General features: G+C 43.0%; 8 protein-coding genes and 2 long non-coding RNA genes across 16 annotated transcripts in view; 4 read left to right on the top strand and 6 right to left on the bottom strand.

The window, feature by feature from the left end:
* Nucleotides 1–49836: 49836 nt before the first annotated feature.
* Nucleotides 49837–51133, bottom strand: LOC105184298 (uncharacterized). The gene is made up of 4 exons (XM_025303561.1): nt 51018–51133; nt 50681–50912; nt 50339–50440; nt 49837–49857 (listed from the first exon to the last, which is right to left on the bottom strand). Exons 1-4 carry the CDS (start codon nt 51131–51133, stop codon nt 49837–49839), a joined length of 471 nt encoding a protein of 156 aa, XP_025159346.1.
* A 10087-nt stretch (nt 51134–61220) lies between these two features.
* Nucleotides 61221–63463, top strand: LOC112589595 (uncharacterized). Its single transcript, XM_025303552.1, has 2 exons — nt 61221–61790; nt 63410–63463. Exons 1-2 carry the CDS (start codon nt 61221–61223, stop codon nt 63461–63463), a joined length of 624 nt encoding a protein of 207 aa, XP_025159337.1.
* A 3961-nt stretch (nt 63464–67424) lies between these two features.
* LOC112589608 (uncharacterized) lies at nt 67425–68987 on the bottom strand. Its single transcript, XR_003113663.1, has 4 exons — nt 68168–68987; nt 67941–68086; nt 67711–67850; nt 67425–67624 (listed from the first exon to the last, which is right to left on the bottom strand). It is a non-coding gene; the product is annotated as an uncharacterized LOC112589608 (long non-coding RNA).
* Nucleotides 68988–72082: 3095 nt separating this feature from the next.
* LOC105190871 (neuralized-like protein 2) lies at nt 72083–74452 on the top strand. Of its 2 annotated transcripts, none has more exons than XM_011153864.3 (3): nt 72083–73061; nt 73223–73546; nt 73648–74452. In XM_011153864.3, exons 1-3 carry the CDS (start codon nt 72719–72721, stop codon nt 73767–73769), a joined length of 789 nt encoding a protein of 262 aa, XP_011152166.1. In that variant the 5' UTR covers nt 72083–72718; the 3' UTR covers nt 73770–74452. The 2 variants fall into 2 exon arrangements, with proteins under 2 accessions (XP_011152166.1, XP_011152167.1); XM_011153865.3 differs by having other exon boundaries at nt 72085–73061; nt 73651–74452.
* A 1297-nt stretch (nt 74453–75749) lies between these two features.
* Nucleotides 75750–78919, bottom strand: LOC105190872 (neuronal acetylcholine receptor subunit alpha-3). Its single transcript, XM_011153866.3, has 9 exons — nt 78452–78919; nt 78114–78215; nt 77803–77990; nt 77633–77677; nt 77449–77558; nt 77013–77226; nt 76742–76919; nt 76520–76672; nt 75750–76193 (listed from the first exon to the last, which is right to left on the bottom strand). The coding sequence occupies exons 2-9, from the start codon at nt 78166–78168 to the stop codon at nt 75847–75849; spliced, it is 1290 nt and encodes a 429-aa protein (XP_011152168.1). The 5' UTR covers nt 78169–78215; nt 78452–78919; the 3' UTR covers nt 75750–75846.
* gogo (thrombospondin-1 like protein golden goal) lies at nt 78905–89699 on the bottom strand. Of its 3 annotated transcripts, XM_025304018.1 has the most exons (16): nt 88698–89676; nt 85760–85901; nt 85211–85457; nt 84661–84865; nt 84305–84526; nt 84037–84186; nt 83385–83733; nt 82606–82736; nt 82261–82506; nt 81845–82100; nt 81513–81734; nt 81236–81416; nt 80994–81167; nt 80565–80703; nt 80107–80305; nt 78905–80016 (listed from the first exon to the last, which is right to left on the bottom strand). In XM_025304018.1, the coding sequence occupies exons 2-16, from the start codon at nt 85818–85820 to the stop codon at nt 78962–78964; spliced, it is 3837 nt and encodes a 1278-aa protein (XP_025159803.1). In that variant the 5' UTR covers nt 85821–85901; nt 88698–89676; the 3' UTR covers nt 78905–78961. The 3 variants fall into 3 exon arrangements, with proteins under 3 accessions (XP_025159803.1, XP_019700522.1, XP_025159797.1); XM_019844963.2 differs by having other exon boundaries at nt 78905–80305; nt 88698–89699; XM_025304012.1 differs by having other exon boundaries at nt 78905–80305; nt 88824–89699.
* A 1511-nt stretch (nt 89700–91210) lies between these two features.
* Nucleotides 91211–96611, bottom strand: LOC105190873 (SCY1-like protein 2). Of its 2 annotated transcripts, XM_011153868.3 has the most exons (8): nt 96547–96611; nt 95953–96414; nt 95612–95850; nt 95039–95377; nt 94585–94887; nt 94067–94451; nt 93591–93960; nt 91211–93491 (listed from the first exon to the last, which is right to left on the bottom strand). In XM_011153868.3, the coding sequence occupies exons 2-8, from the start codon at nt 96374–96376 to the stop codon at nt 92936–92938; spliced, it is 2616 nt and encodes an 871-aa protein (XP_011152170.1). In that variant the 5' UTR covers nt 96377–96414; nt 96547–96611; the 3' UTR covers nt 91211–92935. The 2 variants fall into 2 exon arrangements, with proteins under 2 accessions (XP_011152170.1, XP_011152169.1); XM_011153867.3 differs by having other exon boundaries at nt 95953–96602.
* Nucleotides 96612–96660: 49 nt separating this feature from the next.
* Nucleotides 96661–105407, top strand: LOC105190875 (Ubiquitin specific protease 8). 3 transcript variants are annotated; one of them, XM_011153869.3, is made up of 13 exons: nt 96661–96738; nt 96933–97121; nt 97211–97564; nt 97655–98016; nt 98154–99072; nt 99159–99328; nt 99429–99567; nt 99685–99837; nt 102349–102585; nt 102753–102857; nt 102928–103134; nt 103391–103743; nt 103936–105407. In XM_011153869.3, exons 3-13 carry the CDS (start codon nt 97298–97300, stop codon nt 104048–104050), a joined length of 3027 nt encoding a protein of 1008 aa, XP_011152171.1. In that variant the 5' UTR covers nt 96661–96738; nt 96933–97121; nt 97211–97297; the 3' UTR covers nt 104051–105407. The 3 variants fall into 3 exon arrangements, with proteins under 3 accessions (XP_011152171.1, XP_011152172.1, XP_025159780.1); XM_011153870.3 differs by lacking the exon at nt 99685–99837; XM_025303995.1 differs by lacking the exon at nt 96661–96738 and having other exon boundaries at nt 96767–97121.
* A 3260-nt stretch (nt 105408–108667) lies between these two features.
* Nucleotides 108668–109245, top strand: LOC105190876 (uncharacterized). Its single transcript, XR_850398.3, has 3 exons — nt 108668–108771; nt 108885–109001; nt 109107–109245. It is a non-coding gene; the product is annotated as an uncharacterized LOC105190876 (long non-coding RNA).
* Nucleotides 109246–110954: 1709 nt separating this feature from the next.
* Nucleotides 110955–144179, bottom strand: part of HGTX (HGTX homeodomain transcription factor) — a 37312-nt gene continuing 4087 nt past the window's right edge. Inside the window, exons 2-5 of the mRNA XM_025303547.1 lie at nt 138039–138149; nt 128828–129039; nt 113086–113224; nt 110955–110968 (exon numbers count right to left, since the gene is read on the bottom strand). Of these exons, the coding sequence (XP_025159332.1) occupies nt 110955–110968; nt 113086–113224; nt 128828–129039; nt 138039–138149 (476 nt within the window). The remainder of the gene's footprint in view (nt 110969–113085; nt 113225–128827; nt 129040–138038; nt 138150–144179) is intronic.

Below are 144179 nucleotides of genomic sequence, written 5' to 3'. Positions count from 1 at the left end.
ATTTTTACAAAAAGCTGTGAAATCATAACAAAAAGTCTTTACAAAAGAAAGAAAACGCCAAGTAATATGAAAAGAAGTACCATACCAAAAAATATCAAACAGGGTATCAATGATTTTAAATCTTGGGATATATGCATCTACAGCTTGGGATCATCGCAGTCATCTACTCATTTCCTACACATATTCCAACAAAAAGTACCAAAATAAATAGTATATGTGGATTTAAAAAAACGGTAATGTTTATTAATTTTGTTAAAAAAAGTGCGATCAATATAATTAACCAAATATATAATTAACAAGTACATAATTTTGTTTATTACCAAAGTCTCGCAAACGTTTCTGAACGATATGTGCTACATAGTATATTTTTACGAAGTATACTGTAATTTATTATATATTTATAATATATTTATTAAACGGTGAAATATGTAGATAAGATACTGAGGAAAAACTTAACATCGAGATCAATAACTCGACGTACCCTTTTTTTTTTCTTTTAGTAACGCAGGAGAAATCCGTCATGGATACCCTCGACCCTTTGGAGGGTCGAGGGTTATGTCAGACTCTTACCGACTAAAACCACTGCGGGATGTCTACCAACCGGACCGTGGTGGGGGGGAGTCAGGGGAACTACTTCCGTATTTCCTCCCCAACACCCCGGCCCCAGAGCTCTCCGGGAGCTCCTCAGCCTCGTGTACCGCACCCTGTCCCGCTGAGGAAGTCCAGGGTGCGGTCCCGACTGGTTGCCCAGCCGGGTTGGCCTTCTGGTTTCTACTTGGAAGAAGGGGACACCCACCCTTCCTTCGCGTCCCCCCTTTGCTCCCCTCCATAGGAGGGGGGCAGGGGAGTGGGGTCTGTCTTTAAACCGGACCTTCACTCCCCCTTTACCTACTCCTACTGACGCGCGGGGGAAGGGGCGGATAACCTACGCACCCGTCGCTCCCCTTCCCCCGCGCGTCCGGAGTCGGGCCCGAGGCGGCCGGGGAGGCGGTCTCCGGTTAACCGGTGGTCCGCTTTCCTCTCCGGCTGGCGCTCCCTCGGGCCCACTGCCCATACTAGGGGAGCGCCGCCCACCCCGTCGCTGCCTGCAACGGTCTCCTGGGCGACGCTCCCATTCGGCGGCCTCCTTCCGCGACAACACGTCACGGCAGAAGGAGGCCGCCGTTCCCCAAGCCTCCTCGCTCCCGGATCTAACCATGCGCGGGAGCGAGAGCTCTCGCACCCCGCACCCCACCGCCCGGGACAGGACACCGCGCTCCCTGTCCCATGCCGAGCATGCGGACAGGGTGTGGTGCGCGGTGTCATCCGGCTCCGGGCAATGGTGACACCCGGTGGTGGGCTACTTTTTGATCCGGTGCAGGTAATGTCCGAAGCAGCCGTGTCCGATCATCACCTGTACCAGATGGAACGTCAGTCCGCGTCCCCTCCTGCCCGCGAACTCCGCCAGGCAGGGGCGGACGGCCTCCGTCGTGAGCCGCCCAAACTCTCTCGGGGCCAACATTGCGTCGGCCCACCGCTCGAGAGTTCGGGCGACTGCCTGGAACTTCAGGGCCGCCAATTCCCCGGCCGATACATGCTCCCCTCCTCGCGGAGCTCCCTTACGCGCCAACAGAGATCGTGTCTCTCCATGGCAAGGAGCTCCACAGGAAGGGAGCCGGCCAGGGTCGTTGCCGCCATGTACGAGACGGAGCGGAACCCCCGAATCGCCCTCACGACCACCGCCCTCAGCGCCTGGCGCATTTGGTTTTTGCCCTGGGCCATTAGCTGGGGCGCCCATATTGGCGCCTCATAGAGGGCGATCGAGAGCACCACTCCCGCGTACAGGCGGCGAGCGTGCCAGCCCGGACCCCCCTGGGTTCTCATCAGTCCGGCTAACGCCAGACCGGCCTTCCGAACCCGGGGAGCCAAGCCTCTGAAATGGGCTCTGAAGTCCCAACGGCCGTCCAAGGTCAGGTCCAGATATTTTATCGTGGGTCCGACCTGGACGCGGACTCCGTCCACCCGGACCCAGGTCCGAGGTGGCGCCCCACGGCTGCCATCATGAAAATATACGGCCTATGTTTTCCCGGGCGCCACCTTCAGACCCAGGCTCCGGATGGTACCCACCACCGTCGCCACGGCCACCTCCGCCTGGAGGCGGGCCTCCCCCAGTTCTTCCCCCCGGCCAGCACCAGAGTGTCATCTGCATAGCAGATGACATGGCAGCCGGAGGGGAGAGGCGTTCGCAAGACGATCGAACGCGATGTCCCATAGTAGCGGGCCCAGGACGAACCCCTGCGGGACACCGCGTTCCATCGTCCGCTGGCCTTGGACCCCGCCTCTCAAGGAGTAGGCGAGGTCCCTGTCCTCAAAGTAGGCCGCTAATATGCGCCGGAGATAGACGGGCACTCGATGATGCTCCAATGCCCGCCCAATATCTCCGGCCAGGGCAGGGTGTTGAAGGCATTCGTTATGTTTAACGATACCGCCAACAACACCCCGCCCCCTTCCTCCACGACGGCACGGGTCAGGTCCCGGACGTGCTGGACCGCGTCCAGCGTCGATCGTCCGGGCCTGAACCCGTATTGCCTGTCGTGGAGGTCTGGTCCCTCTGAGGACAGATGCCGGACGAGGCGGTCCGCAATAATGCGTTCCAGCACTTTGCCCGCCTCGCCCAGCAGGCAAATCGGCCTATAGGCCGGCGGCCCACCGGGCGTCTTGCTCGCCTTCGGGAGGAGGACCAGTCTGGCCCTCCTCCACTCTGGGGGGAATACCCCCTCCCTAAGGCACCCGTTCATCACTTCCCTCGTGGCCTCGGACATGCTCCTATTGCCGAGAGCGAGAGCCCAGGCGCTGCCAGGAATGCCGTCCGGGCCCGGGGCTTTGCCCCTGGCCCCTAGCTTCTTCCTGGCCCTGGCGAGCTCCTCCGGACCGACCTCCAGGTCCTCGCCCCAGTCTCCGCCTTCAGGGGCAGGGATCCGGGGGAGGGGCCCCTTTCACCTTCGGGAAAAGGGTGTCTAGGAGCCCCTCGAGGTCCTGGGGGTCCATGGACTCCGTTGGTGGGGGCGCCCACGGACGTATCTTGCCGATCATCCGCTTGTACGGGCGCCCCCACGGGTCCTCGTCCAGGGAGCTCACCAACTGTTCCCAGGCTCCCGCCTTAGCCTCAGCGATCGCGGCCTTGAGAGCGTCCCGCACGTTGCGGTAGCTCTCCTTTTCCTCGTTGGCCTCTCCGCCTTGCCGCCGGGCCCGGGTAAGCACCCTTTTAGCATGGAAGGCGGCCTCTCGCAGATCTGCGATGGTCGCCGACCACCAGTAAGCGGCTCGGCAACGACGGGGGTGGGATCGGGACATTGCGACGTCGCAAGCCGACGTCACAATGCCCACCATCTGCCTAGCCCCCTTGCGGGGGTTGGCGTCTTACTCGCCTGGCACCTCATGGAGGTGCCAGGTGGCCACGAGAATAGCCGCCTGGAACATGTCCGTATTCAGTTGACTAAGGGTCCATCTAGGAGGGGGGGAATTTTATTTCCCCCCTGGATGGCGGTCCAACACCTGCGGAGGGTCGGTGGGACCGAGGGATCAGACTATGTATCTGTGATCAGGCAAGTTCTCTCCCTCGGTCACCACCTCCCAGTCCCGGAACATCTGGGCGGCCGGAGGGGAAGCCCATGTCAAATCTATGACTGACTCCCCCTCCACTGCTCCCGTCAACTGCCATCTATTAATAGACTACTGTACAAGTTTGGGCAAGCTGCGCCATTTAGTTAGTGTTTGACAGCCATTGAAAGCAGACAACCTCGTGAATTTTAACGAAAGTGGAAAAAAGTGAATTTCGTGTGCTGATTAAGCATTATTTTTTGCGTAAAAAAACCATCACCGAAACATAGTATTTATCAAGGCAAAGCTTGATAAATACTATGGGGACTCTGCACCATCAATTTCAATGGTTAAGAAGTGGTTTACTGAGTTCCGTTGTGGTCGTACCAGTACAAGTGACGCCGAACGTTCAGGTCGCCCAAAAGAGGTCGTCACGCCAGAAATCGTCGATAAAATCCATGGAATGATACCGTACCGTAGACGTAATGATACGTTACCGTAGACGAAACATGGATCCATCACACCACACCAGAGACCAAGGAACAATCAAGACAGTGGGTTTCTTCGGGTGAACGTGCATCAAAGAAGGCCAAGGTGGGTCTGTCGGCCAACAAGGTCATGGCCACAGCTTTTTGGGATGCACGCGGTATCATTCACATCGATTACCTTGAAAAGGGTAAAACGATCACCGGCGAATATTATTCAGAGCTTTTGGACAGATTCGATATTGATTTGAAGCAAAAACGACCGCATTTGGCGAAGAAAAAAGTGCTGTTCCATCAGGACAATGCACGGGTGCACACGTGTGTAGTCACCATGGCAAAAATCCATAAATTGGGCTACGAACTGCTACCCCATGCAGCATATTCACCAGATTTAGCCCCCTGCGACTATTTCCTGTTTCCAAACCTGAAGAAATGGCTGGGCAGTAAGAGATTTGGGTCGAATGAAGAGGTCATCACTGAAACAAACGCCTATTTTGAGGGCCTTGAGAAAACCTATTATTTGGAAGGAATAAAAAAATTGGAAAAATGGTGGACTAAATGTATCGAGCTAAAAGGAGACTACGTTGAGAAATAAAACGCTTATTTGCCGAAAAAAATATCTTTTATTAAAAAAGTCACTAACTTATCAAACTACCCTCGTATTATAATATATGGTTGTTTCTTCATTATATGTTTCCTTTATTATAGTACTATTGGAAGAAATGCCGACGATGACGGCGACGGCAAGTGCAATGCCGACGTCGACGGCGATAGTGACAGCGGTATTGATGACGACGGCGACGGCAAGTGCAATGCCGACGACGACGGCGATAGTGACAGCGGTGCCGATGACGACGGCGACGGCAAGTGCAATGCCGACGACGACGGCGATAGCGACAGCGGTGCCGACGGCGACGGCAATAGGGACAGCGGTGCCGACGACGACGGCGATAGCGACAGCGGTGCCGGTGACGACGGCGACGGCAAGTGCAATGCCGACGAGGACGGCGATAGCGACAGCGGTTCCGACGGCGACGGCAATAGGGACAGCGTTGCCGATGACGACGGCGACAGCAATAGGGACAGCGGTGCCGACGACGACGGCGACAGTGACAACGGTGCCGATGATGATCGTGACGGCGGTGTCAACAACGGCGACGTCGGATATCGTTACACTAAGTGTGAGTGTTACATTATATATAAATATTAATTATATGGTTATAGAATCTGATTCATTATAGCAAATGAAATTTAATATAATTATTATTTTCCGTTTTATTTTTCAGAGAGCAGATTTAATACAAATTATACAAGAGGTCGAAAGAGGAAAAGGAAGACTAAGATTCAGAGATAGAGGACGAGCAAGAACCATGCAAACAGGTGGGAGTCGGGGGAGGAGTAATAGAAGGGGTAGAGGAAACGGTAGAGGTAAGATTAATGTGTACAACTTTTATAATTATTAAAATTTTATATTTTTTAAAATAACGTGATGTCGCGGCACTCCCGCTAGACATTAAAATAAAAAAATATTTACGTATATAAGTGTGCCATATTTAATATATTTCCCTTATTGTCATTCCTATGCAGAGTTCTTATCCGAAATATTCCTCAATATTACATAGAAAACAGCTTGCCACAATTTGAACATATTGTCCGATTTTCAGCTTGCATTGCTTACCGCTATATCTTTTACCAGAGAGGAACCTGAGAACGGCCAACACGGCGTTTTCGGCGACACCGATTTTTCGCACTGGGAATGGGCGCTATCTGCATCCATTTTGAGAGGGGAACTACGATGCTACATCCACTTTTAGGTCTCGACGGTAAAACATGCATCTGGTGGCTGTCCGTGCTACATCCACTTTCAGGCGGTTTATGTCCGTGCTACAACCATAATAGCGTACTTGACAAGCACGGTCTCGCGCATTGTTATGTATTTGTAACATGAATTAACATGTTAACATGCACAAAAAAATAAGAATTGAGATTGTATATGATTAATATCATGAAGATTATATACGATTTATATCGATATATAAATATATGACAATAAGATAATATTTTGTGTGTACCCAAAATTATTCTTCCAAAATATTTCAGTGTTACGTTAGTATTTATTTATACTCCGGCAGGCGTTTTTTAGCGCAGTTGTGTCCGTGTGCATGTGTTGCATTGAAAGTTTGCGTGACGTACGTGTGCATATACGCACTCACACGTGTCATACGCAACAGATAGAATCTGTAGGGTATATGCTAAAACATTTTAAATTGCCGTACGTTTCTGTGTAAGAATGTAGTCGGCACACACACACACACACAGAGAAACTGCTCCCGTCTATCCGTCTGAGGTCCCGCCCTCCGCTCGGCTTGTTTTGACGAGCCAAGCGAAAGGGAGAAAGAGAGAGGGAATGTGTTCGCTCCATCTCGCTCTGATTCGCAACGTTGCCGAGATTGTGCTTCCCGACACACGGCCGAGACTGACGTTTCACTCTCGGCGTGAATCCACGAACGAGATGATCAATAGCAATCGATTTCGACCAAACTCGTTGTGTCGATAGATTTGCATTACAAATTAACATTGCACTTAAAGATACGGCGTAGCATTGAAGCGTATGCAAGAAAGTCGCGATTGAAAATCGCGAGTGCTTCATGAACCAAATGAAGGAGCGAGTTTCTCAAAGAGCGTGTAGCTTGGTGGAAGTGCGCTAGACTCGCGGGGTTGAGGTCGGTGGTTCGCATCTCCTTGGCGGTCGGCGTTGTCCTTTTTCGCCAATCTCTTTTTTTTCGTTTTTTAGGAAAATGCACGTGTTGCATACCACATACGTGTATCACAATAAATTATTAGGTGCGCAACTAAGTTCTCGCTGTTTTTTTGATGAAAATGCAACTTTATTGTGAAAAAATGGTTACAAATGAATCATTCAAAATATTGCCCATCGCTAGCGACAACTTTTTCCAATCTTTCTGGCAGAGCTCGAATACCGTCACGGTAGAAGTGTTCGTCTTTTGAGGCTATCCACGAATCAAGCCATTTTGAGATGTCTTCATATAAGCGGAACTGCTGATTAGCCAGACCATGTGCCATCGAACGGAACAAGTAATAATCGGATGGCGCAATATCTGGGGAATATGGCGGGTGGGGTAGGACTTCCCATTTGAGCGTTTCTAAGTAGGTTTTAACGGGTTTGGCAACGTGAGGCCGAGCGTTGTCATGCTGTAGAATCACTTTTTCGTGCCTCTGCCCGTATTGTGGCCGCTTTTCGCGCAGTGCTCGGCTCAATCGCATCAATTGAGTTCGATACCGTCCCCCGGTGATGGTTTCGTTCGGTTTCAACAGCTCATAATAAATAACACCGCCCTGGTTGGGACCAGGTTTTGCTGTGTATTTGGTGGGCCAAATACACAGCAAAACCTTCGCAGCGTGAATATTCGGCCGAGCCGACGACGTAGAAGCATGACCACCGGGCAGTCCCCATGATTTTGTTCTCTTTGGGTTGCTGTAATGAATCCATTTTTCATCACCCGTAACGATGCGATGAAGAAAACCCTTCCTTTTTTGCCGCTGGAACAGTTGTTCACAGGCGAAAAAACGACGCTCAACGTCTCTTGACTTCAAATCATAAGGAACCCAAGTTCCTTGTTTTTGAATCATTCCCAACGCATGCAATCGCTTGGAAATGGCTTGGCGGGTAACTCCTAATGCTGAAACAAGCTCTTTTTGCATTTGGCACGGATCCTCATCGAGCAATGCCTCCAATTCAGCGTCTTCGAAGGTTTTTCGCCTTCCTTCACGCGAACGGTCGTCAACATCGAAATCACCGTCTTTGAAGCGACGGAACCAATCACGGCACGTTGTTTCACTTAGAGCAGCATCTTCGTAAACTTTTTGGAGTTCTCGATGCGCTTCAGCCGCCGTTTTCTTCGAATGAAAGAAGAAAAGCAACACTTCCCGCAAATGACGATTATTTGGCACAAAATCAGACATTCTCACACAACCAAAAGTATATGACGCAAAAACAAAATGTGACTAATGTATCAAAGCGGTTTGTTTACCATATGTCTAAGCTTGGTTCATGACGTTTTGGTTATGTCACAATCGACCAGCACTTACTATTGGAGCCATCTCTTGAAAAACAGCGGGAACTTAGTTGCGCACCTAATATTTTTCATTTTTTAAGAAAATGCACGTGTTGCATACAACACACGGGCATCGCAAGCATTGCATGTTTCGTCGATGACACTTCCTCTGAGACCCTGCCCTCCGCTCGACTTGTTTCGACGAGCCAAGCAAAAGAGAGACAGAAAATGTGTTCGCTCCATCTCGCTCTGTCTCGATACGCAGCCGAGGCTGATGTTTGTCTTTCGGCGTGGATTCGACGAGGGGACGACCAATAGCAATCGATTTCGATTCGGTGCGTCGATTGACTTGCATGAATTAACATTGCATGTAGATCGGCGTTACCTTTTTTTCCATTCCTGTGGTCCGCGGCGAAGAGCGCCGCGAGCTCGTTCTTTAATGTCGCGGTCCGCGGGGCAGGATCACCAAGATTCCACCTGGGGCTCGTGCGCAGGTGATCGGACGCCTGCGTGCTGCGGTGGCGGAGTGGTATGATACCACCTTGTCGCGGAAACCAGACCAGGGGAAGGTGTTCGAGGTGTCTCGTCATCGAGTGAGCAATCACTTCATGCGGGACGGCAGCTTCACCCGCTTCGCTGATTGGCGTTTCATCCACCGTGCTCGTCTCGACGTGTTGCCGTTGAACGGTGCACGTCGGTAGGGAGAGGGTGACAGACGTTGCCGGCGATGCGAGGCGGAGTCCGAGACCCTTCCTCACGTGGTCTGTCATTGCGGACCCCACTCCGCCGCGATCCAGTGGCGTCACGACTCGATCCTGCTCCGACTCAGCAGGGCTTGCCGTCTGCCAGAGAACGTGACCGTGAGCCAGCGGGTCGAGGGCATCGACGGGGAACTCGGCGAGCTACGACCTGATCTCGTGGTCAGGCACGAGCCGTCGAAGAGCGTCGTCATATGCGATGACACGGTGCCATTCGAGAATCGGCCAATAGCGCTCGAGGAAGCTAGGGAGCGTAAACTCGCCAAGTACGCTCCCTTGGCGGAGGCACTCGGTCGACTCGGGTACCGTGTCGTCGTGACGGCCTTCGTTGTCGGTGCGCTCGGCTCCTGGGATCCGCGCAATGAGCTGGTGCTGAGACCGCTGCGTATCGGCAGTACGTATGCGTCCATGATGCGCAGGCTCATCGTGTCGGATACCATACGCTGGTCCAGGGACATCTACGTGGAGCGTCTCTGGCGTCCGCCAGTATAGGGCACCTCCACGCCGAGCCGATGGCGGTGTACCCGATGTCTCGCCGCCGCGCGCGATTCACCGCCGTGTAGCCGGCCCGCGAGCCGACGAGGCGGCGGGGGCATAAATGTCCGTGTGAATGAATGTCGCGTAGGGCCACCGGCTGGAGAGGTGTCCCTGCAACAAAAAATAAGTGTCAATATACATTTATTTATTTATTTATTTATCTATTTATTTATTTATTTATTTATTTATTTATTTATTTATTCTATATGTATCTATTTATTTGTCCGTCCTCGGGTGTATTGACTGCTGCGGGGCGGCGGTGGATGTGGTCCACCGTCGCGCCCGCGGCTGATGTATATCTTTAGACGACGGACCACATTTTTTATTTTTTATTTTTTTATTTTATTTTAATTATTTATTTCTGTGTTGTGCCGTCTGGAATATGGACTGCCGCGGGGGGGGGCGGATGCTCTCCGTCCCCGTCCCCGCGGTTGAAATGTTTTATGATGACAGACACGAATTGTGCTCAAAATATATATAATTAGAGAAAATGAGCTTATTTATTGTTTTATTATTTTTTTTATTATTATTTTATACTGTGTAAATGGAAGGCGTGCACTTTACACACATCCTTACCATGGCTACGGCGTTCTCAGATCCTTCTTCCAGTTTGGTGAGCCGTTGGTGTGTGTGTCGCGTGGAAAATCGAGTGTGAATGTCGCGTAGTATACAGATTTGTTGCATGGCCGGCGCAGCAGAGGGTGCATATATGCCCTCTGCGTTACTAGGACACCATGAGGGTGATCCTGCAAAAGAATATATTAGGTACAATATGTAAATATTGCGCATGGTTGATGAAGCGCATTGCCCAAGTCGATTAACTTGCGCTTAACGCGCGGCACGTGTGGAATACAGAGGGGTGCTCTGAATTCGCGTGTGTATATTCAGGCAAGCGTGACGGAACCGGGCAGAAATGGAATCGACCAGCCACCCTCTCCCTCCTCCCCCCTCTCTCGTGGATCTTTCTCTCTCTCCCTCTCTCTCTCTCTCTCTCTCTCTCTCTCTCTCTCTCTCCCTCTCTCTCTCTCTCCCTCTCTCTCTCTCTCCCTCTCTCTCTCTCTCTCTCTCTCTCTCTCTCTCTCTCTCTTATTTATTTCCAAATGTTATTGTAACAAAACATGACAATTGAAGAGTTTATTTCCAGATTATCTTAGAGATATAGAAAAAGAGAGAGGGCTGTAAATTATGTGCTTACGAACTTACAATACTTATTGGCGAAAGACGATGTTGTTCGTATGAAAGAAGTATGCCACGTATCGTATATGTTTGTGTATGTATATATGTACATATATATATGTTGCGTCGTGCAGGAAAACCATATTTAGACATTAAGTATGCCGCGCGTGTGAGTTATATACGAGGGTGGTCCGATAAGTACTTAACCTACAAAAGAAAAACGAAAATTTTGGAAAAGTGGCGATTTATTTCTCAACATAGTCTCCTTTTAGCTCGATACACACTTGACCCAGCGATGCTCCAACTTCTTTAACCCGTCTGAAAAATACGTTTTCTCGAGGTCTGCAAAGTAGGCTTCCGTGGCGGCGATGACCTCCTCATTCGACTCAAATTTCTGCCCGGCGAGTGACTTTTTCAAGTTTGGAAAAAAAAGAAGTCGCACAGGGCCAAATCTGGAGAATACGGTGGATGGGGCAGCAGTTCGTAGCCCAATTCGACCAATTTGACCGTGGCGAGGGCGGAGGTATGAGCCGGTGCGTTGTCATAGTGGAAGAGCACTTTTTTCTTCGCCAAATGGGGCCGTTTTTTCTGCAGTTCGGCGTCGAATCGGCCCAATAATTCGGCATAGTACAGCCCTGTGACCGTTTTGCCCTTCTCCAGGTAGTCGATGTAGATCACACCTTGTGAATCCCAGAAAACGGTGGCCATCACCTTTCCGGCCGATAGGACAGTCTTCGCCTTCTTCGAAGCACGTTCGCCGGGTGAAGTCCACTGTTTCGACTGTTCCTTGGTCTCTGGTGTGTACCAGTGGATCCATGTTTCGTCGACGGTCACGAAACGACGCAGAAACTCCTTCGGATTGCGCTTAAACAGCGTCAAACACTGCTCTGAAGTGGTCTCACTGTTGCGCTTGTTGTCCGGAGTGAGCAAACGCGGCACCCATCGCGCCGACAGCTTTCTCATGCCCAAAATTTCATGCAGGATATGACCCACGCGGTCTTTTGAGATGCCTACTGTCTCAGCTATCTCGCGCACCTTCAATCGGCGGTCTGCCAATACGAGATCGTGGATTTTTGTCATGTTATCCTCCGTGGTAGCCGTTTTCGGGGCACCTGGGCGTGGCTCATCAAAAACCGACGTGCGACCACGTTGAAACTCGTTAAACCAATTTTTGACGGTCGCCATCGAAGGAGAAGAATCACCGTACACAGCATGCAAGCGCTCTTTGATTTCGCTGCGCGATTTCCCTTCCAAAAACAAGAATCGAATCACCGACCGATATTGCTCTTTTTCCATTTTTCTAAAATCCGCGGACACGCCCGCTTCCACACGCGGTCAAAACAAAACTACGAGTCCGATTCAGCTGAAATTTCGACAGTAGCCGTCTACGAGAATGTACTACATGATAGTAAATTTCTCTTGCGATAGTGGCGCCATCGGGCGGTGAGGCTAAGTACTTATCGGACCGCCCTCGTATGTAAATAGGAGAAAAAGCGGTGTGTCGTAATACAATGCAGCCGAAAATGGAAGCAATTGACCAATGTTCGAAGCGCGAGACTTCTGAACTATCATTACCATGTTATGTATACTATAGAGAGAAACTTAAGGCGAAGCTTTCAAATGAACATACTCTCTCCTGTAAGCAGGTGCTCACGATAATGAATTTTCGATACTTAGTATCGTAAAATTCGTCTTATCTCCCGTTGTAGCGGTTGCAAATCTCCTCCGTCATGATAGGTGAAAGTATTTCTGAGCCGCTTGTGAAGGATTAGCATATTTAGTCGACAGCAGCGGTGTTTATAATCGTGAGCGCGACATACATTCACGATACTGTCGTTGCTGTTATAATAGCGCGATTTGCGTATGTAAATTACTTTTTTAATTGTTTTTTCTCAACGTCTTGTTCTCGGAAAGACTCGAGCGAGATTGCCAATACGTAGTATGCGCGATTACCTCGCAATTCTCTCCTTCGTGAGTTATGCGCGGACGCACTAGTGATCACGCGACCTGACTGTTCGGTCGCGGCTTTCACAGTCATAAAATGGCAGGAGTTTTCGTAATGATCAGTATTTATACATTGAAAACTGAGATCTGTTGACTAATATTTAAAAAAAAAGATTTTAACGAGTTTATTATCTTTCTCATTTTTTTTCTTTTTGTCGAATTAGCTGTTTCAATTATTATTAAATTAATTGAGTTTAAGTTCAGTTTTTTTTTATATACGTACGTATCGTACATATCGTACATATCGTACGTAACTTCGTATAATTAATTTATATAATTGTTTAGTGTTTTTATTCGCATTGTATTGTTCCTAAATAATATATAGAAATATTTTATGCGTTGAACTAATACACACGACTAGTCGGGCGTATAACATAGTAACGAGGTCCTTATCGGCTTATTCAGCGGTTTGTTACGTGTTTTTTGTTCTTCCTGGTAGCTAGGTAACGCACTGCCGCTTGAATTTGCCTAATTAACATTAACCAAGTCTAGATGCAGCGAAACCGAAATCGAAGCGGGTCCTCGTGCTATGCTTACTGCGAATTTATTACAATCATATATTTTAGCATAGATATTGTTTATTATATGTAGAAATTCACTATACGTTCACTTAATATAACTCCCGACTGCTATCTCGAATGTCGCACTGATACCACAACACCGTACCTTGAATATTAATAATAATAGTTATAGAGATCACACAGCGTGTACATATGAATATCTGAGAAAGCTTTCGTTTCGTTAAGCAAACAAGAATAAATAGCGCTGTGTCGAGATAACGATCTCTGTTAAATAGCGCACGGGCTGAGCATCGTGCGCTAACTATGCGCGCATTATAATCTTATATGTATTCAGTGTAGTGGACGAATGTGTAAGATATGTAAACGGTTAAAATATTGCGAGTGACAACACGATAACTACGAAACGAAAGGTATGATGTTTATCGAGATGTACAGTGTATCGCACTTGAATCGAATTATTTTTTAAGGCAATTTTTTCCAGATTTATTCTTAACCAATATAAAGTCGAGTTGCAAGACTGATTCTTATTCATTGCTACTTTTGCTTAATTTTGTATGTTCCAAATTATATATATTTGCAATTAAATATCGAGGTATACACATGTAGAATTCTTCATTGGAGTTTCTTCAAGATTAGACGAAAAATATGATATTTAGTCCTTTTCCTCTTCTGAAGAAAACGCGATTTGTTAGGGAGCTTCTTTTTTCTGTCGATAATAATTATACGGTTATCTTAAAACTTTAATATTCTTGTGGAAATAAGATTGTCTCCCCGTATTGCATTGAGAATGTGCCGTTGAAAAATAATGCGGTGTACATGGAAGTAGGACATAACACACAAACGAACATTTACAAACACACATACACATGTGTCGATATATTAATAATAATAATAATAATTGAAAGCGAAAGCGCAAGGACGGAGGATTTGTGAAGTTCGATCTTATCATTGCGAAGATTAATCTCGTCGGGGCGATCTGTGATCGTGTCTCACGATACGTTCGCGCCATGGAGGACCGCATCTCGTCGACGAGTTTAATCGAGGATTTTTCAATGAAACTAACGCGCGCTAAATCCGTAGAAGTGGCATCGTCGCGAGTACGGTGTGTCTCTTATAAGACAAACTGCTAACGATAATCTACGCGAGTTATTTCTTGCGTTATCCTTTTTCGCGTAGGCATACCTCTCTCTATTTGCCTAACTATATATACAGTGGTATATCATGTCAAATAAGCGGCAATGTGTTGCGAGTAATAAACCGACCGGCGAGACAGCATCATTCCCCACAGACGGCCGAGCGAGAGTCAGACGCTTTCGTTTTTCGTTTCGCGTGTCACGTGGAAATTATGCTAAGTTGCTTAATTATCGACCCTGATAAGTTCGCGATGGGAATCGCAACCGACGTGACTTCCGGCGCTGTAACCAGCGAGGAGAGGATCATCTCGCGCGATGTTGAATCTACATGGTTTTTCAATGAGAAATTAGCAGTTTCGATTCCCGAATCATAACACAACTTCATAAACGAGAGAAATAACAACGGAGCAATACGACGGAAGGATACGCTCGTGGCAGGGAAGTGCGTAACACTGAGTTTCGCAGTTATAATCGTCTCTAACGTCGACCAACCAATTAGGAAGCTTCGTGACCTCAGTTTATTCGCGCGCTACTTCGTAATCGTATCTAGAGCCGATAATGCGCGATCTAATAATGAACGACTGATTCGCAAATTCTCGCAAACTACGCTACGTTCCATCTTCATTGCGCTCTACTCTTTGGCCGCGTTCCGACGTTCATTATCAGTACTAAGTATTAAGTAGAAAAATCTATATTATACATAATGTATACTATAGCTTTTTAGTGCTAGCAATGAATATCGGAATACTGCCTTTATTTTATTCGATTACACGCGATTTCCGACATAATCGGAAAAATAAGTGCGGTTGTCGACTAATCACATAGAGCTCAGATACCAGTAAATTCTATAATTAGACCTCGATTTTTTTCTTTTCAGACAGAAATTGCAGAAAGAGAAAGAGAGAGAGAGAGAGAGAGAGAGAGAGAGAGAGAGAGAGAAAGATCCACGTATCATATATATCTCCTAACTTATCTAAGAAGCTCTCAATATATTCTCCTAATATTCGGTCAGCGATCGCGCAGAATTACGCGGGACATACAGACCAATGGACTTGTTTCCTTTGCTATAAAAGCGCGGGAATGATTCCTAACACGCATACATATAAATCTATAGTATTGATTTGACAAAATCGGACGTTTCTCTTTTATTTCTCGATTCAGATTGGTTAATTGGCGACAGTACTTGTCCGAATCAATCGTTTCGCCAGCGGGGAGAAGCTCGAAATAGATTATGCCCTTGCAATCCCACCAAACAGAGAGCATCACCTTCATCGGGTGCAAACTGGCCTTTGGCATTGCGTCACCATGCTCACCTGATTGTTTCCATGTCCGTTTGCGCTGAACATTGTTGTAGAGGACCCATTTCTAATCGCCCGTCACTAGTCGATCCAAAAACGACTCGTTATTGAGCCGCCCGAGTAAAGAAACGGCTGCAGAAATTCGCTTGATTTTGTTCTTCTCGGTCAGCAAATGGGGCACCCATATATCGAGCTTCAAATCGAATCCCATCTTTTTTAAACGCCGAAAAGCGGTTGATCGGTCAACGTTTAGTGTTGTAGCAACTTCTTCTGTTGAAATTCGCGGATTATTGAGCACTAAAGTACGCAAAACATCGTCATCAATGTCAGAAGGTCGACCAGAGCGTGGCTCGTCTTCAAGGTTAAATTCTCCGCGCCGAAATTTAGCAAACCATTTTTCCACAGTTCGTTTAGCTGGTGCTTCATCCTGATAAACATCCTGAATGTTTTTTACGGCTGCGGCAACGTTTATTCCCTTCCGAAACTCGTAAAGCATAACCGTAATGCATGCCGTAAATGCACCTTATCGATACTCATTTTTAAAGTGATATTTCTCGAAGCAGTTTGTATGAAAACAAATGATTTTTTTTTTAATAACAGCTGATGACGTCACCTTCCCAACGTTATATAATATGTAGATGGAAGTCTACATAACAAAGTTAATGACAACACTTTACGACGCTTATAACTCCATCTATTGAAACTCCGCACGAACTTTTGCACTCACCCAATATCTTCCTCGTATCGAAGTCTCGGCTTTCCTCCGCTCGCTCAAGTAATTGCGACGCACGATTATCGAAACGAAATGACCAATCGCACCGATGACGACACCAAATGAAAGAATACAAAGAAAGAAGGAGACTTCGCGGTTGAAGTGTGTATCTCAATCGCGAGATTTCAACCGATGACAGTTTCTAATGATACCTAATACTGTAAGGCTCTATAAATTCGCCGGGGCGATCTTCCGATACTTCTCGCGGTACGTCCTTCGGAGAAAGCGTTTCGTGAACGAGGCCGTCGACTCTCTTCTGCCTGTAAGTCGCATTATAAACGAAGACAATCGCCAAGCCGCATCACCTCGTTCAAGACGGTATATGCATTGCCGAGTTAGAAAGAAGAGAGAGCGGCGTGAACGGGAGCCGATCGGCCTAGAGTTCGTCGACGAGATCGAGCGGAGGTGCTCGGTTTGCGGACCATTGAAACAAAAAAAAAATGAAATACTGTACAACGATTACGCTACAATAATATCTAATGTACCTAGGTGAGAACGGGACTAAGCGTGATGGGTCTCATGTACGCAAGCTGTGCGCTTTTTTACAACACGTACACACGCATATTACGACCGTGATAAGACACGACACATCATTGCACCGAGGTCGACCGATCGGTCTTTCGTCCGTTTGTTTCTGCAAAGTTAAGCCGCATGATTTTCGTTCCGGCTCGACCGAGACGCGACAGTACACAGCGAGATCCTTCGCATATATCCCGGATAATCATAGCTGTGGAAATTCTTCGATAGCCGCGTAGATTGTATCAGTCGGTGTTGGAATACTATCGAGGAGACTCTCTTCGTGTAGGTAACGAATGACACGGAGATGTATTCGCGCGTCTCAAGACTGTGTTCGAAGATTTCCTCAAGTCGTCTCTCTTGGACACTCGTGTTGTGTCGCATCAATCTTTAATGGTCGTTAAAATGTTCACACAAGATCCTCGTTTTGGTGAATATATTAATATACATAATGCATATTCAAAACGTTTCTATAACGCTATTGTTTCGCCAATTTCTGATTAATATAGAAAAAAACTTCGCTAAGAGAGAGGAAGAGGATGGGGAGAGAAAGAGAGAGAGAGAGAGAGAGAGGGAGAGGGAGAGAGAGAGGGAGGGAGAGGGAGGGATAGGGAGAGAGAGAGAGAGAGAGAGAGAGAGAGAGAGAGATCATTTATGAAACGGAAAATGTCCATCTGTTCCGACGCCGACTGTGTACATATCAATATCTTCGATGTATTTTAGCTGTAACGTTTAGCGCGAACTTATTAGGAGACGATCCTTCGTTCCGAGCGTGTTACTTTCGAATATAGATCTCGAAGAGGGCTTCAACGTGTCTAGTGCCATCGTGTGTTGCCGATACACACGGCGATACGAGCGGCTGGCAAGTTCTCCGTTTCGCGTGAGAGAAAGCCCCATTAATAGAGGAAAAAACACGCAAACTCCTTCGAAGAGATACCTCGACCTGTAGCGAAAATGTCGATCGTCCCGCACGTATCGTCGTTTCGTCGTTTCCTCGCGTTCGAACGTAGCATTAAGAGTGATTAGGTGTATTGTGAGTTTATCGTTGTGAAGAGTTCACATTGGCTTTGTCGATGTTTTCACGAGACGAACGACAGAGCTTGCAATTCTATGGCTCGAAAAAAGCGCTGATAACGAATATCGATAACGAATCTGTCGGTAGATTCCGCAGGCGTATGGATGTGTGTATGTATGTGTTTTGTGCACGCGCGCGCGTGGTGTGTGTTAGCGCGCAAGTGTTATTTTTATATGTCTAATCATAAGATTTCTATATGGTGAAGGACTAAAAGAAAAAAAAAAGAGAAGAGAAATGATTGTATTTCCACATGATGGAGGAGGAGCGAAGGAAGGAAGGAACGAACGCGAATTTCGCTGGTGGGAAAATAGGGTTTGTGGAAAATTGAACAGTGTGAAAATGGCACACTCGGTGATCAGAGGTCGACGACCGGTTTCCTTCGTTCTTATCGACGTCCACGAGGTTCTCGTTGATTTCCATGTCTTCGTTATGACATGTTGTAAGTGTGTTAACGTTAATCGTGTCGATTACTTGTAACATTATTGTATTGTGCTCGTTGTTGTTGTCGTCGTCACCATTATCATTGTCGTTGTCATCGCTGTAGTTGTCAAGATGTTATCCTCATCCTCCTGCGCAACACATGTCTGTGATTATTTTCTTTCCTTTTTCTTTTTTATTTTTAAGTACGGCGACTCGGGCGACGAACTTATCAGTATTTCGACATATCGCGAAAGAAAATCAGAAGAAACGTGCGCGCACTTTCTCCCTTTTTTACATCTCTGTTTTTCTTCCTTTCCTCTCTTCCCCCTCAAAAGTTTATACCCGCGAGATTCCGCGTGCATGCATTAATCTCGCGACACAGAAATCAGAATGTTTCATTCACTGTCACTCTTGATCCTACGAGCAGTAAAACTGCTACTGAGGGAAGAACGTTACTCTATTATCGCAGGTTGAAAATCTTATCGTGATACCAACGAGTTTGATTTTTCGACAATACGCGTGAGATGTTTTCGCGACTCATCGCGTTTATTAGACTCATCGTTCGTGAGTAACGGAGATCGCGCCTTTACGCGTCTGACACATCGAAAATCGGACTCTACTAAGTTCTACGGTTTCGGTTCTGCTCACTTTGTCCAAATAGAATAGCTTTTCTCCCCCTCTCTTTCCATTATTGCGTTACTTTCCTTTGGTATTTGTGATCTTTCGCAATCGGACAAAAGCACTTTTACTTACGCGGCTACGATATATTTATGCGTATGTGTAACCGAGTGTCACATTGCAAAAATCCCTATTAACGCGATATCGAATATCCTTACGCTCGCGTGTACAGGACGAATTATCCTGTATACGTTTGTGTATATCAACATGTACACAATGTATCGTGTAAATCGTTACGGAATTCACTCCATGAAAATTATTTTGTTGTTACGGATGCGATTTTATCGATACACCTATTTGCGATGGTAGAAAAATATAGAAACTTATGCGAGTGTCAAAAATTAAAAGAAGAGAAAAGCGAGAAAATTATATCGGCCTAATTATAACTATAAATTTTATTGCAGAAGAGAAATTCGGTTTTTATATGAGAGAATCGGATTTTTTGACTCCACAAAAATGACAATTCTGAAATCGCTCTCCTGCGATTTTCTTTTGAAACATTTCCTCCTGAAATCGAGATCTTTGTAACGTTTTATGTTTTACATTCTGTACGTATATATCGATATTACTATAAAACGTAAAGTTTAATACAATTGGCTGATTTACTAAGTACGAACTCTCGAGGTTTTCATGAACTTCAATGCTTCTAGGCTGTGATTTGTAACAGATCTATCGCGCGTTATTATCGAAACAAATGACAATCCTCCAAGAGCAAAGTTAAAAACGAGAGAAAAAGAGATAAGATTTAAAAGAAGAGGCATGGAAAATGCATTCAAAATAGAGAACACTTCGACTCTCATGTCGGACATGCTTTCTCTTCGTCCGGTTCTAGAATATTTGAGATACTTTAAAACGCGATATCAATATACGATCGTCCGTTTTTCACGTAATATATCTATGCTATCAACGTGAGATATGGATAGCGACGTCTACCGAAAAGAAACAGAAGCGAACAGAAAAAAGAAAAAAAGAGAAAAGCAAAATACGAAAGTCTATTTCTCTGTCTTTCTCTCTCCTCTCGGGATGGACGCGTAGAACGCGAGGAAGGCGAGAATAGGAAAACTAATTAATGATTTTTTTACGCGTTACATTTCAATGTATACTACTACTGAGATATTACAGATTGTACGATGCTAGCCGTATGATACGACAGCGTAATATACTATAATAATACGTGGATGATATATCATTAAATGGGCTGTGGTAGAAAACCTTTATATACTTCACATGTGTATATACACATCATAAAAAACATATATACCGGCATACACAAACATATATATGTCGCGGCACGCGGGATCCTCTCGTTTAATCTCGTCGCAAAAGGAGAAGCGCCATCATTCAAAAGCGCGTCTGTCTTTCGAGCGTGTGAAAGTTACTATCCTACATTTTCTCATACAACGACCTTGCACAAAATGTACCTAATTACATATACATACACACACATATATACACATACACACAACTATTGACAGTAGGAGGAGAGATCCACCGTAATGATTGTCAATAATATATTGTACCTATCGCATATATATATATATATATATGTATGTGTGTATATATATATTTCGTCTTGACGCGGGCAAATTATATTGAGCTAAGGCTGTAAATTCGATCGAAATTTCGATCGGCGGGGAGAAAGATCCATTTTCTCTGATCGCGATATGCGTGACGCGATGCTGCCGCTTCGAAGATTTCAGAAAAGCTTTTTCTCAGTTGAGGATCGATGCTTCCCTCGCTCTCAGTACTTTTTATCCGATACCGTAGTGTGTTGCGGACTATTCACGATGAGATTCTATAACCGCGCGTACACGTGCATAAAGAACTCGGTCAAACACACGTCGAATGTGTTACAATAAATGTTATATACATTATATTAAGATTGTTCCAATATATACATACAAACAAGTATACGCGAATGTTTGTATACATATATAGATACATACATAACATATATATATTAGGTCAACGCAAAAGATCTGTCGTTCGTCAAATATGATAATGAACAAAGTGGTGCAATCTTCAAATAACATTTGTCAAACAGAATACTTATTAGCTCTCTAACGCATTTTCTCTATTTGAAAGGAAACTGCTCGAGTTTATTTTAAAGAAAAAGTATCTTAATGATTTAACGATAATAATTAGTAACTTAATACGGAACTCGATAGACGAACAATCTTTGCGTCAGTCTGATACAAGCACGATGTTTTTTGTGCGTCTTCTGCATTATTTACGAAATTAATTAACACTTCATGCTCGCGCACTTATCTGCGCGGCTGTCGCGTGCGAATTTTGCGCTCGTAACGATTTTCCGTGAACGCGACGTGTCGGAGCGGCAGGCATGCACCTATGCACAACAAGCGTTCATATCAATCGCATAGTCTTAGTTCGCTAATTGAAACGGGAAAGGGATGTCTTACAGATTCTTGCTCAAATAACACTGTATATCCTTTCGTTTCCGCGCGTCGTGAGCGGCACGCGTTTCCATGCGCCCTGTACCGCTCTCGGCCCAAGAATATAATAGGCCCAGAAACATGAAGAGAGAAGAAAAAAGAAACGTGGACCATTCTACATGGGCTCAATCGCGATAGACACACGTACATGCAAGAGTGATCACAAAAGAAATTCCTATGTCTATATTTCGATCTGCCTAGCCGCGTGTAGCGGCGATGATCCGCATCAGCACGTAGAGCAACGTGCCTTCGTTTCCTTCCTCTCCGTTCCTCGCTTCCTCTCCTTGTCCTTTCGCCGCGAGGTGTAATTAATTTTTTAATAGCGTGGAATCGCGTCTTTTCCGAGCCGGCGCACCGGACGCGGTCGTTTCTCGTTGCCAGTTTTACTCAACGTTCACAGCGACGTCGGCGAAAACAATTCGATCGATTACCTATGGCGGCAGAGCGCCGAACTCCCCCCATCCTTCCCACCTCCTCGCTACGTCGCCTTCGAATGAAGTTATTAGGATCGTCGAACGATCTTAATTAATTCGCGAACGACCGCGGACGCGCCAAAATTACGGCAACACGTTGACGTGGCGATGTAACAAGTAAATCGACGTGTATCACATTATAACTAATTCCTCCACCCCTGTGGAGACCTGAAATATTGACAGTTGACTGTTTGTACAGGTTTTAATTTTCACGTCTGTTTTCTCCTCGGCAGTATAATCTGGCATTCCGAGACCTTCCAGAAATTTCTGCTTGTTGCGCAACTACGTAGCCGTCAAGAAAACATGAAAAATATTCAGCATGAGGAACAAAAAAACTGTAATTACACACGTATTCAGGTATTAATCGAAAGTAACAAGCTCCTGTCGAGCGATTAATTTTACAGCCGATGGGGGAGGATGATCGCGACACAACCGCCGAACGGTGTAAATTCGCCGAGCGGTCCTCAGCCCCGAAACTACCGCGTTTCCCGCCGGGATTTCCATGCGAGATCATCGACAAGGTGCTCGAAGAGCTTCCGAGGCAACGTAACGGATCAACGGCGCGCACTCAACGTTGGAGAGCACTGGAGTGGGTCGTTTCTGCTTTCATGCGACGCGCGAATAAGGAGCAGAATGGGTAGAATGAATGAATGAATTAAAAGTATGCCGCGTAAGCGTGCTCGATGTACGATCCTGCGTAGACAATACAGCGCGGCGCGAGCGCGCGGTGATGCCAATACTTGACGCTGAACGCACAGCGGGAAAAGTTCGTGGCACTCGTGTGCGTGCGCACACACACACACACACACACACACACACACACACACACACACATGGAGCCACACACTAAATGTGTCACTAGTTTCCCAATATGTATCGCGTCCGATGATGGATTAATACAATAACTGATACGACGAAAATCGATACCGGTCCTTCAAAATGAAGAACAATCTCCTTGATTACGTCTCAATAATAATTGGAGAGACGCACGTGAGCCGTCGCCGCGAGCTGACATGTGACGAAACTGAGACCGCGAGCTTTTACTAAAATTGTAATCACGCTGTAAATATGAGCTTAATGAATGTCAAATTATTTAAATATAAACGTGTGTACTTATTTCCCGAACGCGAGTGAGCGCGAGCGAGCGCAACAATATCATTAGTTTGGAATATTAGTTAGAAAAACTAATGCCGTATGTAAAGTGAATCTTGAGAGATCCCTACAAAGAAAGAAGTCCTACAATAGACATAGTCCTAGACTGCGCGTTCTCCCCAATTTCAAAGGTGAAAATAAACCTCAGGTAGAGAATAATGCAATCTGTTTTCTCTGCGCATTCTCACACACTTTCGATGGAAAGAGAATAGCGGAGGCATTAGTTAACTTGTCAGATAATGCAACCTATCCCTTCCTCTTCTACCTCTATTCTTCAAATATGCAGTCCAGGTATACTATGTCCCATGAGTTCTGCAATAACAAAAACTCTATGCTATACAGAGAATTTCAGTGATGAATGGAAGCTAACATTCACTTTTCCGAAGAATTTCCGAAGTTTCCGAAGAAAATAACTCTAAAAGTAGCCAATCAGGAGGCTTATAAGTTTCTTTTGTCGTCAGCCTTTAGCGATGATGGGAAGAGAAGTCAGAACCTAGGGCCTAGTCTGAATCGGACCAGCCGGATAGAAACAACATGTCGAGTGGAAAAAGTGGAAAAAAAGAAATCTGAACAAATTATTAATATATCAAATAAATCGCTGACGTCTAATAAATAAATAGACGATTTTTGATAATTTTCTGCTTATTTTTCGGGCTTTTTTATTTTCGTATTTGCGAATAGAAGTTAAAGTTTTATTGTGAAAAAAGTGAAGGTGAAGTGAATACGCGGAGAGTGGAAGACCCGTGGACGAGTGGAAAGCACATGTGAAGGTATTGTACAGAATGTCCGGTAATTAGCTGCCAACCCGAAGTGTGAAGGTAGATTGGATTAAGACAAACATAAAGTCCCATACCGTTTTGCGAAATTCGTAATAATTATCAAGTTATTAATTAGAGAAATCTGACGAATGAGCGCGCGCTGAGATGGATGAGTCGAAAAACGTCGCAATCCAGTCAACGTGGCCCAGTCGTAAGTTAACCCAGCAACTGTTGGCGGTGTGCAATAAGACGTAGATGCAGCGAGATAAAACAATGAATAATAGCGCGTTGTCCTTCCTCTCGCCGCGCACCGGCAACAGTTTCTGGATCGACTGGACTCGACGTACTGCGGCCTATCCAGCTGCACCTTTTCTCCAATCATCTATGTCGGCGCGCTCCCACTCCTCAGATTTATGTCATTAATAATTCGATAATTATTTCGAATCTCGCAAAATGGTATGGGACTTTTATGTTTGTCTTAACCCAATCTACCTTTACACTTCGGCTTGGCAGCTAATTATTGGATACCCTATATATAATCAGTTAAAAATTAAATTAAAAAATTGATATATATATATATTGTTACGTCTCAGCTCCTATTTTTCCTCCCTTTTTCTTATTTTTTTTTATCCTTATCGAGCGGTACATCTTGCAATCTAAACTTCCGGTTCTCCCCTCCCTCGTTCGATATGGACTAGGATTATATTATGTTGACATTCGTAACGGCGACCTGTAATTGTGACTAGCATTTTATTTTAAGTTAATCGTTAGCTTTAATGCCTTTTACTATTCCTTTATATATGGAAAACCTTATGTTAAATTTCCGACACCGGTGTGTGTTAATTTGATATATCGATTTTGGATGACAAATTTTATGTGCCAGACTCAACGTATGAATTGTGTTACTCTTTCCTGTTTTCTTTCTTTTCGGCACTTCTGTTCTATGTTAATTTGACACGTCGTTTTCTACAGCGCGCGTATGCTTTATCATTGCTTACGTAGTCTTAAGAATAACAGCCCGGTTGCGCGAGGGCTTGGCTATTATTTCTTACTATTATTCCAAATTATTTTTATCATAGCGGACAGACTATGCAGCTTCCCCATCTCTTGCTTCTTAACAATAAAAATAAGCTCTAAGTGTGGGAAAGTTGTGTTATAACCGTTAATAACTTTTCTAATCGTTATCTTTATAACTCTGCAGTATAAGCATTGTGATTCTACGAATCTCATAACTGTTTTGCGTCAGCAGCACGGCCCAGCTTCGCTCTCAGGAATCTCGGATGGAAGACAAGGCATATCGCGTCGTAATTTTCCACCTTGTTTCTTTCATCCGACATCTCGCTAAACTTTACATATTATCCGGTTATTAGATCAAAGCGTTAGAAATGTAGTGTAAAGAAGTAAAAACCTATTATTATAAAATTGTACTACCCCCGTTTTGCCACTCTCCGTTAAAATTATTAAACTTGTTACGCCGAATTCGCCAGGAACGCTTCCTTGGCCTATCATTGTAAAGCGTCGTACCTAAATTCGCGATTGCCGCATTATTGTCCACCCGCGGTTGACTATAAAATTGTAAACGTTTTCATTCTAAGATAACTGAACTGTTTAGACGACACTTTGGCGAGGTTCTTATCGTTGTTGCATCCAGAGATCGAATAACTCGCGTCTTGCTCCGACACAAAGAAGAAGAACTCCTCGGCCCGTCGGCGAACCGCCCGTTTCTTCACTCTCGTTGAGGCCGTCACACGTTTCGGACGCGTGCTCACAAGTCTCTATTGTACTTAGTACAATAGTTATACAATAGTTAACACAAGTTAACTATTGTACTTAGAGAATCTTCAAGGTCCATCATCTCGTGACGGTCTCTCATATTCTCGTATATCTCCTTTTTTTTCTTTCTGGTTCTTTCTCATTACAATTGTTGCAACCAAGTATATTCGTGACTTCAACCAATTTCACGATCTTCTTAATTAATTCGTACAAGAAAAGACAAACGCGACTTTCGGAAGCCGGGAGTGCGATATCGCGAGCGTACGACGTTCCGTCATCTCAGCTGGGAGGAACGCGGGCACGTACGAGGGCTCCTTCTCCCGTTCTGTCGGACGCCTAAACAGTGACGTTCCAGCCATCCGATCATAGTAAGCCTTTCGATATCCAAGTTAATAAACAATATTTGTCTTCCTCTATGTCGTTCGATGTGCTTCGCAAACCATGTATTGTTCTCCGTACAGGGGCGCTTTCCTCATAGTCATATCCACGTTATCAAATAAATTCTATTGAATCCAATAAAATTCCACGGGACGTAACAATATACTTATCGACTTTCGGAAATTTCAAAATTATTAAATTAACAAAACATAGGGCACTATTACAGAAATATATTCTTGATAGTAAATAAAGTAAAAAAGCCTAATACTATTTTTTCTTTCGACGAATAGTTAACGAGATATCGTAAGTTAAATGTTGAACAAGTTACCAAGTTTTCCTTAAGTATCTGAGAAAATATTAAGCAAATAAAAAAATGTTTCAGACAAAAGTTGTTCAAATTAACTAGTAGAAAAAAGCAGTGTAATAAAAAATTTGATATTTTAAAAAATTTTTTAACAATTTATTAAAATTTTAAAAAATTAAGTTGACCTTCAGCAGATCTTGAAAATGACCTGCAAATAAAAAACTGATAATGCTATTCTCTTTCCCCTTCAAAATCATGGTACACGAGTTTTAGCTTTTTTTAATATTTTTCATAGTTTTTGAGATCTTTTACCTGTTACGTTTAAAATTTAGTATCCTGTAGATATATATATATATATATATATGATTATATATATATAATATATATATAATTATAGAGTTATATATATATTATTAAATGTTTAAATTTATTTTTTAACTGATTAACTAATTTTTAATTGATTGACTAGTTATTGCCCAATCTGCTCAATCAATTATATTGTTTATTATATTAAATTTCTTATAATTATAACTTCATATATTTATTCATCATTATTATAACATTATTTTTAGTGTATACAAATATGGAAAGTAGAAAATATCAAGTACATTGAGCAGAAATTGACCATATTCGTTTATTATATTTGTATGTTAACTACGCGCGCGAAAATGTCAATTATATTATTTATTATATATATCATTATTTTCGACAGGACATAGATATGGAACATAGAAGTATAGGAGTGAGTAGAGATCTTCGGCTTCAAGAAGAAGAGCTTGACTATAATCGATTTTTTCATCCGCACATTTGTCACGTGTGCAAATCAACGGATTATGCCAAGTTGAAAATTTGTAAATGTGACATGACTTTTTACTGTTCCGAAGAGCACAGAGCACAAGACTTTGAGAACCATTTCGACATATGCAAAGTAATAACTAGGACTGTAGACCAAGATTCACTTACTCGTTGTTCACCCGTAAATGAATGGCTCGAAAACCAGAGATATCTTATGTCATTAGTTCAACTTTGACTGTCGCGTGAACTGAGCCCGCACGAAGTGGATATGTTTTTACATGCTGCAAGGTGTATAAATTGTTGCAAGCAGGATATTTCGAGATACTGCAGATTCTGTATGACTGTTAGCGTGTGTTCAGATCATGAGGATTGTGACGAGTATCAGCGTCACCTTTCTGACGAGTGTAAAGCAATAGCAAATAGTCTCGTCTTGGATACGTTGTTTCTTGGAGAAGAAACATTCAAAACAATACAGATCAAGTTCTCTATGTTCCCAAATAAATACAAGAATTATGATGACATGTACACGTTTTGTAACATGTATTACCGAAAACGAAAGAGAGATAATTCCCATTATCTTGAGAAATATGTTTTTAGCGATTACGTATCAGATCCGTTAACGTTTCACAATGCCTTGAAATCTGCAAATCTATTCCATGTAGCGAATATAACGGGTACCTACGTTATTCATGTTATTGGCGCAAACTTGGTAAATAGACGCAATTTTCCAGCTTGGGAGCTTCTTTTACATCTCTTGAATAAAAATACGAAATTAATAATAACAATGATAAGCCCAAAATTGAAAGATGAAACTTTTGAACACAAAAGCACTTGTAATCGTTGCAAAGCAAAGAATAAGAAGTTTATGCTTGAGTCAGTTCCTATGTATAATCATTTTTACATGTTTAACACTAATTATAGACCACCAAATGTCATCATAGGATTCAATACAGGATTAACAGATGTGTTATGTAGGAGATCAATAAGAATGACACGAGCTCAGAAGTGTCCTTTAATTTTAACTTCCAAATCGATAAGTAAAATGCAAGATAATATAAATGAGATGAAAAGAATCCTACGTGCATCTATAACCTATTCTTGAAATCTATAACAACTTCAAATCTCTTAGATCATACAGGGATTATGAGACCGGTACCATATTTGTACGAAACTCATATTTAATTACGTATAAAAATTTAAACACCCCAAACACACTGACCCAAGTGTTGTAATTTTAGGTATATGAACGAGACGCGAATTTTTGTTTTTCTGAACGAGATGCAGATTCGGGGAACAACTGCTAAACGCCGATTCCTCTAGAAACACGTGCGAAGCGTGGTAGCGCACGACGAGCGCGCGAGGGGTACGACCAATCGTTTGCGGGAGGAGAAAAGCTTCTCCCCCCGCGAAAACAAAGGAAGAGACGAGCGGACAGCGGTCCGACAGTCTAGCCTAGCCCTTGGCCCCAATAACATGTAATCAAAATATATCGTCCTAATTACTTTACGTTTCAATATTTTGTTTCCGAAAGAGCCATTTTTATTAACGAGACCACCCCATTCCCACATTTTAATTCTCACGTCTTAATTTTCACGTCTGTTTTCTCCTCGGCAGGATAATCCGGCATTCCGAGACCTTCCAGAAATTTCTACTTGTTGCGCAACTACGTAGCCGTCAAGAAAACATGAGAAATATTCAGCATGAGGAACAAAAGCTGTAATTACACACGTATTCAGGTATTAATCGAAAGTAACAAGCTCCTGTCGAGCGATTAATTTTACCAGCCGATGGGGGAGGATGATCGCGACACAACCGCCGAACGGTGTAAATTCGCTGAGCGGTCCTCAGCCCCGAAACTACCGCGTTTCCCGCCGGGATTTCCATGCGAGATCATCGACAAGGTGCTCGAGGAGCTTCCGAGGCAACGTAACGGATCAACGGCGCGCACTCAACGTTGGAGAGCACTGGAGTGGGTCGTTTCTGCTTTCATGCGACGCGCGAATAAGGAGCAGAATGGGTAGAATGAATGAATGAATTAAAAGTATGCCGCGTAAGCGTGCTCGATGTACGATCCTGCGTAGACAATACAGCGCGGCGCGAGCGCGCGGTGATGCCAATACTTGACGCTGAACGCACAGCGGGAAAAGTTCGTGGCACTCGTGTGCGTGCGCACACACACACACACACATGGAGCCACACACTCAATGTGTCACTAGTTTCCCAATATGTATCGCGTCCGATGACGGATTAATACAATAATTGATACGACGAAAATCGATACTTAATATTAAATAAATCGCTGACGTCTAATAAATAAATAGACGATTTTTGATAATTTTCTGCTTATTTTTCGTGCTTTTTTATTTTCGTATTTGCGAATAGAAGTTAAAGTTTTATTGTGAGAAAAGTGAAGGGATACGCGGAGAGTGGAAGACACTAGTTTTCCAATATGTATCGCGTCCGATGACGGATTAACACAATAATTGATACGACGAAAATCGATGCCGGTCCTTCAAAATGAAGAACAATCTTCTTGATTACATCTCAATAATAATTGGAGAGACGCACGTGAGCCGTCGCCGCGAGCTGACATGTGACGAAACTGAGACCGCGAGCTTTTACTAAAATTGTAATCACGCTGTAAATATGAGCTTAATGAATGTCAAATTATTTAAATATAAACGTGTGTACTTATTTCCCGAACGCGAGTGCGCACGAGCGAGCGCAACAATATCATTAGTTTGGAATATTAGTTAGAAAAACTAATGCCGTATGTAAAGTGAATCTTGAGAGATCCCTACAAAGAAAGAAGTCCTACAATAGACATAGTCCTAGACTGCGCGTTCTCCCCAATTTCAAGGGTGAAAATAAACCTCAGGTAGAAAATAATGCAATTTGTTTTCTCTGCGCATTCTCACACACTTTCGATGGAAAGAGAATAGCGGAGGCATTAGTTAACTTGTCAGATAATGCAACCTATCCCTTCCTCTTCTACCTCTATTCTTCAAATATGCAGTCCAGGTATACTATGTCCCATGAGTTCTGCAATAACAAAAACCCTATGCTATACAGAAAATTTCAGTGATGAATGGAAGCTAACATTCACTTTTCCGAAGAATTTCCGAAGTTTCCGAAGAAAATAACTCTAAAAGTAGCCAATCAGGAGGCTTATAAGTTTCTTTTATCGTCAGCCTTTAGCGATGATGGGAAGAGAAGTCAGAACCTAGGGCCTAGTCTGAATCGGACCAGCCGGATAGAAACAACATGTCGAGTGGAAAAAGTGGAAAAAAAGAAATCTGAACAAATTATTAATATATCAAATAAATCGCTGACGTCTAATAAATAAATAGACGATTTTTTATAATTTTCTGCTTATTTTTCGTGCTTTTTTATTTTCGTATTTGCGAATAGAAGTTAAAGTTTTATTGCGAAAAAAGTGAAGGTGAAGTGAATACGCGGAGAGTGGAAGACCCGTGGACGAGTGGAAAGCACATGTGAAGATATTGTACAGAATGTCCGGTAATTAGCTGCCAACCCGAAGTGTGAAGGTAGATTGGATTAAGACAAACATAAAGTCCCATACCGTTTTGCGAAATTCGTAATAATTATCGAGTTACTAATTAGAGAAATCTGACGAATGAGCGCGCGCTGAGATGGATGATTCGAAAAGCGTCGCAACCCAGTCAACGTGGCTCAGTCGTAAGTTAACCCAGCAACTGTTGGCGGTATGCAATAAGACGTAGATGCAGCGAGATAAAACAATGAATAACAGCGCGTTGTCCTTCTTCTCGCCGCGCACCGGCAACAGTTTCTGGATCGACTGGACCGTACTGCGGCCTAACCAGCTGCACCTTTTCTCCAATCATCTATGTCGGCGCGCTCCCACTCCTCAAATTTATGTCATTAATAACTCGATAATTATTTCGAATCTCGCAAAATAGTATGGGACTTTTATGTTTGTCTTAACCCAATCTACCTTTACACTTCGGCTTGACAGCTAATTATTGGATACTTTATATACAATCAGTTAAAAATTAAATTTAAAAGTTGATATATATATATATATATATATATACCTATAGACTTTCGGAAATTTCAAAATTATTAAATTAACAAAACTTAGGGCACTATTACAGAAATATATTCTTGATAGTAAATAAAGTAAAAAAGCCTAATACTATTTTTTCTTTCGACGAATAGTTAACGAGATATCGTAAGTTAAATGTTGAACAAGTTACCAAGTTTTCCTTAAATATCTGAGAAAATATTAAGCAAATAAAAAAATGTTTCAGGCAAAAGTTGTTCAAATTAACTAGTAGAAAAAAGCAGTGTAATAAAAAATTTGATATTTTAAAAAATTTTTTAACAATTTATTAAAATTTTAAAAAATTAAGTTGACCTTCAGCAGATCTTGAAAATGACCTGCAAATAAAAAACTGATAATGCTATTCTCTTTCCCCTTCAAAATCATGGTACACGAGTTTTAGCTTTTTTTAATATTTTTCATAGTTTTTGAGATCTTTTACCTGTTACGTTTAAAATTTAGTATCCTGTAGATATATATATATATATATATATGATTATATATATATAATATATATATAATTATAGAGTTATATATATATTATTAAATGTTTAAATTTATTTTTTAACTGATTAACTAATTTTTAATTGATTGACTAGTTATTGCCCAATCTGCTCAATCAATTATATTGTTTATTATATTAAATTTCTTATAATTATAACTTCATATATTTATTCATCATTATTATAACATTATTTTTAGTGTATACAAATATGGAAAGTAGAAAATATCAAGTACATTGAGCAGAAATTGACCATATTCGTTTATTATATTTGTATGTTAACTACGCGCGCGAAAATGTCAATTATATTATTTATTATATATATCATTATTTTCGACAGGACATAGATATGGAACATAGAAGTATAGGAGTGAGTAGAGATCTTCGGCTTCAAGAAGAAGAGCTTGACTATAATCGATTTTTTCATCCGCACATTTGTCACGTGTGCAAATCAACGGATTATGCCAAGTTGAAAATTTGTAAATGTGACATGACTTTTTACTGTTCCGAAGAGCACAGAGCACAAGACTTTGAGAACCATTTCGACATATGCAAAGTAATAACTAGGACTGTAGACCAAGATTCACTTACTCGTTGTTCACCCGTAAATGAATGGCTCGAAAACCAGAGATATCTTATGTCATTAGTTCAACTTTGACTGTCGCGTGAACTGAGCCCGCACGAAGTGGATATGTTTTTACATGCTGCAAGGTGTATAAATTGTTGCAAGCAGGATATTTCGAGATACTGCAATTCTGTATGACTGTTAGCGTGTGTTCAGATCATGAGGATTGTGACGAGTATCAGCGTCACCTTTCTGACGAGTGTAAAGCAATAGCAAATAGTCTCGTCTTGGATACGTTGTTTCTTGGAGAAGAAACATTCAAAACAATACAGATCAAGTTCTCTATGTTCCCAAATAAATACAAGAATTATGATGACATGTACACGTTTTGTAACATGTATTACCGAAAACGAAAGAGAGATAATTCCCATTATCTTGAGAAATATGTTTTTAGCGATTACGTATCAGATCCGTTAACGTTTCACAATGCCTTGAAATCTGCAAATCTATTCCATGTAGCGAATATAACGGGTACCTACGTTATTCATGTTATTGGCGCAAACTTGGTAAATAGACGCAATTTTCCAGCTTGGGAGCTTCTTTTACATCTCTTGAATAAAAATACGAAATTAATAATAACAATGATAAGCCCAAAATTGAAAGATGAAACTTTTGAACACAAAAGCACTTGTAATCGTTGCAAAGCAAAGAATAAGAAGTTTATGCTTGAGTCAGTTCCTATGTATAATCATTTTTACATGTTTAACACTAATTATAGACCACCAAATGTCATCATAAGATTCAACACAGGATTAACAGATGTGTTATGTAGGAGATCAATAAGAATGGTACGAGCTCAGAAATGTCCTTTAATTTTAACTTCCAAATCGATAAGTAAAATGCAAGATAATATAAATGAGATGAAAAGAATCCTACGTGCATCTATAACCTACTCTTGAAATCTATAACAACTTCAAATCTCTTAGATCATACAGGGATTATGAGACCGGTACCATATTTGTACGAAACTCATATTTAATTACGTATAAAAATTTAAACACCCCAAACACACTGACCCAAGTGTTGTAATTTTAGGTATATGAACGAGACGCGAATTTTTGTTTTTCTGAACGAGATGCAGATTCGGGGAACAACTGCTAAACGCCGATTCCTAGAAACACGTGCGAAGCGTGGTAGCGCACGACGAGCGCGCGAGGGGTACGACCAATCGTTTGCGGGAGGAGAAAAGCTTGTTCCCCCTGCGAAAACAAAGGAAGAGACGAGCGGACAGCGGTCCGACAGTCTAGCCTAGCCCTTGGCCCCAATAACATGTAATCAAAATATATCGTCCTAATTACTTTACGTTTCAATATTTTGTTTCCGAAAGAGCCATTTTTATTAACGAGACCACCCACCCCATTCCCACAGTTCGTCAGAAGTGGGATTCGAGGCTCGAGATTCGGGATTCGAGACTCGAGATTCGGGATTCGAGACTCGAGATTACGTGACTTAGTGTCCGATTTATGCAGAGTGAAAAATAGTTACAGTTACATGTGACGTGGGTTTCGAGATGGAAAGTAAAGAATTTACGCTTATACAACTAAAGAAAACGCTTAGACAACTGGGCCTTTCGCAGAGAGGAAACAAGATAGAGCTTATGAAAAGATTATACGAGCAGGATCCTAGTGGACAGTGGAAAGATGTCGCAAGAGCTGCTTGCGAGGAAGAGACCGAACAACCACAGCTACGATCACGATCTGAATCACATTCGACCAGTGAGATCGCCAACGAAGACGAGAGAAGTGGAGAACGGTCTCGACACGTGCAGCGGACGCCACTGCCGGATGCGGAGTCAGAGCGAGAAGATTTTAGAGAAACAAGAATGATCCTAGATATGGACGTAGAAGCAGTGAGACGTGAACGCGATCTCTTACGACGAGAAATTGAATTATTACGCTTAGAGAGGAACCATGCGATTCGAACGGAACGGTCAGCCGAAAGACACTGTTGAGAGGTGGCAGAAGCAGTTCGATCTTGTGCGAACCACCTATCAGCTTGACGACAACTGGGCACGCATTCTTGTCGGAATGAAAACTAAGGACAGAGCCTCGCAATGGTTTCATTCGAGGCCAGAACATCTCATGATGCCGATAGACAAACTTATGCGTAGGATGAGCAATACTTTTGATTTCCGACCAGCCAAAGTGGATCGACGGAGACGGTTTGAAGGAAGGATTTGGCGGAGTGACGAATCATTCTGCAATTATTATTTCGACAAGGTCACGTTAGCCGGACGAGTGCCAGTGGACGAGGAGGAGATAGTGGAACATCTGATTGAAGGAATTCCGGATGTGCAGTTGCGCAATCAGGCGCTCATGCATTGTTTCGAACGAAAGGAGGACTTTATGAAAGCGTTTGGCAAGGTGACGCTCCCTCCTGAGCAGAGAAGCCGCACTGATCAAAGAGTTCGAGTTCTTCAGAGTAAGCCGCCGCCTAAGACAACGATCGCCAAGGAAGTAGAACATCGACGAAACGAGACGACGACGAAGTGCTACAATTGTAACAGATCAGGACATCTTGCGAGGAACTGCGATAAGCCGAGGAGAGAACGAGGTTCATGCTTCGAATGCGGAGCGACCAACCATCGTGTTCGAGAGTGCATGCAGAAAAGGCAGACAACAACGGCGTTGACGAGCACGCCGACCGGGACGAGCGAGCACACGCAGATATCCAACGTGGTGAAACAACAGTGCAGCGGTAACGAATATTTGAATAACGAATATTTGAAACACGTTGAGTGTCAGTTGTTAGGTAAAGACAAGCAAAATTTTAGATTCGAGGCGAATTCTCAGATAGATACTGCGAGCCCGATTAGTCTTATTAAAGCACATCTCGTACCATCCAGTCAAATATTAGAATCGAGGAACGAGCGTTACAAGGGGATAAACGGTTCGGCTTTACAAGTTCAAGGCATGACCGCGGCAAAGATCGCTTTCGAAAATGTAAGCGCGAGTAACATAAATTTACAGATAGTTCCAGATAATACTATGAGATGCGATGTACTGTTAGGCAGAGACGCGATTAAGACGTTAGGCCTTTATTTAACGAAACGACCGTTAGAAGAAACGTTAGAACATGCGATAAGCGAAATATTAAGTACGATACGTATTAAACGTACGAACTTGATAATAGCGACGTGGGCGAATTTAAGATAAATCCGGACCTACTTTATGCGACGCGGAACAAGTTTTTGGAGAGCTTTCAGTCAGATTACGTGCAAGCGAAGAGACTGACGGAACCGAAAGTCAGAGCTGAATTAGAACTGCACGTTAAGGATAAGCAGCCTTTTCATTTCGCACCTAGTAGGCTTTCAGTGGAAGAAAAAGAAAATTTACGGAAAATCTTGAATGACTTAAGTGACCGAGGAATAATCTGTCCAGGAAGTTCAGAATACGCATCGAGAACAGTCTTAGTACGAAAAAAAGACGGGAAAATACGTATGTGCATAGATTACCGCGCGTTAAATAAAATAACGGCAAGAGACAACTTTCCGTTACCGATTATAGAAGAGCAAATTGACACACGAGAAACGCTATTTTACATCACTCGATTTGAGAGACGGATTTCATCATGTTTTTATAGCAAAGAATAGTATAAAGTACACGGCTTTTGTTACACCGTTTGGACAATTTGAATATCGGAAAATGCTCTTTGGCCTAAAGAACGCACCCGCCCGTTTTCAGCGGTATATTAACGAAATTTTTAGCTACCTGATAAAGGAAGGAAATGTTGTCTACATGGACGACTTTCTCGTTGCGACAGAAACGATCGAACAACATTTTAAAGTATTGCGTCAAGTTTATAGAATACTTGTAGAAAACTTATTACAGTTACGTTTAGATAAGTGCAAATTGCTCTACCAAAAAATTGAGTTTTTAAGTTATGCAATTACGGCGGAAGGTGTACGTCTGAACGATTCAGGTATCGTTGCGGTGAAAGACTTTCCGACTCCCAGATGTGCTCGTGACGTTCAAAGTTTCTTGGGGCTATGCTCCTACTTTAGAAAATTTATTAGAAACTTCTCATTGATTGCTGGACCATTATATGACTTAGTACGAAAAAACACGGTATTTGAATTTGGATCAAAGCAGACGGATGCATTTGAGACGTTAAAGGATAAGTTAACTTCGAGTCCGATCTTATCCATCTATAGTCCGAGCGATGAAACTGAGCTCCACTGCGACGCAAGCATGCAAGGTTTCGGTGCAGTGCTCTTGCAGCGGAAGGCTGACGGGAAATTTCACCCGATTTTTTATTTTTCGAAAAGGACATCAGAGGCTGAGGCGAAGTATCATAGTTATGAGCTTGAGACACTCGCGATAATTTACGTTATAAAGAGGTTTCGCATTTATTTGCAAGGAATCCGATTTAAGATAGTTACCGATTGCAACGCGCTGATTTTAACATTGCAATATTTACATGTTTTTTAAGAAGACTCATAAGCATAGATAAAGAGATAGATCATAGACACGTGTGCGAAAATGATGCCTAAAATCGCCTCCGGGATGTGAATGCATTCTTATCAATCTCTCTTTCACTCTTTCTCTTCTATCTGTTGAGCCTACGATTGAGGCTATAACGGATCAATGAAGCCGCGAATTTCCATATTTTTCGCTAATACGCGTGTGATCGCGAAATCGATTAGCCGAGAAGCCGGGCGATAAGAGCGTTATCGATGCGTAGAGCGTTGTCCGCGTTTAAAGAACTATGACCAAATTGCACGCAAACGAAAGCATTGCGGCACTTCCAACGGCCGTGCCCTTCTCCCTCTCTCTATTGGTCCACGCGATCTATCTACCCTCTTACTCGCAATTTACCGTGTATTTACATGCAACTGTACCGTATATACGTAATTTGTTCAGCTGCGCCGAGATACACGCGGCACCGTGGTAAACACTCCCGAACATGAATCGGATCGCTACAGGCGGAAATGCTGTCGCCCACCTAAAACGGCTATCTACACCTAATTAAATCGCCGTCGCGGCGGCAATAAATAACTTACCGGACGGTAAAACGCGCACCGCCCTCCCCCGTGTTTAATTATTTTATGGGTCTAACGGAGCGCGCGGACCCGCCTGCTCGCCGCCGGTCTCGTTTCATAAACGGATATCACGAGCGCCGAGCGAATCGCCATTCATGTCTCCGGTCGCTTTGTTAGCTTCTAGGATCGCACTGTGTCGCACGGAGAGCGGCTTTCCACCAGCTACTAATTATACACACCTTGGCGTTGTGGCCGCCAGACCACGCGAAGGCGCAAGTATACCTGTAGTAATGCATCATAAAATACGACTTGTACTTTCGTGGATTCCATTACGCAGATAACGGACGTTCTTGATGCCGTTGCGCGAGATTATCGCAGCGTTGGGTATCCAGATAAGTGGCGTAATATCATTTTCAATACGGCCGGCATTTAGTTACCGCCATTAATTCCGTTGATATCAGGTTGCTTTCGAAACACACTAGTTGTAGTCTTTCCCCGAGAAGGAGACAAGGAAACACGAGTTTCTCGTTTCTGCGCTGCTGCGGCTTTCGCCGTTCGTGTTAATTTTGTACGCTTAATTTACTACGCTATGTAGGAAACGAATCTTTCAAAGAGCATCCTCGCGATCTTTAATTCACACGTGCGTCGTCTCGATGATATTCCCTCTTGTTGTTTCCTTCGAACTTTCGTGAACTTTATCCAGGCCTCATCGTAAAATCCGCGAAAGATAAATGTATTACACATACACAGTTCAAACCGATTGTATGCGAAAACTACTTGACACGCATAACGGCTCGTTCCTGCTCGAATAACAGTTATTGCCGTGCACCGATAACGTAATGCTAATTTGTAATACATCCGCCGTACAATTTTCGGCCAGAGTTTACAAGCCGTGACGTCCGAAACCTTGACCTCTATTCTCCCCTTTCTTTTCCTCCATTTTTCTGTTGTCATCGTCTTTTTGCTATCTCGCGGTCATCGACGTTTAATAGTAGAAGTAAGTGATGTAACCTGCAACAAAGAGAGGTTCGTGCTTGAGATCTGAACATTTTCTCGGCATCCGTTTGTCGAAAAGTGCCATGACGACGACGAACGATTTTACGTAAATTTTACTTCCTTCCTCGCGCGCTACAAATTTCTCACGCGATGAGGATAGGGTTCGCAAGTCATTCTTAAGTTTACAGCGGGTTTACACCAGGACAGGGGGGACATTAGGACTATTTTAGACTCGTTCATCGTCCATTTCACTCTCGGGATTGCGGCCGAACCGAGCGAGGAAGATTAATTCCCGCATTTCCAGCCGCCTGTATTTCCGCTGAATCGAATGCTTACGCCGACAGATTCCGGCAGATTCTTCATCATCGGCTCGCGATAAGATCGCTTTCAAACTTTCTCGATTTCCCTTGCACGACCAAATTTTCATCCCTCTCTCTTCTTTCTCTCCATTCGTATCTCTCCTTCGCCCTCCCCCCTCCTTCGCGATGAAAATTTCCTCACGTAACTAGCACTCGCCGTCGGGAATCTCGGGTTCATCAGCGCGAGCAAGATCCGACCAACGGTCCGTGTGATTTTCATCTGCGATTGCCGGCGTCGCCGAAAGTCTCGTTTGATGCGCTAATATCAGAACACCTGAGCGTCGCGGTAATGAGTAGCGAGGGTGATACAACTTCAAAGCTGCTAATTACAAGATCCTCGTCACCTTGTCTCACCCGCCACGATGTGGCACTGACCTCATCCCCCCTTCTCGTCTCCACCCTTTGATTAGTAAGTGCTCGCTTTCTGCTCCCCTATGCTGCACTCTCGCTCTCACGAGACATGCGTGTCCTTTAGCACGCGAGATCGTGCGTGACGTCGATAATAAAGTCGACCACGAGATGAACAGGGGGGAGGGGGGAGGGGCTCCGAATGGAAGCCATTAGGGCTATTTAGACCCAAAAGGATTTCGCCTGCTCTAATTATAGCCAATTTAAACGCGAGAACCGCCCGACGATGAGCAACAGCGGGCAGCTAAAATAATCGTCGGCGAGCGAACGCTCGGCTTGAAAACGCTCGGAGCGATCGAAGCGTGAATTTTGCAACCGTGCAACCTGTATTTTTTACCATTATGTAGCGCGGTTTGTTATGTTAAAATTATATATTATACTTGTTACGTTATATATTATTACGTTAGTCGCGTGCGCATGATTTGTAACTTTCACTTGCCTGTTGGGTTTAGGTTAGGCAGTTTATTCGTTGCCGAAAGATTGGTTGAGGTAGTTATGAGAGAAAGGTGTAATCGTCGTGCGGAAAGAAGGCTGCACATGTCGACAATTAACGATACAAAGTGCAGCGACATTGGGCCAGTAAATTGCACGTGCGACAATGTGTCCCGACAATCCTCCTCGCCGGTATCGATACGGTCCGCGTTCGGTTAATCAAATGTACCGGAACGCAACTTTTTTATATCGCGCTAGTTACTGTAAACTTTTTACGCGGTTGCGCGAGACACCTTGGCTCCAAGTCCAAGTGGCAAATTAATGTCCTGTGAAAAGGTATTTAACGGAGATATCGTTAAGTTACGAGTTTGCTCCGGCGGGGAATATACCGCGAAGACGAGTTCTGGGGAAAATTCGTTTTTCGCACCCTCCTTTCAACCCCGAGATAAATTTCCGTCAAGGACGTCCGGAGGGGTCACTGGTTTTTGCGTGTCGCGTAATTAAATGTGGATCGTCGGGTTTAATGACTATTAAGGGGAACGAACGGCCGTTTGTCCCAGAATGTTGCCAGCTTTCGTTTTAGCCGCGCTAAATTTACGACGCCTTGTTATCGGCTGTAAGATACGATCGTTTTTAATTGAACGGCAGCGTAGGTAAAAGCGACACTGTGTTCGCAGCACTTATCGCGAGTGCATCTTTCGAGATTTAGAAGGAAAAGCAGGCTGCTCGTCAAGCGGAAATTGCTCTCGCGGTTTGCGTCAATATCTTGTTCTCTACAATTTTATTCGTAATCTCCTTGAGACACGAACTTCCAGCGCCGTAAGTGCTCTCATTTCCTGCCAGATAATTAAATTATATTTTGCACTCCTTGTCCGCCAAAATGAGTGGATCAATTTACAAAATTATCCTGATAAAACAGCGATCATCTTAGCTACAATCTCGGGCCCTGCTTTTGCGTTCTCGCCCGTAACTCGTCCGATGTTCATCGTCTCGCGCTTAACGCTCTACGATGTTATCACGCGCCGGTTGCCGCTGATACTTACGTTCTCTCTTTCTCTCACGTCGCGTTGTGCGCATTAACGAGTGCAAAATGTTGTAAAACGTGAGATGCACGGGCTTTCCCTCGATATCCACCGCGTGTTCCTACGAGGAGAATTTATTCGCCTGCCATTCACTTCTTTCGCGTCGTACGCGAGTTTTAATATCGCTTCCCGTCAACTGTATACAGAATGCTCGTAAATCGTGATACCAGTCGATAGTGTGAGCAGATGATTCTTCGTGAAGAAATGGCTGCAAGTGTATCGTTGAATTTTTCAACAGATTGCGCAAACCGAGATAATTTGGAAGATGAAAGCGCTGCGCTTGTTGTTTATCTGTCAGCATTATTTCTGAAAGATTAAGCAAAAACCTGTCGAAAATATTTCCTTTTACTGAATTTTTCTTTACTGATTTTTTACTGAGTAATCTTGATTGCTGATCTCCAAAATTCTTTGCCAATTTTTCTCTTCATGGAAAATCACTCCTTCACCGCAGATTCCGTAATTTTCTGACCGCTTTGTGCAACAATAGTGCACAGTGAATAATTTGTGAAATGGTAAATCTCTTAGCAAATATAATTTATGAATCTTTGCCGATCTTCGTTAAACTGGATGATTATTTGCCGAGGGAACATGTTTATGAGAACAAAGCTTTATTGCGTCGAGCTGATTATATCAGCGTGCTCACGTACTCGCGCGCGGCTACGGTTCTATTTGCGTTTCTTATGCTGAATTTCACAGACGCGCAACAAGTTGCCTAATCGCAAAAGTCGCACTACTGTCGATCGATAATTATGAGCACATAATGGTGGCCACCTGACATTCTCGAGAGGCATCGATCTGCCTAAAGACTGCTAACAAACCCCTGACCAAAATCGTGATCGCCGCTCTCGCTCTTTTCTCGATGTCGCAACATCTGTCGTATTTTCACGCTCTTACTATTACAATATCGAATTTAGTTTCTCCAACCGAGCGTTCCCGCTGCCCGAGCGGGTGTACGTTCGTCGCGGCAAAATTTTTCAACGATATTGCATGTACATCTTATATAATTTCGCCAATTGACAAGGTATCCTGTCTGCTTTAGACTTGCCATACATCAGCTGTGTATCTGTCGACTTTCGCTTACGTCAAAAAAGAGAGAGAAAACTTTCGGGATTAATTAACACGTTGACTGCCAACTACGAGATATCTCGTAGGTTGTTTACTTGCCCAGGGCGCCTAACTACGAGTTATCTCGTCCCTTCATTACTTGCCATATTTGTACAGCTACGAGGAAACTCGTAGCATAACAGTGTAAATATGAATAGATGGCCTCAGGAAAGAGAAAAAAGTTTTTTGAAAAAAAACATTTTTTAAGCTTTTTGTAGTATTTATACTATGTACTATTATTAAAGTTTTAAATATATGAAACATGATTAACTATAACATGATTAAATCAAATTGGCTCTTTAGACCGGAATCGTGAAAAATTCCGTGGCAGTCAACGTGTTAATGATAGATATTTAGAAAAGTTGCTAGAATCAATGCGAGTTACTTTGTTTGAATTTTGCATACATGTGCCGTGCAAAATTTATTGCTCAAAATAAACGGAGGATCGTACTTCTCCAAGTGTCTGATATCTAAATTATTGAATATTTGTTTTGGTCTATCTAATCATTAATTAAATGAACATATTTATGTAAGTTCGACATTTTATCTGCATATCCTGTTCGCTTCTCAAGTTGTAGAATTATCCAAGAACTGTATTCATTCAATGCGATCCTTCAATTGTTTCGAGCAATGTACAATCAGCAACAGAATCGAAATGTCAGAATTGCGCCATCGCACGTTGTATTCGCGACTTTTACTTTGCTCGCACCCCGCGTTAAGAGATTTCACGATCGGCATTTAACTCGCGATTTTCAGCTTACATATTTACGTCGTGATTGCTTCGCACGCGGATTTCAATTTGTGATATTTATTATCGATTTTCTTAAATGCGATTCGCACCGTGAATACGTTAAAATTACATTACAACATGTCACGAACTCGCGAGATGGGAAACTCGTTTTTCCGCAAGTAAAATGAAATATCACTCTCGTGTTTTCGGTTTCATCGACGTCTGCTACAGTTTGCAGATTTTTATACGTGGCATGCAATTTTCGCAAAGTTCTTGATGAGCCGGAAGATATCTTATCGTTATAAATATTCGTTAAATAAATTTGTAGATTCCGATTTCGTTTTTAATCATAGTTGCAAATATCGCTCGAGAATTAAACTAAACTTTTCGTTCGTTAAACGCCTTTATAATGCGAATATGAATCGCGTTGGGAGTATACTTATATATACTGGGAGTATATAAGTGTAGTGAAATGAAATGCAATCAACATGGAACAACGGACGGAGCATGGAGGCTGGGACGATACGGAATTCCGGATGCGACGCAGTTCGGGATGCAGCAGCTGGTTTCGTCGGTGGACCCGGTTGGATGTTGGCGGAGTTCTACATATAATTGGTAAGTGTCGAATTTCAATACTCCTGGAGTATTTTATCATGTGCATGAGTATCGTAAAACGCATTGATTTTCAACGAAAAAATTAACACGTTCGTTGCTATGGTAGATTTTTAAAACTCTCGTTATATATCACGCCTCTAAAAATCATTTTTAAAGCATATTATTTTAGCATATTACGTACACTTGTTAATACAATGTGTAAAGAGAATACATGAAGCAGGTTAACTGATCAATTAACTATTCTGCTAACTGATACGTCGCCACTAACTGATACATGCCACTGGTAGCGAACGTGTTAACGGTAAAAGTATGTTGTCTAAGACTGCGATTCTTCGAACTATTCAATATCCGTAAAAATACGATATTTTTTATGCCATGTATAAATACGATGTATAAAAACGATATTTTATGACATATATTCTGTAGCTTAAGACTGAAAATCTTAGTACGAAAATAATAAAGCTGCTATATATTTATATATGTTACACACACACACACACACGCACACACACACACACACACACACACACACACACACACAGGGATGCAATGATATAAATCGATAATATCGAAATATCGATATATCGAGAGACAAATATCGAATATTTATCGATATTTTTTGTCTCCGATAAAATCGGTATATCGATATGAATTTTACTGATATTTCGTATTTTTCAGTTACAGTTCTGGAGGCCTTTTACGGTTCTACGACCGAGATGAAAATTACAAAAGTGAGTGAATTCACTGGAATATATATTATATAATTGGTCGATGTCTAGAAAATTCATTTTTATCATTTTTATCATTTTCATCTCAATCGTTGAACCGTAATAGACCTGCTCTATATATGTGGTTATCTCCGGCAAACGACTGCGGTTTATTATATATTTTCTAATAAGAATATGACAATAAATTATATAAACATAAAGATTTTTAAAAAATTTTTAAATTTTTCGTGTATACCCTTTATACGCGTACATCTATATGTATACAATTTTTTATATAAATATCGAGATAAATATTGATGTTTTTCAAAATTATCGGTATTATCGTTATCGATGATTCTGAATGATGAAAATATTGTTATCGATATTTTGAGAAATTGTTGCATCCCTACATATACATATATGTACATATCCGGAAAGAGAAACGCGCGAACACCATCAACACAACGCTGGCTGACTTAGGCTGAGTTATAAATAATGCATGCGATAAATTCGCGTCGCACGCATGCAAGCGCGCCGGTAATTCCATTAGCTGTACCATTTTATCGCCCGATACCGCGGATTCAATTGAGTAACTCCTTTCACGCCGCCAAGTACCATTTTCATTATTTCGTGCAACCGCCCTACGGCGCGACAAGTCGACGAGCGTAGGACGTGTGGCGTATAGTATGCGATTCCAATATTTCTCACGCGTGATACATGTCCGATGGAGTGTCAACTGGCTTATTAATTATCGATAATTATCTCTGCCAACTTCCGTCTTGTTCACGATCGGCGGTGGTGGAAAAATATTTTCGGAATATTTGCAGAATAACACGGTTATTACCGGACGGTGTTGCGTTACTTTACTCGGGAACTGAGAATCGGAAAATTGATTTCAGTACGCTTTGTCGCTGAATCGTGTCAGTTATAGTCGGAATCCATAATCGGAGCTCGATATTGAAAATACGTCGAAACATCAACGTTCGTTGTACGAAATGGAAGAGCGAGAATGCTACATGTTATTATTCTATTACAAAAAATATTTTATTTAGAAAATAAGAAATCTAAAAATGTTACAAAAAATAAAAATATTATTAAAACTATTTTCTATAAAAAAAAGTATCAGATAGATGGCCAAATAAAAATAAATTATACAAATTATAACAAAAAATGAGCTAAATAAAACTAATTTGAAATAAAAAGATATCCCAATCTAAAAAAAAGTTGGATACATTAAGTATAATGTTATTACAAACAAACTAAAATAACACATATTAAGTAAAATGTTATAATAAATTATAATGAAAAGTAGTGAAATCAAAATCTTGCACCAACTGATAACGAGAAAATACATATATAAAACATAGTTAACGTTAAAACGAAGAAATAATTTGGAGCAAAAATGATATTACATTCTTGATGTTTCTTTTTGACACGACTAGAACACTACAAGCGCGCGCTACGCGCACGCCATTTTAGCATGTTCATATTAAAGTTAAGAATAAATATTGTTGTGTCCGAGCCACAACGTTTGTGGCGACGTCCGTTGTCCGTAAGCCTTAAGCATCTGATTTTGACAATTGAGCAAGGATTGTCCTGACGACGAAAAAATCGATAAGAAGAAGAGAATAACAGCTGATAGAGAGTCTCTGGCAAGCTGTCATCGAGTTGTGCTGTAAATATTGAAGCTTCTTAGTCGTTACGCAGGTGTTTTCATTTACCCGAGTGCAAGCGCGAGTGCAAGAGTGAGCGCAACAATATTATAAATAAAAAATAAAACCTGGAGTATAATATAAGTTCGATAATATCCGACTCCAACATACGATGTATTAGGACCACACATTTTGAAATTCCATAACACATATTTTCTGCATAATAACACGTCATCGTCTAACCAATGAAAATTTCAACGTTTAGAATTCCATTCAACCATCTTAAGCTCTCTCTCCTTCTCTCTCCCTATCTTCCTCATACTCTCTCTCATACTCTCCTCTCTCTCTAGTATAAAAAAATGAATAGTAAATAATTGTTATTGTACTAATACAGCATCAACAGAAAACTATGTGGAAGATGATTCAACAGGAAAAAAATGTGTTAAGAATAAACAGGACAAACTGTGGAGTGCATATGATGAAGTACTGATAGAAGCTGTACGAGCCAAGCTATGTTTATGGAATACCACAATCCCTGTTAAGGAAAGAGGTCTTTTATCTGTCAAAGAAGCGTGGTTGGAAATAAATTTTGAATTGGAAGGTAAATATTTTATGTAACCACAATTTTCATATCGGTTTCTATTTTTCTTTAATAAAAGTAGTTTTGTTACTTAACTTATAATATTATTTTTATAAAACTCATCGAAATGTCTTGTAGATTTGGATGTATACACAGTCTGTTCCAGATACGATGAGACTGGTTCCATCAAAGTTCTTAGCGCAGCGACATCTATGAGTGAATGATGGTAGGTGAATGTTCTACCCTTCATCTACTTAAAATTTGAGCGAATTCAGTTGTATTTCACTGTGATGTGACATTTTATGTAAAGTCACTTTGTGTACACTCAGAGGCAGGTATGGTGTCCCTCGGCGATGTCGTATACGCCTGTAAAACAATCGAAAGCAATGACAGGCATATACGCATACGCATATGGGCGTACTGTACAGCGCGAGAGAAGCGAAGAAGGAGAAATGGTGGGAGACGTTCCGAAGTTGCATCCTTTTCGCACGTCGCACGATTGAGAGAGAAAGCATTAACAGACGTGGTACGGTTAATGGTGTCTTCAATAGCTGTCTCACTCATTCTACGCTTGAATGCAAGGAATATGAGTGAGACAGCTATAGAGACACCGCGCTGTCTCTATAGGTGTCTCGCTCGCTCTAATAGCCATGTATCGCGCTTTCCTCTTTTCTCCTTAGCAGAAATGCCGATTAAGGAGGGAATCCTGTCTGTAGGCCAGAAAAATAAGCTATTTTCACAAATTTTTTTTCGGAAACTAAGCAGACGATTGATTTCAAATTTGATAGAAATAATAATATATATTTTATTGATAAGAATGAATTTTTATAGCGTTATATGAATAATAATAATGTAGCAAATACACAAAAAATAACGTGATGTGTTTATACGCGCGCCGTTTCACGGTTTCTATAAAATCTCGAAATACGGTGGACTGGGACAGAAACGTAAGATAATTAATAATTATTAATTATTAATTACTTCTGAAAAGACTGCGGGAAGGAGGGAGGGATAAATGCAACATCCTCCTTTGAATGCTATTTAAAATGTAGGCTCTGCTCTTGAAAATATAAAAAGAAATTAGGAGACTATAATAATAATAAAAATTACAGTAATAATAACGAGACGCTATACAGCATCTCCTGAAACCAGAGAAAAAACCTTTTTTTATATATAAAAGTCGATCGATCGACTTCAGCATGTAGTTACATACATATTCGAAACATGTCTATCTATCGTGTGAACTAGCGAAATTAAAAAATATTAATTTTTTATATGCACCGCGCTGTCTCTATACGTGTCTGTAATAGCCATGTATCACGCTTTTCTCTTTTCTCCTTAGCAGATGCCGATTATTATATTATATTATTATTATATTATTATTATATTATATTATTATTATATTATTATTATATTATATTATTATTATATATACTATTATAATTATATATTATTATATATTATTATTATATGCGAGGGGGGTGAGTGGGAGAGAGTGTAAGAGGTGAGTGTGAGAGAGGAGAGTGTGAGAGAGAGAGAGTGTGAAAGAATGAGAATGTGAGAGAGAGAATGGGCGTGAGAGAGAGTGAGAGAGAGAGGGAGTGAGAGAGAGAGGGAGTGAGAGAGAGAGGGAGTGAGAGAGGGAGAGAGTGTGAGAGAGAGAGTATGAGAGAGAGATTGTGTGAGACAGAGAATGAGAGAAAAAGAGAGAGAGAGTGTGTGGGAGAGAAAGAGAAAGAGTGTGTGAGAGAGAGTGTGTGTGTGAGAGAATATATATATTAATATATTAATATATTAATATATATATTAATATATTAGTATATATATATATATATATATGTATTTATATATTAGTTACACATTTATATATGTATATATTTATATATTTATAGGTACATATTTATATATGTAGTTACATATTTCCTTTCTTTTCTTGCTTGTTGATTTTGCTAGGAGATCGCGCTTTTCATTTGTTACTTTTTTTTCCTATTGCATCATTTATCGTGGTGTCGTAGCATCGAGTAAAAGCGATAACGTGTGAAAATTATGCCTGAAAACTTGTGTCCTGAGGTACGAGGTCGCATTGTTGGGCAATGACAGGCGGGAAGAACAGTAGCAGGAATTGCTGCTGCTATTCCATGTTCTGCTAGAACTGTCCGACGATGGATACAACGATTCAATGAAGGGGGCGATCATGCGTTGCATGATCACCGTCTTCATAATCGTGATCCTCGGAAGACCGGGGCACAAGAAGACGAGGTACTAGTCGCCGCAGTTGGTGAGCGACCTTTCGGCACTGCCCAGGAAGCCATCAACGCGGCAAATCTGCCTATATCCCAAAGGACCGCCCGGCGACGTTTCAACGAAGCTGGGATTCACTGCCATCGTCCAGCTCAAAAAATTCCGTTGACTCTCGGACATCGGGAGCAACGTGTCGCGTTCGCTTTAGAGAACCTGGTGAGGAGCCGTGAGGAGTGGGAGGCAACGATCTGGACCGATGAAAAGGTTTTTGTATCGTCTGCCGATCACCAATCTCACGTATGGCGTCCAAGGGATCAAAGGTTGCATCCTAATTATGTTGTGCCTACTCACAGAAGTGGGAGGACTTCATACGCAATGTGGGGCTGGATTTCCGGCACTGCAATCGGTGAGCTGGTAGCTATTCCCACACGAATGAACTCTGCGGAGTACATTCGCGTACTGGAAGATTCCTTTCTTCCATCAGTACGCGCAATTTACCCCGCAGAGGAAGTGCCAGTGATCCGATTAGTGCAGGATAACTCCGGAGTGCACAATTCGCATGAAACGCAAACATGGTTTCGATATCATCCGGAGATCCAATTGATTCTGTGGCCTGCTCGCTCACCAGATTTAAATTTAATCGAAAATGTTTGGGCACAAATGGTTCAACGATGGGAACCAAGAAGGGAGAGGACGATAGCAGGACGATCGCCGCTCGTCAGGGAATGCCCAATACGGTTTACTCTGACAACGGTACTAATTTCGTCGGAGCCGATCGTGAGCTGACCGTGGCCTACCGGGCCGCGCTCCGGGACACGAACTTCCAGAGTTCCACCGCACTCGACGGTGTCAACTGGAAGTTCATCCCTCCAGCCGCGCCACATTTCGGTGGGATGTGGGAAGCCGGTATCAAATGCGTAAAAGATCACGTGCGTCGCGTACTGCGAAACAACACTCTCACATTCGAGGAGTACACAACGCTGCTATGTCGGATCGAAGCATGTCTCAATTCGAGACCGATCACGCCGATGTCCGACTCGCTCGACGATTACGAGCCGCTCACGCCCGGTCATTTTCTCGTCGGATCCGATATCGGTCTACCTCCTTCGCCGTCGACTATCCACATCTCGGAAAACCGATTGACGCGTTGGCAACTCGTGCGGCATCTAACTGAACGATTTTGGCGGGTGTGGTATCACGATTACGTGAACACGCTGCAACAACGGGGAAAGTGGAGGAAAGTGCAGCCGTCGGTCAAGGTCGGTCAATTGGTCCTGATACGCAATTCAACTTTACCTCCGTGCAAGTGGGAATTAGGGCGAGTAACTCAATGTCACCCCGGTCCCGACGGGCTCACCCGTGTGGTTACCGTCCTCACCGCTAATTCCAACCTTCAGCGACCGATCGTAAAATTATGCCTGCTGCCAATCAATTATGAGACAGAATAATGCCCACTCGGGTTTCGAAACAAACGTTTCAAGGTGGGCGGGATGTTTGCGATCCGACCAAGTCGTCGCTCTTTGTTACGACGGAATCGAGGATTCTCGATGCCATGAGATATCCTGCGTGACTCGCGCGTGAGCACGCCGTGCGTGTTTTGCTACCGGACACCGCGTCGTTGTTGTCATGGTTTGTCAGCATGTGACTGCCAAATATGGCAACGTTTAGACAATAGCGGTTAACATCTCATCTCCGAGCGACACAAAAACTAAAAATAAATGTAAGATCGAAGTGACGAACGTTTTCGGTTCCTCGCTTCGATAAGATCTTCACTTCGCACGACACCGCTCGCAAGTGCTATTTCAGTTTGTTCCGCTCCGTTTTTTTCGAATCAGCTGCTCGACCGCTCCGGTCGAACCTCATCGTCCGAAATACGATTGCGGCTTCAACGCGTTGCGCTTCGAACGGACGTGCTACGTTCGATCATATTCATCGCACATTGTTCAAGTTTATTTTGTATTTTTTTTATAATAAAATTGGGATCGCGTCTTCGAGTGGTGATCGCGTTCCAACTTGCGAGTATCGGCCTCTCGGCGCCTCGACGTACATCGAAGCCAGGATAAACGAGAAGGAGAAACGATCCCACGAAACACCAACAAAATCAGTGTCTTCCTTTCAATCTGAACCCCGCGCTCATTGCTGAGCGGTCCCGGCCTCTTGTTCGCTTTGCCAAAGGGCGAACAAGATCCTTTGTAATTATAAAAGGTCGATCCGGAATTTGGTGGTGCCTGACAATTCAAAAATTTAATAATAGTTAATAATAGTTAATATGCTAACATTTAATAAAAGTTAATAATAGTTATTATGCTAACAAACATTTCTCACACAAGAATTACAAAATTTTTCAAAAGTATCTAAAAAAATATATCTGGAATATTAAGTAATTTCCGAATAATTTCTATGACAATGTTTGAAAAAAATGTTTAACATTTACTATCGTTTTTATATCAATCTTAAGATATATTTACCTTTATAACTACATGCTTCCCATCTATTGTACCTATGTAATGTGGAAAATTCCAGCGTGTATAAAATTCTTTGGCGATTGCCTTCCAATTATCCGTAGATGGCACAAACATTTTATCATGCAGCATATTCCACAGATGCTCGCATGTATCTTCAATTATTGCTGAAGCAGTGCTATGTCCTATGCGAAATGCAAAGGCAATTGAAGACGTTTTATCTCCTGTGGCTAAATATCTGCAAGTAATTAAAAAATCAGTTAATGCATTTTACGAAATCAGTTGTTAATAATTATTAATGTATACATCTTTATTATTTATATTCGATTTTTAAAAAACTTACCTCAACGTCAAGTACAACCTTGTGCGAGAACAAATAAGTTCTCTAAAATTAGTGTGCATCCTTTTAATTGTAGGTCCAACAATGCTGAGTAATTCGTCAAAGACGTCGACCGTCATACGGCAATACTTAAAATGTAATTCCGTGTCCAAAAGTCGCATCTCATTGATAAGATGTTCACCATCTCCTTGGTTATTTCGATTTTCATTTATTGAGCGAACCCACCATCGACGTATCGTTTTATTATTTTATTATTTTCATGCCCAATGTTTCAGATAGTGGAGGGTTGTTAAAATAAGACGTTTTTGAACCGAGTCTATTCCAGACTGTTGTGCAATTGGGGTTATCAGTCTTATAAAACGTCTCTGTCTTCTTATATTTCTCACACTAGCTAATTCCATAGCGTACTATTCTAAAAATAACTAATATAATATTTATAGATTGTATTATTGTGTTAGACATACATTGTCCCGAAAAATAAAAATCCCGAAATTAGAGAATTGGGACAATATCCTGACAATGCATGTCAACAAATATTGTTTTTAGGTTAATTATTTCACTTCGTAAATTTAAAATATTACATATGCAATTATATTTTATATATATATATTTATTGATGTAAATTGCTCTCTTTGTTACTATATTTCCTTAATAAACACTTTGAACTACAATTAATTCAATGCATTTCTTACTGTCGCGTCGCTCGTCGCGTTGAGTATGAATAGAACAAAATAAATTTTCATGAGCTCATCGCGCATCGCTCATCGCGCATCGCCCATCGCGTCCAGTGTGCAAGACCCATTAGGCATTTGATTTTGACAACTGAGCGAAGATTGTCTGGACAATTCTGGGAAAATCGATAAGAGAATAATAACAACAGCTGACAGTGAGTCTCTGACCAGCTGTCTTCATTGACAGACACGAATATTGAGAATTATAAAATAGAGAGTTATTCTTGTTTAAGGTTTTATTGAGCTACGCTGTAAATAGTAAAGCTTGTTGTTCTTACTTACCTGTGTGAAAGCGCGAGTGTGAGAGTGAGCGCAACAATATATATAATAAATATAATTTTAATATATATTAATTATTATATATAATCTTTATTATATATAATATATATAATTATATATATATCTATATAATTATAATATATATAATTATTATAATTAAATATAATAATACTATTATTTCTTGATAGTTTCATGTTACTTATCTCTTGGAAAAACGATATCAATTTCAGAGAAAGAGGATATGAGAGAATAATAAGCTAAATGGCGCGCGCATAGCGCGCGCTTGTAGTGTTCCAGTATTGATTAAAAATAACGGACAAATGATAACGTGTAATATATTTATTTACATATTGTGACTGTAATAAAATTTCTTAGAAACTATATTTTGTGTATATTATATAATATTTAATAATTTCATAACATAATATATAATAGAATTGACATTTTAATATGGATATCATGTTATTGATATTTGTGGTTTACTGAATATTTGCGTATTACATGTAGTAATTTATTACATGTAGCAATTAATTAAATGCAAAATTTTTTTATTTAAATTACAGATGATCAAGAATACTTAGAAGTAAACAATCTAGATGATATTAAAAAATTAGAAGGACGAATGTCTATATTACAAGTTTGTAAAGCAAATAAAACACCACGGAGAAGAAAAATAGAAGAATGTTCATAAAAATGTTGGTTATTTGTTATGTTTCATATGTTTTATATCTTTCGATTATTGTTGTTCTTCTAATATTCAATTAAAGTGTTTGAAAATAAACTTATAAGTATAAACTAAATACTATAGAGGATATAATTCGCTTATTTGAAAGCTTCCCATAACATATAAAAAAATAATAAAAATAATAAATAATAAATAATTAATAAAAAATAATAATAAATAATAATTTTTTAAAATAAATGAATAGCTTTCATTTAATTTCGATTTTTTAAAACTTTTTTTTGTTTAAATTAATAATTTTAATATTATAAATTTTAATATAATTTAAATATTTATAAGTAATCATGAAATCACTGGTTTATTAATATATATATTACAATTAATATTTGTCATATATCTAATATCACATTATTTTAATATTTTTCCTAATAAATATAATATTATATAATAAAAATTTAATTTTTATGTGACTTGACATCATTTTAACGTCATTCTGATGTCATCTTGACTCTAAAATGACTTTTAAATGATAATCCTGTTCTATCTGGGTTGTTACAACTCGGATAATTTAAAGAATAATGACTTATTATAGAAAGTATTGAGTTAGTACCGTTTTTAGTTTTAATGATTTTGTAAAAACTTATGGAAACTTATAGTTAACTTATGAATACATGCAAAATACATGCAAAATACATGTATGTGAGATAAACTGTACCAACTCTGAATTTTTTATAATAATTCACTACTTATTAAATATTTAACAATATGGTAATAATTAATTTTTTAGTATTAGTACTGGTAATTCGTACGGATAATTACATAATACATAAAATTACAAAAAGCTAACTTTTTACTATTTAACTTAACAAAAAGTTAAATGGCGCGCGCTTGTATTGTTCTAGTACATTAAAAGAGGAATAAGCCTTAGAAATAAATTTAAGAATAAAATAGAAATTCCGTTGTCGAGATTAAAACAAATTCCATTCGGACACGTTTGCTCATCGCAATTCGTCTATATCATAAAATATCTTCGAGCGATAACCGACCCTTGTACCTGTAATATTCCCGAACAAATACCCGAAATTGAGATTTCATCATATTTCTTTATTCTATAGATTCTTTTGTTAAGAGTTTCTTTTGAATTAAATAACTTTTTCATTTTATTTAAAATTGGAAATTAAGTATATGTCAAAAATATACTTGTATCTTATTAATGTATCTTTGAATTGAAATATACATATACATACAGCATATACAGGGTGTTTAATAGCTGATCATGCAGACGAAAGTTGGAGATAGATTGGGTGTAGCCGAGAAGAAAAGTCATGTACCATAATGTCAAATTGGCAATAGTTATCGAGTTATTAATTAAAACATGTGAGCCAACGAGCACGTAGAGAGCGGAGGGCGGCCGCAGTAAGCACGTAGACATTTGATACAGGCGGAGTCAGTGAATGTCGGTAGGCAAGCGCGCGCGGCGAGGGGCAACGTAAGCGACAAGAGGCGATCGCGCGCGACGAGGAGCGAGCGAGCTTTTTCTTTATAGCTTTTTCCTTATAGCTCGCTCGCTCCTCGTCGTTCGCGCTCTCTCGCTCTTCGTCGCGCTCGCTCGCCTTTTGTCGCTTGCGCTCGCTTGCTCCTCGTCGTTCGCGCTCGCTCGCTCCTCGTCGCGTACGCTTGCCTACCGACACTCACTGATTCCGCCTGTATCAAATGTCTACGTGCTTACTAACTGCGGTCGCCCTTCGCTCTCTACGCGCTCGTTGTCTCACATGTTTTAATTAATAACTCGATAACTATTGGCAATTTGACATTATGGTATATGACTTTTCTTCTCGGCTACACCCAATCTATCTCCAACTTTCGTCTGCATGATCAGCTATCAAACACCCTGTATGTATATATATATATATATGTCATAGGACGTTAATCTAAACGTGGACATTCTTATTATTTTGGTCTAATGTAAATATTTAAATTTTCAACATAGAATACATGTATATATACAGAGTGTATAAAAAGAACCGGAACGGTGAAATATTATAAAAACTAAGCATTTTAGAGAAAAATGTTTTAAATAAAAATTGTAGGGTTTGAAAAGATCTATTTACTGACATTATGAGTTTGACCTCGGGTGGCGTCGCCAATATCAGGACAAGGTCACCTTGAATTTTTTAAATGGGACTCCCTATTTTTTATTATATATTCTTATAGCTCTTCTTCAGACTTTTTCAAAGCATAATAATTTTTTCTACTTTGAATAAGCCGTTTCGAAGTTATTGAGCTTTTTATGATAACATGTCCAGCCAACCAAGGCAAGATCAAAGAAATATCCAGCCAGCCAAGGCAAGATCAAACAAATGTCTAGCCAGTTAAGGCAAGATGATCATAAAGGAAAACTAGCAATTGAAAGTACGATTAATCAAATGCTCAAATTGTTCATCATTGTTCACTATTTGACAATGCGCTAATCAATGATACAAACCTGAAAAAGCATCTTCTTACAAAAGCGTTTGAGAATAATATTAATCTCTAAAGGAAAAAGTAAAGTAAAGATTTATCCAATAAACAAAAATTTGTGTTAACTAGATAACAAAAACTGCTGGGACATATCCAGGTGGTGCGGAGGCTGCAGGGATATGTCCAACCGGTGCGAAAGCTGCTGGGACATATCCAAGGTAATGCGAAGGCTGCAGGGATATGTCCGGCTAGTGCAGGAATATATTAGGTGCGCAACTAAGTTCTCGCTGTTTTTTTGATGAAAATGCAACTTTATTGTGAAAAAATGGTTACAAATGAATCATTCAAAATATTGCCCATCGCTAGCGACTTTTTCCCATCTTTCTGGCAGAGCTCGAATACCGTCACAGTAGAAGTGTTCGTCTTTTGAGGCTATCCACGAATCAAGCCATTTTGAGATGTCTTCATATGAGCGGAACTGCTGATTAGCCAGACCATGTGCCATCGAACGGAACAAGTAATAATCGGACGGCGCAATATCTAGGGAATATGGCGGGTAGGGTAGGACTTCCCATTTGAGCGTTTCTAAGTAGGTTTTAACGGGTTTGGCAACATGAGGCCGAGCGTTGTCATGCTGTAGAATCACTTTTTCGTGCCTCTGCTCGTATTGTGGCCGCTTTTCGCGCAGTGCTCGGCTCAATCGCATCAATTGAGTTCGATACCGTTCCCCAGTGATGGTTTCGTTCGGTTTCAACAGCTCATAATAAATAACACCGCCCTGGTTGGGACCAGGTTTTGCTGTGTATTTGGTGGGCCAAATACACAGCAAAACCTTCGCAGCGTGAATATTCGGCCGAGCCGACGACGTAGAAGCATGACCACCGGGCAGTCCCCATGATTTTGTTCTCTTTGGGTTGCTGTAATGAATCCATTTTTCATCACCCGTAACGATGCGATGAAGAAAACCCTCCCTTTTTTACCGCTGGAGCAGTTGTTCACAGGCGAAAAAACGACGCTCAACGTCTCTTGGCTTCAAATCATAAGGAACCCAAGTTCCTTGTTTTTGAATCATTCTCAGCGCATGCAATCGCTTGGAAATGGTTTGGCGGGTAACTCCTAGTGCTGAAGCAAGCTCTTTCTGCGTTTGGCACGGATCCTCATCGAGCAATGCCTCCAATTCAGCGTCTTCGAAGGTTTTTGGCCTTCCTTCACGCGAACGGTCGTCAATATCGAAATCACCGTCTTTGAAGCGACGGAACCAATCACGGCACGTTGTTCCACTTAGAGCAGCATCTCCGTAAACTTTTTGGAGTTCTCGATGCGCTTCAGCCGCCGTTTTCTTCGAATGAAAGAAGAAAAGCAACACTTCCCGCAAATGACGATTATTTGGCACAAAATAAGACATTTTCACACAACCAAAAGTATATGACGCAAAAACAAAATCACTAATGTGTCAAAGCGGTTTGTTTACCATATGTCTAAGCTTGGTTCATGACGTTTTGGTTATGTCACAATCGACCAGCACTTACTACTGGAGCCATCTCTTGAAAAACAGCGGGAACAGATAAAAGTTGTATGGTTTTAAGGGGGACATAAGATGGTGTCATTGGTTTGACCTTGGATAGTTATTTGAAGATCACGTGAATGTCGATTTCAATATTTTATATAGAATCCCCTATTTTTACATATCTTGTAGCTTATATCGAGAGCTTTCCAAAACACTATCGTAAACCACGTAGAAACACTTATTACAAATACTTCTGAAAGAAATGACTGACGTATTTTCTGCCGCAAGGCTAAATACGAAGTTTTGAAAAGAACTGTTTTAAGAACTGTATGCACCTTTTTGAGCAACTACGATCCCTCAAGCTTTTAATTCAATAGACCAAGTTCTGCTTATGTCCATGGCCTTATATCGGATCCGATCTCACATCTTAATGTCAGAGATACACAAAATGCGTGTATGTGCGTACCCAGGGACCTGGTTACGATAAAAATAAAACTAGTTCTTGTCAGAGCTGCTTCTCGAGATTTTCTTATTACGCAAAAAGATATCTTGTTATTTTTGAGTTTTTCTTCTTTATTTTTTCTCCTTCTTTAGTTTTTAATCTTGCATAATTATTCAGATTTGATCTACAGTGAATTGCAATTTATAATTAGGAGTTTCCAATATGGCAGAGATAATATTAATGTTCCTGTAAACGAAACAATAACTATTCCTTTTAGTAGACCATCTATGACACATAAATGCATTATCTGCAAAGCTAAGTCGCCGCTTGTTGTTGTACCTTCCCTGGCTAAACTTCGGGTTTTTGTTAAGCGTAGATTGATAATTTACGGAAAGACACGATGTTGCAAGAGACATTTAAAAGGCAGCTTTTTTAACGTCACTGATTCAAATCATATTGAAGCAGTTTCTGATATAAGTACATTAAGTGCATCACAGATAACTGACCTGCTAAATGACCTTCGTGCTTGTGTACAGAGAGGGTTCTTAGATTTTGAAAATCCTGGAGCATTCAGTGATATTGATTACCACCGACTTACCGGAATATCTAGCGCAAACTTCGACAATCTTTTCAGTTATGTGAAAAGTGAAATCCGTAGTACGCTTGCAAGTGCACGTACAACATGCAAGTGCACTTGCAAGTGCAATATACATACATTAGGTGCGCAACTAAGTTCCCGCTGTTTTTCAAGAGATGGCTCCAGTAGTAAGTGCTGGTCGATTGTGACATAACCAAAACGTCATGAACCAAGCTTAGACATATGGTAAACAAACCGCTTTGACACATTAGTGATTTTGTTTTTGCGTCATATACTTTTGGTTGTGTGAAAATGTCTTATTTTGTGCCAAATAATCGTCATTTGCGGGAAGTGTTGCTTTTCTTCTTTCATTCGAAGAAAACGGCGGCTGAAGCGCATCGAGAACTCCAAAAAGTTCACGGAGATGCTGCTCTAAGTGAAACAACGTGCCGTGATTGGTTCCGTCGCTTCAAAGACGGTGATTTCGATATTGACGACCGTTCGCGTGAAGGAAGGCCAAAAACCTTCGAAGACGCTGAATTGGAGGCATTGCTCGATGAGGATCCGTGCCAAACGCAAAAAGAGCTTGCTTCAGCATTAGGAGTTACCCGCCAAACCATTTCTTCATCTTTGATGCGATCTCCCATCAAAACCTGGTCCCAACCAGGGCGGTGTTATTTATTATGAGCTGTTGAAACCGAACGAAACCATCACTGGGGAACGGTATCGAACTCAATTGATGCGATTGAGCCGAGCACTGCGCGAAAAGCGGCCACAATACGAGCAGAGGCACGAAAAAGTGATTCTACAGCATGACAACGCTCGGTCTCACGTTGCCAAACCCGTTAAAACCTACTTAGAAACGCTCAAATGGGAAGTCCTACCCTACCCGCCATATTCCCTAGATATTGCGCCGTCCGATTATTACTTGTTCCGTTCGATGGCACATGGTCTGGCTAATCAGCAGTTCCGCTCATATGAAGACATCTCAAAATGGCTTGATTCGTGGATAGCCTCAAAAGACGAACACTTCTACTGTGACGGTATTCGAGCTCTGCCAGAAAGATGGGAAAAAGTTGTCGCTAGCGATGGGCAATATTTTGAATGATTCATTTGTAACCATTTTTTCACAATAAAGTTGCATTTTCATCAAAAAAACAGCGAGAACTTAGTTGCGCACATAATATATATTGCGAGATATGTCGCAGTTGGAAATAATTGCTTGTAGATTATTTTAAAATTACTTATGTTGAAGGTCAATGAAAGCAGAATTACTACAATGAAGGATAACGCAGTACAAGTAGAAGATGTGTCTTTCCTGAAATCACCAAAAAGAAAAAGAATGACGGATGTTGGAACACAAATAGAAGAGGTACAGTCTTGTAAAAAAATTAAGAAAGATGTTGCAGTTCAAGTAGAGAAACGACTGTTCCTCCAAAGGAAGCATAAACGAAGAGGAGACTTGTAATATTGCAAAAACGTTTAAGACAAAGAGACAAATCCATAGCATCCATGAAAGCATTAATAAGCTCATCTAAAACAAAATGATAAATGTACTGACGCATTAGAGCAAGCATTAGAAAATAATTTTACAGGATTAACCTTAGATTTAATAAAAAATGAATTAAAAAATGAAAAAGTTTCTCCTTCTCGCAGAAGGTATTCAGATGAGATAAAGCAGTTTGCATTAACGCTTTCATTTTACTCTCCAAAGGCATATTCATTTGTACAAAAAGAGTTGCATTTGCCACATTCAGCAACATTGCGAAAATGGATGAGTACCTATAAATGTGATGTTGGTTTTCTGACTGAAGTTATTCAATTTTTAAAACAAGAAGTTTGTGAGAAAACGTACCTAAAAAACGTTGCTTTAATTTTTGACTCAATGGTTATTTGTAGTCAAGTATTGTATGACGCACAAAATGACAAATTCCGAGGATATATAGATTATGGCAATATTGCGATAGAAAATAAGGAAAAGTTAGCCAAATAAGCTCTAGTCTTTCAGATAGTATCATATACATGTAGATTTAAATGTCCAATTGCTTATTTCTACGTTAATAAATTAAATGCTGATCTCCAAGCACAGTTATTAATCCATACAATTAAAGTTCTACAGGAAATAGGAATAACCGTGCGATCAATAACATGTGTTGGATGTGGGACTAATAAAAAAACTTTTGAAATACTTGGTTGCTATTTTTCCAAAGAACCATTTACAACAATGTTTCGACATCAAACACATAATAGTAATATACATTGCATATTCGACCCGTGTCACATAATTAAATTGAGTAGGAACATTTTTGCTGAAAGTAATATCAGTAACCCACAAGGGAAAATAGATTTTAATTTTTTAAAAAAATTGCATTCATTACAAGATTTCAAGTTAGCAAATAAAATAAGTGGTGCACATATTTCATTTTTAATAAAAAAATGAATGTTCGATTGGCCGCATAAACTATAAGTAGCAGTGTTGCAGACGTTATCGATTTTCTAAGACATAGTGGTAATAAGGATTTTCAAGGTAGCGAAGCCACTTGCGAATTTTTGAGAATATTTGATAGATTATTCGATATGATGAATGCACGAAATTCGTTTGGAAAAAATTATAAAGCGCCCGTAAGAAAAGAAAATTTAAAACTGTTTAAGGAAATTTTTGATTCCAGTGTTTCGTATATCTCGTCATTAAAAGTTAATGACGTTCCTGTATTTCGTTGTAATAGGAAATCTTTTGCTGTAGGATTTATTTTAGATGCATCTAGTTTTGTTCATCTCGCAAATGATCTATTTTCAATGCCAACTTATAGTTTACATTATTTCCTACCTTACAAGTGTTCTCAAAATAATTTAGAACTCTACTTTTCGTGTATCAGAAATCAAGGTAGTTGGAATAACAATCCCAATTGCTTGCAATTTAAGTGGGCTTTACGTAAATTGCTTTTTAAAAATAAAATTTGCGCAAGCGTAAATGCAAACTGCATCATTGATACTTCTAATCTACCAGCAATATTCAAATTTCAAAATCAAAAACATGTTTCAAACGTTAAAGAAAATACTGAAGATATTAAACAGTTAAATAACTTAACTGAAATGTTAGACAACATCGAGCTGACGGGAGGATTAGCCCGGATCCGGAGTGAGACCCCCGCGACGGACACATATGGAACCTGAGCGAAGGGAGCTCCGGTGAAGGAAGTTTGGCCCAGGTAGGGGTTACTATGGTAGGTTCCCCCTCGGTTTTTCGCCGAGGGGGGGGGGTTTGGTGGGGTTCCTTCGGGGACCCCAGCATACCTTTGGGCGGGCTCCTCCGGTGGAGGTGCATGTGCGTGTGGGGGGCGATTACGTATCTGTGGGGGATCGTATGCGGTATCTCGGAGTGATCCTGGATAGTCGTATGACATTCAGGCCTCACTTCGAATATGTTCGGGTGAAGGTTGCGACGGTCGCGAGGAGGCCCTGGGCAGGCTGATGCTCAATTTACGGGGTCCCGGGGAGGCCCGGCGACGGTTGTACGCAACCGTCATGATGTCCGTGGTTCTCTACGGGGCGCCGGTTTGGGTTGAGGCCTTTGCTGCAACTCAGCGAGCCCAGGTGGACCTGAGGCGGATCCAACGCCGGATCGCCATACGGGTGGTGTCCGGGTACAGGACGGTGTCGTACGTGGCTGCGACCCTCCTGGCTCGGATGCCGCCCTTTGACATCCTGGCGGCGTCTCGCCGCCGGATGTATGAGAGGGCTCGCGACCTTCGCCCGTACAGGTTGTGGACGTCCGAGGCGGTCGCGGAGGCCCGGGCTGCGGAGGAGCTGCTGGTCCGCCGGCAGTGGCTTCTGCAGCTCCGGGCCCCGGGACTGCCGAGTGTTCGTGTGCGTGACGCGATCCTGCCGGAGTTTAATCTCTGGCTGGATCGTCCGAATCGTGGCGGCCTGACCTTCCATGTCACGCAGTTGCTGACGGGCCACGGGGTGTTCGCGGAATTTTTATACAAAATCGGGAAGTATCCGTCTCCGCAGTGTCTTCACTGCGGAGACGCGCGTGATGACGCACAGCACACCCTGCAGCACTACGTGGCATGGCGGGTGCAGCGCGAGGAGTTGGTGAGGGAGGTGGGCGGGGATTTGTCCCTGGCCGCGGTCGTGCGGGGGAGCCTCCGCTCTCGTCGGACCTGGTCGGCCGTGGCGAGGTTCGCCACGGTCGTGCTGGGCTCGAAGGAGAACGCGGAGAGGGCTCGTGAGAGGGCCGCCGACCGCTGGGTCGTGGGCTCTTCCCCCTCCCAATCGGGGGACCGGAGTTGGTCCGCTCCCTCCCCCGGCTCCATGCCTTTGTCTTCGTCTTTCTCGTCGTCGTCGTCGTCGTTGTCCGGGGTGTCGGGTTCGTCGTCCTCGTCGTCGTTGTCGTCGTCGTCGTTGTCACCGTCGTCGGTCGTCCGTCTCGTCATCTTCGTCATCGTCGCTGTCCTCGGGGGAGGGGGGGTTCTTTGGGTCCGGATGATGGTGATGATCATCATCCGTTTGACCCGGGGGGGCGGGGATAGGTAGGGAGAGGTACGGCTCTCCCATCTGAGTCTGGCGTAGCGGCGCGCGTGTGTGGCGGGGAGTCCGGATGGCTAAGTGCGGTCTTGCATATAGTGTTTCCCGGGCTCTCCGCACTCAGCACGCTGTGGGCCGGGGGGATTTTAGTGGGTGCAAGCCCCACACTACCCTGGGATCACCCCCAGCACGGGCCCCAGGGTGTGCGCAAGGCATTTCCCCTCCTTAACAAAAAAAAAGACAACATCGAGCTTTCTATGTTTGTACAAAATATTTTGCATTACATAAGAGGATATGTAGTACATAAGCTAGCATCTCAAATTACATGCATGCGCATTAACATGATTTTAGCAAAGACATGATCATACATATTGCGTTCAAATACCTCAAGTGCATTTACAAGTTTCATTGATAGAAGTAAACTTAGCTATCCGTCTAAAGCTGTGGAGCAAATTATTTCAGTTACAGAGAAATATTTCAAAGCACAAATTATTATGGAGGGAATATCTTTGAAATATTTTAAATCTAATATTGTAAGAAATGTTACGCAGATACTTGAACCAAAATTACCTTCATTATTTTATCCACCGCATCCAGTTGTAGATACAATTTCAGATTCACATGAACTATATTTAATATCACATATCACTGAACAGTATGCTACAATAAGAATATATTCGTATTCAAAAAAGATTAGTTCCAAGTTATTAGGACGGCATGAAACAATGCGACAAAAGTTGCACAAAACTATTCTTTTTTATCATATTTAATGTATAAATATATAGTTGCATGCGCGCCCGCCGTATATTATTCTTAAGCGATTTAAGAAAATGCAGTGCAATTTTTCTTTTAATATTTCTTTCGTGTGCAAAGTATGTTTTTTCATAATACTTTATTATTGTCTTATTTGTCACTATTGTTTCACTCAAGCATGTATTTTAACACATAAGCATGTATTTGATACACACAAGCATATTGTTGCTATACGCAAGTTTACGTTTCGTACACTCTATGTATTATTTGAACAATTAGATATATATATTGCAATACATTATTTCCTTCACACTTTTTATTTCTCCTTTACCCTTTTACTAACTACATTTTCTAATCACTATAATCTTTTATTTCCTATGCAGCTTTTTTCTATTACTATATTTATATTAAACAGAAAATATTTTTGCTCGCAGAAGGACATGGGACATTTCTACAAGGATTCAAATAATGGATGCAAGATTTCCTGATATAGATTTGGATATTTTGTATAAATAAGTGTTCCAATATTAACCCTCCGTCACACATCTACGTCTTTTAAACCCAGACGAAATTTCGTTTTCGTTTTTCTTTCCGTAAATTGTATAAACAGTTACTTTTCACATTTAGCTTTGCTAGGTATTGGATATTGTAGTAGAGATGTTGACAAGTAATTCTGAATTTTTGTGAAAGCCTACAACTTACATAAAAAACAGCGTGGACTTAAAAGACCAGTAGGTGAATCGCTTCAGTAAAATTAACATGTGGGACCAAGGGTTATATTTGTATTATCATGTAATTATCCAGATAGAAATGCTTGATAATCATGTTTTATCATATGTGATCATTCGATAACTTGAATTAATATTATTTAGAGATCATGACGCGATCAATGTGACACGAGTACAAGATGTACGTGAATAATGTACATATATGCGCAATTGTCAGATCTTCATGTTCTAATACAGTCAAATGTGTACTTTTTTAACATTATGATATGAATGACATGTGAGCAGTGTATGCGTATGCATCTGTATGTTGGTTTGAGCTCACACATATCAATATATGAACTCATATTGAGCTCAACATGACATGTTTCTCTATCTGGGATTCTTTTGTAATTTAAAGATATCTATATTGTCATTCATATTTAGTTTATATACATTTCTACATAATATATAAAAGCAATATTATCAAAACTGCATCAAAATCATGTTCTTTATTTTATAGTTGAATATATTATACAATTGTTTAACAATTTATGTGTCTACATTGTAATAAAGAATTATTAGGGATCGATGCATAGTTTTATAATACCTTATTTTCCATTATTTTATCACTATTGTATTGTTACGTCCTAGAAGAGGAGCGCAACTTTCCGTTCGCGAGTAAGGCGAACCTCGTTCGTAACCGCGTGCCAGTGAACGGGTCAGGGACCCGACGGGTCCCTTTATTCGGACACCGACGTACGACGAACGGTCCGTTTTTCGGTCAAGGACGCGAGTCCCTTTACCGGGGATAGGACCATGAGTTGACTATTGGAAGATGGGGTGTGATTTTGAAATTAATTGGTGATAATAACTATTAACAGATTTATTAAAATAAAGATGACAAAATTATATAACGGCACGGTTTAAATTAACAAATTTATTAATAATAGGATATAACGGTGCGGATTGAATTTTTACAGGTTTATTAAGATGAATAGCGACCCAAAATGATGTAATTGAATGGTTTGAACATGACAATTATACTTAAATGAATGAGTGTATGTGTGTGTGTATGAGTGTATGAAATGGAAAAAGAAAGGGATGGGGAAGGGAACGAATATGAATAGGAAGTTCAAGGGTGGAATAAATAAAATAGAAGTAGGAAGATAAAGTAAAGAAAATGAAACTTACTACTGATTCAGGATGAGTTGACACAAGCAGAAGTGAGAATGGCGCAGATCTGCGTAGGTGTTCTCGTTTCCAATATTCGTATTCCGATTGAGGCACCAAATAGTCGTTCACTTATATAAAGAGGAAGCCCGCACTTTTTCCAAAATCCGAATGCTTGAATATATGAATACTAAATATTTGAATGAACTGGAATTATGACGATTTGAATCTGAGTCCTAATGCTCAAGATCTGAATATCCGAGTTCTAAATATCTGAGTTTTGAATATCTGCGTGAGAGTGCGAGTCTGAGCTTTTTCGTTTCCGTGGTCTTCTGTCTCTCAGAGTAGTAGTGTCGCGGAGGCGGATTACCGCGGTTTTTATATCAATGATCGGAGGCAGAAGCTATCAGGGTGGGTAGAGAGATGGCCCTTGAGGAAGGGGTGAATTGGTCTTAGTGGGAAAAAGTCTCAGCCATTAGAAATTAAGGATGAAGTTAAAAGACATCATGGGAGGAGACGGTTAGTTTTTGGACATATGAATATGGAAGGGCTAAAGGGTGGAGCGTGGGTGTCTCATAGTTTTAGATGGATATGATATGATTGGCTGAATGAATTAGGCGCGACAAGCGTAGAAGTGGTGGATTCTTGAGATAGAGAAATGTATACAAGCGGCCGGCTGGAGAAATCAAAATGCCGTAAATCAAAGCCTGAGATAAGAGTTTATAACCATCGGTGAAGTAGGCTTTGTTGGTTAACTGATAGGGCACATATGGTTTTGGATTGGGAAGATGTGAGTTTCAAGTTTTAGAGCAGGAATGCTGTGAGTTGCTTTGTTTTACTTAAGGTTTGTTAGCGCGGAGTTTCAAATTTTTATAGCTAGGACGACGGACACACTTGGCGAACACTACCCAGATATAAACTTTAAACGAAGACGTAGATTTTTACAACAGGGCACTGTTTCCTGTTATGGAATTTTCCCGAATCGCCTTTCATTTGGCGCGACGGCTGTTCGCCAGATGGGTCTGTTTCCTAATTTATATTTATATATGTATATATTCCTGTTATAGTTATATTAGGAGAATATAAATCCGCGAGGAAAGAATTTTTACTAATTAAATCTACAGGACGTAACAGTATTTTACTAATATATTATTTTATTGCAGTAACAGGATTGACAAAATAAAACATTATTTTATTTCGTTTTGTGATTTATACAATCCATTTTTGTAATAAATCGTTCGACAGCAATCGATTCTCTAACTTGCATATAACATATAAGGCCCGGTTGCACCAACATTATTTTGGTTTTAAACAATACTTAAATATGTACCTGTCTTTATTTATGTAGAAAGAAGGATGATGATGGACATATATTTAAGCTTCGCTTAAAATCTAAATAATATTGGTTCAACCGTGCCTAAAAATAATACATATGAAACTCTCTCTTAAATTTAAATGGATTTAGTAGCCTTTTTCAAAGTCACACTATATATGGGTTAGTATTCTTTATCAGAGTCATCTTGTATATGGGGATAACGTATTCGCAATGGATAGTAGCATGTTGGTAAGAAAGAGAGCGCGATACTATTTGGATGTGGTCTTTGTCTTACACGCATGTCCGCAGCTCCTACCAGGCAGCTGTAACGTCCCACCATATTAAAATTCCCTATCTTCTCACCAAAACTCACCATACCTTTTCCTACCCAATCAGATCCTTACCTATCACCGACTAATCCAACTGCAACGCCTCCTACAAATACCTCTGCAATCAACAGGTACCTCTGCCGTCTTTTATCGTTAATATAATATAATATCATTAATACTCGAAACTATTTACTGAATCATCATCTATCTTCTTCTTTCTCTCTCTTCCTTCTACCTTCTTGCTTCGTTTAGTAAGCGATAGATTATCAAACTAAATAACACAAAAATAATCATAAATAGCATATTTTGAAATAAAATTAACATTAACATAGGACTGAAGCAGACATCGACATAGTAAATATATAAAATAGGAAAAGAGAGAATAAGAAAATTTAAGAAATAAATTTAGAGCTAGCTTATAAATTCATTTGTCTCGGGGACTAAGAACGTTTCGTTCGGGCACAGCCGCGCACATATTGGAATGTGTTTATGTTATAGATATCGAGTGATAGCTGTCCCACGTACTGCGAACTAAACAAAGAACTGAAACAAAGATTCGAAGAGGAAAATAATTCCCTTTCTTTCTTCTATTTTTCTTCTTTTTAAATGATATTAAATAATGCCATCATATTTCGCAAATAATTCCTCAAATATTATTGTCAAACCGCCTATCCTAATATATATGCGCTTTAGAATTGTAAGAGGATCTATTCGTATTATTTAACTTTAATGATTACTACGCCCGAATGAAATAATTCTTTTAAGTTTTCAAATTCTTATATTATACCAAAGGAAATCAATAACATTTCCATTCCTTAGTAAAACAATTTTATTAATAAATCAGCCAACGAGACAACTGAATTACCAAACGCTACATGATTAAGTATAATTTTAATTACTAGATAATAACATTTTTAATTTTTTAACCAATAAATAATGAAGGGTGAATTAGGAAAAGACGCTCAATTGATATCCATAGTGTCGGGCTTGGGTATAAAAAGGGCTCGGCCCTTCGCGCGCTAGTCAGTCTCTAGGCAGTCTCTCGTCGGTCTCTAGGCAGTCTCTTGTTAGCCTCCAATTAGCCAACAGACAATCTTTCGCTGAATCTCTTGTTGAGCCAGTTATTAACTACATTAAATTTAGTGTATGAATTTTTAAACTTAACAATAGAGTAATTTCATAATATATATATATGTGTGTACAGATTTCTTTACCTCTCTGCTCTCTTATCATCTTCGTTCTTTTTCCAGAACGCCGTGCTTGAATCACGAGCACCGTTCTTCTTTTCTTTACCTTAAGAGTGTTGTGCTTGAACCACGAGCACCACTCCTCCCTTTTTTCCCAGAACGCAGTGCTTGAACCACGAACACCATTCGCCTTTTTATTCTTCAAACCACGTCCCTTCCCTCTACTCTATTATAGATATTGTTAAAATAAATATTACCTAAAAATCTCTCATGCCGAAAAGAACAAGAGCCGGACGGCGGATTCAATTTAGACGTTTGTTGAAAAGTTATTATAATCCAGGCACGCTCGACCTGGCTGTTTTCAAAACAGATCCATCTAAATCTTCGGTCTCGAGAATAAAATCTAAAATAAAGGGAAATATATTTGAAGTTAAATTCAACACTAGCGAGAATACTATTATTTTTAAACCTAACAGTAACCCACCTCCAAAGAAAACATTCAAATAATAAGGATTTGGACAAGAACAGCGCTGATCCGAAGTAAACCAAACAAATCTAGACATTGCATGTTCTATGCTTGTCCAGGACGTAACACAGCGCTCCTTCCAGTTAGTTATATAGTTCAATCGTAAATCCGAACTGAGAAACCCGAGCAGCACTCGTAACAAATATAATTTACGAGCGCGAAGGTGAAATGACTTCCGTCATTTCGGAAAGCCTATCCTTTTGGACTTAACGGCCAGCAAGATGCCACGGTTCGAAGAACTGTGGCGAAACATACGAAAGTGCTGAGCTCTGTCACGCTGGAGGTAACTAGCCAATATCCTGCGGACGCTTGGAACGAGGAGCTGAGTTCCAAGTAAAGAAGCGATCACGTCGCTTTTGAAATCACCAAGATCCTTGATGGATACTTCGAAAGAGAGTTTGCAAACTCCAAAGGAGACGGCCCACACACCGCTCCTGATATAGCCAAGATCTTCGACGGACGCTTGCAAAGAGAGAGTTCACCCGTTCCACACGGAGGCGACCAAGCCCGCTCCTGAAGCGTGGCAACGTAGAGAACTCAAATCTGAACGAACAGTCGACTCTAACCATAAAAGCCTCAAACGCAGCAGGGTATATATATATATATCGGCACCGCCTTCAAACTTAACAGAGTGTATTCTTGTGGTGATTCGTATCTGTACTACACGCCAAAACTGCACTAGGAAAGCCTAGAGAGGAGAGAGCAGGTCGGTAAGTAAAATCGGCGCTACAAGTCGTACAACAAACCAGACACCAGAGGTTGCCACAATCGGCGTTGGGCCATGCGAAGGCACGCAACTTACGCTCGCGCTCGGTTATATCACCCGGGCAGCCGAATCTTAGCTGCGAGCAGCGGAAACGGTGAGCGCGTTACGTAGCGGCCGCGATCGGCACTAGTCGCTACGCGCGGGACGCCGGCGAGAGCACCGCGTGCTCGCCTGCGAGAAACCGACGGGAGCCAGGTCGTCTGCCTCGCAGTCCCGACGCGACGATTATAATAATACATGTTGCAACAACGCGAATGAATGTCATTCTTTACATTTCCGAACACATATACATACTTTTTCTGTATTACTAAAAAGAACAGAGATATTAGGTGTGAGTAGATTTAATGTTCGTAATATATATAATTATATAGTGTAAAAACTACTCTACTTGTTTGTGACTATGATTATGAATAATTGCAGTTTCACTATATGTTGATTCATTGTATTGTCCCTCATAGGAAGTTGTTGGTCCACACATTGTTCACTTGTCGTGGTAGTGTTCATAATATTGCAATTATTAATGTCAATATAAGTATTATCGATAGTCCTGTCACATATTTAAAATAGTTGAATAAAAGCAATATTATATGAACGTTATATATAAATTTTTATAAATATTTTATAAATATAATATAAATATTTTATAAATATTTTATCATTAATGTTACAAAATATTAATGTACAAGTATCTTCTGATAATTAATTCTTCTTATTTATTTTAAATGTAATATTACACTTACAAAGATGTAATTGCATTTTCATCTTTTCTTGAAATTGTGTCTTTATTTCCCGACAACAATAGAGGCTCAATATTATGTTTTCCGCTTAATAATTCGGTTAATTCCCTAAAAATTGAGTGTGTCTTATATTATATATTAATCATTTGTAAATCCTTAAATTAATTAACACTAACGTTTCGTATGGATAAGATATTCTATTTCTGCCGGTTTTATTATTGTAAGTTCTTGTTTTTATACGATCGTCCAAGCGATTTAAATTTATTTTCTACTTATAACACAGAAACATTGTAACCTTGTAATTGCATTTCTACCGAAGTTTTTTGCCATAAAATTTTTTAAGTTTTGATTTTTTTCTGCGTTACAAGATTAATTTTTTCTTTGTATAAACAAATAAACAATTTTGTACTTGCATCTGACCACTCAAATGCTTTCTGTTTATGCATTTCTGTTTCATTAATATTAGCATACAACTGAGTTTGTATTGAATTATTTTCTTTATTGTCATGCAATGATATGATTATTTCATGATTAACAATGGTATAATATTGTCATTATTGAAATCTATTTCTTTATATGGCAATTAAAATTGTAAGCCTCCTGCAAATTCATAATATTTTTCAATGATTATTTCAATATAACTATTCGAATATAAAAATCAAACAGGTCAAGTAGCAATATGATGTTTAAAGATGTCTTCATAACGTATTATTGAGATATCTTTAGACATCATCTTACTGTCTGGGATAGCAAATGAGCAACGTTACAAGAAATTCACTAACATGTTAATTCGTAATATAATACATTTTTCGTACATAAATTAATGAAATACAGATTAAGATAGCAAAGCAACAGTATATAAATATAAATTTGTAATTATTCACATTTTCAATTTTGGAAAATATTTACACTATGAATACATGATAGATAATCAATCATAATAACTTCAGATACACATGTAACATATCCATTTTCATCTAGTAAAATATTTCCCAATGCATCCTTGTTGAAAGTTGCCATTTCTTGGTTGTTCTCCATTTTCTTACTTTATTATATATTCTCTTTTTATCTATTATTCTTATTTATTAAATTTCTTTTTCATTCTACAATTATTTCTTACACATACGCATTTCACAATTTCATATAATTTCATATAATATATAATTATTATGAAAGGATATATATATGTATAAGAAGATAATTATTTTTCTATTATATTTTATGAATTAATATGATTAATAATATAATCAGTGCTTAATATAATCATATGTATCAGCGCTTCTATTCTGAATTTATAAATAGGAATTACTTGTCATAAAAATATGTAATATTATATATTATATTTTCCCAATAGACACAAATTTATATTACAATAGTAATAAAACACCAATGTTATAATTTTCTATCCAATAATATGTAAATGTAATATAACTATATATAATATATATATATATATAATATATAAATAATATAAATATAATGTATTATATAACTATTACATTATTGGATGAGAAATTATAATATTGATTTAATGTTACTTTCAGGGCCGGTTTTTCCAACTCCTTGGTTAACTAATAGTCAACCAAGATTTAACTAACTGATAGTTAAATCATATGTCTGTTTTTGTTTTTCCTTCGAATTAGACAAAGACAGACATATGATTTAACTATTAATTAACTTACTAAGAGATTGGAAAAACCGGCCCTTAATGTTTATTTTCGCGTTTACTAGTTTATTAACTCAACATGAGATTTTCTAATTTTACAATTGTAACATTCTTTTAATAATAAATGCCAACAGTTTTCACTTAAAATTTATATTGTATTAGACCGGGTCTACAATAAGTGTAATAAGCTTTAAGCCTTAAGAAATTGACTAACTTTATTCGATTATTCTTGTAAAAATCGACTAGGATTGGTTAATTTCTTAAGGCTTAAAGCTTACTACACCTATTGTAGACCCGGCCTTAATAAAATATTTTTAATACTTAAGAAAAAACTATTAAGAAAAGCATTTATTTTCATACTTACTCTTTTGGTTGTAATTATTACGACATTTACGTTTCAAAATTGCCCGCCATGGACCGTTTTACAATTCTTGAATTGGCTTGTACTAGGTCTGTTCTTTTTCGCTGCACTGCTGCACTGGTGCAATAAGTTAGAGTAAAACAAATATATATTTGTCTCACTCTAACTTATTGCATCAGTGCAGCAGTGCAGTGCAACGAAAAAGAACAGGCCTATAAACTCCAGACCTAGTACAGCCAGTACAGTAGGCCTGTTTATTTTGTCTGCACTGCTGAACTGGTGCAACAAGTTGAAGTGAGAGAAAACCTATGTTTGTCTCACTTTAACTTAATGAACCAGTTCAGCAGTGCAGACAAAACGAACAGGCCTAGTGAACTCTTGCACTAAGTTCTTCTGCACTGCAATAACGAGCAACGTTGTTGGCACCAGTTCTGCAATAAAGAACGCTTTAGTGTACACTTTTTGAACTTGTGCAGCCAGTGCAGCAATAAAAAACAAACCTATTGTCGTAATGATAGTCGTTCACTTCGTAAACATAGAAGTGTCGTTCACCACCGTTTTCATCATACATTTACTCTTGTCTTATGTCAAGCTGCAGGACACATGAAGACGTGTCTCTCGAGTGTCTACTTTCGCGATGATTGCTCGTTGAACTTTGACGCGATAGTTCAATGTGACGAGAATCTTTCGTAACAACGAGCACCCCGATATGGCCGCTATCGTCGCGACTGCAATTCGCGAATTCTCGATGCGGTATCTCAAGAACTGAGTTGTCACGAGATTGACTTTGGTCTCTTCTTGAATAAATACACAGGACCGCCACATAGTGAATTTCCCAGGTAGCTTTCGGCGAAAGCGCAGCTTTACTCGATTTTTACATCAAGCATGTATTTAACGTATTTCACATCATCATTGCGTTGTTGTCTGCCGGTGGTTTCACTCGGATGAACGTGTGTCCGTCGTCTTGTACTGCGTCACGATGAGCGAAAAAACGAGGAAAGTAGTAACCAGGTTTCATCCCATTCACGGTGACAACATCGTCCTGCGCGAAGACAACACAGTGGCGATTCGCACTACAAGCTTTGCCAACTCTGTAGCCTTCAGTGAGAAGCCGCTTCAACCTGGAGAGATCTTCCTTGTGGAGATTGAGAAGACGGAGAGAGGATGGAGCGGACACATGCGGCTGGGTCTCACTCTCATTGATCCAGCTTCGGTCAACAATAATCTGCCACAATATGCTATGCCCAATCTTGTCAGATTGGGGAATACATGGATCTTCGCCATTACGAGGAACCAGACAATCTGGGACTATACTGGCTATGGTTAATATCTGTCATTTGTAATGATAAATTTCAAAAAATTTATTTCTTACTAATGGCATACATTAACATACATTGGTCTTTGTCTTGTACCAGTATTCTATCCCTCAATTGTTTTATTTAGATACTGATTAACATTGTTCTTTTTTTATTTGTTATTTAAGATGAAGGCATACCATCTAGAGAGAAGAAACTGGTCACAGATGGAGTCAACGTACAAACATCACGTGGTGTCATTCCCTACAGTGTTCTGAGACCAAATACACTTGGTTCTTCCCAATATATCTTACCTACAGATGCTGGTAGTCGCATAGGTATCATGTATGTGCCACAAGCAGGTTCTGACAAGGCAGAGATGCATTTCATAATTAATGGAGAAGATCAAGGTGTGTGTGGAAAAGATATCCCCTATAAGGCAGGTCCTTTGCGCGCGGTGGTGGATGTCTATGGCACCACAAAACAAGTTCGGATAGTTCAACTTTATGGGGGTGAGTATTGACTGATTGATAATATCACCTTGAACCAACGGCTGTCCAATGGCTGAAGACGTCTATCTCTTTTTCGTTGCTCATTCGTTTCTGCATTTCAGCAGTATCGACCCTGCAGAGTGCATGCCGCGATGCTATATTGCAGTACACGAAGAGAAACGCGGTGAATTTGCTGCCGCTGCCGAGGCCACTGAAGGACTATCTGCTATATCAGTCGCAATGAGAACCGGATCATTCCGTTCACACAAGCGGAATGTGTCGCAGATCGATCTTTCTTTCCTACATCACAGTGATATCTTTTTGTATATGGAACATATGATTATATACATGTTCTGTTACATGGGTTTAAGACTGACGGCGGTATGTCGATTCGTCGTATTCGCACGGATTCTTTCTCTTTATATACATGTGTCTTTTCTACGGATTCGATTGTCCCCGTACGTGAAATTTTTCTCGCGTTTTCAATTGTAAATTTTCCCCTCGGGAAGGGGAAACGGTAAATCATCGTCTGTAAATAGTGTAACAAAATGTTGATCTCGCAGGAACGAATTGAACAAAAGAAAAAAGATAAAAGAAGTGTCTATCATAATCGACTAAATGTGATACAGCGAAAAAATATTGTAAACGTAGCGGACAAACGCCGCTGGAAAGTGATCATTTGTGGGCATGCATATATAACACCATACGTAGAACTTAGGCGTAATATTTTCCATGGTTACTTTCGTTGTAGCGGATATTTTGTTTCTCCGTTTACGAAGTACGATGTAGAATTAAGTTTTGCAACTTAAGCTGTTGTATGGACGGAAGACAAACAATATTGATATAAAAACGTCCAAAGGAAAGCTGTTTTACAAAAAAAGGAAAAAAGAAAGGAGGAAATAAATGTATGAGATAATTTATAACAGACGATAGAGAAAGAGAGAAATTATCGTTGCGGTCGCATCTTGAAAACCACGACCTATCCGATAAATCCACTTTGTATTTCCCTCATCTCACGCCCAGCGAAACATTAAACTGCAGATTAGCGGTCCCCTTAGCAGCGAGCTCTTATCATGTTCGTTGTTTCAAGGCAATACTGCGCATTTATCAATCGCATGCGACAGATACCGATTTTATCGTGAATCTTTTTCTCGTGATTTACATACTTATACAGGGTGTCCCAAAAGTAACGGACCACCTTAATAACTCTTCAGTATTGAAGTTTCAAGAAAAATGATCTGAATAAAAGTTGTAGGGATTTAAGTGAGCTACCTTATGATGACCTTGACTTTGACCTTAACCTCTATTTTCAAGGTCATTTGAAGGTCAACTTGCGTTTTTTAAATGGGAACTCTTATTTTTTATTACACTGTTTTTTTCTACTAGTTAATTTGAACAACTTTTGTCTGAAACATTTTTTTATTTGTCTAATATTTTTTGAGATATTTGAGGAAAATTTGATAACTTTTTCAATATTTAACTTATGATATCTCGCTAACTTTTTGTCGGAAGAAAAAGTGGTACTAGACTTTCTTGTTGTATTTAATCTCAAGAATATATTGTTACAATAGCGCCCTGATTTTTGTTAATTTGATGATTTTGAAATTTCCAAAAGTCAGTAAGATAACAAAAGTCAAGGCGCTATTATAACAATATATTCTTGAGACTAAATAAAGCAAGAAAGTCTAGTACCACTTTTTCTTCCGACAAAGTTAGCTAGTTAGTTCCGACTAGTTAGCGAGATATCGTAAGTTAAATATTGAAAATGTTATCAAGTTTTTCTCAGATATCTCAAAAGATATTAGACAAATAAAAGATTGTTTTAGACAAAAGTTGTTCAAATTAACTAGTAGAAAAAAACAGTGTAATAAAAATTAAGGGTTCCCATTTAAAAAACGCAAGTTGACTTTCAAATGACCTTGAAAATAGAAGTCAAGGTCATCATAAGGTAGCTCACTTAAATCCCTACAACTTTTATTCAGATCATTTTTCTTGAAACTTCAATACTGACGAGTTATTAGGGTGGTCCGTTACTTTTGGGGCACCCTTATGTACATCGTATATGATATACTTGTAAGTATTTATACACTTATAAGTGCGTCGTTCGTTTTATGCAACACACATTCGATGTTATATCTTATCTTCTAAATTAGTTGTCACTTGTATTGCAACGCGTAGGAGAAAGTAAGAACATGCCAACACTCCTCATGTAGCATTCACCTTGTGGGATTAAAAATGACATTTATTTTACACGGCGAGGAGAAACAAACCGAGTGTAAATTTTTCAAGGGTATTCTTGAACACCGTCGAGCGTTGATAGATTAATGCGTGGGCATAAGCGTGATCAGGATGATGATGTACGTGAGGATGACACAGAAGAACGACAACCACTCGACGATAGCGGCGAGATGTCGCCAGGACGACTCTTTCGTCCGCAGCCCGGACCTCGGTACGTCCGAGTTCTCCTCAACCCCTGTGCCTTCGCCAGCTGTCTTGGATTCCTCGTCGTTCTGGAGCAAAAAACGGCCGGCTCTGTTGCTCAAGACGAACATCGTCGTGGACGAGATCCAAGTCGGTGCCTCCATACTCATGTCTTGCAGTTTGCGCAATAAAGCCGTCAGAATCAACGCGAAGGTGGCTAATGCCAAAGATTCGCGGTAAAAAAGCACTGAAAGGACAAAGAGGTATGAGAAACGTAATCAGCCATGTAAGATTGATCGTTAACGCTGTCATTAATGCTGGAACACGTATCTAACTCGAGACGTTCTTATTATTTTGATCTCCAGATATAAATTAATTTAAAGTTCAAAACAATAAAAATATCTAGAGTTAAATGCGTGTCTCGGCGCATTGGTATTTTCATCTTCATTTAAACCTTATTTATCTCAAATTTTTCAATCGCCTTCCGCGATCCCGCATTCCGATCAGTCAATACCTTCCTCTGTTATTTACGATGTGATGTAAATTTTTTAGGTGATAACTGTGATCACTCACTTATATTAGGCGGGTTAACGCCGTTGTACGGCAGCTGCCAGTGCAAATCGAATATGCAGAGTAAATGGCAAATGAAGTTCACGCTCGCTACTCCCATTCGTTCCACCGATCTTGAATCCAACCAGAACACCGTGAGGGTGAGCAGCATCAAAGCTGAAAGAGGGAAGAAGGGTCAGGCTCAAGCTGCGATTTTGTATCGCTTGCGAGCACAAAGTAGCTCACCGACAGCCGGCGTGACGTAAGACGTATGACTGATGCTGTAGTGCCGACTCAACGCAAACGTGTAGACGATCTTCGGGAATGTGTCGTTCGGACAGCATTTGTACTTCTTCACATGCTTCACCGCGTCTATGAACTTCAAGTCCCACACCGAATTGTTCTCGTAGCCGTTCAAGTGAATCTGCAGAATGAAGAGAGCAATGTTGAAGAGGATGATATAAGAAGTGAGTAACATTTATAAGATGAAGAATTACCGCCCGAATGATTCACATACCCCGTTGCCGACCAGGTGGAAGTCGATCTCCTCACCCGTGTACGACCATGAGCCGAGTGTGATGCGGCACTTGTGCTTGTCGTAGGGCCAGTAAGTAAAATCCGGATTACATTTGGAGATGTATTTCACCGCCGGCACGCAAGTGACCGTGCCCGAACTGAAGACCACGCACTCCGTTATGGGCAGCTCGTTTTGATCGTGCGACATGTCGCCACTGAAAGAGATCAGACGCGCAAATGGTCAGTCATGTTTATACCAATTGAAGAATCAGGTAAAAATTGAGCTAAAAAAGTCGTGGGAGAAGAATGAAGCCAGTATTAACAAACTTTATTTCTCGAAGAAATGGATTGCATCTATTGGATTGTAACATCGGCTTCTCTTTCTTCGTTTACAGATTATCTTTCAATGTTGATCAACATGAAGAGTGTCGACTCACGAATTATAGACCGATATATCGGGCACCCAGATCTCGTAGGTCTTCACGTGGATGAAATTGACTCCGTTATAGTCGCTCGGCACCCAAGTAAGATGCAGGTCTGTCCAGTACTGTGCCGATTAAATTTATGTTTCATTAAAGCGCAACACTCGCATAACTAGCAAATTACACAATGTGGACTCACAATCGCCATCCAGCTGTGAAGTGCGAGTGTACCATCGTGTCCATTCTGCAGACAGAATAAAAGATTCGGTAAAGATTCGTTCATTAATGTTACCTATATTATTCGATATTTAACGATCGTAATTGCGGATCATGATTGTAAACCAATCTGTGTGAGACACAATTACTCACGAATTCCATCAGCTTCGGCATCAGCTTCACAGTGACGTTCGTGACTGTTTTATAGTGATCCGGCCGGACGCCGGTGTCGTAGTCGCAGAAAAGGTCCTTCTTCAGACGCAGCAACGGCGCCGTGCTTTCCAGACTCTTGCATCCTCGCGTCACAACGTTCACTTCCGAATCCTGGATAACGAAGGCACCTAGAAAAGGCATCAGCCTTTAGATTCTACCGTACCGTCCCGTAATATGGATTTAATCGAACGATCAATTCGTAGATTCAATGAGTGTTTTCGTCTGGATGAGAGACAAGGTGTCCCACGTACTGGATCGATGCTGCCAGAGAACCACGAGAAGACCGAACGTTCGTAGAACCCGCATCTTGATCGGTAAGAGTCAACGGCTTGCATTCGTCTGATTCTCTTTTACTAGAATAGCGAAATAATTATCAGACGCCCCGTGAAATTCGATCACCGTCGATACCGCCGGACGCCCCCGGCGGGTACCGATACCGTGATCTGCGAACTTTATGCCGACACACTCAGCGACGTGTTAATTCATCGGACTTGAAGTGAACAAAACTGAAGTTTTAAATCGGCAAAATTGTCGCAAGCATCGCAGCTTTTATACGCTGCTGCTGCTGCGTCGAGAGAGATTCACTCACCTCTTCGGCATGATCGGGAGAACATCTCTTCTTCGTAACTCTTAATTGTATACGGCGATTTGGTGGAGAACTATACGGCTGTTCCGTTACGTACGAGAAATGTTTATTTCTATATCGTGTACACGCGGTAATTCCACAAAACATCAACATACCATAGAAATTACAACGAATACACGGTGCGCTCATGCTCTTCGTGCGTCGATTCTTGTGCGAGTCTCGAAATGTCAGCTCCAACGAGATTTACGTTCCGCACGGTGATAAAAATACGGCAATAATCTAATTTCTCTTAGTTAATTGACATTCCTTGGTGATATTTATACACTACTCTGATCGCGAGAGAAAAAATGAAAATCCTGTCGAAGGATCCGCAAGCGCGGTGGGTTTGGAGAACCCTTTTCTAGCTCTCGAGGTCCCGCTAGATTTCACCGTAGATCGCTACAACATTCTCAGCCATAAAATAGCAGTGATCTTTATTGCGCTCCCATATGCAGCGATTACACAACGAGTTATTCACAGGTTCGCTCTGTTATCGATATACTCGTCGTCGTCGTCCGCGAATTTGATCCCGTCCTCATTCTCGCGAATCAGATCGTAGAAGGTCTCGCGCGACTCAGTTTTCATGTCGCTCTCGACCCCGTAATCCGGACTCTGAATCTCCTGCTTGGACAGGCTGATGTTCAGGTTGTCGGTGGTGAGCTTCTGCGTCGTCGCCATCGAGCTCAGACGCGGCCCCGAGAACTCGATCATTGGTATGTTGGTGCAGTCCGACAGCTGCTTGTTGGACTCGCGAGGTTGCGTGAACTGCGTGAAGTCCCGATACCTGCCGGGCGTCACGTGCAAATTCGACAGCAGAACGTCCGATCGGGGTTCGTCTCTGATAGTTCGCACACCCTTATCGAGCCTCTCCGTTGCGTTACCATCCGTGTAACTCGGAGGTTTCGAATTCGTCGATTTGCCGGGAAATTTGGACGTGTTCTCGTCCTTGAGGTAGTGTTTCTTGTCTTCTTGCCCTGCGATATCCTTCGTTTTTTGATTCACATGTGACCTCGAAATGGCGCGATTGCCGGTGTCTTCCGGGTATACCTTCACGGCCTGCTTTGATTTGTCCAACTTGTCCTCCGACCTCGTCAAGACAACGTCGTTGATATTTACAAGGCTACCTTGCCGACTGTTCGTCCTTGTGGCTTCCTGCTCCTGGCAGAGCTCAGATTTGCCGCCGTGAAGGCGATTGGGAATGACGCATTGCGTTTTCTCGAACGCGAGCTGACTGCACAGCGACTCCTCGCTCACACGGGTCCTGGAGTCTTCCAGGATCCGATGGATCGGCAGCAGGCGTTCGTTCAGCCTGACCCTGCTCTCCGCGATGCTGTCCTCAGACATGGCGCTACTGCTCGACGAGTCGTTCTTGGACGACGACGAGGACGTTGAATCCTGGCGATTCTGCTCGAAGCCCGATCTGGCCTCCTCAGCACCGACAAGGTGCCGCATACGCCGGTACTCGGCCGGCGTTAGACTCGCGCCCTCAGTGCTCTCCGGTAGACAGAACAATGCTGGGCTCGTTGTGCCTTGAAAACAATCCGGTCGATCCGCGGACGGACCTTCAGAATCCTCGGAGATCAACGGGGGTATCCATAGGAGAAAAGCAGGATCCATACCTAAGTAGGAGCCCGGCGCGGCGCCGGCGTTCGCGACGTTGTAATCGTAATAGTCCAACTCCATGTCCGTCTCCGGATTGGTTAGACTAAACTCTGAGCCCGGACCTTGGAGCAGTCGCTCGCGATTACGACGGTCCTTCGTCTCCTTGCCGCTGCGCAAGGTGGACACACCCGACAGTGGACTGCTCGTCGATGAGTCCTGATGATGATGACGGTGTTGGATTAGATTGGAAAATTGCTATCGCTTTTATTTCGCTGCTGACGTTACAGTTACGACAAGGTATTATTTTGTCAAAGTATTAAGAAGAGATTATCTTGATTTTGTTTTTTTTTTAATGTTGTATCTTTCTAAATGCTTTGTTGCAGTTGTGACAAAAAATATCACGCTGTCTTTAGTGATCGCGTCTTAACTTTTGTCCTATACACGTCGTTCTATAATCGGATTGAACGTCGTCTACCTTAGACTGCAACGGATTAGACGAATAGCGATGAAGTTTGGCGATGTGCGGGCTGTCGTTCATGCTCGCTGTGCTTTGGCATCTCGTGTCACCCGCTGTCAGGCTCGCCGCAGGACTGTTGGAGCCCAGAGTGCGTAATCTGCGTACAAGTGTACATGTGAGTTGGCTTAATTAAATTACTTGTAGAATTAGAATACATTGGTTCACCTACAGGATATTAGAATTAATTAAATCTTTTACATAAGTTACTCTGATAAAATAGATAATCTGATGAGAAAAATGATAGGAATATGTTACGCGGCACGTAGCGTTATCGTGTTTTTATAATCGCGTGAATAATCGCATGTCGAGCTGATTTACATCGAAATTAGATCGAATCAGATCAGATCGCATCATCTCTGCCAAACGTGTCACACTGATTGCACTCACTTGACTGGCTGAGCATATTTCACTTCTGGTTGACCAACTGCCATCATAGCAGATACTGTCGGCGGCGTTTCTGCAGTGTGCAGTTTGTTCGGTATCACGCTCCTCTCGCTGCAGCCTTCCTCGTTATCTTTGAACTTTAGAGTAGTCGAGCTCAGGCTGGTTTCGTCCTCGTACCTGTTAGAGGTAGATCTTGGAGTACAAACTTCATTGTTATGATATTAAGCGCGAGTTGTCACACGTACTCTGCTAAAGTTTCCGAGCTGTCGTAGCCGTCTTCCACCGCGCAGGGAGCCAGCTTGCGTTTCGACAGTCTCGGTGTACACTTCCGCGGCAGTCCCACCAGAGACGCGACTTCCGAGATCAGTGTCGTAGAAGACATCGATTTCGCTCGTCCCACCATTGTATGCACCGTATCGCTGCACCCTGAATAATATACGAATTCCAACAATCTCACGTCGACGCGCGCGTTTCTCCCAACACGCGACTTTAATTCTTTACTATCATTAATTCTTTATTCACCAGAATGCTCGCTCAGCGTGTCCAAATCCTCCGCAATGTGGTATTTTCTGTATTTCAGCGCAAATTGCAATGCTAGAAAAATAGATATGAAGAATATGAGTATCAAAAGGGATGCTGTCGCCAGGTGTGCGGGCCCCCAGAAGAACCACTGCTCTACAGCGGGGGTGGTGCTCGTCTCCGACGGTAGTAGCGCCGACGTTTTGTTCTTCTCATACAGCTTATCTGGAAAGCAGATAGCCAGAATTACTGGCGTGTAAACGAAGGCACGTCTTCATTTCTTCTGTATGATTAACGTCGGTACTCATATGTATATCGCTTAATATATCACTCACGAAACATGCTCGCGTGACCCAGAAAACCACCCACGCAGGAGTCCCCCGAGGCGATCAGTTCACCGCTGAAGAACTCGAGCAGCAAACTCTGACCCGATGAGTATATCGTTCCAGTCGCGGGTGCACTCTTGTCGAACGCTATGTCCGTCAAGAGGTCGGCGCTCAGCGAGTCGCCGTCGCGAGCGCGGAAGTACTGGCCCGGACACGGTAATTGCGTTTGATCCAGGTGCAGTCGGATCACGTAATCGGATTTCGCCTGCACAAATCAAGCAGACATTTGTTAATTATTGACCGAAGAACTGAAGCCGTGAGAGCTACATGAAGAATCTGATGTAGAAGAAGCTTCAAGTAAATTGGAGGTAAATTTAAGAAAGCATTTCTTTATTTTAACGTAATACAACAGGATATCTGCGTACCTGCAACAGCCAGAAGGAACGGCCGGGGCAGGCTTGAGTGTTCGCCGCCAGGATCCTGTTTAGAGTTTTCTCCTGAAAATTGATGATACAACCGCACCGACACTGAACGCCAATTTGCGCCGTGACTTCCGGTCTCGCAGCCGCTAATGTCGTTCCGTGCCGGCACTCCCATCCTTCGGCGTTCCACGCCTCTTGGAAATCGATCCTGCCAGTGCCGCCGCATGATTCCGTCTCGACCGCTTTTCCCTGGTTCATTTCATTTAGTTTTTTTTTTTCGTTTTCGAAATCTCTCTCTCGTTATCATCTCGTGTTTGATTTTGTCGATATCATCGCATCGAAACTCACCTGGCAAAATTTCGCCCCATATTTCGGCGGCGGCGTGTCGCAGAATCGATATCGATTGCGAATTCCGCCCACACAGGAGCTACTGCAAGGACTCCACGCACTCCAAGGACCCCAACCGGCCGCGTCGTTCTCTGCATTAATAATTAACAATGAGAAGGGTGGAATTCACGACACGTCTGGAAAGTTGAGCAGTTTCCTTCTTGACTCGAGGAATCTAAATTTGCGAAGTGCATTTTCGCTTTCGTGTAAAATCTGTGATACTACCTTCCGTCTTTTTTTTTATTTAGCTTTATTTGGCGCGGTGTTCCTTTCCTCTCAATCAGAAAAATGAAACTTAAATGTAAACGATAAAATTATAAACTATACAATATAAAGAAAGTAAACAACCAATAAAAAATAGTCACTAACAAGAGCCGTCTCTCTGAACGTTAGACTCGACAATTTAAATCTCGGATATCAAATTGGAATGAAAATTACAATAAGCGATAAAAGCACGCATAGCTCAGTTATTAATCAAATAATATTAAACTCAGAATTGAATTCTTGTTCCAGTTTCATCTTTCCGGAAACGATCGCGCCCGTGTGGTTCTCACTCTGACATCGAACGGCAGCATCGAGGAAACACACAACGGAGTTCAGTGAGATGATAAAACTCATCGGTCGCTCGCACGGATTGTGTTATCTCGAGCACTTGAGTTATGGAGGCGGTAAATCTGTCGGGTGAGAGGGTGGCGGTGGAGACGGTCGCTTTTAAACGAGCGCGTTTGCACGCCACTCACCTAGAAGCGGGAAGGTGGGTATGCACGCGAGCTTTACTTCCGCCATCGCGCCGGTGATCGCCTGGCTCACGTAGGAGAAGCAGTACTCGATGAACTTTTCGGTGAAGATATCGCAGTCGAAGTTCAACGAGTGCTTGCCCGGCGCCGCCTTCAGCTCCGCCACATAATGCAACGCGGACGGCGGCGCGAGGGAGCTCACATCCGCCCGCAGACGGCCGTAGACGCGCACGCGATCGCCTTGGAGACGACACGCCGGATATTGGAAGAGCACCGATATGCCTGCCGATCCCTCGCAAGGATAGATCGACCTCGCGTGGACGTTGAAGTTGAACTCATCGGACCATTCCACCTGCGAATGCGAAGAGACAGCGAAGGCTCTTTCGTAAATTGATGCGTTTCATATTTTCGTTCAATTATTATCCAACGATTACTTTCTTGTTATTTTGTGTCATTCGCGTTTTCCAACAGTCGCGTTTCAATGATTTAAGTGGTTGACGATCGATGAGCTTGCTTGTTTTTCAGCTGAACTAGTGTTGCGCTGAAACTTTCCTCCTTTTCTTTCCAACGCTAGTTTATATACGCCAGGTTCATCCTCTACATAGGTGAAAAGCGCAACTTAGTTCAGCTAAAACGAACAGATCTTAACAATTACCTTGATGTAGGCGCTCGTGGTCGGCGCAGAAGGGTTGACGTCCGACGCCTTCAGTCTGAGCGCGTAATTGCCGACCATGCCGAAAAATTCGCACTTTAGCTTGATGACCTTGGGCGAGGTGAAGCCGTTCACTTCCTCGTAGTAGAGCACCTGGTGAAATTGGAGATTAATTTCGGCGCAAGAAGCAAGGTCTCGGCTCTGCCTTCCGTGCGCTCCTCGTGCACTCATTAGCCGCTCCATGAATTCGTTCGCCGGTCTTAACACTTACTTGCGTGCGACTGTTGTTCTGCGGATCGCATGCGGCTGCGGTGGTGCCGCAGTAAATGAGTTGCAAAATATAAGCCGCTACCGGAACGCCGTTGGCAGGTACACACGAGATTCCATTGTACTTTATGGTCGCAACTACCGGCTGACTAGGATATGTACCGAAGTGTTGGGATTCCAGGAGCAGAGAGGGGGTTGGCCACTTTACGTCTAAGGCACTGCTCATCTGCGCATGTATTTCACTCGAGTTAGATCTTCGTGTAATATCGGCGTAACGTTTCTTTCATGCCTCTCCTTCTACTTCTCCCGCGTTCATCTCTACGCGTCAAGTTCTCTCCATATTGGAGGAATAATGCCCACCTCAATTTCAGGCAGCCCAGCAATGGCAGTGTGTCTGGCAGCCACCGTTGAGAACTTCTTGTACTGAAGCCGTAGTGTATAAACTCCGCCACGCGAGAAGACACCACAGGGTATTATCACAGAAATATTCTCACCCCTATGCGGCAGGTTATCCAGGGGGAAATCACCGATCAATTCGGACGTGAGGCCGTCGACGTACAGTGCTCTGAAATTAAGCGCGCGGATGAAGCGCGGTGCTTAATTTCAATTTGAATATCGCGACGACACCCCTTCGCGCGTGCTCGCGCGATTCGTGAGAGAATATCTCGTTCCTTCGCTCCCGGCGCTTTTCTTATTCTTTTATACACCGCTGCTTGAATTTCCTCGAGACGAGCATTCCGCGAGATCGCGTCTCGTGATTGTGAACGCTTTATTATGAAGGCGGTAATACTTTATCCCATTGGAGCGCTCGTTAACGCTAATTTATAAGGGCTGAAGGAAGTGCGTGTAGACATTCAGGGGGTGCCGCGAGACCATGTGCGTGTTTGTGTTTATGGCTTTTTCAGCATACCTGAGCACGAGCGGCTCGTGAGCCGCGGCAGCTCTCCCCTCCTTCGGATCGATCTTCTTTTTCTCATCTTTTCTTGTGTCGTCTGTGACGATAGCCGCGACGCTGCTCGTGGACACCGTGGAGGACTCCGTCTCGGTTGAGTCCAGAATAAAAACGGCCACGTCGCCGGACAAAGCTGTGTGGGACGGGGGAGCGATCACCTTCAGCAGTATCGGCTCCTTCGCGTCTGTCATCGATCTCGCGATACCTGAAACCGGCGAGCATCTCTCTTTGCAATCGCGTTCACGTTTCATTTAATCAGCACGCTCATCCATTTCCGTTCGCAATGAAAACGAGGTAAACGAGACACGTCTGCACGTCGCGATCAGCGGTTAAGTGCTAATTTCACTCGCCGTTGCGGCCATCTTATATATTTAATTAACCCAATTATTACTATTATTATTTAATTAATCCAATTAAACCGTCGATGCGGCTACTACTACCAAGCTTCCGCGCACGTGCGCGCGAGCTAGAAACGAGAGGTGCAAATTTAAATTTAATCATCATTACCGCATTTCAGGAGGAGGATAATTAGTAATCCCAGTGATGACCGTGCGGATGTCCAACTCATGTCCAGCTCTTCATCGATGGCTGCCAGGGCCGAACCGAGATATTTCGGCGCCCCGGACAGGAATTCCGCGCCCCTATGATGCTGAGGGTGAGAAAGAGGAGAGCGCAGTGAGAATTTCGGCCGAGTCATGCGGCCGATCACGCAGGTCATCGGTGCATTTGCAATTTGCAGTACGGCGATATCGCATTCGCTTAGCTCGGTGTATGGAATAAATCAGGGCGAAGTGGAACATGCCGGGGAATTTGCATTGGAATAAGCCGAAGTAAAACGGAGCAGCTCAGATTACGCCATAGTGAGTCGGACTAACGAATTGCAATTCTTGCAAAGCCGCTGACATTATTTTTAGCCCCGGCGATAATCATCACGCATGCGATCGCGCAGGCATTATGTGCTCTGCAAAATGACACAGCGTTCTTTGACCGCACTCGTAATTCAACGATGAAAGGGATGCCTTTGGATAATTAACAATGACAGTTTGAATCGCGTGCCGCTTCGGACGTCTCAATGTTCCTTTTGTTCTAGCCGAGTTGCAGACGGAGGGAACGCAATTGCGCGATTAGTTGAATCAACGAGAACGAACCAGACAGATTTTGCTCAGAGGAAACCGAATTTCTGATTCTCAGAGCAGAGTTTAATTTACAAGAAACAAACATTCTCCCATACGCATTTGATTCGTGTTCTCACGTTAATTCGACCGATTTTTTTCTCCATCACGTAATCATCGCGAGTGACGATGCGAAGTAAGCGCCGACGACTTAGCAGTCTCTGAGATGCAAATAAACCAGATCGCCGGTGACGACGTAATTTCGCTCTGGGCCGACGATCAAAGTCGCGTTTGACGGCGTGAGTGCGGCGCCCGCGCCCCCGTTTCGTTTTTAAAAATCTGCAGCCCTATATAATTGCACGTGTTGCACCCTCGTCGTCGTCGTCGTCGTCGGGGCCGACCCCGCGTCGTTTCTCAGAGGGAAATCGAAATCGGGCATCGTCCTTTCCGTCCGTATCGATCGGCCGCGTCCCCAGTGTGCACCGTTTCAGAAAACGCGCGCGTGCATGCGTCCGCGCGACCGCACATTAGGAAATATGATTATGTATATCTTTTTTCTTTTCCTTTTTTCCTTTTTATCTAACACAGCGTACACGCGAAGCCTAATGGATAACACGGATAACGCTGGCCCGCTCTGAATAATGTAGAATCGTGCGCGCGCGCGCGTGCGTTTAGCGCAAATTACGGCGACAAGCCCCGCGAGCGTAAGCATAGATCGCAGGTTTTAATTACGAGCACTCTCGCCTTGCCTTGTGAATTGCAGTCGCGTGTTTCGAGTGCTCTTGCAAATAATATTGTAAGTTAGCGCAAAAGCTTTATCGGGTTTGTCAAGTAACACAGAACACGGGCTTTTTTGCAACAATGACTTTCCATTTTCCTGCTAATATTCAAATTACTTATAAGAATTTTACAGAGATAAGACATATTTTTCGCTCTAATTTAATACTTCGCGTAAATATTATTTACGGGAAAAAATCTCTATCTTTTCATTTTTTTAAAATTCTATCGCAGAAACGCGCTCGCGAATAGTTTATTTGTCTCACGCGAGAGTCGTGAATAGCGTTTCTTTTTATCTTGCAAATCAGCAATTTGGTCTTCAGCACTGAAGACACGGTCAGGGTAAGAAGCTGAGTCGCTACTCACTGTCTCGTGTATGTCCACCAAATATTTGCGCATATCTGTGAAAGACCTGACTGGTCTCCACAGGGTGCCTCGAACCCCCCTTGAGGATTCTTTTCAACGCGAAACAAAAATTGATCGTTGGACCCTTCCATAAACGCGCTCGTTAAAAGCGGGATTTCCCGTTGTCGGCGTCCCCTTGATAATTTACGAGAGATGCGCGACCTTCTCTCCGGTTGAAATATCGCAGAACCGCGTAAGAATATCTGTGGGACCATACCGTGACGAAAAAAAAAGTATGACGGATAATATTCGTTAGAATTGATAACGGAGATTAAACTGTCGTGTACAGAGAAAGTACACGATTTTCTCAACATTAACGTCGCTTTCCTCGCTTAAACCGCCGTAGGAAGCTATTATTAACGTGCGACTCGTTTCGCGCGTTTGTCTCGCGCGCGGATACTTCGGATGACTGGCGGTGAGGGTGATAGATGATGCCTGGTGCACGCACCCTTTGTGTCGGAATGGCGTATTCGGATCGATTATGCAATTGGAATAATGAGTTCGATGTGCCGCATGCGAGACAGAGAATAACGACCGCGCATGGCCCGGACATGCGTTCCTTATCGGCGGGGGCACGCGTAGTGGTGATTAACATCGATATGTCGCAAAGATAAAGATCTACCCCTCGGTCAGAAACCCGACGACGAAACCGGCTAATGCCGAGTGTCTCGAGATACTTGGAAAGTTCAAATCGCAAAAGACGCGCGGAATAAGCAAATCAGCCAATGTTCACTCGAGAGCGAAGATTCATCGGTCTCTATCAACCCTCATCATCTTGGTTGTCTTTCAGAAACTTGAAAATGCAAAAGATGTCCAAACGACGCGCTCCGAGCACGTAGACATAGATTATTACGAGCAAAAACAATTGCATGTAATTATGTGTGAATTTTGCCTTTTTTACTTAACAACACTTTCGTCGACGAGTGTATTATATAATAATAATTGCACATATGAGACAAAATCCATAAGTGGCCCATATTTAATTATATATGATCCTTTTTATCATCAGCGATACAGATGACAAAGGCTTTCTTAACACCAGATAGAGAAGGAAAGGGTCTCTTTCAGATATTTTTCTGTCTTGCTACCAGTTTTAAGAGTAACGACTGACGATAAAAACCAGTTTCTTTTTTAAACAGACTTGAACGTACCTCGGCTCACGTAGTGACTCTATCTCAACGCTGTCCGCATCTTGCTGGACATGATTAACCGCAGATCAGTCGCATAAGGATAGGACGGACACACAGTCGTCGCTTCTTCAAGCTGATCGATCTCACCTCTCATCGATCCCGCGCGCATCACCCGCGCTAAGTACGACTACGACGACGACGACGACGACGGCGGTGTCAACAATCAGCCGTTTGCCGACCGCGAGACGTTGGAGGGACGACGAGGGTGCGCGACTACTCCGGCGGCGACCTTCTGGAATCGATATCGAGAGCCCAGCCGCACGCGAAATTGCCGGCTCGCCTATCCACGCCGTACAAACACCCTCGCGCGCATCCCCGCGCCGAGGGTTGTTCCCCCGCCAACCCTCCACGGACGCCGAAATTATCGTCCCGTCGCCGGAGAAAGAACGTCGACGACGCTTATGGGCAACTGCTGCAGCGCTGGGAAGCTGACCTCACTCTTGTCTACTTTCCCTTTTTCTCTTTTCTCCTCTTCTTGCGAGCAGATGAGGAGGAGTCCTCTTCTACAGTCTCTCCTCAATTTTTCTCAACGTCTTTGTAGCTCTGCATCAAATTTGCGAAAACAGGTCCGTAGAGCCGTGCGATCTTGCGGATGAACGCGAATAAGAGCGAGCACGCGTCGTGTTTCTCGACCGGGCTCTTCGAGGGTTGTCATCGACTTCGCAACGCTGATGACACGCTGATGACACGTTGATGACACACTGATGATACGCTGATAACACTGCGGCAATTAGATCTTCGGCCTCGCGGATGAAATCTCACGATTTGTCTCGCATTTAGGTAGTTTCCAAGGATCTGGATAAGTCACGACGAGATCTCGACTCGCTAATCTTCTTCGCGAGAGTTGCTCACCGGCGGAGGAATCCCGGCGGAAACGCGAAACGGACAGCAACTGCGTCGGGACGACGCGCACATCGCGACTAAAACCGGGGTCGCCGGCCACCCCTCCACCCTGTCGGGTCGTACCGCCGCCCGCACCCCGATCGTTCGCCGGGGTGCGCCTTGGGGGCGGGCATTATGACAGAAGGTTGGCTTCTATGAATGAATGCCGGATCTATACGGCGCCTTTGCGTGTTTTCGGTGCCAGAAAGACGGGGACAATTTGCCGGAATTGACGATTCGATCTTGCCTCGTGGGACCTCCGGAGGAACGGTGGATGGAGAGACGATGATGGAGGACGGGGGTGGTCGGCAGCAATATCGGCGCTTTTCGTCCACTTCCGAAGGGAGGGCGCCGGTAACTCTAACATGAGAGCGACCGATGTAATTTCGCGCTTCGGAAGCGGCAGGAAGGGAGGATTATGTGCTTTTACTGCAGTATACTCGTGCGGGACATCCGTTTTTTGTCCCTCAGCAGCGTGATATCGAACGTTCCTCAGGATCTGAAAGAAATTCAAGAATGAGACGAGGCGGATTCGTAACTGTGCATTTTCACGAATTTGCCATAATTTTATTCCTGATCGTTTTAATGCACAGGTACGGAAAATTGGAAAGAGGAGAATTTACCGTAGGGCGCGTAAGGAGGAATATTTCATCCAGAGCATCTCGTGCTTCTTCGTCCCTCCGATAGATCGTCGGATAACACGAAGCAAGGCGAAGCGATAATTATCGCGAGCAATGCGTCCTCAAACAAGCGGGGCTTCGAGTACTTAACTTCTCGGCGCACTCGCCACTTCTCCGCACAGCCCTTCGCTGCGAATCCGAAGAGAAAGCGGCGGAGGGTTGAGCACTAAAAGCGTGCTCGGCCAATTAACGGAAGCGGAGCCCTCGTTTCGTCCTCTCGGAGTCGTTTTGCTTTCCCTCCACGTACATATACGTCCGAGATTTTTTTTCCTTTTCCATATTTATTGTCTACCCGCTCGTGGCGGGGGGTGACACGTCCTCTCTTCGCTTCTTCTTGCGCCTCGACGACGACGATAGTACAGCTTGAATAATCGATACTTGCAGCACTTCGTCGCTACACGCACGGCCATCGGCGTCTGCGAAACCTAATTGCGCGCTGTTCCGAGAACAAAGGAATTGGTGGTCTTTATAACGAACAACTACAACGGGGCAAATGCCCCTTTCTCGACGCGAACCCTTTTTTTTTCGACTGCAGATCCGCGCCTCCCGCGGCACGTTCGTAGTCAATTGCGGGAAACGAGTTGCACGCAAATAAAGGGGGAAAAGGAGAGAAAGAGAGAAGATGAGAGGAGTTGACAGAGAAATATTAGTCGAGAAAAAATATCTCGGAAAAATATCTTGGAAGATATCAATACTTATAGTGAGAAACTTCTCTCTCTCTCTCTCTCTCTTTCTCCTTTTGTACACAAAAGTAAAGGGATATAACATTATGTTGTTAATCAGATATGACAGGAATTATGTGTGGGCACTGAGAAAGCTAATCGTGCGACGGAATCTTGGTGGGAGGGGTGTTTTGTATACGATTGTTAATAACGGATAGGAAAGACAATGGGGAAGCGCAGACTGGAAAAGTGAATTAACATTTTCGGTGGTTTTATTAGACTCGGCGTCAGCGTTAACAATCGTGCACAACAGCAAAATAAATAAAGGAACGAACACTCGAGATAACATTATAGAATTTACGCGTAAGAGATAAAGTAGAAACAACACTACAAATCTGTCATTTTTTTTTTTACAATTTTACTGAGTCGCGATCGAATCGAGCTTACTTGCCCGTACGTGTCGTAATCGCGCACACAGGAATAACGAAACTGCTTGCGATAAAATTCGGAGACGCGAGAACCCGTGACGTTCCTCTGTGTGGTTTCAAATAAAACCAATGTGCATCGTCTCATTCGTATTGATCATTCATAACACAAACGCGCGCTTGATCATTTAGTAATAACATATAAGTATATTATGAAATGTAAGCTTTCTTTACGTGTACGAGACGATGAAGCGGATACCAGGCGACAGGAAAATTCATCTACTGATTGATACGTACGCGTGAGCGATGTGTTGTTACAAATTGCAAAGTACGGAATGAAACCAACGGAAAAAAAAGATTGGTTGATGTGACGACACAATTAAACGCGTTTTGGTTCAGGGAAACTGAATTTTTGTTTCTTAAGAAATGAATTTTGTCCTATTTTTAAGCGGAACTTCTCTTCGATCAAAATGCGTTTAGTTAGTCATGTTAATTCAACCAATCTTTTTCACCGTGAACGATCCATGGATCCGTTGGAATGAGCAATATATATTTTCCTATATTATATATATATATGTACGTATGTATATATATATATATATATGTATGTATGTATGTATGTATATATATATATATGTATGTATGTATATATATATATATATATATTATAGGACTCTTACATTAAAGTTACTTCCTTGTCCCGCGACCAAGCTACGTATGTACATCAAAGCGTGAGAGAATATGGCGAGTTGAATCACGATGAAAACACAACGTGTTTCCGTAAATTCTACGTAGTTCCGCAAAAAAATGGTGACTGCCATTTTATTATCACACAATCGTGGTTACTACTATTCTTCGTTACTGCTCATTCGTAGTAACATCAACGAAGCCTCACATCGTACCCGTACTCATTCATTCGTGCATTCAGGAATTCATATTACCTACAAGATAATGCGGTTGTCAACTCCGAACGTCATTGTACAAATATATCCACGTTAATAGGGCTCACATAAAATATTAAAACATCGACGCAAACGCCAGGTTTGCGGTATAACCACTGATGGTCGGGACAGAGTTACGACACAACACATGCAGACTTTTACCAATGACGCTATCGCGAGACGAGAAATTATTGTAAGAAATACAGACATGAAATATGGATCTTGTATGCAAGGTCTTAATCGCAGAAAATTCGATTAAAAGTTATCAAGATCTTAAGTTCTTAAATTGAGATATATCTCAAGTTCTGAACGAAAGAAAAGAAATTAAACGTGATGCTATACGTATTAACCTTATAAATAGTCCCTTCTTTTCGACGATAGTTCTGTTTCTTAAGAGATGTGGCTGAATTACTTTGAGCGAAACAGCCTCTGTATAAAGCATACGTTAAAAATGCTTCTTACTAACCCGATGTGTGTGTATGTAACGCTGCAATCTTTGATTGCCGACTTTGATATAAAAGACAGTTTGTTTTTTTCGTAATTTTTTATCAAGTACCGACGTGATTTTTATCTTTGACGAAACCACCGTCGGAAATCTCGTCGAGCGAATTAACTGAGCAAATCCATGATATCTTGCGTGGATGAATTCGGCTTGCTCGCGGTTTGCGAATTATTAGTTGGCGACATGAAAGGCTGTAACGTGCCGGTGAAATTTAAGTTGGGCTTGATCTCTGGTTGCGTTGTAAACTTCGCTTGTCCTTCCCACTGCGAGTACACGGTATTGTTCTGCGAAGCGACTGGATTCCACATCGATGCGGGCTGATCCGAGCTCCAATTCATGGTTGCGTTGATTCCGTTGGAATTCCAATTCATTGGTCTACTCGTCTGCATCGTCTGCGAGCTTAGCGTCGGAGACGTTATGAATTGTGGTTGCGTCTGATTGATATTGTTATTCTTATTCCAGGACAAGCCAGTAGTGTTCTTGGCTGTGTAATCCGGTGACATGGCCGACCTCGACATGGACAAGTTTAGTTCGTCTAAATTGTTCTTTAACAAAGTCGCCGTCAGATCCTTCGGCTGTGGTTTAACAGTCTGTGACACAGCTTTAGGAGTCAACATGGATTGAGACTGCAATCTCTGATGAGCCTCTTGCTGTTGAATTAATCTAAAGAAAAAAAAGAAAAAAAAAGAAAAGAAGAAACAATCATTCACATACTGAACATCACGAGTGAACTGAAGTTTTCAGAAGCCAGCAGAGACAAACCTGAACTTATCCTCTATGGTTAATCCATTCTCATTCATAGTTTTGAGATTAACATTCGTGGACTTCTCCGGTGTTAAATTAATGTCGCTCAGACTGTTGTTCTGCATGAAAGTGGGCGAAGCTGCTTGAGAGAGTGCCTGATCGAACTGCTGCGTTTCACGACGCACTGCGTCTAATTGACGTAATGCGTCTCGATGCTCGCTGGTCACTCGATTTATCATATCGACCACCAGAGTCGAAAGCGTCTCGTATTGAGACATACTTAGGTTTTGTTCTATACAGAGAGGTAGTAGAAACGGTAATACCTTCGTCGCCAGTATCTCTTTGCCCATACCCAACTTGCTATGAGTGAGCAACATCCTGTAAATACCTGGCGATATAAAGAAAAATCTTCCCATTAATATCCAGGATGAAATAAAGACATATCTTACAATAAATTTCTTTGCACATAGAATAAAAGTTTTATGACATATTACCTATGATAGCCATTAAAATGGCTGGCTCGCCGGAATGAGGAACTTCCTGCAGAAATGGTAATATCTGATCGAACACCAACCAACGATCAAAACTTGGCAACATTTTGGCGAGACATAGCAAACAGTTAACGCGGACCCCGAGACTACTGGTCTTCTTTCCTGGCGATAAACATATTTTCTTCATTCGCGGCAATATGGCATTTTTAATCACTGGTCCCTCGATCATCGTCACTATGCTTGGCAACGCCGACAGGCAAAGCTCCTGGAGCTGTTCCCATTCAGATTCCAATGCACGCAGCAACATAGGCACTATGTCGGTCTTAATGACATCTGTAGGACACAGTTTGAGCAGCAAATTAACTTGCTGCATGAGAACCAAGCTAATCTGTGAAAAGAATTGACATACATTCTTCTGTTATTTCGCGCTTTTATTTTATAGAGAACATACATAAAAAAAAGACTATAAGTATATGTATTATTTTACTGATATTACATAAATGTGAAAGACATGCACTTACCTGTGGCGGATCTTCCAAAGCAAGAACCGGTTTCAAATTAGGAAGAATATGTTCTCGAAATTCCTCCACTTCGGTAACTTCCATCACTTGCAATATACTCGGCAGTACGAACGGTATCATAGGTGGATTAACTAATTCTTTGTAGAGCGCGGGCAATACTCTGTGCAGCACCACTCTGTGCGGCAATTGCTTCAGAAGTTGCGGAAGTCCCTTGTAAAATTGCGATTTTTGGAGATTATCCCACTGGAATAACTTATCCAAGTAATTCAACGTCTTAACGCCAATGTCTGTGAAATACTCAATCTGTAATAATTACAAATAGAAATTGTCAATGGACATCATTAGTTATTTTTCTCTCTCACTTAATCAGTCAAATAACATTAAAAAGTTTGATACATATTGTGAAATAAGTACAATCAAAGTTTTTTCAAGTCAGTATCTAAAAAAATATTACCTTTATGAATTGATGGGCATCTAATCTGAGTTCTGGACTATGACTAAGCATAAGCTTCACAGTATCTCTGAGAGTCTCAGGAATTGGAAGGAGCTTTGCTGAGACATTGGATCCTTTGAGACTTTCGAGAAAACGTCGGCATTTTCCCAAGTCACCATAAGATTCGCAAAGTGTTTGATGTTTTGAGGAATGTATTACATATATCAATATTCCCAAAGCAAAAATATCACTTGGTGGTCCATTGCTGCTTGCTAATATGCACTCAGGTGCCTGGTAATTCAGGCAAGGTTGGACAACAGCTGGGAGTGTTGGGTCATATTCTACATATGACCATGATGGCTACAATTAAGCAAATACAATTTATATTTAAAATGCAATAATTAAGTCAATATATAAAATGATTAAATAATTTACAAATTCCTCCTTAGTATAGAATTTCTTTTATAAAAATAATGCAAATCTTTCCATAGTCTCATTAATAGGTAATTGATTTCCAGTCATTAAGATATATTGACATAATAGATAAATGAGTATTTACTTTAGATTAATAACAGGTTAATAATTTTCACATACCTGCTTGCTATCTGAACTTTGATTTAAGGCACAGAAGTCAAAGCCAAATATTTTCCATGCTCCATGAATATTAATAACTATTGATTCTGGACACAAATTTCTATGCAACAGTTTTACATCACCATGCAAAAATGCCAGACCTTCTCCTAGTTGCAACAATCCATAGCGTATTTCTATGCTGTGCAGTTTGTAATCTCTTAAGTTTGCTGGAGTTGGTTGAGGTATATTCTCATCATTACCTAATATATTTCATAAATATTACTCATAAAATATTGACAGAATATAAATTATAATTAGTTCCAATTTAGTTTCAATATATAACTAAAGAGGAATTTGCTTACCTAATACATTAGCCAGACTAGCAAATACTGGTTCAGTCGCAAATGCAAGACTGTCTCTGGATTCCTCCAGTGGATGTTGCACTGTCAGAATCTGTGGGTGCCTCAATTTTGTCAATTGCGTTACACCACGCTTCAGAGTTTCCAGTACGAGTTCCCGATCTGCCTTAGAGGACCATTTCTCCAGAATGCGTTTTTCAAACACAAAGATTGCAGCTTCCTGCTTGGTAGACTTTTTGTAACCACTGTAGACCTTCCATAGTAACCCTGGACCAGCGCTTGCTACATGAGCAGTCGCTTCGAATTCTCTGGTTACGGGATTACCAGGTAAAACGCTGGATAGTTGCGATAGACCGTATGCTGTGTTCTGAACCGTATTACTAATAGTATTGCTGACTGTATTTCGTAGCTTGTTCAGAACATCCATCCTGTCAGTTGTGACTCGACGATATCACTCGACGATGTCTCCATGAAAAGACACGCGCGCATGAAATGTCAGTTGTAGATATTTCACGAAGGAAACAAAAAGTCTGCTTGCTTCTACAAAGACTGTATTTTTCTAGGTAAAGTCGTCTTAACGAGTACTCTGAAAATTACCTTCGTTATCGTTATGAATCAGTGATAGACATGTAATCGCATAGCGATTATCGGCGACCGATCGGCCATTTTTCCGAAGAGTAGTTCCAAAGTCTCCGCTATGAGTCGCTACTATGCTTACCGACAAATCTAGTAGTACGATCAACAATAAGTTAGTCGGAAATTTATTTTCAAGTGACGTGACTTCTAACGGTGAGTAAAAAGATTTTTCCCATTTTTTAAATATTATCGGAATCACATTCGATACGAAAGTGCGGTAAAACCGACTTATTTGGAAGCACTGATAAAAATACGTCGAGTAAAGTGTTGCTGTTTCGAAGAGTCGTTACATATCATCCGCGGTCAAACGAGTTAACCTCGGATCGTCTGACATCTACAGTTTACAGGAATATCTCACACCGCGAATGTGCACTGTGTAGTTACGTTTGTCGCGGCATAAATCTGCGTAGAAACGAATTTATCATCTGTAATAGACGTCCCGAAACGACAGCAGGGACCACAGTCATCTCGACAATGTGATGATGACGAACGATGGTTAAAGGGACACATACATCCTTTTCGGGTATCTCTTTCAGGTGCGTCTGTGTTCCCACGTATCACGAATGAGGTACATAGCTCGCTTCTAAGTGGATTAAGTGATTAACATTTACCTTTTAAATTGCAGCATATTACACCGTATACATCGGGCTGTGCCCTGTCACCTGGATGTTTCAATTTTGCACTGAGCATTAGGTTTCTGAAAGCTACCAATATGTCTGCTACAGTGAATTTGAAATACACTTGTATAAATGATCTCGTACAAATGGCTAAAGTTGATTATACGAAGAAAGAACCACGTGATGTATACATAAGATTATCTGGTATGCGACAAAGATCTGATACTGCCAAAAAAGAAGGAGATGATGAAACAGCATACATTATGTTGAGGAGATGGTTGGATACAATCGAGTGGCTAAAAAGGCATAAAGATCATAAAGATGGTAAAACAATCTATACAGCGAATATAAGTATTGATCAGGTACAAAGTATACGTTACTACAGTGATTAGCTAAATACTCATAGTGATATTATGCAGACAGTAAAATATATAAATGTTTATATATTCTAGATAAATGAAGTGAAAAACATACTTGCAGACTTGGGGCAAAAATTACAATTACGCTATGATCATTCCAAGAAGTCATCTCGTAAAGATATAATAGAACATATGGAAATAGAGGTAGATGGTACAGAAGCCACAGAGGCCTATACGCCAAGTACAGATATTACTTTGAAATTACCAGAAACCCCAACTGACGATCCTCTGTATGGTGATAATGACAAATTTATATCGTGTGATCAGTTGTATGCGTTACTTAAGGTAGATAGCAGATGCTTAGTCATTGATATCAGACGGAAGGAACATTATGGAAGCTCTAGAATATTGTCTGACAAATGCATTAACATTCCACAATCAGAAATTGAACTAGGGTAAGGGAATTATGTGTTACAATAGCTCTTTACTCACTTGGTACTTGGTGTGATTTCATTGGGAATACTTTTCTTGAATTTGCACAGAATTCAGAATGTGACACCTGAAATCCTTTTCATGAGGCATTCACTTTCAGAATACTGGCCATTCATTTCTCAAAATACTTGCATAAAGATAAAGATAAGCATTCATTTGAGTTATTCAAATATCGATCTGCGCAATATGTGGACGTCGTGACCTTATTGGATTGGAATACAACACCAGAGACTCTGACACCTAGCAATAAATTAAATACATTGAAGGAAATTTTAGAGAAGTGGGATCCTGGTGTGAAGTACAAGGATATCAAGATTCTCAATGGTGGATATCACGAATGGTTAGCGAGGTACCCAGCGTTTGCAACGAATCCGAATGTGGCGGTGCCCGAGTTTCATAGTGTTACGAACGAGATCCTGGATACAATCGAGTATCCGGACTGGCTGAACGAGGACGAGGATGACGAGTTTACGAAAAAAACATGGAGTAAATTAAATAATGCGAAAACATCCAACAAGAAGAATACGGACACGGAGATGGCTCACGGCGACAACAAGTCAGCAGCCAAACACAGCAGGTCCAACAGCAACGACGCCGTTTCCTCGATCAAGCCTAAGAACTTCACTAGTCACGTAACGATATCAATCGACGGCAAACGGTCATCTCGGGGTGACAGTGCAACGAACACACGATTCAACAGTTCGGACGCATTACCTCAGCAGCATCACAAGATAACGTCGAATAAGTTGCCACAGAACGAAGTGAGCACAAAACCGCTGATCGATCGCAGCAACAAGCCGATCACTCTCAAGTCGACGTACGATCCGCGATGTAAGGAGGTGCTGAGGTTCATGAAAGAGCTGAACGAACTGGCAAAGTCGAAGTCGAAATTAGCGAACGAGCTTTTCGACCATGAGTACGAATTGTATGCCCAACGTGATGACAAGCACAGAGACGCCAGCGACGAGAAGTATTTGCAGGGGGAAATAAAGTCTCTGAAAGTCAAATTGGAGGACATGGTAAGTTCATGGGCTCGACAATTGGTTGCTCGATCTACATCTCGATCTACGTTCCAAATTGCGTCAATTTTGCGTGTATGTTGCAGCACAAAATGTACCTCAAGATCGAGAATGAGTTCAACGTATACTCCAAGGAGGAGGACACAATCAAATTTAATCCCACTGACGACAATGAGAAGAAGAATCTTGAACTTAATCTGTCCATGATGAAGACACAAATCAAAGGCATCGAAATGAAGCGCAAGAAGCTGCAGGAGTATGTATATATAAACGAATCACAACGCGCAGTTCTTGATTTGTCCGACAATTCATCGTTCGAAATTACAATCATCGCGTTACGCGTCGTATTGTTGCAGAGATTTCTTGGAAAGAGAACACAGGGAAATAACGATGAAGCAAAATGACAATGACATTCACAAGGAGCCTCTGAAAACGGACGGCTCGTCCATTAACACCGGCCTGGAGCGTTCTTACTCGAGCCCGAATTTGCTGCAGGTACGAAACAATCCCGCGATTACTCTCGTTAAAACAGTCCAGTTTTTGTTTTTGTTTAATCTATTTACAATGGCGAACGCATAATTACCTACGAACGTTTCTGCGTAATTCCATTAGTTGGGGGATCGTAAAGCACCTCAGGTAGATAGAACTTCTAAGCCGCATATATCGCCTCGCAATCAGAATGGATCTATTGGAAATGAAAACGTCAAAGTGTCTCTTAGTTGGGGAAATCGGGAGGAACGAATGACCCCTATTCACGGCAGTGTTGTAAGTACTCAATTCGGCCCAGATTGTACGTGGCCGCTTTACCGGCAAAGTCAAGGGCTTACAGAAATGAGCGCAGCTTTCGCTTTCACTGTCGCGAGCATCGGAGGGACAAGCGTCCGTCTTTCTCGATAGAGATCACTATTAATTAAAGCTAATCATACGGTGACGGGTTCTCGATCTTCCATCTCATGTAACGCTTGGCATAAATCGCGTGCAAATAATGTCGAACTGCAAGTAATATTGTCTTTAATATCGGCATGATAATAATATCGTAATCTAATAATGAGGGGGAAATTATTACTCATCATTGGCGTAGTATTTCGAGTATTTGAATATAGTTGTGAAGAAGAACATCCTTACATACATACATATAACTCCATTTCCGTCCCTTATTTTATTCTGTTCTCTTATTTCTGGAATGCAAGAGTTAATTGTAATTTTCTTTTTTCATTTTCTCTCTTATTTATCTATATTTATTTTCTCGTAGACATATTCAGAAAAGTATTGATACATATAATTAACATAAGTAGAATTTCATTCAAAGCATGCTCGAAATTTCTTAAATGTCTTCAACAGTTCAGAAAGATTCTTTTCTTTATGGTTTTAAATGCTTCTAGCTAGTCACAGTCTTTCGCTATTTAGTATACTTTTGTTTTTCTCAGCTAAATAACTACTTCTGTTTTTCTTCGTTAAATAACTACTTATTGTTAAGTGATTGTAGTGCAACTATTTATTTATGTTATCATATCATTCTTCCCATTTTTACAAAAACATAGACTATCTCTAGAGATTTGACTTGCTCGGTTAAAAAAGAATATTAGGTGAGTATAATGACGTGCCGTTGGATACGCGTCCAATGATTTTTGCACAAAGTTGCAAAGAAACGGTGAAATTTCGCGATTCAGAGTACACGCGCCCTATTGTCACGTGCAATATCGTATAATAGGTAAATGTGCGCACGTGTATAATGCGCGGTGCGACTCAACACACGTGGGGTTTCTCAATCCAATCCGTAAACGAACTTCTACCGATTACCACCACGGCGTACACGTGCCAGTGTTCGTACAACATTTCATGCGCGGTCGTTTGTCGGATCCGGGATCTTCCCGAAACGTCGAAAGTGTTGTCTGTGTCGAAAAGAAATATCCACGATATCTTAATTTCACGCTACAAAGAGACATTTTAATCGGCAAGGAAAAAAATCTTAATTACCCGCGAAGGAAAGCTGAAGCAAATTGGTCTGAAATAATATTATATTTGTCGCATATTAATACGATATTTGCAACACAGTGCTTGACTCTCGGCCGCTTATATACATATACATATATTTACGACAGAATGTTTGGTTGTAAGCTAATGTACGATAATGCAGTCAAACATGCGTACGGGTATAGTGCTTATTATCTTGTGATAAAATAATCTCTTGGTGCGGTACGGTAGAAAATGTTAAATAATGGTGAATCTTCAAAGGAAATTTACTCCGCTGCAATTGTTTAATTATTTTAGAAAGGTGGGATTATATTTTTAAAAAGATGGGCCATCAAGTTGTGTGATGACGCGAAATTGAGAGAGGAGAGAAATGCGCTGTGCGCTACGCATTTGAATTTAACATTAATGTACCAGCGATTGATAAAATAAGAAATCGTACAATACTGTCGCGTTTGGATATATTTTGCGGTCTGCTTCTTCGAGAATCATCATGTTCGGTAAAATGGTCTAACACTACAATTATCGCGCGGAACTAACAGTTTGATGAGCGTTGAACTCGCAAAATCCCGCGACTGCTCGCGAATCGCACTAAATGCGTTTTATCAAACAACCGGGGAAACAACCGAACGTAGTATGAAGTAACAAAGTAGTTACTTCATAGATACATCGGAACAAATATGTTCTAAGGTTTGATTGACCATCGCGTGTCTGTGTAAATAAATCGATAATCCCCTTCACTCTTAATTACGTTACGCGGGAAGCAAATCGCGCAGTTCACTTCACGACTGTGAATTTCGTTCTGTAAGAAAGAATCGACTATATTATATTAGCGCACAGTTATCTCCCCTGGTGTTCACAGATTTTATATTTCAATTTTCACGATTGCGCGAAGTGCAGTTTCTCTCTTTCTCTTTCTCTCTCTCTCTCTCTCTCTCTCTCTCTCTCTCTCTCTCTCTCTCTCTCTCTCTCTCTCTCTCTCTCTCTCTCTCTCTCTATCTATCTCTATCTCTATCTCTATCTCTATCTCGTCCATGAATGTTACGCTCGCGACAAGAAGTTTGCGGAAGTTCTTGTCTTAGACACTGCCTGGAGCAGGCGCTCGAGATTAAGGATGGAGTACTATGTATAAAAGACGAGCGATAAAATTCAGGCGTATCTTCCAACGGAGAGTTCTCATTAACGTACTGTCTTTTGCTATAACGCGAAGGGTGTGTGTTCGCAAAATCATGGTTTGCAAACGTACGCGATTAGACGACGTGTCTCATTAACCAGCGTAAAGCCTGGCCTCCTTGTTACTTACAGCACCCGGGCATAACCGGCCTGAAGAACTTGGGCAATTCATGTTACATGAACAGCATAATTCAGTGTCTAAGTAACACGACACATTTGGCGAAATATTTCACCGACAACTCGTACGCGGACGATCTCAACACGAATAACGATAACATGACGCAGGGCCAAGTCGTGGAAGAGGTGGCCCAAGTTATCAAAGCGCTCTGGAGAGGTCAATACAAGAGCATATCTCCTCACGATCTCAAGGTATTCACTCAGCACTTTCTTGAAGATCTGCCTCGTTTTAGTCTCGGTCCCAACGTCTCGTTCCAACTTTCCTTTCTCTTCATTTGCGTCCCGGCGAATTGGACATCTCTCGGCTTTTACATTACTTTCCACGTGTAATTCTCTCCATTGTTGACTTTCGTTATCAGGTCGCAGTCGGACAGTATAAATTGCAATTCGAGAGTTACGATCAACAAGACTCCCACGAGTTTCTCACGTTCCTCTTGGACTGGATGCATAACGATCTGAAGAAGGTAAGAGTGTTCATTGTGAGAGAACGTAAGGACTAATCGCGCAAATATCAGAGCTCTTCTTTCGCTCAAGGAATCGAAAATGCCGATCGAAATGACCAATGCGGAAAAAGAATGGGACAAAGCGATGAATTCTCAGAAATCTATAATATCGGACTTGTTTTTCGGCCAGTTGAGATCTACCATCACATGTTCGTTTTGCAAGCAAGCGAGCACCACATATGAGACGTTCAACAGTTTAACGATGTCCCTGTCTCATTCCAATCGATGTACCTTGAATGTGAGTATATTTCGTGAGAGGAATACACGATCAGATATTTGTGTAAATATAAATATTACTTATATAAAAATTACTCATATCGGGTATTTTAAGATTCTTACATATACAATACAATACAAATAATTAAATAATTAATTAAGTAATCTAATTAAATAATAACTAATAAATTAAATAAGTTACGTACTTAGATGAAAAGATACACTGTTTTCCGTGACGGTTCTCACGTGTAAACACTTGTTTCTCTTTGTCGTACCAGGATTGTATGGAAAAATTTGTGACGGGGCAAAAGGTGATCGGATGGAAGTGTCCCAAGTGCCAGACACCCCGCGATGCGACGAAGAAGTTCGACTTTGTCAAGCTCGCTCCCATCGTCGTGATTCACTTGAATCGCTTCGCCGAGAGCGGCGGATGGCTAGAAAAGCGCAACACCGCTGTTGATTTCCCTCTCACAGGATTCAATCTGAAGCCTTATCTCGTGTCGGAAAACCCGACGGCGATGTCGAACAACATTCGCAATTACAATTACACCTTGTATGCGATGTCTAATCACTATGGGACGATGGAGGGTGGTCATTATACTGCCTTCTGTAAAAACGCCACTCAGAATAAGTACGTATAACGTTTGTAAGATGATATAAACCTGAGCTTTTAAAAAATGGATTTATTAAAACATTGGTATAAATTTTACAAATATTTCTTCCAATTTTATTATTTTTTATACGTTTTACAGAGGCCTAGCATTTCTAGATACCGTATCTTGATAGTGGTAATTATAATCGTAATTGTTACATATGTTTGCAGATGGTACAAGTATGACGATCAAACCGTCACAGAAGTGTCGCCGAGTCAAGTCAAGTCTCAGAACACGAGCGCCTATTTATTATTTTATACATCATTTCCGAACATGATCATGTAGTATGAGGATGCAAACGGAGAAACCAAGAACCGATCGTGACGCAAGTCTCGAAAGTCTTCAGCGTGATATTACTTAAGAAAAGCGTCATACAGGAGAACATGATCTTCAACGATTTGTAGATATTAATATCGTTGGTCTTGAGTAAAAAGTTATTAACTGACATCGTGAAAATTTTGAAGGAGAGAGAAAAATTTTTTCGACAAATTTTACCGGCCTTTACCGACAATTCTGTTGCGTAACGTTCCACTGCGTTTTCACTGCAATAAAAGGAAGAGGGAAAAAGAAAGCCGCGAGAAAAAGGCTTTAAAATGTCAGCTAATTTCTTTTTCCCTTGCAAACTCTGACGAGTCCGTTCATTACGAGCCATCTACCTCAAACTAGCCGACCGAAAGCAATGGCAGTTGTTAACTTTTTTCGCAAAACCAACGAGAGTTTGTACGATAAATCCTATGCGCGAGTGAACGTGTAGGGCTGTGACGGTATTAAAAGCTTTATCGGTGCTGGAATTTCATTAAGAATATGTAAATATATGTAGGACGGTGGCAATTTATCTATATATTTCCATTACGGTCTGTCGCGCTAGAGAGGATGCAAAACTTAGTTGTGTTCGAGAATATTTTAATATGTTATATAGCTTCGAAATGAAAATATTGTACCAATGTATCTAGATATACGCATACATATGTATTAGACAACATTACGTTCCAGCAATGTTATATTGCAATATCGTGTCCCAATTGAATTCTATTATTTTCTTTTTTGATTCGTTTGCCTTTGGTATCTCGAAACGAAGCGGAAGGGACCATAGTTCCTTACCTCATCAGCGTCGGGGGTTCGTGTAAGATTTATCGCAGCCGAGGAAGAAGGTTTGAATCCGAAATCAATCCTATCGTTTGTAAAACGTCGTATTTTGCACAAATCTTCGTTCCAAAGGTCGTCAGCCGGCATAACTTTAGACTGACGTAAATCATAGATAGGCGGCACACATCGTGTTCACGATAGATCGATTAGCAGCGTTAAACTGCCTCCTTTGCTGCGCTGCCAGTATCTTCGCTGCGACGCGATCGTTTTGTCACGTTGAAACGATGCGCTTCGTGGAAGATCGTAAGCTTCTTAATGAAACGTAAATAGGAATACCGTTACGCGCCTCGGCTTCTCAAGCAGTCCTGAGGAAATCACGTCGTGATTATTCGCCAGCGTAATGTTTCGGTATCTATAATGTTGAGATATTTTGTACATATATATAGTGACCGTATTATATACCAGATTCTGAAAACAATTCGCAGTCGCGAAGGCTACGGAACAACGGAGAACCTTCGCTAAACCTTCTAGTTTATTGCGCGACTCGCGATTGCCATATACAGTTATTCTTTATATATTATTCACGATATATATAATATACACCCTTAAGCGATAGCATGTTGACGAACAATGTCAATAGCAACGTTGCGGGCAATGTACCTTTCCCTTTCGTTCGCCCTTTCTTCGATAGCAAATGTAGTGTTGCGATGTCGTATGCTTTCTCATCTCTTCATGTCGTGTCTCCCGGATTACGTTCGGTTTTATAATTATACGATATTTATTAAAACGATCGGTATATATGCAGCGTCCTCAAGGATGCGATCTGACCTGTCGGGCCGTATAGCATTAGTGAGATCTTATTTTGAGGATTCACAGGATGTTGCGTTGTCATTTAAGAGTCTCGCAATGCTAATTAACATTGAACACGATTTCAACGAAATGTACGAATTGTTCGAATACTGAGATACGAAATCTCGAACTTCCGCAGGCATGTAAGAAATAAAAAACAGAATGATTATGCTCACGCAATTTTTCACATGTATTTGTGCATGTGTTCGTCAATATCCAAACCGGAGGTTCGATTTCGCAGATACAGGCACTTAACGAGAACGGTCGATAGTTCACTTTAATAAATATGAAACCATTAATACGATATGCAGCAATATTTCGTTAATTTTCTCATGAATCTATTTGCCATTTCATCCATCACGTGGGGATGTATCGAACAATTTTTGCGTTATTCCTCTGCGTCAATACGTCTCATCGCGTAGCCGCGTCACGACGTCACGTCGTTGCATTTTGTAATCGGGCGATGCTTATGATGAAATAAATGCGTTGCCTGAATTCGATTTCTAATTAATTTCGCCGAAACACGCGTGTTTGCGTCTCGGTGTTTTTACTATAAAATGTATATACATATAATGTGTGTGCGTGTATAAATGTATATGTATGAATGTATCCATCAAATATGATAAATTTATGTTCACTACTTTGGCAGTCTTTTGCAAGTTCGCACATCTATATTAACAACGTCGGAAAATGTCCAATAATTTTAACGTTCTCGATACAAAGATATCTCAGTGTTAAAAATGATGAAAAAAAATACAAGACGATTTATCCTCGAATCGTTAGCAAAAGTAAAGCAAAATAAAATCGCGCGAACACTTATCGTCCACATATCTCCACATATCGTGCTCGTTTATTCGCGCCGACAGCAGTTCGACGTGCCAGCCGGTTGTTATAACATTAACATTCAAGTGACAGCCGCCCCGGGGCGGAACCCCCTTTCGAAACTGCCAAACTTTTCCGCGCCGTTAATAACTTTCGTGCAATCTGTAGCTCAATACATGTCCGTGCGCGCACGATCCGCGTCTTAATCGGAAACTTCTCGCCATTTTTTCTCGGCTGCGCGCCACCACTCGTTAAGACAATTTATATTCTTATCCTTTAATGCGACTAGCGCGCAGACGGGGGCACCCTCTCGCACCCCCGTCGTCGACGTTGAGCGCGCGCTCTTGGCCCAACTTTTTCCATATTCCAATTAGGAATATTTCCCATTGATTTAAGGCTTGGCGGCCGTGGAAGGCGGGCGAATATTAACGGCTTAACACCGCGATAAATTTACAATGCCGATATGCCGCGAGTGTATCCCCCAGCAGGGGCCGTCGTGTCTCCCTCTTTCTCGGGAGAGAGGGCCACCCTCGACGGAGCAAAGGGACCGCTGCTTTTCTCTTTACGTATGCCGACTTTTACGAGTCGCGAAAACTCTCGTAACATTAATCACCGTACTTATCTGAAATCGATAGAGCGGCTGTAAATACGAGTGCACGAGCGTTACCGCTTGTTTACGAGTGTTTCTTTCGCTTCCGAGCGGCCCTCCGACCGGTCTGTGCGACGAAGAAATTTTTTAACATCGGTCTGCCAAAAAAGAGAAAGAGAGCATGTGTCGGCGAGATGTTAATAGGTGAGTGTGCCGTGTGTGCTTCTGAAACTAATCTTCTTTCATTAAAAATGTTATTTTTTCTCTGTTTGTACTCTTACTCATACTTACTTAACATACTTATATTTTTCGTAGTGAAAGCGAATGATTTATTGCGAAAGTAATTCGAAGAGAACAGTAATAAGATAATATATTTTGACTTAATGATACGAGTAACTTACATATATCAGTCGATTTTACATAAAAATTTGGCATTAAATTGTTATTAAGAATAAAATTAGGTTATAAATTCGCAACTAAGAACAATCGAGAATCGTTGTCGGATAAGTAGAAACCTTCAAATTTAAGCCACTCGTAAGTCGTTGCGTCACCTACAGATGGTGCCTGAAGCAACGTTTCGTCAAACGTTTCAAATTCAAAAAGTAATGCAATTGTAACGCATAACGTTCGCGCACATCGTTCCTGTTTCGACATGTTCTCGTTACGCTGAAATACGCCGCATTTCTGGGTAAATATCCGATAGTTGAGTCTCGACAGTAGCTTCTTCCGTGAGATAAACGTTATTTTCGATTCGTTAAATGGTAGCATGAACTTCCGAGCCCGAGCTCGCGAGATTTTTCCATCGGAATGTTGCGAACGCTCGGGTAGAGTTTCGGAAGGTTAACGGAGCCATCTTGTTGTAATAAAAGCTTCGTATTCCGGTAGGAATATTATGTTACAGCGATTATTGCGATCAAAATAGGACATATAATTCGATTCATTTCGACAACTGATTAAGTAGCTAAATTTTCTCTTTCGATTCTACTATTGACATGACGTTGCTTGATATATAATCGTTGCATCACCTACAGATGGCGCCTAAAGCAATGTTTCGTCAAACGTTTCAAATTCAAAAAGTAATGCAATTGCAACGCATAACGTTCGCGCACATCGTTCCTGTTTCGACATGTTCTCGTTACGGTGAAATACACCACACTTTTGGGTAAATATCCGATAGTTGAGTCTCGACAGTAACTTCTTCCGTGAGATAAACATTATCTTCGAGTCGTTAAATGTTAGCATGAACTTCCGAGCCCGAGCTCGCGAGATTTTTCCATCGGAATGTTGCGAACGCTCGGGTAGAGTTTCGGAAGGTTAACGGAGCCATCTTGTTGTAATAAAGGCTTCGTATTCCGGTAGGAATATTATGTTACAGCGATTATTGCGATCGAAATAGGACACATAATCTGATTCATTTCGACTAGAACTGATTAAGTAGCTAAATTTTCTCTTTGGATCCTATTATTGACATGACGTTCAATATATGCCGTGTGCCGATACAAGGTAGTAGTATAAAACCGACGCTAATGTATTTTCTGTTTACAGGCAGGCAGAAAAAATCCACTATTCCGGAATTTGCAGATCTAGAAAAGGCACAATCTGGTCGAGAGTAAAAACCAGGCAGCATCATCGAGCCATCACTATTATTGCATCATCATCGGTAAGTTATTGCTTTGAGTTTTTTTTCGGACTCGCATGATTTTGCTTCCTTTATCGCATAATATTGATATCGATAATATCGATACTAATATATTTCTTGTACTTGCGGGAAAGATAAAAAAGGAAAAAGATTCCAAAATTCGCTGAAGGGATCATCCAGTCTAGGACAGAAATCAGGTAGCATCATTGGGCCACTCCCATTGAGCCATCATTATTATTACATCATCATCGGTAAGTACTTTATTACTTTGAACTTTTTCAAATTCGCTTTTGCCTTCTTTATTGCTCAATATTAATAATAAAATCAATATTAATATATTTTTTGTGTACCTGCAGGAAGGATGGAAGAGCAAAGAACTACGACTCCAGAACTTACAGATCTACGAATGGGACAATCTGCTTGAGGACTGGAATCGAACAACATCGGGTTACTTATCGCACTTTTATCGCCATCGAGCCATCATCACTGAATCATTATCGGTGAGTGATTTATTCTCGAGCTTTCTTAGAGTTGCTCAATTTTATCTTCTTTGTCGCTCAGTATAATCAATCTATTTGCGACACAACTTACGTTATTCTGAAGAAATAACAATTTAATTTAAGCGAGCTTTGAAATAGAAGGAATGCGATTTGCCCTTTCGATTATTAATGTTATTATTATTATTGGTGTTATATCACAATGATGATTTGTTTTTTATATACGATAAATAAATTCTTATCAAGTGTCTCGCGAGATTCTTGAAAGTTGTCGAACGTATGTGTATACCTTTCGTCAAAATGATTTTAACGCAACACTGAAAATCGTGCACATAATATAATTGAGGAGGAGGTAGCATGGGCAAATGAAGCAAACGCATTACGAGATATATAATATAATTCTACAATTACCATAATACGTGTTCCATTTATTAAATTGGAGATATAATACACAAGCGATAGATAACACGTATGTATAATTTATACAATATTTTATACAGATTGTCTCTACCTTCAATTAACAATTTACCTAGTGTACTGTACAGCAATGTGTTGTTGGATACTCGATAAACATTATGAAAAACTTAGGATGCGTTTAAGAAACGCTCGATCGTTCGTTTAATCGCAGCGCGCGAAGTAGCATTCAGTTTTTCTCTCCTTTCTTTGTCCGTGTTTGGAAACATCTCTCGTTCACGGATCCCTTAAATCAGGGTCCTGCCTGTTGCTGAGCACAGCGATTAACGCTTATCAAGGTCTACAACTCATATTCTCGTCGTAAGTTCAGCTAAAAACGGCAGCCTGACTTTAATCTCGCTTAATATACATTTTTATATAAATTAATTATTTCATTCACGGAATAATTTATGTCCTTTTCTTGTTACAAAAATAAACTTTTTAAACTAAAAAATAGAATAAATTCTTTGGAATAAAAAATTTCTAAGAAGTAAATATTAAAGAAACTTGATATTCAATTTTTATATATTACATTTAATATCTAATCATTGTGCGGAGAGTTTCATATATAGCAGGGATTATTTCGATATATATATGTATATTGAAACGATATTTCTCTTTTATATTCATTGGGATATACAATATATAAAGCCATGTGAGGAGGCCTTAGTATAGTTAGCAAAGCGTATTACAAAGTCTCCACTTTACACTTCACAAATTAAAGCTTCGTGTGCACTATTAAAATAACGCTTTTATATTGGTCGAATAAAATGCGGAATCAGGCGACCGTATTTAGCGCTAACCTGCGGCAAGAATGCAGAAGGTTTGCTGTTTTTAGTTTGCACTTTTCGTATTTTGTTTTTTTTTCTTCTCTTTTTCTCTCTCCTCCCCACTCTCTCTCTCTCTCCTCCCCACTCTCTCTCTCTCTCTCTCTCTCTCTCTCTCTCTCTCTCTCTCTCTCTCTCTCTCTCTCTCTCTCTCTCTCTCTCTCTCTCTCTCTCTCTCTCTCTCTCTCTCTCTCTCTCTCTCCTGCGAATCCCGAATATACACCTGTCTCATTTTAAATGCGGAAAGTGCAAGAAAGTGCGGCTAAAAAAACAGACCAGGAGTTACGAGTTTAGACGCACGCCACGTGTGATTTATTTGTGTTGAGTGTGTGTATGTGCGTATGTATATGTGTGTGTCTGTGTATATACGCTATATTCCTATTCCTCTGCATTTTATTTTAGTCTAAACAGACGATATCTAGTTATTTCACTTACGCGCCTCTAGAACCGAACGCCGTATTAAATACGTTAGATATCACATTCACGTTTACCGTTTATCTACATAATATACAAAGTCCATTTGTGTCGACTCGTCGTCGATCTCGTCGTAATTCGCCAGCATAGACGCGCGTTTGCGATACGTAATTTTCATGATGCTTTGCGATTCACTTCGTAAAATAGACGAAGTCGTTAGTTCGATCGATTGAATTATCGTTCTGCAATTGCTTCAACTGCAATCATTCAATGCTGTTCAACACGCGATCAAGGAATCGCAGAATTGGCAGAAAAGTACAAAAAAGAAGACGTCTTGAAAACGAACTAAATGGTAATATATTCCACAAACTGATAATACTATTCACATAGCAGCACACACACCGGGGATGAACCGAGTGTTAAACAGCATTGTTGACGTAAAATTGACTTTTCTTCGTCGTGTCCGCGAATTTATAAAGTTCAAACAAAGTGCTTTTGGCCCAATCTCGCATAACTTACCACGGAAAAGAAACAAGATCATCGATCAGCCCCGTGAAAATTTGCCGTTTACGTATAATCATTTATTTAACTAAGGGACGAGTAAGTCTCTCGGCACAATTTTCTCAATAATGGTCGACTAGTTAGGAACGCTCGTGAACGTACAGATTGCCCTTTGGCCTCTTGGATTTATGGTTATCCATTAACACCTTCTTGACGGGTGACGTCGCGTCGCGCGCGTTGTTTGCCATATTTGCTGTGCGTTGTTTGTCGGATGGATAACAAAGCCCCCGGCGACTAATCTGCCATCGCGTAAGCAGCTCGGCAAACCCTTCCTATCGATTCCTCCGCGTGCTCTCGCAGCGAGCGACTAAATATGCGTACGCGATCGAGAGATTTCGTCTCGTGTGGGACGTAACACGTCGTCCTGGGAAAGTGTTAACAATGTTTGCGCGTTGCTGTTATTTCCCGCCAAACACAGTGCGTAACGTCGCGTCGTGATCGCGGCCTAAGCGGCGAAGTCGCGATATCGAGTCGGTGGTGCGGGTCGATAAACGCTGTGGTCATTCGCGAAGCAGTTGCGAGGTCTAACGCGTGTCTTAGATACGATCACAACTCGGAATTTCGGAATGTGCGAACGCATATTCAATTGTAAATTGCTGGCTGACCGGCGGAGCCTCTCCGCGCTTGCGAATTGTCGTCTCGATCCCTGAAAAATCGGTGTACTCTCTTCGAATTTTCGACACTGGACATCTCGAGAAGAGGAGACGGGCCAGATGTAGACCAGACTCGAATTGAAATTTCGTTTGGGATGATGGGACCCACCTGAAGTTAACTCGAAATCTCCTCTTTTCTCTTCGCAAATCCGTCTCGGCTCTTTAATCGTTCGTAGCGGCTTAACAAAAATTTACCCGGTGAAATCGAGACAACGGCGCGCGTCTTCAAGTATCAATAGCGCCTCGCACCCTTAAAAACTGCCAAATTATCCTCCGCTCTCCGCGCGATTCAAAGGAGACTCGCTACCTCCCCGGACCACCACCTCATGTTTCCGTCACTCGCGATTTCGCGTTAAGCGTCCGGCTAAATCACGAAGAGAGACACGCGGAGACACTCGCGCGTACATCCGCACACGTACGTCGCCCTTTTTCTTTCTCGTTCTTTCTCTCATTCTCTCTCTCTCTCTCTCTCTCTCTCTCTCTCTCTCTCTCTCTCTCTCTCTCTCTCTCTCTCTCTCTCGCTCTCTCTCTCTCTCTCTCTCTCTCTCTCTCTCTCTCTCTCTCTCTCACTCACTCTCTCTCTCTCTCTCTCGCTCTCGCTCTCTCTCTCTGTCGCTCTGTCTCTTTCTCTCTCCAGCGTTCGGTCGTTCCGCGATCATTTCGAAGCGGACACGCGCGTTCTCCGAACAGAAGCCGCGGGGAACCCCGGGACGCGCCGCCCCCGGCCACGCCTTATCCTTCTCCTCTGCATCCCTCTTTTCCCCTTTTTTCGCACCCCCGCGTATCCCCGGGCCACCCCCGTCGGCGGCCCTCAGTGCCTGTACTGCTGCTCGAGCTCCCTTCGCAGCCTCTTCGCGGCGGTCTCGCCGCCACCACCGCCGCCGCCGCCACCGCCGCCGCCGCCGCCGCCGCCGCCGCCGCCGCCGCTGCCGCCGTCGGCCTCCGTGTCGCTGCACCCGTCCTCACCCTCGGCGACGACGCCCTCGACTTCCTCTTGCCGCCGTTTTGCCGTCGCCATCTCCGCCGCGTGTTTCTTCCGCCACTTCGTCCGCCGATTCTGGAACCACACCTGGAAATCGAAAGTCGGGCGCTCGCATGAATGGTCACACGACAAAATACTTTGCATCTTCCATCCTCCGGTGCACCCGTTAATATCGCACATGCGGTCTGCGTCGGAGAGTGCATCGGAGGTTTAATTTATTATTACAGAACACGATCCTTTCGGCCAGAGTTTCCTCTGGTATTTTCACTGTCGAGGTATAAATATTAAACAGATGGAAAATAAGTTTCGGATATATTCACGAGCACATTGGTGCGTCCGACGTTTGACAACGATGAGACGCCGAGTCGAAAAGAAAGAAAGAAAATCCCTATTATTTTTTTTTACGCGAGACGCGCGCGGGCGAATTGCCGGAATTGCCGACTTTCGACGCCGACGTCCTCCCACAACGTCCACCCGCGGAGAGTTCATTCGACTTCTCGATTAATACGCCGAGCTCCACTCTAACGGGCGTCTATAACATTTGAATTAACGGGCAAAGGGCCCGGAGAAAATTCATCGACTGGCCCTCCCTCTCTCCTCGCGGAGACGGAAGGTGGAGGCGGGTGGAAGGGAGGCAGGAAACGGTGCTAACTTAAGGTGCCCCTCCGCACCTATAAAACTCGAGATACACAGTAGGAGTCTGTGTCCCCGCAACAATGTATTTAATTAACGTAACGGGTGTCAGGGGAGCACGGGGGAGCTTCACCGTAGCGATTGCACCCACAAACCACCCCCGATCCATGCCAGCGTGTGGCCCCCGCTAAACTCCTCCTCCTCCTCCACCTCCTCTTCCTCCCTCCTCTAGCCACCCCCGCTGCCGCCACCGCTACCGCCAACGCCGCCGCTCTTCCGTATCCAACCCCAATCCGCAGGCTTGTTCAATGGCCGCCAAGTCGAGAGCTTAAATTAAAGATATAAGCGTCCCGGCGAGCGCGGGCTCGGGCGCGGGCGCGAAGCGGTAAACGAATTAAAAAGTAAACGGCCGACCGTAAAAGTTAATGGCTGTTCGGATGAAAATTAAAATACTCGAGGAATTAAGATAACGGAGAGGCAGGCGAATGGACAATCTGCAGGGATTGACTGCAGCAACGCCGGACGTAAAAAAGCCGTTCGGCCCCGCAACGAAAGTCCAATTTGTATTTCGTGCTGGTGCTTGGCGAAGTGAGGGAAAGAGAGGAGGGAGATGCGAGGGAAAAGATAGCTGGTGCGTTTAAGTTGTCGTTAAATACAGTCGCCTGATAAAGGAAGGACTTGTTCGCGATCATTTTGTATCACGCGACGTCTAAATCGCGTAATGTCGTGCATCGCGCGTCTACACTTAAATTAGGAAAAGTGAATGTTGAAAAGAAAACGTGCGAGAGTCTCGTGACAAGCGAGACGAGCGTAATTGGCAGAAGACACGCGAGTTCGACCGCGAATTCGTATATGCTCGGTACAGGATCTCTCGCACTCGCGATAAACAAGATTCGTCCGTCGACAAGGACTCGCAATTTCCGTGATACCGTTCAATGGATCGGAGAAACTGAGGACAATCAAAATTGATGCTAAGTTTACCGAACTCTCCCTCGGGATCGTGCGAGCCGACCTAGTTTCTCTCTATTAGTAGCGACCCTGTTTACTTTGCTAAAGCAAGCTTTAAAGACGATAAAGCATTTCATTAAGCCCTTAATAAATCCGAACGCGACGTCCCGCTTTTCCAGGAACGCGGGCGCCGCGTCCCGTCGAGCGGAAACTTGTTACGCGTTCCATTTCCAAAGTAAAGTTGTTAAATATACAGTTCATCGAAATCGCGTATGGCGCTCGCAACAGATTCCGCGATTTCTTATCTTCGAGCCATTAAAATAAAAATACCAAAAAAAGAAAAAGAGTAAACCACGGGGGAGACATCGTATATACACACATATCTATATATATATATGCGAAGATATAAATTTCTCCGGGCAATTTAGCCGCGAAGAGAGCCGAAACGATTCGCAGCCGCGATTCGCCCTTTCTCGGCGAAACGATGAAAAACCGATTTGGGGCGCGCCGCAAAGCCCGTCCGATCGTTATTCTTTAAATCGTCGCGACTGATACAGTGCGAAAATGTAAATGCAAAGAAAGTCCCGGCCGGGCCGGGTTCGCGAATCCATCCATCTTGTTTTTGAACGCATTAGTCACGCGCACGTTGCGAAACGACGGCGGCGGGGAGGGACGGCTGCCGGTGGTGGTGGTGACGGTGGAGGTGGTGGTGATAGTGGTAGTGGTCGTTGTCTTCGTCATCGTCGACGTCGTCGTCGTCAACGACGTATTTCCCTTGCCTCCCTCCCATCCTGTTTCGCCTCATAACTGTTCGATTTATTAAATCAGGATTATCTAAGCCCATTACTTTGTCCCGCGCAGCTAGATACAAAACCACATTTGTAACTTGTGTAAAGCCCTTATGGCGGGGGTTGTCGAGAGAGAAAGAGAGAGAGGAGAGAGAGAGAGAGAGAGAGAGAGAGAGAGAGAGAGAGAGAGAGAGAGAGAGAGAGAGAGAGAGAATTATTTCCGCGGTCGTCCACCCACCGTCCTTGCGCGCTCCCCCTCACTTACCCGTCGCGCTTCTGTAACAGATAATACCGATAGCATCTGATCTCTCCGCTGACATCGCCGTCTAGGCGATTTATTATGCGAAAGATTACACGGCCGTGTGACTCAGTTCTCGGGAAAGGACTGGCGAGAAAATTCGCGCTTCGCTCCTGCGATTATCCTCGCGTGTGCGAGGTACAACCGATAAGACCGCCGTGAATCCTCAGATCGATTCTCGTAAGTATCGCGAATTAATGTAAAAACGAAGCATCACGCTCAAAGAACACGTTCCCCGCGAAACACGGTGTTGGTGCTAATGAAAATATTATTTTCGAAAGATTATTTCAACGACAATCGACTGCAAGATACAGTCATCGCGACAGACAGTGGAGCAAGTCGAATAGGCGCAGACGTTGAGAAGAAGATAGAGCGCGGTAGGGGAAAAAGAACGTCATAGGCGGACAAAAGCGGACGCGAACAGACAAGAAGCGTAGAATGACAGAAAAAGAGTCGGCTGCCTAGCTTTGGGAGGAAATGAGATGAGAGGGAACGAGGTAGGAAGGTAGGAGAAGGATAGAAATGAGCGACAGGAAAGGATATCCTCTGCGCAAAGGGAAACGAGAAAGGAGCGAGTTAGGGGATGGGAGTGACTGCAAGAGGGAGATAAACAGTAGGAGGGAGAGACGGAAGAACTGTGTATGCATAGGAACGGATTTCGATGTAAATGCGTGGGAAAGGAAACTGCGGATTGCAGTTACAAATTGTTCTCCTCCTCCCCCTCTATCCTTTCTCTGTCTCTCGTTTAAAGCCGCGTATATTCGTTTTGAAGTGTCATCGGCGCCACTGATTGATCCAATCAGTTCTCGCGTTTTTGCTTTCGACACACACACAGAGAGAGAGAGAGAGAGAGAGGAGGGGGCAGGGGGAGGGGAGGAGAGAAAGAAATCACGTCGGATTTTAGAGTCTCTTGCCGATAAATTACGGTCCGATAATTCCTCGCTCGCGAAAAGCGGATCGTGGGTCGCAAATGGAGAGCACTTAGCGCTTATGGAGGCTCTCGCTAACGTCGATTGCCAAAAAGTTAATTAATCGGAAACGCTGCCAAGAACGGGGACTGAACTTTCGTATTCCGATTGAATTATATGGCGTATTAAAAGAACGACAAGCGAAACGGAGAAATACATTCTCTCGGTTAAAAGAGACGAGGGGGAGTCGAATTTTTTTGCCACCTCGTCCCTGCGCCCAATTTTAATCTTCAATATTCGCGTTTGTCGCCATTACGACTAACTCATAATCGATCCCATTGTCGTTTCGACCAGATCAACGCTGCCTCGTCGTCACGTCGACGGGGAGGTAGAACATATAACACCCGTAACATTTTTTAAAATCCATATCCGCGTATGTGGCGCGTATAAAAGGTGCATCGGAGCTTAAAAATTTATCGGCGAACCGACATGAAAGCGTACCCTTTGAATAATAAGCGGACCGCGCAATGACGCGGAAAACTCTCGAGTAAATGTCACACATGACTCCGCACGCGTCGTTAAGCATTACGCCGGCCCCGGCGCGTTTAGCAAGAATTTTATCCTTATAACTCCTTCGCCTTTCGTGCGCGCATGGACTTCGACTTCGTGCCGGTTCGCTCGCAGGTCGACTCTGAATTTTGCAATAATCACGATACGCGCGCAACGTGGCTATACATTCGCTGACGTTGATCTTTTGATTGCGCTCACCAGATATATAGAGTCATTAGAAATTTTCAGTCATATACATCATGACTGTCGTTTATTCAAGGAAGAAATAATAATAATAATTTTCAGATATTTCTTTGCTACGTAATTTTATATTTGAGATACAAATACCGCTTTGCCTGAGGAATATTTGTAAAACATCCTCGCTTTCTCCTCGAACAATTAACAATTACGATGTATGACTGCAAAGACATACGATGCGTATGATGAAAATAATTTCTGGTAACTTTATACTTATGTCGAGAGATCAACACCGACGAGCGATGCGCGCAGGTACATACGTTTCTCCAGCGCAACGGAGAAAATCGGCATGGCAGACGCAGCAGTTGGCTCGTGGAATTACGCGTGTGCTTATTTCGTCAATTCTGGCCGTCGAAATGTGCTGTAAGATAACGGAGCACGGGCGTATTAATACCTCTTTTTGCGAGGCGTTACGGGTCCCGCGGCGAAAAAACCTGCCTTTTGCCTTTTGTCATGTTGATGCATGTGGTACGATAGTATGGCGAGAGATATCCGTGATGCAAACAAAACTATTGAGCCTCGACCGATGCCCTTTAACGCACATTGACTGGCCGGGCTTCTTTTAGTATAAAATTTGCATTTACGCCATATGGCGTGACGCGACAGCCTATTTGTAACCCACCGACGGGGTGGAGTAACGAGAGCTCCTAAATGCCATCAAACCGAGAGTGTTAACCGCCGCAGGCTCGATATTTGTGTCACATGTTACATTAGCTTCGTCGTAAAGCAGGTCGACGACGACGGTGACGGAGACGGAGACGACGCGTTTCTGTCGGCCCGTCAAAAGTGACGGAGTGAATAATTAAACCGGCGATAACCGGCGCGATCGATATAAATGATACGGCGGCTCTTTTATTCTCGTACGTACACGAGATTTGATTTTACAAGGACACACGCGAAGAAACTTGAGATATTCACTGCGACTCGATTTAATTCCATGGAAATCGCGCGCAGTCGTCGTGAAAGCATATCTAACGCGGAACTTTCTCATCAGAGAGAAACGATTCGCTCGACTTACCGCTTCGTTATTAATATGAAATCGACTCGAACGCCTCGCGCAACATTTTACCGCGATATCATTCTTCGATATCATTTTCCTCCCTCTATCATGGTACCCTGACAATTTGCATTTGTCCAACGTTACTGTAAACTCTTGCATGTCCATATCGATACTTTCAGTTTAAGTTACAGTAACTTGTTCGTCGCGTGTATAATTTTCGTTTAGTCCTCCGCAGCCTCAGTCGCGTTAGAGATATGCCAATGGCAGGGACGAGAGGGAATGTATAAACGCAATATATATATTTATACATTCGAGAGAGGAGAGGGGAGGAGGTAGAAAGGTTTTCGCTCATCGCGCAACCCTCGAGCGATTTGAATCGCGCAGGGTGTCGCGAATCGAGAACGCGGCCGCGATTTCGCGATCGTCAATCGGTTCGGAGTAATCGCGGGACTCCGCGGGACTCGCAATATTACAGAGTGCTCAGAGCAGAATGTTTCTTCGAGTAATAAGTAATGCGATCTCTTTGCGGATGGGCGAGGGGGTGGGCGGCGGTCGGAGGGGGTGGTCGGGACGACGAAGGGTAGTTGGCTGCCGGCGATAATGCGCTCCTCTGTATTCCGTTGCCGTAGCGCTTCCCCATATCGATATGTTTCCTCTCCCCCCTCCTAGCCCCCATATTCTCCTCTCTTGCCCCCTGTTCGCACACCCCCCCGACCCCCAACCACCCATTTGGACCCGCTCGGAGATCAAATGGCTTCACCGATTCGCGTTATCCCCAATATTCTATTTTTATTTCGGAATCAAATTTCGCGACGGCCGCGCGAGCACAGCGAATTTTTACGGCTCTCTTTCTCGTTCTCTCTCTCTCTCTCTCTCTCTCTCTCTCTCTCTCTCTCTCTCTCTCTCTCTTTCTCTCTTCAGCAGGATGCGTCGAGGAATCCGCTCCTCCGCACGGCAAGGGAATTCTCGTCCTCGTAATTCGATCTCGATACCCGCGGCGCTGCTATGAAGTGGCGGATTATGAGATAACGATGCGCGGAAATGTTAAATGAAAAGCGCGACATGCAATCGAGATTGTTAATGTCTTCTTAGTCCGCGTCTATCACACGTGGCTTTCGGTGAGAGTGGCATACGTAATACAGGTGCCCCGGCACTTCCTCTCAATTTTCATGAGTTCATTTTCCACAGTGCAAACTTACTTTCTCTCTCACTTTCGAGCGCTAGATATTTTAATTCACGGCGCTTGAATTCCTTTTCAAGCGAATGTTTCAAAGCGAAAGCTACGAAACTCGTTATAAAAGGCTGTTTTATCACATTGTCCTTATTTGCACTCAGTTTATTACGTCGGTTGACTTTCGATAGTTGTTAGCTCACAGATGCAGTTTCTCCGCGAGAGCATCTTCTCGTTAGAGCAGCTGCTCTTATTCCCCGTAAGGCACTCTCCCGCTCGCTGTGCGTCTTAATAGCGCAAAGAATTGTTGCTTCTTTATGCCATCGTCCCCATCGAGAGAGGCGCCCGCGTTTATTAAAATACTCCCTATTTAATTTCCACGTGACGTCTCGCGCTTGGGACACAGGGGGATTCTATAAGTTTAGGCGTAAAAAAGATTTGATAAATTGAGGATTTTATTGGCACGCAGTTTGCACGTTTCTTCGAATATCGTTTATTCGCAATTTTTACGTATTTTCGTAATGGCGAAAATCTTCAAATCGAAATTTTGGTTCTACGTTAACGTTGCAAATTTTACTGAACTAGAAAAATCAATCTCAAAATATTACGCCATGCAGACTATATTATCCTATGTATATGATGTTACAAATAATTATCTATCATTTTTCCTGGAGTTAAGATTAAATTTAACTTAAGAGTTATAAAAATAAAATTTAAGAATTATGTAATATTTCATTATCTCAATATTCTATCTGCATTAAATCTTTATTCTTAATTTCAACAAATAAATAAATAAATAAATGTATTAATTACATAATTTAATCAACTGCAGATAGAACATATACAATAAGTAAATATTAAATATTCTAACGAAAAATAATACATAAATAAGGCAACGAATTTTCTATTCTCATAATTCCTTTGTTATGTTTTCATTCGCGTTGGAAATTTCGGTGGAATATAGAAATTTAAAGAATGTAAAGAATAAGTTCCGTCTCCGATATTTTGCGTTCTGTATTCTGTTCTATAGCCAATTTCTCGTGCCAGGCACTCAATAGTTCGCAAAAATACGAATCGATCGGAAACACAACGTTAAATAATGGTTCCAACATTTAATTGATCACAATTGTCGAATGCTACAAAGGCGATGCTTGTAATATGTACTTTTCTGATAGGTTTGTCTAGTCGTAGATATATAGCCGCGAAAGTTTCGGAATGTTTTCATAATATTGATTGTTATGACCTCTCGCAGTGACCGGACGTACACATCATTGAGTGGTGGTTGGGCTGGAGACGACGTAGCTCTTTTTGTTCATTGTTTTGGTAAGATCTAGTCTAGTGTTTCGTGCCTAACCGAGTTATTGCGTCTCGGGACAATGAGCGGCGCATATGTCTCGACGCGATTATGTATATGTGATATTTTAATTATATTTTCCGTCGGGTGATTAAAATATCTCGTCAACTCTATTGAAATATATTCAGTCGAATTTTCGTCGGTACCGTGTTAATTAACGTGTGCTTCTCTCTCCGATCGAATCGTATCTACGCGAGTGTCTTGTGCGACAAAGCAGCCAGGATGAGGAAGCTGTGATAAAGGAAGCGGAATGTCAGGACGTGAGCAACGACGCATCACATATTTCCAAGTATGTGAAATCATTTACTATGCGTCATATTTCTGATTTTAATGAACGATTGACGAATTTATCAAGAATGAGGTCTGAAGAGAGATCCGAGTCGAAATTTATGATCTATTTTAAAGATATTCATATATAATCATTTGATGAACATTTATAACTTTATGAATCTTTGATTACGTTTATCATATTTATTACTTATTTCACGCAATAAGAAATATCCACATCCTATCGAAATTTCCAACGGAAATTAATTAATTAATTAATTAAAAGAAATAATAATGAGACTGTGGAAAACACGACTTAATTATTATCACTTATACATGTTATTTATTTAAATTATTATTTATAAGCATATTAAAGTTTTCGCAATATTAAAGTTATTTCGCGAACGTGGGGGCGATACGTTATACATTTTACGACAGCCTAAATCACCGGTATGATTCACACCTCGTCTAAAATCTCTCACGTCCCTATAAATATTCAGCGATCGCTGTTGTCGGTTCGTGGCGGCGATGAACGCGATCGAAATTTATATCATTGTCTGTTTGCCGGTCGTAAACGCTTGCTCGATCTTATAGAATCCTCGAAAAAATGATTTCGCGCGCCCACGATGGGGAGAACGGCAGAATTGAAGCAGTCTGCGAGGGCTACCGAGGGGAGCCGAATAATCCCGTGTCTAACACCCCCTCCCCGCCTTCCTACGAAGTGTTTCCCCGATCAAATTTGATCAATGTATCAGTATCATCGGTACATATAATACATATGTATTAATATTCCCCCATTATGTTTCATTCTCGTCGCGAGGAAGACTTCTTTCGGCGATAAAACGCTGAGGGTTCTCGCGTTAATCAGAAGCGAAAGTTTCATTCATCACGAAACGGCATTTCTTTCTTCGCAAAAATCCGCAACTGCTTGTAAAACATAAGTCATATATGATGCGAGATTTTTTGCGATAATAGTCGACTGACTTCGTTATAGGGATGGGCTTTTTGCGAGTACCACGTTCAACTCTAATGCGAATTTGGGGAAACGTACGGCGCGCGTGACACGTGTACGTGAAGGAACGGACATGCCAACGCGTAACGCCGCTAATTTCGACAAGAAACGCATTATGTAGAATATCGTTAGACGTTCGGACACAGCCGGTCGACTGACTCGTTGATGAACACGTGTCAATTTGAATTCAGCCGAAACGATCTCCGCGGCGCGGTAAATAAACTGCTTCATGATCTTTCTTATATACTCCGCGTACATTTAAAAGTACAAACAGCCCCCCCCCTCTCTCTCTCTCTCTCTCTCTCTCTCTCTCTCTCTCTCTCTCTCGTAATACGTACCCCTTGCTTCATACATTTCTCCCTTCACTTTCTTAAATTGAGAATTATAATCGCATATAATACTCCCGAATACTTTCTACCCTCTTCGCTTCTGTGATAAATCAAGTCGAGTGGTTGTATATCGAGATACACCCTCGTGTTTTCGGTGTTCTTCGCGTACTTTCGCGATGTCAACGGACGGCGCGTCGCGTTTATCATCGCGTCGTCGTGAAAAAGGACATCCGTGCATTTTGCGCGAAAGTGCAGGCCATCGAAATGTGCGATGTGCGCACTTTGGGAATGCACATCGGTGCGAACACCCATCGAATGCCGAAAGTTAAACGGTGCCATCGAAAAGCGATTATATCGCGTGCGTCGTGACGCGCACAAAAGCGATCGGTTTATCAAGCCGTCGCGCGATTTGTCCCTATCGATAATCGGTGAGCGGTCGTCGTCGTCGTCGTCGTCGTCGTAGTCGCCATCGATGGAACTTTGCGCTCGCAAGACCGAGACATTACTCTCTTCACGCTGGTATCGAGATATTGGCCCACCCGGAAAAAGGTTCCTAATAATTTCCCGAGGTCGGCCCATACAATTACGCGGCCCATAAAACATAATGGCGTCTCGGGCGCCCGTGTATACACCCCGATATAATTCCGAGCCGGCGATCTCGACGAGACCGTATCGCTGGCAGGGTAGGAAGAAAGAGAAGGCAGAGAGAGAGAGAGAGAGAGAGAGAGAGAGAAAGAGAGAGAGAGAGAGAGAGAGAGAGAGAGAGAACCGGATGAATCAAGGCGTGATACAGGGTCGCGAAAGGGGCAAGGGAGGGAGGAGCAGAGCAACAACAGCCAGGAAGGTAACTAGCAGGTTTTGGTCGGAAAATAAAGTCGCCGCTTCTATCGGGAAAGAGAGAGAAAGTAAGCCGAGCCAGGCTGAGAGCCACGCCGAGTCGAGTTAGGTCGAGTCGAACCCGGTAGAATCGCGGGCATTATGGAGTCAAGTACATGTGGGCCAATTTCGAGGGTACGCGATGTGGTGTGGTGTGGTGTGGTATGGTATGGTATGGTATGGTATGGTATGATATGGTATGGTATGGTATGGTATGGCGTGGTGCGGCCTGATGGTAGTAGTGGGAGGTGAATGAAGGGAACGCCGCCTGCTGCCGTGATTTATCACACCACGCTGCGCCGCGCCGCGCCGCGCCGCGTCGAGTCGCGCCGAGCCGCGCCGTTCCGCTCCGTTCGTACATACACCGGCATGATGATACATGGCGGTGGCGGAGAAGCGGGCAGGAGAGGCCTTCCGCCTCGTACTAATTGACGTCATCGATATTGGTATCCGTCGACGAGCAGATTACTCCGCCGTAAACAACTCGGCCTGGCTCCCCCTCGGCACCTCTCGGCCCTCTGCGATCCCCACCGGTCCCCTCCGGTAGCCGCGCGTTTCGCCTGGACGACGAACCACCGTACCCACCGTCAGCACCAACACCACCTCCGTCGCGCGGCGCAAACAGGGATACGTAACGCGCACGTTGCGAACCTCGTTGCAAGTCCGACGGCCCTACGAGCCCCTATTCGCCTCTTCGAGGAGGCGCAGCCCCCCTCATCGTAGGCCCGAGAGCCCGTTTGCGACATGTAGTTTGATATCATGTTTAATGCGTTGGGGATGCTGCTGTTTTCAATTAACTCGGGACGGTGTAGGATGTTTTGTTTGGAAGTAACAGTACGGGAGGGTGGGAAGGAGAGAGAGAGAGAGAGAGAGAGAAAAAGAGTTCGACGAGATGCGGATAATCGTGAGAGAGATAATCGTGGAGCAAACACAATGCGCTACGAGTGTTTTCCAATGATAGTCGAGAGGAGAATACACAGGTAACGATTCGAAACCGGAGGTTACTTCGGGGATGGTTTGTCGGACGAATTTATGAGCGACTTTCCCACGAGCGCAGAATTATAAATTCGAGTAACCGCGGCGTGATAATGGAGTCGGACGACTCGCAGAATGATTGCGCCGTGTTGGAGATAAAGGATCGATTGGCTCAGCGAAATTATAGTGTCCAAACATTCTCTCCCACCGCGTCCGCAATTTCGCGTCGCCTCGATGAAGAAAGCGAGAGAGAGAGGGAGAGAGAGAGAGAGAGAGAGAGAGAGAGAGAGAGAGAGAGAGAGAGAGAGAGAGAGAGAGAGAGAGAGAGACTTCTCGCGTCGTTGATTCTTCGTCGCGGCGATGAATCGCGACTACCACACCCTCGGTATCTCGTTCGTACAAGAAAGTATCTAATCCCCTGATTCACGGTCGATGCCATCGCCAACACACAAGCGTCCCATCCGACTCACTCTATCTCCCGCGTTCTATCTCTGCCTCTCTCATCATTGTCGAGCAGCCTCATGATGTCGCTCGCTCTCGCGCTCTTCGCCAGCCCGTTCAACCCTCCCGCCTGCCCCGAAGTTGCCCGTTATCTCTTGTTCTCCTCGTCGCGATACACGCTCTGATACGAAAGAGAGAGAGAGAGAGAGAGAGAGAGAGAGAGAGAGAGAGAGAGAGAGATGGAGGGCGACTACGAAACAAGGGCGCCACGGTCTTTAACTCGCAAATGCTCCGCGTTCACTTTGCCGTATTAGATTCTAATAGGGGGACACATGCGAACCGAGGGGGTCGTTTACGCTAAGAGCCCTCGAGTGTCGCGACGCGTCGCGTCGCGTCGCGTTGCATTTGGCTCGGTGTTCACGGGGCGGGGACCCTAACTAAATCATGCGACGGATATCATTGCCAATTTCATCGACGGCGACGACGACGACGATGACGGCGATGTCGTTGACGACGTCGACGTCGTGGCGGCAACTAACGACAACCGGATCCGTTGAAGCGCATGTAACCGTCGCAAAATGCGAAACGAACCTACTATTGGCTCTGTAACCTCTCCTTTCCTTTCTTCGCGACATAATCGCAAGGATGGAATGGTTGTTAAATATCCCGCTCTTACTTTGACGCGCAGCTTTCGAGGGGATGATTACGACTGTGCAATTTCAGAAATATTTTTCGCTTCGCGAAATGTTGTTTTCACGATTTCTTGTGCTAGGTTAGCATCTCGATGATATTTAACAAATGTATGCCAGAGGATAACATTTTTTTCTTATCCGCCGAAAATTGTTGAATCGTTAATCGAGAAATATTATTCAAAATACCTCGAGAAATCAGTAGTCACAGACGGCAATGAAGTATTCGTATATTTCTATACTTCGATGTTCGCAAAATGCTGCGTACGAATTTGTCGTGTGATTTAGTAGCTTAGATTACACGATATACATCACTGGCAAATATTTCATTGCGAAAATTTATGCGAACCATCATGCGCATTACGAAGAGAAGTTCCTTGCCGTGTCGCGTCGTGAGAAAGATATGGGAGTCACATTCGAGCCAACGACGTTCGGCTGATCGAATATATTAACGTGCGGGCAATTTGTACAGCCTGACGGATATAACCCCTGAGAACCATCGGTGGCAAAATATATTCCGGAGATTACCTCCCGAAATCCATCGCGCTATTAGACGAAAAAGAAAGAAAGAAAGAACCAAAAAAGAGAGAGAGAGAGAGAGAGAGAGAGAGAGAGAGAGAGAGAGAGAGAGAGAGAGAGAGAGAAGAAAAGAGGCCCCTCGCGCACGAGCACCGATAAGATATACGTTTCGATAATGAAAAAGTTATAAATCTGGAATTGTGAAATGGCGGGTTGGTATAAATCTTCATCGGGCAGCGCTGCCAAATCCCTTCGTACCGCGCAAATCCCTTTCCAATATTGAAAAAAGTGATAGGTCCAGTATGTAATGATCCGGTATTACCCGCAACCACGAGGGAGCGGTATCGATCTATCGTTGGTATTCCTCTGGCATCGACCGTGCCGTTTTGTACATCCTCTCGCGTGTATCCAATTATAAGATATCATATCCCCGAATAAAATGCTCGTGCGTGCACTAGTGTCCGATCTCTCGAGATGTAAAACAGAAGATCGCGGAAATTGCGGGTTGTCGGATATTCGGTCGATGACGATCATAAGGATCAACATCCTTCGTGGATTGCCTCATTTCATAAAATTCACGTCTCTTGCGCGCTCTCGTTCGACGAGCTTTAAAAATTCGGAGTCCTTCGTCGAGGGGTTCACTCAATTTAAGAAGTAACGGAGAATCGTGGGCATGATAAAGATCTGTCGCGAGAGTTATCGCACAAAAGAAATCGCTCCACGATCACCCCTCCCCGAGAAAACTTTTAAAGAAAATCGCGCGATACCGCAAGATAACGCAGGATTCATCGCGGGGTTGCCACTGGTATAAACAAGCCCGCCTGCTTTTTTTTCTCTCCCCACCGCGAGCGAGTCGTGCGCGAAAGAGTACGCGGGTATATATTGTCGTAATATTTCGAAAAACGCGCCGGCACTCGGGGATCCGGGGGCAATCTCGCCCTCGAAGATGGCATATACGCGGAGGTGAATCGCCTCTTCCCGAGGAAATCCGAGGTAATTGAATGCTAACCCTCCTCACCCCCGGCGTGTTCCCTCGCCGCGCTCTCGCTTCGCGCAACCCCTCCTCATCTACCCTCCGTGTCGCGTCCCTCATCCACCGACCGCCCTCCTCACCCTCAACAACCCCCCAACCCCCGTGGGTTTCAGGGGGCGCCACGCTCGCACTCTCGCTCCCCCTTCGCCATCACTCACCGACACAGACTTGTAGCTTTCAATAAAAATGTAAATATGGCGGCGTAGAACGAGCCAATGACAGCGCTACATCGACGCCCGGAGTCCGTGAGGGATAGATAGAGAGGCAGAGAGAAAGGGAGAACCCTGCCCTACGGCAGGGGTTGAGGGCTTCGAAATGGGAAGCCGGCTCTCGGAAGGTTGAAGATGGCGAAGGATGAGGATGAGGAGGAAGAGGAGGAGTAGGAGGAGGAAAAGGGGGACGAAGGGCGAGAGGATGGCTTCGGATCCGTGCGGAACGTCGAAAATGGAAGGCGAAGAGGCGGTGGAGCTTGCGGGGAACCAGTGAGATGTCCAGGGAGGGGGTAGAAGGGTGCAAAAGCACCCGCGGAGGACGAAAGAAGGAGAAAGAGCGAAAGAGACAGAGAGACCTCGGGCTCTCTGTCCTTTCGCTCACCGTCACTGCGGCTTCACCCGAGTTTCACCCGTGTCTCATCCGAAGTTCCCCATTCTGCTCCCTCCTCTTTCTCCTCCTCCTACTTTTCCTATGGCAGAGCGAGTGCGAAGGGGCTAGGGGAGAGGGCGGACGCACCGTCGGCGTTCGCGAGAAAGAGAGAGCGACGCCGAGGATGACGCAGGTGCCGCAAAGCTTGACACGTCTCCGGCTGTTTTGTCACCTTCTTTTATCCTTCGAACTTTTTACCGGCTACCTCGTTAGATACCCTCTCTTCTTGCCCTCCCTCCCCCCTCTCTCTTTCTCTCTCTCTCCCTCTCTCTCCCTCTCTCTCTCTCTCTCTCTCTCTCTCTCTCTCTCTCTCTCTCTCTCTCTCTCTCTCTCTCTCTCTGTCTCTCTCTCTCTCTTTTCTCGCCCCCGCGCTCATCCCTCCACCCGTGGTGGTTTCGCGAGCAGGGCGCGTTGATGGAGTAAGCCGGGCGACGAGCGGGACGCTTTTTAAAATCGCACCTCCACGCGAGCGAACCGCTTTTTGCGGACGTCGTCGTGAAAGACCCACCCCCGAATCGTCGACGGGCGATCGCAGCGGATTTCTTTTTTCGTTTCGCACGGCGGAGAGATTTTTCGGCCACGTGCGGGATTATTCGCGACGCGCGAATCTCCGCGTCGAGGTGGTGCTTTAATCGATCTCTCCGATGTCAGCGACAAACTTGAAGAGAGAAATGTCTCTTCAACTTTTTCCCATCCCGAGAGGATACCCGCGATACAAGCTCAATGATTATCAGGATATTCGCAATGCGAGTCGCACAAGACTCCGCTTGAAACGCATTAAGTGACACATTTTAAGGGTTGAAGGAAAGTATTTCATATTCCGGAAAAATAGCGTGTGAAATTATTTTCCCGTCCGTTGGAATAAAACAATTAGCATTATTTACGGCACGAAAGAGAGAAAATAGAATTATATATCGAAAGGATGCGAGTAAACGACGCCAACATCATTCACGGATAGTTTATTGAATAGCGTGAGAAGCGTTATAAAGCGAGACGTTACCTTAACTTGCGATTCCGACATCCCAAGGGCGTACGCTAATTTAGCGCGCTCCGGGCCGGCTAGGTACTTGGTTTGCTCGAAGGTCTTCTCCAAGGCGAAGATCTGCTGTCCGCTGAACGTGGGCCTCGTGTGCTTCTTCTTGCCGCCATCGTGTTCCCCGGCGCCGCCGCCCGTGCCCGTCATCGCTTGCTGACAGCCCAGCTGTTGCGACACTGCAACATTCGCGTCACCCGGTGAATACCTTCTGAATATCCGTCTCGCTCCGTTACGAATGGAGTAATTAGCTCGAATGTGTATGGTGTACCTTCCGTAGAAGGGTTATGCACTTATGTTAGTGGATGTTGTTGCGTTTAATTTTGCTCCCTCGACTCATCTTTCGTATGAAACAGATTGTTTTTTGTTCTTAGCGTTCAGCTAGATTTAAGAATTTTTTTCAGTCGTGAAATTCGCTCCATTTTCTATTCGAAAGATATTCTCGAATATCGCTGCTCCCTCCCGAAACATCTCGCTGCAATAAACGCGTGCTTCTCCTCTTCTTTCTCTCTTCTCCGTTCTTCTTTTTTTTTATTTTTTCATTTAGACGTCGATATGATATTACGCCATTTGGTAGTAAACTCCAATTCTCGATACGGCATCGAGCGTGTCGATCGTTAAAACGAGAACTGGCGGATCGCGTTGAAATTCAAGTATCGCTTAAAAAACCACGGCGGAATTTTGATATCGCGCATCCACGACGAGCTGGTCGCTGCAAGCTTTCATTGCATTTTTCGGCGACCGCGCGCGCCCGCTTGTGCGTGCCATCGTGCGGGTTTCATCAGGGACCCCCTCTCGTGATCTCTTTTCGCAGGATGAAAAGGGGAAACTGCAAGCCCCATCTGTGACTTTCTGTCGTGACAAGTCGTGGGGTAATATTGCCATATTTTATTCCGTTACACCGACATCGATACTCCGGATTATGTAAGATGAGTGAGGCTGAGTACATTCATGGAACGAGTGCATGCATTATCGTTGCGTCTTCTTAATAAATTTGAATTGAAATTTTCAAAAAATGACCAATTTGAGCCCACACGCGATGTAAAATGTGAATAACAATAATTTATCTCTACGAGAAACCTGTCAGTACAGAAAAATACAAACAAAATACAAACGCTATATCCTCTTGCTTGGTCCTCTTGGTTTTCTTTAGTGATAAAAAACGTACGTAAATATATGGACTCACTAATTTCCTCTCACGTCATCTGATGTCAATTGAAACAAAACTATTTGTTCCTCTCGGCAACGTATCGTACCTCTTCAAACCATGAAGTAACTTTGCCTCAATAAGAAGAAGCGATTCTCAAATATTTTATCTCCGAATTTGTTTATCACTATTTGAAGGCCAAAATGTTTATGTTTTAATGTACTGATAGGCTTTTTGTAGCAATAAATTATTGCATAAAGTATTGTACTCATGTTTAACATCGTGGCTCAAATTGGCTACTTTTTGGAAATTTTGATTATTATTTGACAGAAATAATTCTTTTGTGTTAATAAATTTGATTTTGTTATATTGCCGGCGCGTGCAAATTATCTCTGTGCAGAGCTTGGCGAAATTTATTAAGGAGGTGCAACGGTGTTGTATGCACTTGCCCTACATACACACTTTACCCTCGTTTATTTTACGCGGGAAAAATATGCCCGCGATATATCTTCGGGCATAATTAGCTTCCATGTTATAACCGTAAGAAGTATTTCATTTTAACCGCAGTTCGAAATTAATTCGCCGTTCTCGGAATTAATTACGGTCCTTACAACGTTGGTAATTATTGCTGCGACCATTTAGTGTTCTCGCTTTAGCTTTCGCTGGACTCGTTGATACCGGTTTTTGCATAAAATATTTGTAATGTTTCCCTGATTACTTATTGTTTACCTAATATAAATCAGATGTTAGTGCGTCTCGTTGAAACGATTCGTTTTCAAATCCGTATTCAGGTCAAAAATACGACAGCACGACTCTGATAACGTCTCGATATCGCACGTAATTTCAGTAAAAATTAATATTATCTCATTCATGGTTATTGATTGTCAGCATTGGAGGGTGTTTGTCTCGCCGTGAGTACTTCGCGGACCTCATCTGAATCGCGCCGGCTGATCATTTTAATCTTGACTACTTAGTCGCGCTCGCGCGCGAGCTGCTTCTCTTAATTAGATCGGAAAAAAGAGGCTCGAGAAAATTTTTGGGGCTAATAGAGAGGGACAATCCGGTCAAGGGGGGTGAACGACTTGGAGTTCGGCCGCGGAGACGAGGGGGCCGCACACGGTCCGATGCGGCATGTGGGCGCGTATATACAAGGGGACGAGAGAAACGAAGGGATATCTCTCAGAGGGGGCGGTGGAAGGAAGGGTCGGCGCAGGGTCGTGACGCGGTACAGAGTGTGGGTTGTGGGACTTTAATTTAATAAAGCAATTTGTAACGGAATACGGAACGAGGCAATAATGGCCGGTCGGCGGGGAGGGTTCTAATGAGCTGCTTACCGCACTCCAACCCTGAGCCTTCGACGTCGGGGGAGGTATACGTTTTCCGACGTCGGATATTCGTCCCTCACCTCCCCCGGTCTCTCGTATTCGTCCTACTAAGCTGCCGCGCATATTTCCGCGGCCACCTCCGACAAAACCCGATAAGTCCGCGTTTTTATCAAAATTTGTATGCGCCGCATACGGGGCTGCGGGATTTCTTTCGTGGTGTAATTTCAGGCTCTCTTCGAGAATAAAGCGCTCGCACGGTGGTCGTCGTTGTTGCCGTTCGTGACTTATCGCGTGATCGCGATTGAAGACTCGCGAAGAAAATAATCGAACTCTCTTGATTGATAGTAGCGATTATCCAAGTTTTCATTACCACGAGGGATTTAATAAGACAGTTCAAGCGGAGTTCTTTGCAGGGGGGTTAAAAGTGAGATTAATTACGCGTCAAAATCGCGGTTTATGTGTACGTGGGCTCGCATCTTTCCTCGGAAATTCTTTCCGGATTTTGATATATCTTGCGATCCTCGCAAATAGCGTCAAATGTACGTGTATGAGGATGTATCGCAAACATATTATACTTTCATACGCGCGAAAGCATTTTAATTAAAATATTTTTTCTTGAATTTTTTTTCAAACGAGCCAGGTATATCCGGTGTTGCGTCCGGTCGACTCGGCGATTTATTGCCCGACTCTTTCTGCAAAATATTTTTTACGCATGGGAATTCGGTCCGGCATAGTATAAAGTTTTAACCCGACCACATCGACCATGCCCAATTCCAATCGAATCCGCCCGGTATTTCGTTCCGGCTTTTTTCCCCGCCGAAGAACTGATTAATACAATAAATAAAACGAAACTCCGCTTTTCCCATCGCCGCGGTAACTACCACTTCGCAGCCATCGAAATTTCCGCGTGTTTAGATCATATGTTCCTTCTCTTTCTCTGGCGTAAACGTCAGTGAGTAAAATCCTCAGAGAGGGAGAGAGGGAGAGAGGGAGAGAGAGAGAGAGAGAGAGAGAGAGAGAGAGAGAGAGAGAGAGAGAGAGAGAGAGAGAAGTGTCGTCCATTCGTCTACTCGTTTACGCATTACGTCGATCAAAGAACTATTTGTTTTTCGACACGTGGCCATATTTGTCGAGGTATCATCCTCCGCTACGCCAACGATTCCGGATTAATCTTTGTAGCGTGTCCGCGGCATGACGGCAGGTGGGTGGTGGGGCGGGGACGGTGGACGGAGTAGGACGGCGGGACCATAATTTAATCAGCCGATTTAGAGTGAACAAGTGACACGCGTGTCAAGCAGTGTATGCGAGCGAAATCGCTCCGGATAATGCGTATATATCGATACCCGCCTCCGCACCCACACCGCGCGCGGATACCGCCGCGGATAACGCCCCGATGTCCGATTAGACGAAGTATCGGCACGGGCAAATTGATGCGTCCGTCGCGCACCGTGTCGATGTAAATCAGCGGCAGGTGACCGTATCGGCGCGGCGTTTCAAAAAAGAGGAACGATCAAAAACGAGACATCGCGGCCATTCGTAATATTCGTTATCGGCGAACGGAAGTTCGGGTGCGAGGCTCGACGCGCGCGATTGCTCGATTTATACGGGGTGAGCGACCCGCGGTGTCACGGGCCGTTTTATCCATCCGTGAGTTCGGGGCGAAACAAATCATTCGCGGTAAAGATGCGTCGCGATTGGAACACGCGAAGGGAGGGAGAGAGAAAGGGCGGAGAGAGAAAGAGAGAGAGAGAGAGAGAGAGAGAGAGAGAGAGTGAGTGAGCGTGGCGGGGAAAGAGACGGAGGGTTCGATGCGAGATTTTTTTTTTTTTTCATTATTTATCGTGCGATTTTGGTGTTCTTGTTTTAGCACTGGTGAACGTAGAAAATCCGAGGTAGCAAAATTCGTAATTGTTTTTAGCCGGATATTTTTGCATCAAAACATAATATTAAGAGCGAAACAAATTGCCGACAATGTCTCTCTCTCTCTCTCTCTCTCTCTCTCTCTCTCTCTCTCTCTCTCTCTCTCTCTCTCCTCTCTCTCTCTCTCTCTCTCTCTCTCTCTCTCTCCCTCTCTCTCTCTTTCTTTTTCGACGCGCATGCATTATTCATCTCGCATTAATAATAACATTTGAGTGAATGCTAAAGTAACGTTTGCTAAAATAACGGGAGTAAGAAGTCGGGGGTTACGCAGACCGACGACGGTTCGTCACTTCGACGTAATTGAATCGGATGTCGCTCGACTTTGTAGGAAGCACGATCGCGCTCGTGAAGGGGCTGCTCGCTCCATCGACGATGTGAGTAATAACGGTGCGCATCGAGTCGACTGACGTCTGAGAGGAATGCTTTATCGAGTGTGCAAAGTGTGTTGTCACCAAAAGTAAATGGATGCTTAGTTAATTTGGTAACGAGGGCATCCCGCTGTTCGCGCGAGATCCATTAAGGAAGCACCGGCGCGAATCGAAGGGTCGTAGTCATTATCGGCAGTCGCAAAGGAAAATTGTATTCGTAAATGAAAATCTATCGACCTCATCTATAGATGAAGAACAAGTTTTTAAATGGAAAATGATATGTGATAATTAATTACATAAATTAAATCATAATACTCCGACATATATAAAGACATACCGCGCTTTTCTCTTTGCACAATCGAACATGAAGCAACTCTTGCTTTGCAAGAGTTCACGTGTAAGTTAGTATGTTACATGTCGAAGTCGATTTCTCTGATAACAATATGAATTTTTCGAGGCGCACGTCGAAAAGTGCTTCTTTCGCTTTCGGCACCGAGATGATGCCTCGTGAAACACACTTGCGAGAGGTTATTGGAAGCTAGTTGATCGCGGTCGGCACTCCTTGTCAGGGTGATCCTCTCTCTCCGTCGGTACCGTGAGTAATAACAATATACATCGGTCGGCGCGCGTGGACCACCGTTCGAATCTCGTCGCATCAGCGACGTTTTCATCACCGGGTTCGCTCACGTGACGCTTACCCGGGTGAGTTTTGTGTCCATAAAGCCCAAGTTTCCGAAGGAGATCGAGGAAAACCTAGAAGGGAGAGGGCGAAGCCGGTGGTGAATGCAGACGCGGACGGAAAAAAGTAGGAATGAGGAAAAGAGCGAGCGATGATGACGCGTGCGGTAGGAAAAAATAGGAAGGAAAATATATATATAGGAAGCGGCGGGCAGGAAAAACAGCCGTGCACGTCGTGGGTATCCAAATAGAAACAAGGTGCACGATATCCGACGTTCTCGTTATGGGAATGGGAATGAGGGGGCAAGACGTGCGGACGGATAGATGATATGCCCATCATTTTCGGGGAGAAGTTGCAGGAGAAGTTGTTTTATGCATAGGGTGAGCTGCGTGAGCACCAGATCGTGATGTTACATGAGGATTTGGCCCGGAGAATCTTCCGCGTAGGTCGCAGATTAACATTAACGCGAAAGTTGTAAAAGGAGTTTTAGCGAGAGTTCCGCTTATTAATTAATACCACAAGAGATTTCATCAAGAGAGAGAAAGAGGGGGAGAGAGAGAGAGAGAGAGAGGACACGGTTCGTTATAAATTTTACGTAGCGGCCGGTGATATTAAAAATCCGAGGGACGCTGTAACGAGATTTCGCGGGAAAAAAAAAGTAAGTACACAGAGTTTCGTGTTTCGGAAGATCTCGGGAACGAGAGCCCCTCGCTCGTGTCCGATTTGACTTTGTTTTTAGCCCCGGGTGCCGCGTGTTCTCAATTAAAGTTCCGAAAGAATACATCGAGACGATTATCGTCACCGCGCGAGAGGGTGGTAAGGGGATGGGTGACCGTCGGGATGGAGGTAGGTCCGGCTTATCTCGGGTATAGTTGTACCCCGATATATACGGTGCGGAGGCATAAATAGACGACGGTTCCCGCGGCGGTCGTTCGGCGATGCCTCGCGAGGGCCATGAGCCGATCAACGTTTCGCTCCGGAATATAAAATATACCGGGTAGCCGGTGTAACTTATATACGTTTCGTACGGGGAACGGGGTGTGCTGCTGTTTCTCTTTCTCTCTCACTCTCTCCCTGTCTCGCCTCTCCTGGTCCTCCCCGTCGCCCCACGGGAGGAGGATTCGACGAGAGGCGAGGCGAGGACGAAGCGAGGGGCGGGCGAGAGGGCCGAAGAGGTAGGTATCCGCCGCATGTATCGGGCGGTAGAAAAGGCAGAAACGGATGCCCCGATGCCGCAGTTAAAATATTGCCGGAGTTATTCGCGCGAGTGTGGGAAACGTAGCGCGCCGCTGGGAGGATGCGGGGTAATGCGGAGAGGCGGATAGCGGCGGGGCAGGGGTACCGACGGCCGGCGGTCGCTCCCGGGGGTGGGGGCAGGGTTGATATTGAATATGATGATATTCCGGATCCGACGCCGCAGCGGACTACCGCTACCACCCTCTTATTCGCCCCTACGGTACGTACGACACACTGGCTTTCCGTCGTGTGGCGGCGGCCACTCGAAAGCACGAGAGCACAAACGCACAGAATGCACACATACACACACCCACACGTGTACACGCGTGCCCACACGTGTGCCCACACGTTGTCCACGCCCGCGTTCTACACGCTGGCGTTTCGCCGCCCTCCTTACGTCACGACACGCCGCGGCACATGTGCCACCCTCGAGGGTTGATGTATGTGCCATCTCTCTTTCTCTTTCCCTCTCTTGCTCTCTCTCTCTCTCTCTCTCTCTCTCTCTCTCTCTCTCTCTCTCTCTCTCTCTCTCTCTCTCTCTCTCTCTCTCTCTCTCTCTCTCTCTCTCTCTCTCTCTCTCTCTCTCTCTCTCTCTCTCTCTCTCTCTCTCTCTCTCGCTTTACTCTACTTTAACTCTGTCTTTCTCTTCATCTTTACCCTCGCCGACCACAAACTCTTGTCGTCTCTGTCCGTCTCTCCGTTGTCGAAAGGGGACGACGCGAGACGTCACGTGTTCCTCCACTTTGTTTGTGATTTTTTTCTCTGCGGTGCCCTTAATCGTCTTCTCGTAAAGGCGGGGGTGTACACGACGCTCGAGCGATCGGCCGTACCGCCGGGAACGTCCCGGTATGTATGTCGTAGGGGATCCCGCCGGCTAATTGAGCGTGAACCGTCCAAGTGCCCGGAGGGAGTGCGAAGGGAGTGTGTCGGCACTTGATAACGATCGGGATCGATCTGGCGCGATCAGCCTCGACGGTGTCTACACGTAAACGAGAGTCGCATGGTCGCATGATAATGTCGTAGCTGAGACACGTGAGAAGAGCAGCTCAGAGCGTCACGAACACTCGAAACACAATTCTTCTAATGCTTGATGAAACAGTACGCGCGTGCGCGCGAGATTGTTTGATTGATGTAAAGTCGATGAATACGTGGCCTGATTAAATACAGAAGTCGATTAAATATATCGGAAACGTCGAACGAGAAGTCACGCATCGTTTGGCCATTCGCCTGTCGTACGATGCGAGCGCGTTGTATATCAATAAATTAGGAAGTAATAGATTATACGATTATTTGAAATTCAATTGGTAATTAGTATGCGTTGCATTATACCGGCGAAAGTTTGGCGCGCGCGAACTCGACAACTCGAATCAATTTTAAATTCAACGTCCGACACTGCTCGCGACGTGTACAGCGCAGTCTCGTCCGACTAACAGTTGTAGAACTTTGTTCGCGTCAAAATTATTCCACATAATTCCGTATGCCGTAATTAGAGCCGCATAAGCTCTCGATTAATCGTTATTGCTCGGGTGTATTTATCACATTCGTCGTCCTCATTCGTAAGTTCTTTCAAATTTTCGTGTATCGAGCGAAGGAATACGTGATTTTTCATCAGTAAGATACACTCTGATAACCGTGGTTGTTACAGAAAAACACGGGCAAACACGGTTGCGGTGTTCGAAGAAAGCTAAATACATGGCTAATTTCGGGCAGGTTGATACGACGAAACGGGCACTTTGACAGAAGCGCGCTTTAAAAAGAAAGAGGGTCGACCTGCGTCGTTGTCATCTACATGTCTCGTCTAGATTGAGAGTCCCCATTCGTGACCGCGAGCCCTCCGCGTCCCTACGACTTCCTTTCCCGTGCTCCCCGCTCGATGGTTTCCACGCATTTTTTAAATTCCTCCACCCCGTGGGCGACCCACGACGGGGAATCAGGCCGAACGACTTTCCGGGCACGCCGTTCAAACGGAGACACGTTCGGCAGCACGTGTTTCTTCACTTTGGCGGCCCTGTGATTTTCCCGCCGCGAAAGCAAACACGCGCAGCTGTCAATCTCGCCGTGCATACCCGGGGAAAACGTAACGTAACATCCGCAGGCGATGGAAATGTACGACGCCGACAATGCGCGTATTCAAGTGTAATAATAATAGTAATAATGTCCTCGTTGCTGAAAAGACACACGAGAGAAACGAGAGAGAGAGAGAGAGAGAGAGAGAGAGAGAGAGAGAGAGAGAGAGAGAGAGAGAGAGAGAGAGAGAGTGAGGGGGGGGAGGGAGAAATGCGGTAGGAAATAAAGTAGTGGAAAACGAGATATGGTCAGAGATGTAGTTAGTTGCATTATTTTTTAAGCGGCAAAAGTATAATCAAGTGCGATTAGGAAATGTTAATGTTACGAAATATGTCCAACAAATGTAATTACATTTGGTGCTACGTTGATATCGATTCGGTAGATGCAGGAATATCACACCAAAGATTTCGATATTAAACTTAAAAATTGAACTTACGTGTGTGTAATCTCGCTCGCCATGCGAGAGGATCGCTGACTAGTCCCTGAAGACCCGGCCAATAGACAGCTGGGTGTCGTGGTTCTGTTCTTTGTTGAAATTGCCCGATACCTGGAAAAATTGACAAAGGGACGCGAGTTTAATCCGAGGTCGTTTTATCTCAGAGCTACGCTTTTGTCTGTATCCTCAAACATTTTTGTGATATTTTGCGAAAGAGAGAGAGAGAGAGAGAGAGAGAGAGAGAGAGAGGGAAAGAAAGAAAATAAAAGAGGGAGGCGTTCAGTGCTTATCGTATTAATAAAGTAGTTCATCGCGATATTAGTAACGAGAGTGATGTATATTTAACCGATATTGGTATTACATAAGCGTGAACATAACATATGCCTCAGTTGGGCCGTCATTGCCGATAACGTTATCGGATTTACGATAATTCAGATAGCGGCGCATATTGAAGTAATAATCGAAGGAAACCGTAAAATGCAACGATGAGAGAGACAGACAGAGAGAGAGAGAGAGAGAGAGAGAGAGAGAGAGAGAGGAGAGAGAGAGAGAGAGAGAGAGAGAAACAACAGTGGAGCGAACGCGAACGCGCTTACTGACCGAGTGAAACAGCTTCCTCGGATCGATGTCGGCCAAGCCGTCCTATTTTTCCACGTAAAGCGCTTTATTAAGCCTCAGTTTTTCCCCCCGCTCGTTTCCACATCTACGCGATTCATTTCATATTTTTATCACTCGCAATTTTCATACAACTCGCATCCGCCCGGAATATGCAAGCGGAATTTAAATGCCGCGCAATTTTATAAGCCGCGCTACCTCGCAACAGATTTCGATCTCATTCTCTTGCTCTCTCTCTCTCTCTCTCTCTCTCTCTCTCTCTCTCTCTCTCTCTCTCTCTCTCTGCATTTCTCTCTCTTTCTTCCTCAAAACAATTAAATGTTAAATTGAGAAAACATCAAATACTCGACGTTTCAATCGCGCTTCAATCAACGTTTTTTTCCGCTTTTTCTCTATAAAGGAATTATTAGAGAGAATCTCTAGGTATATCTTTTCTTTTGGAAAAATTCGCCTATTTCTAGGCCGCTATTTGTAGCCAATGGAACTTCGTATCTATCGAATTCGGTGTCTTAGTCCAGATTATCGGCAAGCGCCAAACATACACACATACATGCACACACATGATGCCAGATCCATTCGTAGTCTCGAGAGCGGTTTCTCGGCACCTCTCGCTACGCGAAAACCTTAATGATCCGACCTCTCGAACGTGAGAAATTAGTCGACTTAAGCCGGGCTCTATGCGATGGAACGGCGCGGCGGTTGGGAAATCGAATCGGTAAATATCAGTCGTCTGGATCCCGCGGACTTTTTGCACGGATTAAGGGAGATTAAATTGATCGCCGGCATGTTTCTCCGATCGATCGAAACGCGCGAATCCGATGGAAGATGCGGCGGAATTATTAGCCTGCCGATCGCGTTTTGCGAGATTTATCGTTCGTTCGCCATTCACATGAAGACTAGACGCCGGTGCGGCTTTACGTGTGTCTCCGAAAGAATTCTCGTAGCTCACCCCTTTGCTCGATTATCAGATTCTGATAAAAGTCTGATATCTTATTGTCATAGTGTCATTAACATTTTTTGAATTGATTTTTCAAGGAATAATAAGCAGAGGTCATACATTCGCGAGCCTATTCGTAAGCTCCGCGTAGGACGACATTACTTTCAGCGTAAAAGGTCCGCTTCGGACGAGACTCATCAGCGCACCGTGATCTCTCGAGAGATTGCTGGATCCACATGTAATTGATCATCATTATGGAATAATAGCCCGTGGCATCCCCGATCTTCCACGCGGTCAATCTCGCCCGGGAGTAATCCGCGATATTCGCGCGCGTTCACTATAGAAAACACGAGTCATTCAGGGATCGGCATTGAAGAATTAGGCACGATCGCGATTGAGGACGCGGGGCTCCCGGTTGCGTGGGCGTTTAATTCGTTTCGGGTGCGTGTTCCTCTCGCCTATCCGCCGGACAATAAGGCGTCATTTCCATTTTACCGTCGACGGTAAACGACGGCGAGAAAGGGACGCGAGAGACGTGCGGAAGGATGCGCGCGAGATACGACCGACGCGAGATCGCCGAGGCCTTTTGTCCGTTACGCCGAAATCAGGCGGAATTTATGAGATCATAAACGGCTGAAGCCGCGCGCGCGCGCTCATCAACAAAAATACCCGCGATCGCGTTCTTTGTCCGTTGGCCCACGTGGCGGGGTCCGACGAAAGCGCGTCGCGGTGACCGGTGAGAGACGGATACGAGAGTCGACGGCTATCTCGATTCTTAAACGAACGGTGGACCCCCAGCATGCGCTTTTACGACGAGTCGTTTCACGAAAGCGGACGCCGCCGTGAGTCGGGCAATTAAAAGTGCTTAAAAACGTGTGTATACACGGTGTCCGAGAAGCCTCGATCTTAATGTCAATCGTGGACTTTTTTGGGCGAATCTGCTGGGCGGTCACCTTTTCGCTGTATCCTTTTCGTAGCTCTGTCGACGATCCATCGCTCGCTCGCGCACGCGTCTTGTAGCTTCCCGATATTTAATGTTTAACATTCAGCTCGCGAGACGCAATTAAGAGCCAGGGCACTTTTATATCCGTCTACAACTACTCTGACTCGCGAGGATCCTCTTGTGGTGTCTTGTCGACAGGCAGCTGCGTCGACGCGTCGATATCTCCGTCGACGCGGTATCCGCTCGAAATTGAGAGCTCCCGAGCACCTTGTGTGGCGTGTATACATGATACATCGCCGTGATTCGCCGGAACGATCGCGGAAATCACGATCGTCATAAATATTTGACGCACTATCGCGGTGAATAAGGCACGGCTGAAGCGGCGACGAGCGCCGGCGAAATATTTATCATTTAATATCGCACATTTTGATGGGCTTTTTGTCATTTATACAGCGGCGACCGCTGGTCTCACGCTCGTCCGGCGAATTTAATTAATGACCATCCAGTGTAAAGTCTGCGTGCGCGCGAAAGAGAGAGAGAGAGAGAGAGAGAGAGAGATCGGTATCAGATGTCAATTAGCGGCGCACGTTGCGAATCGCATAATCGCGCCGCGATGACGACGGCAACACGGCGATTTCGGAAAAAGAGAGCGATCTTTGTACGAACTTGGTGACACGGGATTGGGAGAGGCGGTGATTGCTATCCGATATCTTTGTGAGAATTTCTCTCAGCGATACTTAACACACTTTTGGCGGCTGCACTTATTTCTGAGAAAAATTTTCAGTCGCTGCCGATAGACTTTGCGAGGTCGATTACAAAGTTTCTAAAGAGACAATCGTTTTCCTTGTATATAAATTCATACGTCCTAACTTCATATAGCTTCTATAATGATATAACGTTATAATGGTATTATTCTAAATTATTTTTAACTTAATCGTTAACAAGATGAGAACACAACAATGAGAAAAATGAGAAAAAGGGAGGAGGCTACTTGAAGTTCACGATAGGAAGCGATAGGATATTTTCGCCAGCTATTTGTCGCAAACTCGCGATATGTTCGGCCGCGTTGCGGCACAGTGTTGCGTTTATTAAATTATTTCACTTGGTTTAATCGAATAGAAACGCCTGGCGCGCGACGTCGCTACGCTCGAATCGGAGGTTTGTTATTGATATGAATGAAACGCGACGCGGTGTTTTAGCGATCGAAATTTATACCGGAATATACATACCGGTGCGCAGCCAACGGAATACACATACATATGTATCCCGATGGCCATCTATAATTCTAACAGAGAGCGGAATTCGCACGCCACCGTCGTGTCGTAAATACCGGCAGCGCGCCACTGTCGTATTTGTAATCGACGTAATCTGTCTAATACGACAATGAAGTCGGTTACCCATTAAACCGTTATTGAAATCGTATACGATTACGCGAATTACGGCGGTAGTTTCGACAAGTGCGCCATTGCGACAAATGCCCGGGTGTATACAACGCGTCAACTGGCAACACACTGGCAAATATCGCGAACGCATTTGACACGATTATGATATAATTTCGATATATACGCGGCTGCTTTATCTCGTCCTTATGAAATTACGCTCGCGCTTTGGATATTTTTTTCGTGCCTCCTCTGTCTCGTCTGCGACTCTCGAGAAAAGAACTCTCGCTGATTTCGCGTGAGAAATATTCTTTTTCTTTTCACAACGACGTTTCGCGACGACTGATGATCTATTTCGGCGTATTTAACACATTGACTCTCCGTCGTCTATTACGTAAGCGTAGTACATTAACATTTCTGGAGACGTAGTATTACATAGGCGTAATATTATACCTACTGATTAGCCTTCAAAGATTAATAACACCGGTACCAGCTATGTTTCCTCAATGTGAAAAATTAATTACGTAAAACAATTTTCTACTCGCTGGCGCCACAGTAAGTTTTTTAGAAGACAACGTGTTAAATAGGTGGCCTTGATTTAAACATTTATTTCGCTCTATTTCTTTGAGCTTATAATGCTTTCTGAGAAATTTCCCGCAATCGCAGTATTTTAACGTTTAGAATGTTGCAGCAAGTGAATTTGTTCAAGAAGCATTTCGTTTCCCTATCGATTCGCGGCGCTCATTGGCCGCTTCGGAATTTATTCGCCGAGCAACTGCTTTTATTGCAAGCCGCGAGACATTAGAGGCGCCTCTTAATGCAGTTACCGAGGGCGACGCGATTGCGCGTAAATTTTCAGACCTCCGCGATCCTCCAGTCGCGTTGCTTAAAGGATACCCCACAGTCGCAAGAAAGACGCGCGTCGCGAGCGAAAAATTGGACTTCTCCAAAATTTTGCGAGCTGCGCCCGTCAGGGCGAGCGAATAAGGGAGCGACGTATAATTTACGATAACCGTAATCGGAACAGATGTCACGCGATGTTTTCGAGGTTTCTATTACGCGTGATAAAAAATGGTAGACACACGCGAGGAGGCACATGGCGCGTTAGGCGGTTTCTTTTCGAGGATCCTGTGAATATCTGTTTTCAGGACAAATATACCGCCTCATGATACTCGACTCCGGCGAGCAGAGTTGTTCTATTTCGGAACATACGCTCGTAGCTCGATCGACTAATTTCGTCATAAATGTCCGCACCTGCCGCGTTTTTAATCGCGATTTTACAAAGTACGGCTATTCTCGCGTTCCCGTGAAAATCGGAGACTCGTATTCGGCTTGATCGATTGATCGATCGATTGGTTAGTCGGTCGGTCAGTCGGTCGGTCGGTTCTTTTTCGTCTAGCGACGATTTTAAGAAGACATCGCGAAACGTGACGACAGTAACAAGCCCAAGTGGTTTCCACCGCAAAGGTCGCAAAAATTCGTCGAGTGTAATTCGTAACGAGTGGACGGCGTAAGAACGTAACTGCGATATTTTTGCGGCGACGTTTTCAAAATTGAATTGCTCGCGCGTTGCATCGCGTCCCGAAACGATTCTCGTTTTTTACAAGGATGCAGGAATGAACAATATTTACGGCGATCCGTTTTGGCGTGGCCGGGTGTTAGTGTCGTATATAGACACACACATATGCGCGCACGCACGCACGCACGCACGCACGCACGCACACACACACACACACACACACACACACACACACACACCACACACCACCACCACACACACACCACACACACACACACCACACATACACACACACACACACACACACACGCACGCACGCACATGGAACGATTCACTATTATTTCTTTCCTTTTTCGTGCGCTATTTTTGCACGCGGCATTAAATTTATATGCATCCCTTTAGCGTCACTTTTTATCGTCGCCGTATTGTTCCGCTCGGCGTTTACCGTATAGTTTATCGTAATGCGATCTTTTTGCACGCGTTCGACCGCGAGCGGTTTCCTGCGACCTCTCGCGAAATCCGAATTCGCCACCAAGCCGCGCGCGACGAGAATGGTCGTCAGTTGGTTAACCCGCAATATCCTAACTTGCTCCCGTATATGGCCGCCCTATTTGGCTATCAAATAATCCGCGTTCTATTGCAAATACAGAGATGCGCGATAAAATTATCGTTCCCCTCTCCTCCCCCTTCTCTCTCTCTCTCTCTTTCTCTCGCGCGCGCAGTTATCCTCCTTTTTCCTATTATTCGT

Source organism: Harpegnathos saltator, unplaced genomic scaffold, assembly GCF_003227715.2.
Source record: "Harpegnathos saltator strain DR-91 unplaced genomic scaffold, Hsal_v8.6 scaffold117, whole genome shotgun sequence".
In the NCBI taxonomy this organism is placed as follows: domain Eukaryota; kingdom Metazoa; phylum Arthropoda; class Insecta; order Hymenoptera; family Formicidae; genus Harpegnathos; species Harpegnathos saltator.
Note: the sequence above shows the minus strand (reverse complement) of the source record. Positions and strands in the feature narration are given on the sequence as shown.

Coding starts and splice junctions, on each gene's coding strand:
- gogo (XM_019844963.2), bottom strand. CDS start 85,820: ATGAGTTGGACATCCGCACGGTCATCACTGGGATTACTAATTATCCTC. Junction 85,458..85,759: donor TATCCTCCTCCTGAAATGCG/GTAATGATGATT, acceptor CGCCGGTTTCAG/GTATCGCGAGATCGATGACA. Junction 82,737..83,384: donor ACCCACCTTCCCGCTTCTAG/GTGAGTGGCGTG, acceptor TTATTAATGCAG/AGAACGACGCGGCCGGTTGG.
- LOC105190875 (XM_011153869.3), top strand. CDS start 97,298: ATGTCTGCTACAGTGAATTTGAAATACACTTGTATAAATGATCTCGTA. Junction 97,565..97,654: donor CGAATATAAGTATTGATCAG/GTACAAAGTATA, acceptor TATATATTCTAG/ATAAATGAAGTGAAAAACAT. Junction 99,568..99,684: donor CGAGCCCGAATTTGCTGCAG/GTACGAAACAAT, acceptor TAATTCCATTAG/TTGGGGGATCGTAAAGCACC.
- LOC105190873 (XM_011153868.3), bottom strand. CDS start 96,376: ATGGATGTTCTGAACAAGCTACGAAATACAGTCAGCAATACTATTAGT. Junction 95,378..95,611: donor AAAGTTCAGATAGCAAGCAG/GTATGTGAAAAT, acceptor GCTTAATTGTAG/CCATCATGGTCATATGTAGA. Junction 93,961..94,066: donor CATTTTAATGGCTATCATAG/GTAATATGTCAT, acceptor TTATATCGCCAG/GTATTTACAGGATGTTGCTC.
- LOC105190871 (XM_011153864.3), top strand. CDS start 72,719: ATGAGCGAAAAAACGAGGAAAGTAGTAACCAGGTTTCATCCCATTCAC. Junction 73,062..73,222: donor CTGGGACTATACTGGCTATG/GTTAATATCTGT, acceptor TTGTTATTTAAG/ATGAAGGCATACCATCTAGA. Junction 73,547..73,647: donor GATAGTTCAACTTTATGGGG/GTGAGTATTGAC, acceptor TCTGCATTTCAG/CAGTATCGACCCTGCAGAGT.
- LOC105190872 (XM_011153866.3), bottom strand. CDS start 78,168: ATGCGGGTTCTACGAACGTTCGGTCTTCTCGTGGTTCTCTGGCAGCAT. Junction 76,920..77,012: donor TCCACCTGGTCGGCAACGGG/GTATGTGAATCA, acceptor TTCATTCTGCAG/ATTCACTTGAACGGCTACGA. Junction 76,194..76,519: donor CGTTAACCCGCCTAATATAA/GTGAGTGATCAC, acceptor TTGTCCTTTCAG/TGCTTTTTTACCGCGAATCT.
- LOC105184298 (XM_025303561.1), bottom strand. CDS start 51,133: ATGACGGTCGACGTCTTTGACGAATTACTCAGCATTGTTGGACCTACA. Junction 50,913..51,017: donor AGGTTGTACTTGACGTTGAG/GTAAGTTTTTTA, acceptor AATTACTTGCAG/ATATTTAGCCACAGGAGATA. Junction 50,441..50,680: donor GGAAGCATGTAGTTATAAAG/GTAAATATATCT, acceptor TTGAATTGTCAG/GCACCACCAAATTCCGGATC.
- LOC112589595 (XM_025303552.1), top strand. CDS start 61,221: ATGTCCGTGGTTCTCTACGGGGCGCCGGTTTGGGTTGAGGCCTTTGCT. Junction 61,791..63,409: donor GGGTGCAGCGCGAGGAGTTG/GTGAGGGAGGTG, acceptor TTTTGCTCGCAG/AAGGACATGGGACATTTCTA.